At 37.7% G+C, this 144,179-nt stretch overlaps 1 protein-coding gene across 6 annotated transcripts; it reads left to right on the top strand.

Moving 5' to 3' along the window:
* The first annotated feature begins 44,707 nt into the window (after nucleotides 1-44,707).
* TNFRSF19 (TNF receptor superfamily member 19) lies at nucleotides 44,708-138,440 on the top strand. 6 transcript variants are annotated; one of them, XM_016199511.2, is made up of 11 exons: nucleotides 44,739-44,775; nucleotides 44,969-45,159; nucleotides 64,153-64,254; nucleotides 66,585-66,695; nucleotides 78,631-78,809; nucleotides 85,667-85,752; nucleotides 122,746-122,910; nucleotides 123,380-123,502; nucleotides 127,249-127,351; nucleotides 127,917-128,310; nucleotides 135,696-138,440. In XM_016199511.2, the coding sequence occupies exons 3-11, from the start codon at nucleotides 64,186-64,188 to the stop codon at nucleotides 135,705-135,707; spliced, it is 1,242 nt and encodes a 413-aa protein (XP_016054997.2). In that variant the 5' UTR covers nucleotides 44,739-44,775; nucleotides 44,969-45,159; nucleotides 64,153-64,185; the 3' UTR covers nucleotides 135,708-138,440. The 6 variants fall into 6 exon arrangements, with proteins under 6 accessions (XP_016054993.2, XP_016054997.2, XP_016054995.2 ...); XM_016199507.2 differs by lacking the exon at nucleotides 44,969-45,159 and having other exon boundaries at nucleotides 44,708-44,775; XM_016199509.2 differs by lacking the exon at nucleotides 44,739-44,775 and having other exon boundaries at nucleotides 44,844-45,159.
* The last annotated feature ends 5,739 nt before the right edge of the window (nucleotides 138,441-144,179 follow it).

Below are 144,179 nucleotides of genomic sequence, written 5' to 3'. Positions count from 1 at the left end.
TTTCCTTCAATTTTAAATGGTAGTCTTCTTTATGGGTGTGTTAGTCTTGGTTATAGGACCTTGCTTTTCATCACTTCGAATATTTTGTGCCAATCTCTTCTGGCCTACAAAGTTCTGATTCTCTTTGTGTTTAATCTTTGGCATTTTAATTGTGATATGTCTTGGTGTGTGGCTCTTTGGATTCATCCTGCTTGAGACTCTGTGCTTTCTGGACTTATGTGTGTTTTTCCTTAGCAATATTTTCAGTTATTATTTATTCATTAAGGTTCTCCATCCCTTGCTTTCTCTCTTCTTCTTATTGTACTCCTATGATGGAATGCTATTATGTTTGATGTTGTCCCAGAGGCTGTCCCTTAAACTATCCTCATCTTTTGTTTTGTTTGTTTGTTTTGCTGCTGTGATTGGGTGTTGTGTGCTACCTTGTTTTCCACATCAGTGATTCAGTCCTCTGCTTCATCTAATTAGCTGTTGATCCCTTCTAGTGTATTACTCATTTCAGTTATTGTAGTCTTTCTGAATGGTTCTTTTTTATGGTTTCTAATATTTTTAATGCTCTTGAAGTTCTCACTGAGTTTCTTGAACCTCCTTATAACCATTGTTTTGAACCCTGTACCTGAAAGATTGCTTACCTCCATTTCACTTAGTTATGTTTCTAGAGATTTCTCCTATTCTTTCATTTAGGTAATGTTTCTTTGTCTTCCCATTTTGCTTGCTTCTCTGTGTTTGTTTCTTTGTTTTAGGTATATCTGCTATGTCTTCCAGTCTTGGTAGGGTGCCCTTATGTGGTAGGTTTTTCTGTGGGGCCCAGTGGCACCGTCTCCCTGGTCTCTTGAGCTGAGTGCTCTAGGAGTGTCTCTTGTGTGGATTATGTGTGTTCTCTTGTAACTGAGTCTGGATTGCTGTTGGCACATCCATGTGTGAGGCTGACCCTCAGCCTGGCTAGCTGTGAAAATTGGCCATGACCACAGGGTATGAGCCGCTTTTCAGGGGCTGGCCCTATGAAGCAGAATTCACCCCAGTGGGGTCTGGTGCCTGCCAAGACCTCCCTTTTGGTGTGGCACTTCTAAGGCTAATCAGGTCATTCTTGGTGTGTTCTGAACCCAGCTACTGGTATGTTGTAGCTGGGGCATCTTGGGAGGGACATCAGTGCAAATCAATGTCAGATGCTGTCTGTGACAAGCCTTGGGCTACCTGTTAGGGGCTACAAAATGATCCTTGGTTGGTAACTGCCTCTGGTGGGCCTGGGTGAGTGTGAGAGGGGCCAAGCTGCATACTGAGGCTGGCTTCTACCAGCACTGGGCCTGAGGCAGGTCAGCAAAAGGCCCAAGGCACCCTGAAGCCCACTGCTGCCTGCCACTGCCCATTAGATTCCACCACTAAAAAAATCCTTGGGCAGTACATAAGTTGCATGAAACAGGTTCTCAGGGAGTCACCAGGTAAGGGCAAATGGCGTTCACCAGGTTAGTACACATTCAAACTCAGCACCAGTGCTGGGTCTGACTCTGCAAAAGTCTCAAGGCAACTGCCACCTGACTAGGGTCTGCGGACCTTTGTAGTGGGGCAGTATCTCAGAGAGTCATCTAGGTGGAGCCAGTAGAGATCATCAGGTTAAAGCAGATGAAGATTTGGCCATGTGGGGAAAGGGCTCAAAGGAACTGTGGCGCCTGTCAGGCATTCAGGAATACTACCTTTGCCCTAAAGCAAACAACTCAGTCTGTGTGTCTCTGGCACCACTTAAGCTTGCCCAGAATTCCTTACAAGTTTTTCAAGAAAGATTTAATGTGGGCCCAGGCTGGCCACCACTGGCAGAGCCCACTGCCATGTATGAGTTGGGTAAAGTGGGGTCTTAGGGAGTCACCAGAATGGACCTAGTGCAGCTCCCCAGGCTAATGCCATGTAGGAGGAGGGTCCAATACAGGAATGATGGCACCTGTGGGGCACACGAGAAAAATGGCTCTTGCCCTAAAGCCACACAATTTAGTCTCTCCCTATGTGTCTTTGTCACCCCCTGAGCTTACCTATAATTCCTTGAGAGTTTTTTAAGAAAGACTACAATGTGAACCCAGGCTGGTTGCCACTGGCAGAACTTACAGCTATGTGCGAGTAGGGTGGGCAGAGTCTCTGGGAGCTGTCATGGTGGGGCTAGTATAGCTCCTCAGGTTAATGCCTTGTGGGGAAGTGCTCTACCCAGGAAATATTGCATCTGTGGGTAGTGCAGAAGAGGGAATCAACACAGGGACATTGGCAGCTGCCCCTCTAGCCCTCTCCTTGAAGCCACACAACTCAATCTCTCCCTTTATGACTCTTGCACTCTCCAAGCTGCCATCCCTCTGTCAGAGCCCAGGGTGAGTGCCTACAAGTGAGATTTTGTATGCTGTCCCTTTAAGAGTACACCTGGGTTTCCAGCAGTCTTTCTTTTTATCCAGGTGGGTGGAATCCTCGCTGATTTTCACAGCCAGATGGTATGTGGACTCCTCCCAGTACTGGTGTTCCAGGCTGGAGAGCCCAATGTGGGGTTGAGATCCCTTGTTCCTTGGGGGCACCTGTGCACATGAGATATACCTCCAGAGTCTCAAACACCACACAGGTGTGTGGGAACCAGCCTTATTTGAGTCCCCAGCTCTTCTACTAGTCTGTGTGGCTGCTTCTGTATATTCTTACTTATAGGACATCTATTTAGCTACTCTTCAGATGGTTCTCCAGGCTGTTTGTTCTATAATTTAGTTGTAATTTTGATGTGGTCATGGGAGGAAATGAGTGCTGTTTCCACCTACTACACCATCTTTGAAAATCCCTTGCTTAGTTTTAATTTTTTCTATTTCCATCAGTTTTTACTTCATGTGCTTTAAAACTGTATAATTACGTGTATACATATTTATAATTGTTAAATCTTCTTGATGAATTAACCATTTAATCACTATGAAATATCTTTTTAAATCTCAGATGCATCAACTGATGATCCTTGGTGTCAATTCAGCAGCAACAGGAACCCCCAATTTGGGGTGCAGTGAAGAAGGAAATTTTATTCCATGCAAAACAGCTCAATTGTGATACAGTACAGCTCTGAGGTAGCCCTGGGGCCAGGCATCCCTGGGGTCAGGCCCCTCTCCAGCTAGATAGCTCTGCTCCTTGACAGTCTGTGCTGCGCTGCGCCACTCTGTTCTGTGCCAGTCCACTCTGGCCTGTGCAGGTCTGCTCAGCCAGGGGAACACAGTCTTCAGTATTTGGTAGAAAGAAAAAGTGCACTTTCAGAGCAGGATTATATGGACAGAAGTCCCCACCCTGGTCCCTAATTGGTCTGTCCTTATGCAAATAAGAATTCCAAATCCTTGCAGTTTGATTGGTCCAAAAGGCATTGTCTTGATTGGTCAGAGCTGCTCTGGTTGGTCTGAGCTGCACAACTCTGGTTGGATGGGGAAATCCTCAGTCCTGTTGGTTGAAATAGGATTCCAGAAACTCTTTCATAAGGGCTGGCTCAGATGACAGAAACACAGGGCAGGCTGGCAGTTCTGTGCAGAAGCAAGCAGTTTAGTGCAGGCTTTTCCTTCAAGTGCAGTTTGTATGAGAGGCACCTGTGTGGAAATGGCTTCTAGGCTGTTTTGTCTTGTTTTAGATTTGAGCGCAGTTAGCTACCAGGAGATCTATTTTGTAGGTGTCTTCTTTCTCAGGGTTCACAGATAATAGTTTCTTTCATAAAGGCTACCTTATCTGATATTAATATAAGCCTTGGCTTTCTGTCTTTTGATTAATTTTTTTTTCATTTTATTTCTTTTTCCAGCTTTTACATTTTAACATATCTGTGTTTTGGTACTTAAAGTGAATTTCTTATAGACAGTGTATAGTTTCATTTAGAATTTGGCAATCTCTAACCTTTAATTCATTCAATTGTTTAGTTCATTTATATTTACAAATTTATACATTTGGGTTTATGTCTAGCATCTTACCAACTATTTTCTAGTGAACTCATCTGTTCTTTGCTCCTTTATTATTCTACTCTTGCCTCTTTTGGATTCTTTTAGTACTTTTCTGTATTCTATCTTATCTCCATTATTGGCTTATTAGCTATTCATCTATTAATAGTATTGGTATTTATAAGCTGCTCTATATTTTACAATAAGTATATTTAACATGTCTTATCTTCAAATGATATATAGTTTCATGTGTAATGTAAAAGCCTATATCAGTATACTTCCTTTCACTCAACCTTATCCTATGTGCTGTTATCATATAATTTACTTCTATATTTATTACAAACTCCACAAGAAATTGCTATTACTTCTTCTTTAAACTGTCTTTTGCATTTACCTATACATTTACCATTTCTGGTGCTCTTCTTTCCTTTTTAAAATCCAAGTTACTGTGCCCTGGCCAGTGGTTAGAGCGTTGGCCTGCACACCAAAGTGTTGTGGGTTCGATTCTTGGTCAGGGGCATGTGCCTGGGTTGCAGGTTCAGTCCCCAGCTCAGTTGGGGCACATGCAGGAGGCATCCAATAGATGTGTCTCTCTCACAATGATGTTGCTCTCTCTCCCCCTCCCTCACTCCTTTCCACTCTCTAAAAATCAATGGAAAAAATATTCTTGGGTAAGGATTAACAAACAAACGAACAAAAAAGCCAAGTTACTGGTATGATTTTACTTTAACCTGAGTAGTTTAGTTTAACATTTCTTATGATTTAGGCCTACTAGGAAAGATATCTTTCTAGATTTTGTTTGTCTGAAAATGACTAATTTGTCTCAATTTTCAAAAATTTTCACTGGAATATTTTCATTATGTTCCCACTTTTCTTTCAGCAATTTAAAGATGTCTTACCATTGTTTTCCGGATTTCAGTGATTTTGATGAGAAGTGTAGGACATTCTTAATTTTGTTCTTGTGTACATGTCTTCTTTTCCCCTCTGCCTGCGTTTCAGATTGTTTCCTTATCATTGGTTTGCAGTAATTTGGGTATGATGTGCCTTGGTGTGTTTTTCTTCATGTTTCTTCTGTTTGGAATACATTGAGCTTCTTGAATCTGTAGGTTTATAGTTTTTGTTCAGATTTTGAAAAATTTTTACTATTATTTCTTCAAATATTTTTTCTGCTCTTTTCCCATTTAAATAAGTTAAACCATTTGATATTTTCCCACATGTCAGCAAAACACTGTTCATTTTTGTCTTATATTTTTCACTTTGTGCTTCAATTTAGATGGTTTCTATTACTGTCTTCAATTTCACTGACTTTTTTCTTCTGCAGTGCTTAATCTGTTTAATCTGCTGTTAATCCCACTGAATTTTTCTTTTCAGATATTATACTTTTTCAACTCTAAAAGTCATATTTTTTCTATGTATATTCTACATTATATATACATGTATGTCTTACATATATATACACATATATATCTTATATTTCCATTCTTATTATGTACATGTCTTCCCTTAAATCTTGAGCACAATTTTAAGTTCTTCCATGTCTAAAGCAGGACAATAGTACATCTCACATTGTCTTTCTTGCCTCAGGATTCACAATCCTGTTTTCTTTGTGGTCCAATGCCTTCAAGAAGTTGTTTCATATATTTTGTCTACTTTTCTAGTTGTCTGTGGCAGGAGGACAAGTCAGTAACAATGACTACAACATAATTGGAAGTGGTATTATATAACTGTTTTCCCCTCCCACCCTGTTTTCAGTTTCTCCTACTAGAATGTAAGTTCTGTCAGGTCAGGGACTTTGGTATGTTTCCTTCCTAATGTGCATCCATTGCCTAAAATATACCAGAGATATTTGTTAAATTATTGAATCAATTACTTATTTTGTCTATAATTTAAAGTACTTAAGCCAGGAAGAGTGATACTATATTTGTTCCAATAAATTCAAGTTTTGATGTTGCACAATTTCCATAATCATGAGTCCACATTTAGGAGTATTTAGCTAAGGTTACATCAGTCAGCTCTTGAGGCATTATTAAGTAGCATAATATATATGAAAAAGAGGCTCTCACAGGTGAAATCAAAAGGTATTTAGTGTATGGGGATAGACTAACATGTTTCAGAAATATTCTTCACCCTTATAGGACATAAGAATTCAATGAGCCTATGGTTTGAAACCTTAGTGATATTATAAGGCCTAATCATTAAACAATCTTGTCTCCAGCCATTGGTCTAGGCAAATACCTGTTTTCCGGACACCAACTATGAAATGTTGTCATGCATTTTATGCAAAGTGCTAGTCAGAGCCAGGTATATGATGTTTTATACCTACTTTTCTATCAATATTTATTTAGTAAATGTCAGTACATGTACAGAATTAGGTCTAATTAGAATTAGGTCTAATTTATGTTTTCATTATACCTGGTAGGAAGGTTGTGGGGCAGTAGCTAACCTCCACCTCAAACTTTTCAGAGGTTCCTGCTTTCTACCAAACAGTAGCTAAAAGTTACACAGGACCACATTTATTTAGATCAATTTGTAATTGACCAAGATGGGTTTATTTCCAAGAAATTTAACTTAAGAAAAATCTAGTAATATAATTCATCTTATTAATGGATAAAGGAGGAAAACTTTGTGATCTTGTTAGGAGTTGTATCATAGTTTTGATACATAATTTCAAATAAATTTATGATGTAAAAAAATGTAGCAAACAAGAAATGGAAGCGCCTTTTCTAACTTGAAAAATGTTGTGCCAAAATCTAACATTAAATAGACCTATGGAATAAAAAAACCCCCAAGGAACAGTTTGTTTTATGATAATATACATGCAATACAATAGAGGTAACATTACAAATTAATAAGAAAAGTATTTAACTGCTCAACAAATTTGCTCCTTTTACTACCTGGAAGGAATTTGAGTTTTTTGTGATAATCTAAGAGTCCTAGCAAACTTTGATAGAAAGTCTGACCTACTTTAATAGAAAATGAAAAGACTAAATACTTCATCTCTTACTAATAACATTTCAGATACAATCTGTGTGTGCCAATAGCTATATTTTATACTAGAACTGGCTGTACCTTTTGGGGAAAAATACATTTATTTCATATTATACACAAAAATAAATTCCAAATGCATTTAAAATCTAAGTGTGGAAAGTAAAATATTGAAAACTAGGAGAAAGCATCAAAGAATATCTTTATGACTTTGGGATAGGAAAATATTACTTAAACAAGACAGAAAAAGCAAATGCCTTATCAATTTATCAAAAAATTGATAATTTTTATTATATTAATATAATTTAGCTTAAGTATAAAAAGGATATCTTAGACAAAGCTGCCTAGGTAATTGCTACACATATAACCAGCCACAAATTAGTAACAGAATTAATAAGTAATTCAGCAAATCAATAAGTAAAGGACAAAACAAGGCAGGAAATTGGCAAAGTAAATGAATGAGTAGTTCAAAAAAGAAGAAATATAAATGGCTAATAAGCATTTAAAAAGATATTTAAACTCATGAGTAATCAGGGAAATGTAGCTAAAAATAATAAAATATTATTTCAGCATCATTAGCTCCCCAAAGTTTAAAACCAAGCATTGGTTGGGGGCTGTGGAGGAATGAGAACTCTAGCACAGAAAATCAGAATGACTACTTTGGAAAACAATTTGACGGTAGCTAGCAAATCCCTAAATTCTGTGTTTAGGTTTCCTTGTAAAATTCTCATATATGTGCACTTAGTGTCATATACAAGATTTGTAATGGATGTCCCTTGCAGCATTTTGTATTAGTGAAAAGCTGGAACTAACCTAAATACTCATCACCGGGGCAATAAACAGATACTAAATGGTAAGATCCATGCGCAGAGAAGTTTGTCTCTTTTGTCCTTTCCAACACCTACAACAATACCTGGCTCTTAACAGATGCTCAATAATTACTTGTTATCTATGTTAAAAAATGAATTCTGGTCCATTTGCAGCATGTTATATCATACAGCATCAATATCAATGAGTCTCAAAGAAAAATGGCCTGTGAAAAAATTGTGTAGTAGAAATCTGTGTATGCCAACTTTCAAAATACACAAAACAATGCTATTTGTTGCTGATGTACGTGTAACATAGGTATAGTACACTTCCAAATAAAACTGGGATCCAGCCACTCCTGCCACGCCCATGCAGCCAGTGAGGCCAAGCCTTCACCGCCTCTGCCCTGGATTATTGCTGTGCCCTCCTCGCCGGCCTCCCTCTTGTGCCCGTGCCCCATCTGGCATCTACTCTCCATGCAGTAGCTGGGGTGGTCCTGTTAAATATGTCAGTCATGTCACTCTGCTCAAAACCCTCCAATTGCTCCTGTCCTGAAAGCTCCTTACGATAGGCTGCAGGGGTCCTCCTCATGCCAGCCCTTGATCCTCTGACCTTGTTCCTTCCCCCAGAGCTGCCCCAACCTTTCCTTATTCGTTAAACCTATGTTCCCCTGGCCTAGAATGAGTCCCCTGACGTCTATGGGCCTTGCTCCTCCACCTTCTTCAGGTCTTCCTCAAATACTGTCCTGTCATCTTATCAGGCCCCACCACCAACAACACACCTCCTTATTCCCCTTCTCTGCTTTATTTTCCTCCAAAGCATATCTTCTCAGCTAAGATACCATATATTTTACTTAGTATTTGCTCACTGTTCGTACCTGCATCCTTTCAAAGGTCAGCTCCAGGCAGGCAGGGATATTTGTCTGTTTTATTCACTGCTGAGTCCCTAAGGACTAGAACATTGCCTGGTGCAGAATAGGCCCAGAATGAATGACATATACAGGCACCATAGTGCCTGTAGAGTCAGGATGCAGACCTCTTTCAGGATAGTGATTGCCTCTGGAAACCGAGAAATGTAGGTAGGGTGTGGGAATGGCTCCAGATAGATTTTGTATTGTTTTATATTTTAATCAACAACAAAAAGCTGAATCAAATACAGCAAATGCTGGCATTAAACAAATTAAGTAACATGTTGTCTGTCTGATATATTATTTTTCATACTTTTACTTTAAATTGATGAATAATATCTATATAATAAAGGTTAATCTTAAGTGTACATCTTGATGACTTTTACATGTATATACACCCATGTGACCACTAGCTAAATTAATATTCAGAAAATGTTCAGTACCCTGTAAATTTTGCTTGCGCTGCATCCCAGTTTATATCACTTCTGTCCCTGATAATCACTATTCTGACTTCAATTATCAATTAAATTTGTCTGTTCTTAAAACTCATATAATATATACTCTTATGTGTCTGGCTTATTTTACCTGACATAACACCACTGAAATTCATCCATGTTGTTGTATATACCAGTAGATCACTTTTTAAAAATTTTATCTTTATTGTTGAAAGGATTACAGATGTCCCCTTTTTTTCCTCATTGACCCCCTCTACCCCATACCCAATCCCCACCCCAGGCCTTCACTACACTATTATCTGTGTCCATGGGTTATGCATTTATTTAAAATGCTATGTAGTATAGCAGGAGCTCCATATCTGTGGGTTTCAAATCACACATCAAAAATATTCTGGGAAAAAAAAAATCCCACACATCAACCAACCACACATCAAAAATATTCTGGGGAAAGAAAAATCCCAGCCCAGCTAGTGTTGCTCAGTAGATGAGCATCAACCTATGATCCAGGAGATCTCGGTACTATTCCCTCTCAGGGTACATGCCCAGGTTGTGGGCTCGATCTCTGGTGGTGGTGTCCAGGAGGCAGCTGATCAAATAACCCTCTCATCACTGATGTTTCTATCTCTCTCTCTCCCTCTCCCTTTCTCTCTCTGAAAATAACAGAGACACTAAAAAATAGGATAAAGTACCAGAAACAGTCTTATAAAAAAAAAAAAAATCCCAGAAAGTTTCAAAAAGTAAAACTTGAATTTGCCATGCACTGAGCACTACACTGAATCCATGAATGACATGATGTGTAAGCCGTCTCTGCTGTAGCCTGTATGCAAATATAGGTTATATGCAAATACTGCGTCATTTTATATAAGAGACTTGGACGCCAGCAGATTTTGGTATCCACAGGGTTTTGGAACCAATCCTCAAGGATACCGTGGGACAACTATAGTCCATTTTATGAATATTTTATTTATTTATAAAATATTTATTTATCTAACCTCTCACTGTGGGCATTTGATTTTTCCTCCCAGTTTTTGGTCATAATGCATAATGCAGCTATACATTTCTTGAACATATTTGTTTGTGAACACACGCCCTCATTTCTCTTGCATATATCCTAGAACTAGATAAAATTCCTGAATCTGAGGTTAAGTATACAGTATGCTTAGATTTCGTAAAAACTGTAAAATAGTTTTCTAAAGGTCACACATTAATGCTGGCCAGTTTCTGAGTCTTAGTTGCTGTAATCCTCATCAACACGTGTTACTGTCAGTCTTTTAAAATGTTAGCTATTCCAGTGGTGGTGGGGCAGTACCTCATTTAAGGTTTTAATTTATGGGTAATATGTGAAGGACCTTCATTGACTTCTTGGCCATTTGGATGTCCTCCTTCTGAAGTGCCCAATTTAAAAATTAAGATGTTTTCCTTTGCTTATCATTTGAAAGAATTCATCTGTCCTGGAGAATTTTTCTTTAGGTGCACATATTGGGAATATTCTCTCCTAGTCTATGGCTTGTTTTTCACTTTCTTAACTATGTTTTGGTGAACAAAATTTAAAATCTTGGTGAGAGCCACCTATATGTTTTGGGATATTTAAAATAGTATATAATTACATTTTAATTTAAAAAAAGATAGAGAAAGGAGGCCTTTTCCCTTTCCCTATCAGTTAGACAGAACATATGATGAGAAGAATCCTTTCCCTCCCTCCTCCCTCCCTCCCTCCCTCCCTCCCCCTCCGTCCCCCTCCCTCTTCCCTCCTTCCCTCCTTCCCTCCCTTCCTTCCTTCCTTCCTTCCTTCCTTCCTTCCTTCCTTCCTTCCTTCCTTCCTTCCTTCCTTCCTTCCTTCCTTCCTTCCTTCCTTCCTTCCTTCCTTCCTTCCTCTTCCCGCCTTTCTTTCTGCCTTCCTTCTCTCCTTCCTTCCAACTTTTCTTTTTTCTTTCTTTATTCTTTCCCTCTTTCTCTCTCTCTCTCTTTTTTTTTTTTTTGTTTCTGTACATTTATATTAAATTGTATCTACCTCCAAGAGCAACATGGAGGATAACTTTTAAGTTGGCAGGATCAACCCCCTAAGCCTGTTCTTCATGGCTCTTTTCTCCTTCACTTCTACGCTCTCCTGTACAATTCTTCTGGACAACGTCTCCCACGCCGGTGTGGCAGGCCTTCCCTCAGGGATTGGTGACAGGTGTGAAGGGGAGTCGGGGGCAGGGCCTGGGGGAAAGGAGCACACCAGAAGCAGGTGCTGTTGGAGCAGAGCATGAGCCGCACAAGCAGGGGGCAAAGGTTTCTGAGGCTCTTGCTTCATCGAGTTCCTGAAAAGTCCACCTGGATCATAATGAGAAAATGTGCTTCAGATATGGGGCAGTCCTAATACACTCACGCTCTAACGTAAACAGCTCAGATCCTAGTCAAGACTAATTCAGTCCACTCTGCTTCATTAGCTTCAGGAAGAACAATGGGAGGAAAAAGAAGGCCTCCTGTTTGATCAGTGTGCTGAGAAGCCTACTGCTTACACAGAAGGAAAAGGCAGGAAATGAGCTTATGGTGGATGAACTTAATGGCTGCACGTTCAGCCAGATTTACAATCCAAAGAGGAGTGGGGGCAAGGGTGGTAAGGGGGGGACTTCTGGAATACTGGCAATAATATAAATAAATAAATAATAAATTTTAAACATTTTACTTCATGAATATAGGGAAAATGCCTTCTAAGATGAAAATAATATCTATGGCTGCTTATAATCTCTGCCACACCAGTAGATGGCTAGACTTCAGCATTTTAGTTTGGACTTGAAACCGTAATTTATTCCATATTCAGCCTTCATGTACCTGCTTTCTACCAACACTCTACATTTGTTCACATTATCTAGGTACACCTTTGTCTCTATCACCAACATAAGCTTCTTTAAGGTCAGGGCTATGTTTTATGCTCTCTGTGTCTACCATAGTATTTTGCTTGTGTTAAAAAACATTAATAAAAACTCTGGTTACCTAGGAAACCAAGACAAAAGTCTTTTCCTAAACATTTCACATGCAAAGAAAAATTCTTACTACTTTAAGAACAAGGCACAATTCTTGTTGGAAAATATTCCCTTTTCCAGATACAGCATATGACATTGCAGAATAAATATGCTAGAAAAGAAAAACAGATTTCCCACTTAAAAACTCTTTGAAGTGTAAGTCTTTTCAAACTCTGATTGTAGATGCCACTGTAGCAGTCTGTCTCTGTAGTTTTCAGTAGAATTTCTCTGCATCTCACTCACAAACTTCAACAACTGCTGAAAGTAGCAATGTCTGTTTTGGAAAGCTGGTCATGAAGAATTCTGAAATATCTGGCCTCCAACAGAAAGTTTCTATTTTACTTCTTAAGGTAACTCAGGAGGACTGGTTTTAATCTACAAAGCTCTATTGTCTAGGTAAAAATTCCTTAGAGATTTCTACTTTCCTTTGCACACTATACATGGTAATTAAGACGCCTGGCTCTGTTACTGCTTATGATACAAAGATTTTAATTTCAGGGAATATGAAATTTGGTCTTGAAGAGATAGTTTCTTCTTAGTAATACTCATATTAATTCACATTAGATTAAGCAGGCACAATTATGAATAATATCCAGTTTGTGTTTGTTTGTTTGTTTGGGTGATAGAAAATAGGTTTAAATAGGCTAGGGAAAATTTCCCATGAAATTGAGAAATAGTATTAAAAAGTAGATTTGGAGAATGTTGAAGAATTTATAGAAGAAAAATAGAGATAACATGTTACAAAATAACGCATAGCTAGCCCTGGCCAGGTAGCTCAGCTGGTTGGAGCATCATCCCGCCGATATGCCAAGGTTGCAGGTCTATCCCTGGTCAGGGCACATACAAGAGTTAAACAATGAATGTATGAATGGATGGAACAACAAAGTTGGTGTTTCTCTCTCTCCCTTCCTCTCTCTCTCTCACAAATCAATTTTAGAAATAAGTCACACTTTAGAAAAGAGAATACATGCTAATATACCCATTGAAAGAGTAACAAAGGCGATAAAATTTAAGAAACAGATCATTCCTAACAGAAATTAGTCATTAATTTATTTAACCAGTCTTTATTAGTCATCTGCTGGACCACACCCCATATGAGACGCTAAGAATGGCTACCAACTTATTTATATAAGGCATTGATCCAGTCCCCAAAGGAGCCTTAAGGACAGGACATGCCCTGCATTGATTAACATATGAAATGCACAATATAAGATTTATCTTCAGTTTTCCTACTCCTCTTTTTGCAACCTTCTCCCAGCCCCCTTCCTCTCTCTGTACTTAATTTTCTAATTCTAGGCACCAGAATTAAAAACTTATTCTAGGAAATATATATTAGTTAGTGTAGTTACATCTCAGTGGGAATTTAGGTCAATGTATTTCTTCCAGTAGTATTTATATTTTAAAGCTTATCTATTTCAGTTGAAATGCTTGACTGGCTTCAATAAAACAAATCAGAAGAAGGAGAAGACAAAGTCATCAGCACAAGATGCCAACAAAAAGCCCTTTTTGTTACCCCACAGGTAAAGCTATCTTACATTTTATTTTGCTAAGAACTTGAAAGGCTAGCTTATTTAACTGTAAGCTTGAAATAACTTTAGTTATAGTCATAAAGAAAGTCTTGAGTTGAGTCAAATGCTCCAGGGATACACATCATGGTAAAATAAAGGAATATTCTCTCTAGAATCTGTTTCTCCAAAGACTACAATTGGACTGCACAGAGCAATATTTGTTAACAGAAGTTGATACAGTTGAGAGGGTCCAGAGCAAGGTATCCAAATGATCAAAGGAATGAGTTGTGCATTAAGATCAAAAGACCTGGCAGTGTGTCAACAGGCCAAGTAATTGTGGAAAGGAGATACCTGGGTACTAGATAAGAGTCTACAAATATTTAAAAGGTGTTAACACCAAAGAAGGCAAGTCCTTATTTTGCTTGCTTGGATATGACATAATGTGAAACAGTAAAGGTAAAACTATAGAAAGAACCCAGAATATCAGAAAATATTTCCAACAAATAATAATTGTGGTTTTTGCAAAATTAGACTTTGTGAAGAATTCCATCTACTATGTCCATTGCAGAGACTAACCATGAATAACTTTCATTGTTTGTGAATCACTGTATCTTACTGTATTTCTTGCCTCTATTATCCATCACTTAATACTTAACTGACCCCCACTTTCTTCCACCTGTTATCCAAATTCTTCCATATCCTTACAGGTCCTATCAATGGCATTGTACCTACTTTTAGGCAGAATATGATTTATATATCAAAGTCATATAAACATATATAAATAAGAAAGCATGTGCATAGTTACATTGCTATATGTGTTCCGTATGTAGCACCTTTCTAGTTTTGATTTATTTTTTATTTTTATTTTTTTAATCCTCAACTGAGGATATTTTTCCCATTGCTTTTCAGAAAGAGTGGAAGGAGGAGAGAGAGGGGGAGGGAGGGAGGGAGAGAGAGAGAGAGAGAGAGAGAGAGAGAGAGAGAGAGAGAGAGAACCATCGATATGAGAGAGACACATGGATTGGTTGCCTCCTGCACACACCCCAACCAGGGCTGGGATCAAGCCTGCAACCGAGGTACCTGCCCTTGGCCGGAATCGAACCCAGGATCCTTCAGTCAACCAGCCAACACTGTAACCACTGACTGAGCCAAATTGGCTAGAGCTGTAGCATCTTTTTAAATCAAGGAATGCATAGTTTAGAATCACAGAATTTTAAGAACCGGAAGCAAGCTTGAAGTAACCACTCTCATCAGAGAGGCTGGATGATGTCTCCAAAATGCATAAGCCTGATGAATTAGCAGAGACTAAAAACTAGGTCTTCACCACAGTGGGGTCTGATTCCCATCATATGACAATATCTTTTTCTTTCCAAAAATGCAATGCTTTCTGGCTCTGTGTGACAGTCTCAGTTTAATTTTTTCCTAAAGCTATGATTAGCAAATTTTAGAAATTTTTCTTCTTTGTCAGAATTATAAATTTTCACACTTTTACTGTGGCTAATAGATTTAATTAAAATGGAAAATTGGGTTCATTAGCAATAGACTCTTATCCAAACACGAAAATAACCTTGTAGCAGGGCCTCATGGAAGGTCAGTCCATCCACACAGTGAGATGCTTGAAAGCTGAGAAGAAAGGGCTCTCCTTCACAAAAATAAACAGCTCTGCTCAGTGCAACTTCTCTGCCTACTGTTCCCCTTGGGCACACACACTTAAGTATGAAATAAAAGACTGCCAAGAGCCATTATAGCATTCTCACCATAGTCTGAGACAATGTTACCAAAAGAAGTATTTTACTGATGGGACTATGGTTATTTTTTACCTAAAAAGGTCACTCGTGCAAGATGAGTGTGGCTTGTTAAGAGCACATACAATAACGAATGGCATGTTTCACCCACTGAAGTCACACTTCATTGACTACCGATGGCTCTCAGCTCTGAGCTAGACTTGAGGGAAAAGAATGAGAACAAACCCCTGCTTCCCTAAGCCTCCCCTTACCTCTCATTCCTGCTGAGGTCTGACTTTAAGTTATGTCATCCACTGCAACACCCCTCAGGAAAGTCAACTCCATCCTGGAAGACAACACATGAGACCTCCGCTAAGCACCTCTTTCTCTTCTGTGTCTTGCTTCCATTTCTGGAAAGATGGTCTAGCCCTCATCTGGGAAGAAGAGGGTACAGAAATGGGCATCTCTTGGTGTCTATGTGCAAATCTGAGGCTGATAAATCTCCTAAAGTACCTGAAGAAACATAATTTACCACTAATCTACATGAGGAATTTGTGATCAAGACTATTTCTTCTATTTCCGTCTCTTAAACCCTATTCTTTGCAAAATAAACGACCTTGGCTGAACTATGTCAAAGGTGTGTCAACCTCTCTCCTGGCCTGATTACTGTTACCAGTGTTTCCACATTACCTGAGATTGCCTCTGCATGAGCAATCATGGCAAATGGCACCATGAGCAACAACCATGTTTCCTCTGATCTCCAAGTTTCTTCACTGAGTGCAGGGATGATGCTATCATATCCTTGTCTGTCACACAAATAACGTTGAGGCAGATGCCCTTGTCAGTGACCCTTGCACACACATAGGGTACATTCCCAGAACTAGAATGGATAAGTACAGTCATAATCCCACCATCAGTGTATGACAAATTCCCTCCTCCTTCTGCATCTCTAGCAATTTATAAATGAAGGAAGAATTTTAAGGATGGGATGGAATTAGGCAGGAAGGAGGGCAAGGATAGGCACACAGGAGGTACTGTTAGATAGATGAAGCAGCACTGAGAAGAGTAGAAAGACAACACATATGAAAACTAAATATTTCATGCACATACTCATTCACTTATCCGTTCAACAAAGGTTCTTCATTGTACTGGGCACTGTGCTAGCCACTGATGTGCATTGTTAAACAAAATCAGGGTTTATGCTATTGGAATACAAAGTTCAAAGTTGCAAAGAAATCAGGTTGGAAGCAGTGTAGAGGTTAGATGACACACAGTCATAAGAAAGCTTGGTCCCTACCCTGTAGGTAAAAGAGGAATGAAACAATGTTATGAACTGAATGCTTGTGTCCTTTCAAATTCATATGTTGAAACCTTAATCCCCAGTGTGGAGGTATTTGAAGGTGGACCTTTGGGAAGTGAGTAGGTCATGAGAGTAGAGCCCTCATAATGGGATTAGTGGCCTTATAAGAGACAGAAGCAAATGTACTTCCTCGCTCTCTGCCTCTTTCCTCACTCCATCCCCACCATGTGAGGAGACAGCAAGAAGGTGGCAGCTAGTGGTAGCCTGATCTTGGACTTCCAACCTCTGGAACTGTGAGCTATAAATGTTTGTTGTTAAGCCATCCAGTCTGTGGTAATTTTTTATAGCAGTCTGACCTGAGTAAGACACATGACCACATGGGAAAATATATTTAAGTGACCTGAGACTTAGAGGTGTGGTGGAGGGAAATGCTTGCCTTTTCTCTCTTGAGAAACGCAATGAGCTAGTACACTTCTGAATCAGAATTGGATAATTTATCCCGATGTAAAAACATTTGCTGCACTGTCACATGTAAAGAAGTTATTTATACCTTAAAAACAGTTGCCCTAAAAATATTAATATTATAAGGTATACAAATGCTGAAAACCCTCCTGAATGTAAGCTCAGTACTCTGAAAGTAGTTTGATAACTTGATATTGCTGTTAAAAATAAGGATACTCTAGTTAGTGAAGTTAAGCTTCTCTAATCATAACATAAATTTGGATCTGGGGGGGGAAATGTCAAACTTTTTCATTTTGCATTAGTACACAGTGGTAGATACTAGGGGAAGGGAATAGATAATATTAGAAATAAGGATATAAGGGAAAACATATAAAATATATGAGGCAAAAATGTACTACAATAAAACAAAATAGAATAAAATAATAAATCAGAAGAGTCTGTAAATAAATAATAATATGCCACAAACTAATAATAATCCATTGATGTGTTATAAGCATATACAAACACAGTCAAGTTTAAAATGCAAGTAGGAGATTTGGAGAAAATATTGACAACATATATAATAGACATGTTATGATAACATACATAACATATGTAATAGACATGTTATAAAAATCAGTGTTCCAAATTAATCAAAACATATTAAATAACAGAAAAAGAAAGGAAATCACAATAGTCAAAATACAAATCACTAATAAATGTGAAAAACTACCTAACTTCACTTATAATCTAATGAGAAATGCAAATTAAAACAGTAAGATAATGTTTTTCATCTAATTGACAAAAAGTATTGAAAATATTGATAAATTCAATGTGAGACAAACATGAAGTTTGGAGAAAACAGTACATTTTCATATATTCCTGCCAATAATATTAATTGGTACAATATTTTTTAAAGTAATGTGGCATTACCATAAAATTTTAAATGCATATTATTTGACCCAGTAATCGTCTGTAATCTTTCCTAAAGAAACATTAGCACACACTGGCAAAGATATCGACTATGATGTTATTTACAAGAACAAAATAATTGGAAACAACTATCCTTTAATAAGGGAATATCACATTAGCATTCTGATATATTTAGTGTACAAAAATAACTTATTAAACAATACAGCAAAGTATAACATAGCCACATTTTTAAAAAAAAAATTAAAGTTGTGTGCCTGTGTGTGGTGTGTGTCCTTGTGAGGGAGTGTGTGTGTGTGTGTATGTGGTGTATATTTGTGTGTGCATGGTGAGTTTTGTGTGTGGTGTGTGTGGCATGGGGAAGGGGCGATGATGGTGTGTGTGGTGTGTGTGTGTGTGCGCACGCACAGATGCACATTTGGAAGGTCTCATCACGTGGGTTGGCAAAGTGGGCCCTGTGTAATGGAACTGGAATAGAAATGACGAGGGAAGGAGTTCACTGTCACTACACATTTCAGTGTCTCTTGAGTTCTTATTACAGACTCTTGTCCTGATGTTCTCATCTCTGAGTCATGTTCCTCTTTTCATGCTAGACCTTTAAAGAGGAAATGCTACAATTTCTATCCGAATTCCAGCACACAATACCTTTTTCTTAGGTGCCTCATTTGAGAACAGTGTTATTTTGCAATCTCTCCCTCAGTGTCAGAGACATTCCCAATAAAGGGAGTGACTGTCAGAAACAATTGTTTCATAAAGTTTCACACGTAGATACATTTGTGAGATAAAGCAGCAGCAACGTGTTTTCTATATTAAATATCACACAGAAGTAGCACCTAAAACACCTTGCTGACTGGCTATTTCGAGCCAGAACTCACCCATGTGACCAGCTACTTTGGTCAGCGATATGTTTAAAATTACTTAAATTAATATAAGTGCAGGCACAAGTTATCTTGTGACGGGTCAACAAGGTGTTTAAGATACTGACCACAGGTTAAGTGAATAGGGAAGAAAGAACATTGTTGGCAGAATCTAGTGTGTTAGTTACCTTCCCTATTCAGTATTTGCCAGTAGTGAAAAAGGCAGGTGCAAGAGAGGCAGCAACAGCAGTGGCTGAGCTACATTCGTGTCCTCAAATCAAAAGAATTTCTGTCTAGAAGTATGTTCAACAGCTGTTGACAGAGGTTACCTCCAGGGGGAGAACAAGGCTTCTGCCTCTTGCTTTAATTATTTAATCCTCTATTCTTTCCAGAAAAAGAATAAATTAGAATTATGGGTAATATGGGTGATATTTTTTACGGTTTTTCTGTATTTACCCACTTTTCTTTAATAAATATATGTTGTTTCATAATTTAAAAAACCCCAGCAATTGAAACAACATTTGTTTTAAAGGAGGACCCATAGCCTCCCATGGGCAATTCCTGTGGCCCAAGAAGCCTAATTAATATACAGAGGCTATTAACACTTAAGTTGGCAGGGCTTCCAACTTATGAAAACTAAAATAGCATTTATTTTTTTAGAAAGACATTTAATTAACAGAAAACAATAGTGAAATCGTATGAGCTTGTAAAAGAACACAGCTTTAGAGTCATGCACTCTTGAGGTTGATTTTAGGCATGTAAACTTGGAAAGTGACATAGCTTTTCTGACTCTTATTCTCCTGGCTTGTGAAATAGAGATTTGATTACCAAGCTAGCAGAGTACTAGGTTGGAGGGAGATAGTTAACCAAGAGCTATTGCTAATAGCTCTGCAGAATACATATAAAAATTGAGAATTCCATTGTGTGCCCAATCTCTTGGAAACCCCAAATGAACTGTTAGACCATTAAGGCATTCAGGGGAGTGCTGGACAATTTCCTACCTCTGATCATAGAACCTCTCTTGCCAGTGTCCCATGTGCACTGTGCCCCAAGGTCCTTTACTTCTTACCTTTTGAGTTTTTACCAATTAGACATCATCTATCTTTTACCTGCTGAGGTCTTTGCTATTCACCCACGTCCCGTGCAAACCTCGAGATCATACCCTTAGTCTGAGCATAACAAGTTCAGTTCCTTCCCAGCACCTCGAAGTTTCTGGCCTCTCTCTAGGGAGCTCACCATGCCAGAACAGCAGAATCACAGAATGCTGGCCCCTTCCCAGCCCCTGACACACACAGACCACCTCTGCTGTTATCCCTCCCTGTCTCCATGGAAACTCCTGCTCTCCATCAGACTCTTAGCCTGTGCACTTGTTAAGGACCTAAATCCTTATCTGTTCGGGGCACTCTGCCCCTCTGATGGTAGAAGACTCACTCACTGTCTAGCTCTTCCTGAATATGAAAGACTAGTGAACAACTGTAATTCAAAATGTTGAAAACAATATAATTTATAATAATACCCCAAAATTAAATACTTAGATATAAATTTAGCAAAATATGTGAATAATATTTATTCTTATAAATACAAAACACATCAAAGAGAACCAAAACAGAGAGATATATACTACTATGTTTACAGATTGAAAAATTTAATATCACTAGAATGTCATCTCACAAATAAGATCTTCAGAGCCAACATATTAATTAAAATCCCAGAAAGCTTTTTATAGATTTTAACAAGCTTTTTCTAAAATTTGTATGGAAAGTCAAACGAGTAGCCAAAATAATTCTGGAAAAAAATGAAGTTGGAGGATTCATACTATGTGATTTCAAGACTTATTATAAAGCTGCAGTAATAAATATAGTATGGTATTGGCAAAATAATAGAGACATGGGTCAACAGAACATAATAGAGAGCCCACACAAAACAGAGTCAACTGATTTTTTTTTTTTTTTTTTTTTTTAGCAAAGCTGTAAGGACAATTCAATGAAGAAAATCTAGTCTTTTCAATAAATTGTTCTGAAATAACTGGATGGTTATAAGCAAAACAAAACAAAACAAAACCTTAATCTATACCTCACACTATACACAATATTTAATCCAAAATGGATCATTGATTTATTTATTTTAATTTTTTTTAAAATACATCTTTATTGATTTCAGAGAGAAGAAAGAAGAGGGAAAGAGACAGACAGAAACATCAATGATGAGAGAGTTATTGATCAAGCCCGCAACTGGGCATGTGCCCTGACAGGCAATCGAACCCCAATCGCATGGATCCTAGGTCGATACTCAACTACTGAGCCACGCCCAGCCAGGCTGGATCATTGATTTCAATGTAAAGTATAAAACTATAAATCTACGAGGAGAAAACGTAGGAGAAAAATCTGTGTGACCTTGGGTTTATCAAAGAGTTTTAAAATAGGACATCAAAAGCATGATTCATTTTTAAAATTACTGCATTAGAATATATTAAAATTTAAAATATTTCCTCAAAGAAAGACACTGACAAGAGAACAAAAAGACAAGCCACAGACCAGAAGAATTTATTTCCAAATCATATTTCTTACAAAGAATTCTGAAAACTCAACAATAAGAAAGCAAAACACTAATTTAAAAATGGGCAAAAGATCTGAACAGACACTTCATCAAAAATGTAGACAGATAGCAAATAAGCAAATGAAAAGATGCTCAACATCATTAATCATTTGGGAACTGAGAGTTAAAACCACTGTGAGAAAACACTACATACCTATCAGAATAGCTAAAATTTAAAAGTGGCAATACCAAATTCTAGTTACAGTGTGGAGCAACTAGAACTCTCATATATTACTGGGAGGAATGCAAAATGGTACACCTTCTTTAGAAAAGGGTTTGAAAATTTCTTATAAAACTAAAAATATCTATCATATGACTCAGAAATTCCACACCTAGATACCTACCCAAGAGAAATAAAACATTTTTTGTTCAAATAAGAACTTGTACATTATACTTTTACCAGCTTCATTTATAATTGCCAAAATTTAAAACAGTCTAGGGTGGGCTCTCTCTTGGAAGCATGCCCGAGTCTTTACCTTCCCCTTCTTCTTCCCTATAAGGAGTATTAGCTCTGATTTCTTTATCCTAAGCTCCAAGGGCTCCTTCTTTGCTTCTGTAACTTGTTTCCTGAGCCTACACAGGCCAGCTGGTCCATTTCTACTACCTCTGTAGCTCTCTAAATAAAATTTCTCTTATAATTTGAAAAATAAATAATTAAATAAAGCAACCTAGATCTCCTTCAACTTATGGATAAACAGTGGTGCATCCAGACAATGAAAAGGAACAACTATTGATCCACACAACATAGATAAGTCTTAAATGCAGTTTGCTAAGTGAAACAAACAAGACTCAAGAGATGGCATATTATATAATTACATTTATACACTTTTTTGCAAATGCAAAAAAAAATATGGAGAGAAAAAATATCAGTAGTTTCTGAGCGCTGGAGAGTGCAGGGGAGGTGTTGAATACAAAGGGACAGTACAAAGATACTTTAAGGATGATAAAACTACTGTATGGAGCTGTGGTGGTGGATAGATTACTTTGCAGTTGTTAAAATCCATAGCACTATACACTACAGAGTAAATGTTTTGAATAATTTCTGAAACTTATCTGATAGTATTCTATCAAGGTTAATATTTTAATTTTGAAAATTGTTCTATTGTTATGCAAGGTGTTTATACATAAAGAAGATGGATGTCAGATATATGGGAAATCTCTGTACTATTTCTGCAATTCTTCTGTAAGTCTAAAATCTCAAAATAAAGAGTTTTTTCAAATATAATTTTATACTAAACAGAGTATGCTGTGGCTGAATAGGATTTCTCACACAAACTCTCTTTTATTTTCTGTTAAACATATTAGGAGAGAAAAAATTAATCTGGCTTTAGTAATTTTGTTTAAAATGTACTACAAACTTCATTCCTAAACATTCGCTTAACCTATTTCTCACCATTCTGAAAGTGAGTGATTTTCCATCTACTCTAGCACTTTACCTTGTAGTTCAGTTTTATTTCTCAGGATTATTATAACTACTGTGTGTTTTATGCCCCCAATTACATGCTAGATGCTTTTTAAATTTCATAAATAGTTACATCATTAAATATTTTAACTATCTAATATCGTGCTTCCTGATGAAGCTGAAGCCAAATTTTTCTTTCTTCTTTCTTCTTTCTCTTCTTTCTTTCTCTTTCTTTCTTTCTTTCTTTCTTTCTTTCTTTCTTTCTTTCTTTCTTTCTTTCTTTCTCTTTCTTTCTTTCTCTCTCTCTCTCTCTCTCTTTCTCTCTCTCTCCCTTTCTCCCTCCCTCCCTCTTTTCTTTCTCTCTCTTTCTTTCTTTCTTTCTTTCTTTCTTTCTTTCTTTCTTTCTTTCTTTCTTTCTTTCTTTCTTTCTTCTTTCTTTCTTTCTTTCTTTCTTTCTTTCTTTCTTTCTTTTTCTTTCTCTTTCACATGTATGTGTGTGTGTGTGTGTGTGTGTGTGTGTGTGTGTGTGTGGTATTATTGTTACCAGTCAGAAACTGGCCCAGAGAGTGTCTGCCTTGGGCCAGTCAGTAGTGTGTGAGTTCTTGTCTTTGTGCAGGAAAGGTTTCACAACGTGAGTCCAGGTGATTTTGAAAGTATATTCATTAGAGCTGGGGAGAGTGAAACAGCGTAGGGCCTAGGATAGAAGAAGCAATAGGAGAGAGCCTAGGCAGGGCTTCTTTGGCTCTCTAGAAATGTTAAAGGAAAGAAATGAGCCAAGGCAGGGCTGCCATTGGCTCACAGAAAAATCAGAGAACAGGGAGCCTTGGAGACAGGTTCAGGGGCTTAGCCTGGCCCAAACTGCTGCTGCCCATTGCCCCCCAGTTGCAAGTCTGCTGGGGACCCTTAGAGTTTAGAAGATGCATGCCTGTGGGAGAAGAAGAACAGGAAGGGAAAGGAGTGGACATGCTCCAGGGAGGGAGAGTGGCCCTGGGCCCTTCATCTTGAGGATTTTAAAGGCTGGGAGTTTAGGGGAGGTCTTAGGAGAGGATCTCAATAGAATATGCATCAGCTTTATGCTGATGTACCAAAATGAGACTTATTTTCGCAATTTCATCTGTGGTGTGGTTGGCACAAATGGCAATAACTGGATCTCTGCTATCTGTCTCCCTGAGTAGGGTGATTTAAGCTATTTACCCTCTAGTTGAGGAGAAGTGTAAACCATTTACTATTAAGTGTTCTTGGTTAGGGAAGATAGAGTTTTGCTATTTACTAGATGACTGTAAACTACTTGGCCTTTTAACTATCTGTCTCAGTTTCCCAGTTCCACTTATGATGGCTTACTAGCCTGTCTCAATTTTCTGAAGACATTTCTTATTGTCTTTTTCTGTATTTCTCACCACTCCATTAGAAGTTTTGTTAGCAGTGTAAAACTCTACTAAGATTCATAATTAGTCTAGTGTATTAATCAGCATGAGTTTTAAACAGGAAAAAGAGAAGATGGACAACATTTAATTAATTATAAAACATAAGTTTGATGCTTATTTGAAAGCCAGCCTGGGCTCATAAAAGTTCTTTAGGGTGAAATGGCAGATAAGAATGATTTCAGAATCTCTTAAGCCAAGTTGAAAAACAAAAGGCAGCAGAGCTGCAGCTGGATAGTTTGAAGCAACTTCATTGTGAACAAAGCACACTTTTGACCACTGATTGTGGGTATGTATGTTTGTATCTACTGAATTAATTTGTTGTTGCTGTTTTACCAGAATCAGAACCACTGCATTACAGATAGTTTTAACAGATTCGCTATTGATGGATTACCTCTTGAATTTGAAAGATTGTTTAAATAACTAATGGCTTGAGAGCCTAGGAAGGCAGTGGAAGCTGGTGGCTAGGTAGCCAGCTTCACACCACCAGCCCATGCTGCAGTGTATTCTGTGGATGGCACCTTCAGAAACTGCTGGTAGAACCCAGATCTTCAACCCCAACCTTGGATGTGATGTTCCACCATAGATTTAATCACTTTGTTAAGGTACTAAAGTTTAGAGAAGTTAAGCAACAAAGTTAATGTGGAGATTCAAAGATGGCTGCAGTGGAAGCTACACTGACACTCTCCTGGGACCAACTGTAATTACAACTAAAACATAGAAAAAGCAATTTTGTAAAATCAATGGAAAACTAGCTGGAGAGAACCCTTATAACCAAGGACATAAAGTGGAGATGGCATAGAGACTGGTAGGAAGTGTGAAGGCATGAGAGGACTGGCAGGGCTCCCACAGGCAGCAGCTGAAGTTGCAGAGGGATATCTCAGCTGTGGAGGTTCCTACTGAGAACTCCAGGATCTAAACCCAAGCTGGACTCCATAGCCCAAAGCATCAGAACTGAGAAAGGTGCCCACATAACATCTGGCTGTGAAAAGCAGGAGGGTTTCTGTCTGTCAGGAAGAGATAGCTGGAAATGAAGGCACTCTCTTAAAAGACCAATGCACAAAATTTCATGTGCAGCCACTCACCTTGGGCTCTGGCAGGAGGGCAGAGTGGACTAGAGCAGTGTGAGAAGAATCCAGAGAAGCTTACTCTGGGAATAAAGCTTGGAGGGCAGCCACCTGGATTCCTATCATTTCCCCATACAGCAGAGGACATGATTCTCAGGCAGGCCTTTACCATCCAAGCGGCTTTTGCCTTGGGGGGAAGCAATAGCACCACCCATTGGAAAACTTCATGATGCAACCTATGGAGTTTACCCCTTGCTGTGGCCTCCAGTCTAAGGTTCATTAAGAGACTGAGAATAAAAATAATCCTCCAGAAACAAGTAGATCTCTGGATACTTTGAGTCTTTGCCTGACTTGTTTCTGGACACAAGGCTAGGAAAGCAGATCTTGGTATGTATCTTGGTCCTTTCCAAACTCACTAAGCCTCAGAAGAGGGATCCAGAAGCTGTGGATTGCTGATAGCTACAAATAGGGCACTCAAGACCAGTCACAAACAGTATATGACATTGGCCTGTACTAGAGAACCATACAAAAACACTGGAAGGCCTAGCAGATCAACCTAATGCATAGAAACAAACCCAAACAGGAAGTAAACCCAAATGAAAGAGCAAGGGAATTCTCCAGAAACAGAGCTAAATAAAATGGAGATAATTTATCAGATTAGGAGTTCAAAATAATGATTCTAAGGATGATCAAAAACATGAAAAAAGATATACAAAGTATGAAAAATGACCAGGCTGAAATGAAAATGACATAGCAGATATAAAGAATACACTGGAAGGAATAAGCAACAGATTAGAGGAAGCTGAGGATTGGATCAGTAAATTAGAAGACAGGGTAGAAAAAAATTATTCAATCAGGGAACCAAAAAGAAAAAATAATTAAAAAACAGAACAGCTTACAGGAGCTGTAGGACAACAAGAAATGTAGCAATATCCACATCATAGGTAACACAGATGCTGAAGAAAGTGACCAAGGAGTAAAGAACCTTTTTGAAGAAATAATGGCAGAAACTTCCCTAACCTAGTGAAGAAAAGTGTCAAACAAGTTCAGGAGGCACAGGGAGTGACAAAGCAAGAAGAAACCAAAGAGGCCCATACTCAGACACATCATAATTACAATGTCAAATATGTAAGACAAAGAGAGAATATTAAAGGCAAGAAAAGAAAAGCAATTTGTTACATACAAAGGCATTCCATAAGGCTGTCAGTTGATTTCTCATCAGAAACAATACAGGCCAAAGGAATGGCATGAAGTATTCAATTAATGAAAAGCAAGGATCTGAAACCAATACTACTCTATCCAGCAAGACTGTCATTCAAAATGAATGGTGAAATAAAGAGCTTCTAAGACAAAAAAAAAAAAGTTTATCAGCATCAAACCAGCATTGAAAGAAATAAAGGACTGCTGTAACAATAGGTAGAAATGGAGAAAGAGAAACATAGGCATAAAGAATTAAAATGGCAGTAGATCAGAACCTATCAATAACCTTAGAGATTAAAGATGACAGCAGACTTAGTGGAAGCCACACTGACACTCTCCTGGGACCAAAATGGAATTACAACTAAAATATAGAAAAACCAGCCTGGAAACCAACTGAAGACACACTGGAGACCACCCTCATAACCAAGGAGGAAAAGTGGAGACTGCCTAGAGATTGATAGGAAGTGCAGACGCATGAGAGGATTGGCTGGGCTGCAGCAGGCAGCAGTTGAAGGTACAGAGGGATATCTCAGCTGTGGGGGGTTCCCACTAGGACTCTGAGGCCTAAACCTCAACCAAGCTGGGCTTCCAAGCCAAGAGCACCAGAACTGAGAAAGTTGCCCACATAACATCTGGCTGTGAAAAGTGGCTGGGTTTCCGTCTGCCAGAGAGAGGCAGCTGGAACTGCAGGCACACTCTTAAAGAACCAATGCACAAAGTTTTGTGTGCACTCACCTGGAGGTCCAGCAGAGGGAAGGCGAACTGAACTGGAGCTGTGTAGGGAGAATCTGGGGCTGTGGGCTCTGGAGAGTAAAACTGGAGGGTGAGCATCTGAATTTTGGTGCCAAGTCATTCCCTCATACTGAGGAGGACATCTTATTCAGGCAGGCAGTTTGCAGCTTTTGCCTGAGGGGAGAGGCATTTGGCGCACTCTGCTGGAGGGCTTCTTGACCTACACAGAGGAGTTTCTATAGCCTGTCGCTTGTTAAGAGACTGAAAACAACCAGCTGCCCCATGCTGTGGAGTTTCTACAGCCTGAGGCTCATTAAGAGAATCACATTAATCAGCCTGAAGGCAGAGGCAGACCTCAGAATGCTTTGAGGCTCTGCCTGATCCGCCTCTGGACCCAGGCCTTGAAAAAGCAGACTTTAGTGTGCATCTTGGTACAGTCCAAATGGACCCAGCCCCAGCAGAGGAGACCTCAAGCTGAGGGTTGTTGATAGCTCCAAACAGGGTACTCAGGGATAGTCACAAACTGCATTTGACTTTGGCCGGCACCAGAGACTCTCCAAAAAGACTGAGTCCTAGCAGACCTACCTAAAACATAGAAACAAATGCAAATAGGCAGCCAAAATAGGGAGACAAAAAAAACAAGTCCCAAATGAAAGAACAAGAGAAGTCTCCAGAAAAAGAGCTAAGTGAAATGGATATAAGCAATCTTTCAGATATAGAGTTCAGAATACTGATTTGTAAGGATGCTCACCAGCATGAAAAAAGATATTGAAACTATGAAAAATGACCAGTCAGAAATGAAGAATGACATAGCAGAAATAAAGAATACATTGGAAGGAATAAACAGCAGATTAGAGGAAGCTAAGGATTGGAACAGTGAATTAGAAGACAGGGTAAAAACATGTCACTCAATCAGAGATCCAAAAAGAAAAAAACAACAAACAGGACAGTCTAAGGGAGCTGCGGGACAACAAGAAATATAAAAATATTTGCATTATAGGAGAACCAGAGGAGGTCAAAATAAGCAAGGGTTAGAGAACCTATTTGAAGAAATAATGGCAGAAAAGTCACACAAGTTCAGGAGGCACAGAGAGTCCCAAGCAAGAAGAATTCCAAGAGGCCCACTCTCAGACACAACATAATTAAAGTACCAAGAATTCAAGATAGAGAATCTTAAAGGAAGATAGAAAAAAGCAATCCGTTATCTGCAAAGGAGCCCCCATAAGGCTGTCAGAAGACTTCTCATTAGAAACTCTATAGGCCAGAAGGGAATGGCATGAAGTATTCAAGGTAATGCAAAACTAGGATCTGAAACGAAGACTACTCTTTCCAGCAAGATTATCATTCAATATAGATGGTGAAATAAAGAGCTTCCCAGATAAAAAAAAAAAAGCTAAAGGGGCTTATCACCACCAAACCAGCAATGCAGGAGATGTTAAAGGAACTGCTGAATTAGAAGAGAGAGAGAGAAAAACATAGGTATAAAGAACCAAACTGGAAATACATAAGTACCCATCAATAATAACCTTAAATATAAATGGATCAAATGCCCCAATTAAAAAAAAAAAAAAATAGGGTGGCTGAATGGATAACAAAACATGACCCAAATACATGCTGTCTACAAAAGACGCACCTCAGAACAAAAGACTCACACAAGATGAGAGTGAAGGGATGAGAAAAAAAAAAAATTATGCAAATGGAATGAAAAAAAAGCTGGGGTAGCAAAACTCATATTGAACAAAATAGACTTCAAAATGAAGACCATAATGAGAGACAAGAAAGGTCATTATATAATACTAAAGGGATCAATCCAGCAAGGAGATATAACCCTAATAAACATAGATGTACCCAATTTAGGAGCACCTAAATTTACCAAAAAATCTTCTAGAGGAATGTGAAGGAGAGGTCGACAGCAAAACAGTCAAACTAGGGGATTTTCCACCCCACTGACGTCACTGGATAGGTCTTCAGGACAAAAAATCAACAAGGCAACAGTGACCTTAAATGACACACTAGATCAGATGGATTTAATTGATATTTACAGAAGATTCTACCCCAAAGCTGCAGAATATACATTCTTCTCAAGTGCACAATGGACATTCTCAAAGATAGACCACATGTTAGGACACAAAACCAGTCTTTACAAGTTCAAGAAGATTGAAATCATATCAAGCATCTTCTTGGACAACAATAGCATGAAATTAGAAATCAACTACAATGAAAACACTAAAAAATATTCAAACACATGGAGGTTACAGAGCATGTTTTTAAACAATGAATGAGTTACCAAAGAGATCAAGAAAAAAAATTTAAAATTCCTGGAAACAAATGAAAATGAACACACAACAACTCCAAAGCTATGGGACACAATGAAAGCAGTCCTCAGAGGGATGTTCATAGCCTTTATAAGCCTGTCTCAAAAAATAAGAAAAACTTCTAACAGACTCTCTAACCCTACATCTTAAAGACTTAGACAGAGAGCAACAGGAAAAGCCCACAGTAAGTAGAAGGAAGGAAATAATAAAGATCAGAGAAGAAATAAACATAGATACTAAAAAAAAAAAAAAAAAATACAAAAGTTCAATGAAACTAAGAGTTGGTTCTTTGAGAAGACAAACAATATTGATGAACCTTTAGCCAGACTCATCAAGAAAGAAAGAGAGAGGACCCAAATGAACAAAATTAAGAATGAAAAGGTGAACAACTGACCCAACAGAAATACAAAGGAGCTTAAGAAAATATTATGAACAACTATATGCCAACAAGCTGGACAACCTGGATGAAAAGGACAAATTTCTAGAAAAATACATCCTTCTACACCTCAATCAAGAAGAGACAGAAAACTGAATAAGCCAATAACTGCTGATGAAGTTGAAGCAGTAATCAAAGGGCTCCCAGTACACAGAAGCCGTGGCCCAGATGACTTCACAGGGGAGTTTTACTAAACATTTAAAGAAGAACTAACACCTATCCTCCTTAAACTATTCCAAAAAATCCAAGCAGAAAGAACACTTCCAAGCTCTTTTTATGAGGCCAGCATTAGCCTAATTCCAAAACCAGATAAAGACACTAAAAAGAAAGAGAATTACAGGCCAATAACCCTGATGAACACAGATGCTAAAATACTCAATAAAATATGAGCAAATAAAATCCAGCAATATATTGAAAAGACCATACATCATGACCAAGTGGGATTTATTCCAAGGATGCAAGGCTGGTACAATATTTCCAAATCAATAAACATGATACATCACATAAAAATATTGAAAGACAAAAGTCACATGACCATATCAATAGATGTAGAAAAAGCATTCAAAAAAATCCAACACCCATTTTTGATAATAACTCTCAACAAAGTGGGAATAGAGGAAGCATACCTCAACATAATAAAGGCCATATGTGACAAACCTACTGCCAAAATCATACTCAATGGGCAAAAACTAAAACCATTTCCCCTAAGAACAGGAACAAGACAGGGCTGTCCACTATCACCATTCTTATTCAACATAGAACTAGAAGTCTCAGCTACAGCATTTAGACAAGAAGAAAACATAAAAGGCATCCAAGTTGGAAAGGAGGAAACAAAACTGTCATTATTTGCAGATGACATGATATTGTACATAGAAAATCCTAAGCACTCCACCAAAAAACTACTAGATTTAATAAATGAATTCAGCAAGGTAACAGGATACAAAATTATCATCCAGAAATTGATGGCATTTTTATACATCAATAATGTACTCTCAGAAAGAGAAACTAAAAAAAAAAATCTTATTTACCATTACAACAAAAACATTTAGATATTTAGGAATAAATTTACCAAAAAGGTAAAAGACCTGTACTTGGAAAATTATAGGACGTGGCAAAAAGAGATAGAGGATGATATAAACAAGTGGAAGAATATACCATGTTCTTGGATTGGAAGAATTAACATAATTAAAATGTCCATAGTGCCCAAAGCATTCTATAAATTCAAGCAATCCCTATTAAAATACCAACAGCATATTTCACAGACTTCAAAAATTTACATGGATCCAAAAAAGACCCCAAATAGCCATGGCAATCTTGAGAAAGAAGAACAAAGTTGGAGGAATCACAATACCAGATATCAAGTTATATTACAAAGCCACTGTAATCAAAATAGGCTGGTGCTGGCACAAGAACAGACATATAGATCAGTGGAACAGAACAGAGAACCAGAAATGGACCCATGCCATTACACTCAATTAATATTAGACAAAGGAGGAAAAAACATACAGTGGAGTAAAGACAGTCTCTTTAATAAATGGTGTTGGGAAAACTGGACAGGTACATGCAAAAAAATGAAACTAGACTACCAACTTACACCATACACAAAAGTAAACTCAAAATGGAAAAAAGACTTAAATGTAAGATGTGAAACAATAAAAATCCTAGAAGAAAACGTAGGCAGCAAAATCTCAGACATCTCTTGTAGCAATATGTTTGCTGATACATCTCCTAGGGCAAGCGAAACAAAGGAGAAAATAAACAAATGGGACTGCATCAAAATAAAAAGCTTCTGTACAGCAAAAGAAACCATCAACAAAATGAAAAGGGAGCCCACTGTATGGGAGAACATATTTTCCAATGACACATCTGATAAAGGGTTAATATCCAAAATATATAGGGAACTAGTGCAACTTAATAAAAGGAAGACAAACAATCCAATTAATAAATGGGCAAAGGACCTATATAGACACTTCTCCAAAGAGGACATACAGATGGCAAAGAGACATATGAAAAATGCTCAAAGTCACTAATCATCAGGGAGATGCAAATTAAAACCACAATGAGGTATCATTTCACACCTGTCAGTATGGCTACCATCAACAAATCAATGAATGACAAGTGCTGGTAAGGGTATGGAGAAAAGGGAACCCTAATACACTATTGGTAGGAGTGTAGACTGGTGCAGCCACTATAGAAAGCAGTATGGAGTTTCCTCAAAAAATTAAAAATTGAACTGCCATTTTACCCAGTGGTCCCACTTCTAGGAATATATCCTAAGAAACCCCAAACACCAATTAGAAAGAGTGAATGCACTTCTTTGTTCATAGCAGTGAAATTTATAATAGCTAAGGTCTGGAAACAGCCCAAGCGCCCATCAGTAGATGAGTGGACAAAAAAGCTGTTATACATTTACACCATGGAACACTATGCAGGTGTAAAAAAGAAGAATCTCTTATCCTTTGGGACAGCATGGAGGGAACTGGAAAGTATTATGCTAAGTGAAATAAGCCAGTCATAGAAAGGCAAGTACCACATGATCTCCTTATATTTGGAATATAATAAACAAAATAAACTGATGAACAAAATAGTTCCAGAGACACAGAAGCTTGGAACAGACTGAGGGATCTCAGAGGTAAGGTGGAGATGGGGAGTTGGTGAGGAGAGATTAATCAAAGAACTTATATGTTTATAAACAACATCCGAGGGCACAGACATTGGTATGGGGAAGGCCTGGAGGTGGGTGGGTGCAGGGTGGAGAGGATCAGTGGGGGTAAAAAGGTGACATTAGTAATATTTTCAACAATAAAGATTTAATTTAAAAAATAATGTAAATAGATTACGCTCCAATCAAAAGGTATAGGGTAGCTGAATCGATAAGAACATATGCATAGGAAATAAAAAAAGCTGGGGTAGCAATACTCATACTGATATAGTAGATGTAAAATTAAAGGCCATAACAAGAAACCATAAAGGTCACTACATAATATTAAAGGGATCAATCCAGCAAGAGGATATAACCCTGGTAAACATATATGCACCCAATCAGGAGCACCTAAATATATAAAAAACCTTCTAAAGGACTTTAAGGGGGAGATTGACAGCAATACATACATAGTAGGGGACTTCAACACCTGACTCACTTCAGGGGTTAGGCCTTCCAAGTAGAAAATCAACAAGGAAACAGTGACTCTAAATGACACACTTGATCAGATTGATTTAATTGGTATTTCAGAACATTCCACCCCAAAGCTGCAGAATACACATTCTCCTAAGTGCACATGGGACATTCTCAAAGACAGGCCACATGTTAGGACACAAAACAAGTCTCTACAAGTTCAAGAAGATTGGAACCATATCAAGCATCTTCTCAGATCACAGTGGCATAAAATTAGAAATCAACTACAGTAAAAACACTAAAAAACATTCAAACACATGGAGGCTAAATAGCATGTTATTAAACAATGAATGAGTTACCAACGGGATCAAGGGAGAAATAAAAAACTTCCTGTAAACAAATGAAAATGAACACACAACAACCAAAAATCTATGGGACACAGTGAAAGCAATCCTGAGAGGGAGGTTCATAGCATTACAAGCCTATTTCAAAAAAACAAGAAAAAATTTTAATAAACTATCTACCCTACAACATAAAGAATTAGAAAGAGAACAATAAGAAAAGCCCAGAGTAAGTAGAAGGAAGGAAATAATAAAGATCAGAGGGGAAATAAATGACATAGAGACTGAAGAAATATATATATAAAAGATCAATGAAACCAAGAACTGATTCTTTGAAAAGACAAACCAGATTGATGAACTGTTAGGCAGACTCTTCAAGAAACAAAGAGAGAGGAACCAAAAAAATTAAATCAGAAACAAAAGAGGTGTAGTAACAACTGACATCACAGAAATACAAAGGATTATAAGAAAATACAATGAACAACTATATGCCAACAAGCTGGAAAATGTGAATGAAATGGACAAAATCTTAGAAAAATTCAAAATTTCCAAACTGAATCAGGAAGAATCTGAAAACCTGAATAGGCCTGTAACCACTGATGAAACTGAAGCAGTAATCAAAAAACTGAGCAAACAAAAGCCCTGGCTCAAATGGGTTCACAAGGGAGTTTTACCAAACATTCAAAGAACTAACACCTATCCTCCTTAAACTATTTCAAAAATTCCAAGTGGAAAGAACACTTCCAAGCTCTTTTCCCAAGGCCAGCATTAGCCTAATTCCAAAACCAGATAAAGACACTACATAGAAGGAGAATTACAGGCCAATATCCCTGATGAACATAGATGACAAAATACTCAAAAAAATATTAACAAATCCGATCCAGCAATATATTAAAACATCATACACCATGACCAAGTGGGGTGCAAGGCTAGTACAATATTGCCAAATCAATAAATGTGATACATCACATAAACAAATTGAAAGACAAAAAACATATGATCATATCAATAGATGCAGAAAAAGCATTCGACAAAATCCAACACCGATTTTTGATAAAAACTCTCAGCAAAGTGGGAATAGAGGGATCATACCTCAACATAATACAGGCCATATATCACAAACCTACAGCCAACATCATACTCAATGGGTAAAAACTAAAACCTAAAACCATTTCCCCTAAGAACAGGAACAAAACAGGGATGTCCACTTTCACCACTCTTATTCAACATACTACTGGAAGTCCTTGCCAAAGTGATCAGACAAGAAGAAACAATAAAAGGCATTCAAATTGGAAAAGAGGAAATAAAACTGTCATTATTTGAAAATGACATGATACTGCACATAGAAAATCCTAAAGACTCCACCCAAAATTACTAGATTTAATAAATGAATTCAGCAATGTAGCAGGATACAAAATTATCACTCAGAAATGGATGGCATTTTTATGCACCAATAGTGAACTCACGGAAAGGAAACTAAAAAATCAATCTCATTTATCATTGCAACAAAAAATTAAGATACTTGGGAATAAACTTAACCAAGGAGGTAAAAGATCTATACCTGAAAAACTACAAGATGTTGAAAAAAGAGTTCGAGGACAATATAAACAACTGGAAGAATATACCATGTTCATAGATTGGTGGAATTAACATCATAAGAATTTCCATACTACACAAAGCAATCTATAAATTCAATGCAATTCCTATTAAAATGCCAACAGCATATTTCACAAATCTAAAGCAAATATTCCAAAAATTTATATTGAACCAAATAAGAACCCAAATAGCAGCAGCAATCTTGAGACAGAAAATCAAAGTTGGAGGTATTACAATACCAAATATCAAGTTGTACTACAAAGTCACTGTAATCAAAATAGTCTGGCTCTGGCACAAGAGCAGGCATATAGATCAATGGAACAGAGAACCCATAAATTGACCCAAGCCATTACGCTCAATTAATATTTGACAAAGGAGGCAAGACCATACAATGAAGTAAAGGCAGTCTCTTCAATAAATGGTGCTGGGGAAATTGGACAGATAAATGCAAAAAAAATAAAACTAGACTACCAACTTATACCATACACAAAAATAAACTCAAAATGGATAAAAGACTAAATTTAAGTCATGAAACCATAAAAATCCTAGAAGAAACCATAGGCAGCAAAGTTTCAGACATCTCTCACAACAATACATTTGCTAATACATCTCCTAGGGCCAGAGAAACAAAGGAGAAAATAAACAAATGGGACTACATTAAAATAAAAAGCTTCTGTACAGCAAAAGAAACCAACATCAAAATGAAAAGCTAGCCCACTGTATGGGAGAACATATTTGCCAGTGATAAATCTGATAAGGGGTTAGTATCTAACATATATAAGGAACTCATACAACTTAACAAAAGGAAGACATTTTAAAAATGGGCAAAGGACACTTCTCCAAAGTGGGCATACAGATAGATGGTCAAGAGACATATGAAAAAATGCTCAAAGTCACTAATCATCAGAGAGATGCAAATTAAATTGACAATGTGGTATCACATCACACATGTCAGAATGTCTACCATCAATAAATCAACAAATGACAAGTGCTAGTGGGTTGCGGGGAAAAGGGAACCCTAGTACACTGCTGGTGGGAATGCAGAATGGTGCAGCCACTATGGAAAACAGTATGGAGTTTCCTCAAAAAAATAAAAATTGACCTGCCATTTAACCCAGTGATCCCACTTCTAGAAATACTTTCTAAGAAACCCGAAACACCAGTCAGAATTTATGCACCCCTATGTTCATAGCAGTACAAGTTACAATAGCTAAGACCTGGAATCAGCCCTAGTGTTCATCAGTAGATGAGTGGATTAAAAAGACAGTGGTACATTTATACAATGGAATACTATGCAGCTGTAAAAAATAAGGACCTTTACTCTTTGAGATAGCATGGAGGTACCTGGAGAGTATTATGCTAAGCAAAATAAGCCAGTCAGAGAAAGATAAATATCACATGATCTCACTCATATGTGGAATCTCATGAACAAATAAACTGATGAACCAAATAGATTCAGAGACATAGAAACCTAGAACAGACTGACAAATTCTAGAGCAAAAGTGGGTGGAAGGGGAGGAGGAGCAATTAACCAAAGAACTTATATGTATATATGCAGGACCTATGGACACAGACAAAAGTGTGGTGAAGGCCTGGGATGTGGGCTTAGGTTCAGGGTGGAATAGGTTAAGGGGAATGAAAGGGGACATCTGTAATACTTTCAACAATAAGTAATAATTTAATAAATAAATAAATATATAAATAATCACTCTTTTGTCTTTAATTATGGATGAATTATTCTAAATCACAATTTTACATGAGTGACTTTTAAAAATTGAAGTTAAAAGTGCTATAGCACTCAATGTAGAATAAATGTAAGACTTTAAAAATTAAGTATTAATATCACTGAAATCAACTTTATTGTTCTGATAATAAAAAATACACAATCTTTTAATTGGACCATGGTACAATAGTATATTTTTAAAGTCACAAAGATGATCACAATTAAAAAAAAAAGGAAATAATATAATTTACAGTACTTAAACATGTGTTTTTAATATAGAGTATTCAAATAAGTATTAACTACTTGGAAATGGTGAAATTCTTTCTTGAACCACATATGGTGCAGAAAAAGCATTTGATAAGATACAATACCCATTTGTGGTTAAAACACTGAATAAAATAGGAAGAAAAGGAAAGTATCATAACATAATAAAGGCCATATATGATAAACCCTCAGATAATATCATACTCAATGGTGAAAAACTGAAAGCTTTTCCCCTAAGATCAGGAACAAGACAAAGATGTCCACTCTCACCACTCCTATTCAACGTAGTTCTGGAAGTCCTAGCCAGAGCAATAAGGCAAGAGAAAGCAATAAACAGCATCCAAATAGGGAAGGAAGAAGTAAAACTGTCACTTTTTGTGGACAACATGATTCTGTATATTGAAAATCCTGAAGATTCCATTTAAAAATGATTAGAAACAACAAACAAATACAGTAAAGTTGCAAGATACAAAATCAATGTACAAAAATCCATTGCCTTCCTGTATACTACCAAAAAAACTTCAGAAAAAGAAATGGGGGAAAAAACAAAAAACAGTTCATTTTGCAATTGCAAACAAAAGAATAAAATACCCAGGAATGAACTTAACAAAGAACATGAAAGACCTATATACTGAAAACTACAAAGCATTATTAAAAGAGATTGAAAATGACACAACAAAATGGAATAATATCCTGTGTTCATGGATTAGAAGAATCAACAAAGTAAAAATCCCATATTACTCAAAGCAATATACAGATTTAATGCAATCCCCATCAAGACACCGATGTCATTTTTTAAAGAAATAGGATGAGAAATCAGATTTGTGTGGAACCACAAATGACCCCAAATAGCCAAAGCAATCCGGAGAAAAAAGAACAAAGCTGGAGGTATCACACTACCTGACTTCAAATTGTACTACAGAGCTATGATAATCAAAATAGTATGATATTGGCACAGAAACAGACATACAGATCAGTGGAACAGAAGTGAGAGCCCAGACATAAAACCACATCTATATGGGCAGATAATTTTCAAAAAAGGAGCAAAAAACCCACAACAGAGTAAAGACAGTCTCTTCAATAAATGGTGCTGAGAAAACTGGAAAGCCACATGCAAAAGAATGAAACTGATTATAGCTTTTTCCCATGTACAAAAATGAACTCAAAATGGATGAAAGACTTAAGCATGAGACCTGAAACAATGTTACGTAGAAGAAAACAAAGGTACCAGGCTTATGGACCTTGGTCGTAGAGAACATTTTATGACTTGACCCCAAAGGCAAGGGAAGTAAAGGCAAAAATAAATGAATGGGACTATATCAAGCTAAAAGGCTTCTGCACAGCAAAAGAAACTGACAACAAAACAAAGAGGCAGCCAACCAGATGGGAGATATTTGCAAACAGTAGCTCCAACAAAGGTTTAATTTCCAAAATATATAAAGAACTCATAAAACTCAACACCAAACAAATAAACAATCCAATCAAAAAGTGGGCAAAGAACCCGATCAGACACCTCTCCCAAGACATACGAACAGCCAATAGATGTATGAAAAGATGTTCGACCTCGCTAGCAATTAGGGAAATGCAAATCAAAACTACAATGAAACATCACCTCACACCTGTTAGAGTGGCTGTTACCAACAAGACAGGCAATAACAACTGTTGGAGAGGTTGTGGAGAAAAGGGAGCCCTCATTCAGTGCTGGTGGGAATGTAGACTGGTTCAACCACTATGGAAAGCAGTCTGGCTATTCCTCAAAAAATTAAGAACTACCATACGACCCAGCAATCCCTCTCCTGGGTATATACCCCAAAAACTCGAAAACATGTATTCGCAAAGATATATGCACCCCTATGTTCACTGCAGCATTATTCACGGTGGCCAAGACATGGAAACAGCCAAAGTGTCCTGCAATAGAGAACCAGATAAAGAAGCTGTGGTGCATGTACACAAGGGAATACTACTCAGCCGTGAGAAAGGATGAAATACTGCCATTTGCAACAACATGGATGGACCTTGAGAATATTATGCTAAGTGAAATAAGTCAGTCAGAATAAGCTAAGAACCATATGATTTCACTCATACATGGGATATAAAACTGAAATTCATGGACACAAACAGTGGTGTGGTGGTTGCCAGAGGGAAGGGGGTGGGGGAACAGGAGGTCTTAATATATGGTGACAGGAGAATATATGACTTTGAGTGGTGGGCACACAGAGCAATATACAGATCTTGTAACATAGAAATCCACACTGAAACTTATATGCTCATATTGACCATTGTCACCCCAATAAATTTAATAAAAACAAATTAGTTATGAAGAAAGCTCCTAGATTTATTGAATTTTGAGCCCTGCCTGCAGTTGCCTTTGCAGGCCCAGACCAAATGATTTTGCTGGCTGTAAATGGCCTGCTGCCAGATGTTCCCCATCCCCGAAATAAATGGAGAGCTATTCCATGTCCTTGGATAGAAAGATTCACTATTGCTAAGATGTCAGTTTTTCGCAATGTGATCTACAGGTTCAAGGCAATCTCGATCAAAATCCAGTGGATGATATATGACATTATGCATTTGTCAATATCTATAGAACCGTACAACACAAAGAGCGAACTTTAGTGTAAACTAATGACTTCAATTAATAATAATATATTACTATTGGTTCATTAATTATTACAAATATACCACACTAATACAAGACGCTAATAAGGTAAATTGTGTATGGGGTACCAGGGGTAAGGGAAATATATCTACCAGCTGCCCAATTTTTCTGTAAAACTATTCTCAAAAATAAAATCTATGTGTATAAAAAAATTTAAAACCATCATGAGGTACTACTAAACTCCATTTGAATGGCTAATATTGTAATGATTGACAATACCAAGTCAAGGCTGTAGAGCAAATGGAAATCTTATACACTATTGACAGGAATGTAAAATGATACAACCACTTTGGAAAATAATTTGAAAGTTTATATAGTTAAACATATACCATATAAACCAGAATTCTACTTCTAGGTATTTACCTAAAAGAAATGAAAATACATACCCACTCAAAGACTTGAACACAAGTGTTCATAGCTGCTTTATTTATAATAGCCAAAACTTGTGCTTAATCCCTCTCTTTAATAACTTTCAGTAATCCTCTGCTTCACTCAGCAGTATCCCTGAACTGGCACTTTGGGAGAAGGAAGGAACCTTCTGCCCCTGAAGGAGGTGCTCCCAGTGCACGTGGTAGCAGCAGCAGCTGAGAGGGTTTTTAGGAAGCAGATTATAGGGCATACTGAGGAGAATGTAAGCCTTCTGAAATGTTGGAGAAAGGTTCTATATTAGTTTACTACTGCTACCATCACAAAGTCCTACAGACTGGGTGACTTAAACAACAGAACATGATTTTCTCACAGTTCTGGAGATTAGAAGCCTGAACTCAAGGTGTTGGCCAGGTTGGTTCCTTCGGAGAGCTCAGGGTAAGCAGGTGTGCCAGCCCTCTCTCTTTGGCTTGTAGATGGCCATTTTCTCCCTGTGTCTCTTCCCATCATCTTCCCTCTGTGTCTGTGTCCAAATTTCCCTTCTATAGGAACACCAGTCATATTGGATTAGGGCTCACCCTAATGACTTCATTTTAACCCAGTTACCGCTATAAATATCCCATCTCCAAATAATGTCACATTCTTAGGTACTAGGGGTTAGGACTTTAACATATGAATTTGTATGAATTTGGGTGGATACAATTCAACACATAATAGGCCTGAACCATTTTCTTTTTATGATCATGTATATGGTGGTCCCAGATCTTGTAAGAAGAGTCCCAGGACTCTGAAACGCACCTGGGTTACCCTGGCTTCAGATTAACCAGACCCAGGAGCTATGTGATAGCCCACCCTTCCTCTTTGGGAAACGATCCCAACTCAAATTTGAGTTTGATCTCCCAGCTAGTACTGGTTGGTGTTCACTATTGTTCTTTAGTTTCACAGAGAGGAAAAAAGGAAACTTAGCTTTTCTTTTAAGGGTTTATTCTGCTTGATGCTTTTTTTTTCCTTCAATTTTTTATTGTGGTAAAATACACATAACACAAAATTTACTATCTGAACCATTTTAAGTGTACAGTTTAGTAATATTAGTATATTCAGGTTGTTGTACAGCCATTACCACCATTGATCTCCAGATCTCTTCTTATCTTGCTAGACTGAAAATCTGTACCCATTAATCAACAGCTCTCCATGACCCCATCTCCTAAGCCCCTGGTGACCACCAGGTTTTCTTTCTTACCTCTTTTATCTCATTTTTTCCCCTGTAGCATCTAGTAACTACCACTCTGCTCTCTGTTACTGTGAGTTCAGAGAGATTTTTTATTTTGCTTTGCTTTGTTTGTTTGTTTGTTTTAGATTCCACATATAAATGAGATCATGCACTCTGTCATTCTGTGTCTGCTTTATTTCACGTAGCATATGTCCTCCAGGTTCACACATTTTGCTGCTAAAGTCAGGATTTCCTTCTTTTTAAAGGCTGAAAAATATTCCATTTTATATATATCACATTTTCTTTATCCACTCATCCATCTATGGACACTTAGGTTGTTTCTATATCTTGGCTATTGTGAATAATGCTGCAGTGAACATGGGGGTGCAGATATCTCTTCAAGATAGAGTGATTTCATTTTCTTTGAATAAATACCCAGGGATAGCTTGAAGCTCTCCATATGCATTTGTTGTCTCAACAACATTGATAAAGTAGTGTTATTTCCTGCTTATGGTTTAGGAAAATGAAGCTCAATGAGATTAAGTAGCCCTCTCCAATTTCCCAAGTTGTTACTATGTTGCAGATAATGAGAGAGATTTAAACCCAGGCCTTTCTGGCTCCAGTGTCCCTGCTCCTTTCTTAACAGTGAGCTAATTCACACACACACAAAAATGTGTAAATGAAATAAATTCCAAAATTATTCCTCCCAACTTACGTATAAAGTTGTACTTATCTGACAGAATCAAGGATGTATTCTCTGAACAGAAACTTTAAAAAAAGATGATACTACAAAAGAGTTCTAGGTAACTCCAAGAACTTCGACGCTTAATGGAAAAAAAATATTATGAATTACCTGAATCCATAGCTCATAATTATAGGAGTTTATGTGATTTGTCTCTCAAGGAAGCATATTTCAGGTGCTGTAAAGAAAGCAGCACTCAGTGGCAATTGGGAGGTACATGAGAATCTCAGTAAGCCCCCTCTGTTCTTTGATATGAACAAGTGATGTTTCTTCAGTCTTAAGTGCAATAACATGCAGCCTTGAGCTCCTCAGATCAGATTGCTGCTTCGGACCCATTACACACTAGGTGGCTGAAATGCAACTTGGTGGAAGGAGTTTAAAAAACCAAGTATACTATGCCATGGCACTAGAAATCATCAATAAAATACTGTAACTTTGTGTTGTTAAAACTAATAGCTATGTAGAGTGTAGTGGCATATTTCTTATCACCATACCTTCAGATTTAATTTTACTAATCTAAGCTCCTTGGAGGGCAAAGAGGAAAGTTTTGCATTAGCTCCCCTTCATGGTGCTGTTCAGCAATAACAATGGTCCAAGGCACATGTCCACAGTGAAGGGAGCTTAGTGGAATGGGGCACAGCACTAATGAGCTCAGGTTGGGAGGTCATTGCTCACTATAGCTGGCCTTTACCCACACTCTGCCCTTGGCAACAGATGGGCCCTCACCTCAGTCCCTTTTCATCTCACACATGGTGGGTGCTTGGCCACAGAAAAATCAATTCATAATAGTTTTCATTGACTTGGTGAATAAACTCTTCCATTGGAGATAATATTGCATTGGTAGACATATTTTGAACTATAAATCTTCCTTGGTGAGATTTGTATAAACTGAGGATCATTTGACTGGTTCTCATTTAAGTCCCTGTTTCCAAATGCCTCCTGTAAGCTTCTAGGGAAACTATAAGAATCCTAATTCAGCCCCTCACCTATTTATATTGGTATTGAGCTCTATCAAGACATTAGGATTTACTTGCTTATCCAAAGAATATTCCAGCATCTAGTTGCTATGATTTAATATTTCGGTGTATCAGGAAACTTTATTCCTGGGTGCTGTTTGATGGCATATGGATTTCATGCTGAGCTACCTCAGAAAAGAAATGGGCAAATGCCCACTTGGAAATATTTTGTCCTTTTAAATATTTTCTTTGTATTCAAAGAAGCCTAAAAAATGTTATATGTAAGCCAGGTATCACAAGAGCTTTCTTGCTCTACTTTCAGGAAGTCATGGAGAACCACATCTGCATTTCAAGTACTATCTGGGCTCTGACCATCTTTGAGAAATGATGTATGAGGTAGAAAAATTATAAAATAAATGTTGAAAAGTAAACATGACTATTTAAATGGTATAGTAAACTCAATAACTGTTCGAAGCAAATATTTTGCTATTAAAATTTGTTCAAAAATCATAGAAGTCTGGAAATAACACATCATAAACTACATTTTCAAATATCACATCAGAAAAAATTAGACAAGACCAATTAGAGAGGGGGGTTATATAAAAAAGATTAAATTCTACTGTCTTCTGTTTTGAAAAAAAAAATTTTTTAACTGGCCTTCTAAAAGTTGGCAAGTTTCCATTATAAAACAGAAAATTTTCCTTCAATCTGTGAAAGAATGGTCTGGAATTCAGAAATGCACTGTATCCTGGATTGTAATGAAGATGAAATTTCTTATTATCTTCTATTTTGGTAAATACTAAAAATAATTTTATTTTATTGAATCTGCCATTGTTAAGAAACAATAGTAAAAAATTCTAAGTAACGTATGTAATAGGTTAAATTTTAAATTTTAGAGAATTAGACTACTGTGGTGATTTTTAGTGAGTTAAGAGTTCAAACTATGGAGTTAAAAGAAATAGCCCTAAAAAGCAAGGAACATAGTTTTGGAGTAAGCACAGGACTAGTGCTTTCCTGTACGTAATTCTTTTCTTTTGTAAACTTTAAGATGCTCACAGGTGTTAATGACATTTACCTATCTAAGAACTACATGTTTTAAAATCTAATTTTCAGAATCTCAAACTAAGACCTAGACTAAGATTAAATCTCTGCCCAAAGGCTTAAATGAGAAAGTGGCAGATATCAGTCACCTGTTGTTGGTTATCTGTCCATTAATTACTTTAATTAAAACACCACTGTTTAATTGGCAGTCAATTCCAATAATTTAAGTTTCAGGAAAAGACAGTTTACTTAAAATCCTTAAAGACTTGTCACACTGAAAACAAAAATAACACTTAAAAAAAGTCATCCTTCCCAACTGGCAGTGTCCCTGAGTTGTTTTTTTCTGGAATGGTCTTAGAGTGATATTTATTCTGAATACTTGAGAGTCTTTGTTAAAAAAAAAAAAAAAAGTGATATTTATGTCAATTAAATGCTGCCATTTGGAACCTGGATGGATTAGGGATCTTATACTGGAATCGTCCAACAGCAATTGCTGACCTTTCCAACTGGGAAGCAGATAACAGAAATTGTCCTGCTCGAGGCACAATAGTCTAACGTGATTAGAAATCAGGCGAACTGGCTTCTCTTGAGCTGTACTCCCCCACAGGCTGAATTATAGCTCTCCTACCAGTCCCAGGGCGCTGAATGATGTCATGGGATCTGCAGTTCAGCGAGATGAAAGGGATAAAGCAGAACCCGCTGGCACTAGGCAGCTTTCAGCACACAATCCACAACACAGCTTGGGAACCGACAAGGCTACGGTAGGGATCCAGCCACTCAGCCCAAGCTTGGGAGAACCACCGGTATTGCCTCCTTGAAAAAAGGGGGGAGGGGTGGGGGGAGGAAAACAACGTGATCCATGTTAAACAAAAGAATTTTTGGACTAAGAGGCGGGAGGGTGACTACCTGCTGAAAGTGAACTTTCTTGATATCCCTGCTTATATATAAATTTAGCTCTGCCTTTGATGTCCTGCAACTGATCACAGATCAGATTACGGGCATTTCATCTCCCTGCTCCCCAGCCTTTGATCTGCATGGTTAATTTTATTTTCCTGGATTTGAAGTTTCGTCTGGGCTTGTGCTTTGGGAAGGTAGAAGCATTTGGCACAGCAGTGCTGCCAAGGAGAAACTAAGTTGCCGGAAGGGTGAGTACTGGAAAGAGTTCAGCACGTTGCAGGTACAGCATTTTATGTTTTGTTGCAGCTTTCACTTCACTTTTCCTGTGTGTTCTAAAAAAAAAGATGGTTTTACTCAATTAAAAACAAGCATTTCTGTATTTGACTACTACATTATGCTCTATATCTGTATCAGAGTAAATATGAGATACTGCCATGTTAGCTTGTACAAAAGGGTTTGCAATCGGTCATGCAAATTTTACTTGGAAATGAGTTGTTCAAACAAGACAAAAAAAGAAGAGAGCTAACTTTAGCATACAACCCATGCTCCAGAGCCTGAGGTCTGTGAGCTATAATTGCTCTAGGTATTTACAGGTTACTTTTTTTAGTAAACAGGCGGTGGGACTTTACTTGATGCCAATGTTTTCTTATATAAAAGAGCACAACGCATCTCTTGCAATATTGCTTTTGTAGTTTATTTATTCTCTCACCTCCAAGATGTAAACCTATTAGATACATTTCTCTATGCAGTTTGTATCCTCAAAGGAATCACTGAAAATGCATTCAAGTATGATTACAGCTTTTTATGTGTAACACTAAAGAATTTTAAAACAGTGAGGGTAAAGTGGGGCTAAGTTTGGTTTTAAAATCCTCTAGTGCTATTCCGTAACCTTTGAAAACAGCACAAGCCTTATTTACACAAACATTTACAAGTTTGATATTCCTAAATTAACATTTACTTTAAGTGTATATTGACAGCTGTTGTAAATTACAATTGGTCAACTGTTTATGAAAACTGAGTAATCAACAGTTATTGTGTGACATAAAGTTCTTAGTTACATTTTCACTTTAGTTCATACTCAACATGGCAAAACCGAAATATATTGGTGTGCTAAATTTGAAAGTTAAACTGTTGTGGGTTTGTTTTTGTCTTTTGTTTTTTGTCAGTTCAGTAACCACCACCCCCCTCCCCCCATAAAATCTTTACATTGGGATGCAAGAACTTAATACAGTAAAAAAGTAAGAGTTCCACGTTCAGGTCAGTTTATTTTAATGTTGTAGTCCTAAATTTATTTGGGTAAAATTTTTAATGATCATCACAACCAACAGTCTATTTTATGCTCTATGAACCACAAAGAAATTATAAGTGAAAAAACCAGTCATCCTCTGGTCTGAAATTCTGATGAAACAGGAAAGGTCTGTTCTTTCTTTTTTATTTATTTATTGATTTTAGAGAGAGAGAAGAAGGAAGGGAGAGAGAGGGAAAGAGAGATAGAAAGAAACATAGATTTTTGTTGTTCAACTTATTTTATGCACTTATGCATTGGTTGACTCTTATATGTGTCCTGACCAGGGATGGAACCTGCAACCGTGGCATATTGGGATGCTCTAACAAACTGAGCTACCTGGCTAGGACAGAAAAGGTCTAATGAGGCTCATTACATATGTAATTAATTTTTCAGAACCAATTAATTAAATTACTTTCTAAACTTTCCCCCTGATATTAGGAAGGTAATTAGCATTGTTTGCTTAATTTTAAATATTGATAGCTATTAAGTGAAGATTATTTTAAACCATACTAAGCTGAGTATATTTTTTCAATGTGTCAGTAAGAATTGAATCTAGAAGACTAAATGTTGTTTATAGTCATGCCAGGAGAGGCATTTAAGTTTTTGTTTTGCTGACAGTATAACAAAGCATGTTCACAATATCCTGGATTATCAGTTTAGGTTGATTTTTTTGTTTGTTTGTTTGCCTAAAAAGTTCTCTTAATATCACAAAAGCAGTATTAATGTTCACATTCAGATAAAGAAAATTAAGCTTTTAAAGTAATGATTGGAGAAAATGCCTAAAGAAATAGTGTGCTTAGGAACTTGATCATTTAGTTCAGATATGGGATTTAAAAATTTTTTAAATGACTGTTTATTCTTGTTACTAGGTCCATGTCAACAAATGCAGACTCTACGCAGCACAACACAAAAGGAAGAATTAGCAATTATCTGATTAATTTAGACTTTGTAGAAAACTAGCTTGGGCAAGTCAAGTCCCTGAAAATCCACTTTAGTGTCTGAATTAATTCAGTTAATTGTTTACTTCTTGTGTCTTCCTTGAGAAATGAAGCAGATTCTATTTGATTTTAAAAGAAAGATGGCTTTTGCTGAATGTAAGGTACAGTCTCAAAAGGCATTTCTTATTGCCACACGATGATCTTGATTGTAGTTTAAGTAGATACACTCCATAGTACTTCTACTGAACAAAACCCTTATGTTACATTTTTCAAAGCACTTTCCTATCTAATGCTTCAATGGCAGCTTTGTTACTGTAGAAAGTCCAACTCTTCAAAAGACTTATTTCTAGTTGTGATTGTGTCACTGATTAGCTATGTGACCTTAAGAGAGTCACTTTACTACTCAGTTTTCTCATGGGGGAAATGAGGGAATTGATCAAATCATCTTCATAAAATAGGCAGGGTGGAATTTTTATAGCCATTTTACAGATGAGGAAACTGAGACTAGAAAAAAGTAACTTGACTCTCTTAACTAAGGTCACATGGCTAGTTTTGCAAGTCCAGGATGCTTTCTAGTTCACCATGCACAGCCCTTTTTCCAGCAACTGCTAAAGCAAATGCACTGGGTAGCTGATCAGAGAATAGTGTTGGTTTGAATCATAGAGATAGCCACTTCTTATTGCAATACTTGTTGTTTGTTTTCCTGATAGATATGTCAGTCAACTGGATTAATCTGGTTATTTCCTACCTGTTCTTTTTGCTTCTGTATTTCTAAGCAGTCTAAACACAATTACTGCTACACATAATTCAGCATACCATTTAAAATAATGTTCTCCCCAAATTTAATATATCAATGCAATGTGGAATTATACATACTTGTGTGCCTGTGTGTATGTGTATATATAAGTTTGGCATTATATAAGCATATCTTTATGTGTTTCCAAGGAATTGAAGATGTCAGGGGGGTCCATGAAAAGTTTAATTTTTAATTAAAGGTTTTACTCTTCAAAAGAGATACCCAGTGGGATTTTGTGAGATTTCAGTTTGCAAATTCAATATGGGTTTGTACATGATTTGTGTTGTATATAACATTTGTATTCCATATATGAATTTGTATATGGATTCATGATTACATTAAGAATCTTTGAAAATGTTTTCATTAACTCTTTCTGTGTTCTTTTCTTGGAAAAAAATGAGTATATTTTTGTGAATAAATTTATGTATTGACTGTAAATTGTACACATATACACGGCTCTCGAGTCCAAAAAGATGTCTGTTCATCATGTCTTATCACTGTCATAAAGGTTTCATATAAAGCTTTATAGATGATTACTTAGTAACATTCATTAATAATTATTAATTCATCAGTTATTAATTAATTCAGTAATATTTATTGAGTACTTATGTGCCAGGCACTCTAACAGTATTTATAAAAGCACTATCTCATTTAAATGTACAATTAGGTTTGTCATGCCCATATACAGATGAGGAAAGCGAGTCTCAGAGGGGTCAAATAACATGTGCTAGATAGATCACAGGGCTAATTAAATGGTAGCACTATATCTGGGTTCTTTTGTTCTAGGGCTAAGCAGTTAATTCTTTCTGTTATAAGAATTATATAGAGCTGAACTTAACTATTAGCAAACATTGTAGCCAAAATCTTGGCTAAAAAGATGGGTTCCGTTTTTTTCTTTTCTTTCTTTTGATATATTTTATGAGAGCTATTAGAAGTTTTTGATAGAGCTTTCCATCAGTTGGCCTAAAATCTTCAACTATAAATAACCTTAAGTCATAATCCATTCCTTCTCTGCTTCAGGACTGGACCAAACTCAAGCATTCACACTTGGTTTGGTCAGACTTCCCTTTGATGGCAGGGCCAGTCCAAGGAAACCTGGAAAAATTAATAATTTGATTCCCCTTTAAAGAGTAATCCTTTAAAAATTACTTCTAAAATTACAGCCCAATTTAGAAGAATGGGCAACGAAGGAGGGCAGAAGGAGGCTCCCTGGTGGCTGTGCTTAATTTCACCTTTACTGTCAAAAGTCATTCAGCTTTGGCTCCAAATCCACCCACTTGCTGAAATCACCATTCAGAAGTTACCAAGTTTCGTATTCTTAGAATGAGAGGTACTTTAACACCATTCATTGTGACTAAACTTTGCTCTTTAGTGAGAAGGGTGAGGTGGGGGTGTTGAACAAGTTATCAAACCATTCCTTCCAACATAAACCATTCTTTCTCTGAGCTATGATAACTACAGCTTTCTCCATCCTGCTAAGTGTTTCCAATACTTTGGCAGCCCTATGGCCTAGCTACTGCCTAGTGAGCCTGTTCCTTAATTCAGCCATACACAGAGGATTTCGCCATATTTATCTGGAAGGAGAGGAGGAGAGTCAATGGCCTGTTTCTTCTCTCATTAAACACATGAAAAGAGTGGCCATCAGGGGTGTCAGAAACTCACAAAGATCAGTGCAATTGCTACAACTTACAAAAACTTTGCTTTATAAATATCATGATTTGACATTAGATAAACTAAATAAATAACCTTCTTGGCCCTTTCATTTATACTGGTTCATGCACTAACAGTATGGTGAAGATTATATTAGGATTCAGGGAGCCTGGATTTTTATTCTAGCTCTATTATTAACTTGGTGTGTGACCTTCAGCAAGTCACTCAACATCTGGCCCCAACCATACACTAATAGTCTACAATTGGCAGCAAGGGATGTTGGGAATTACTTAAATTCCTGGGTCCTGGTTATTCTTTTCCCTTATTTTCTTAACTATATTTGATTTTTAAAAATTGATTGATTGATTTTAGAGAAAGAGGAAGGAGAGAGAGTGAGAGAGAGAAATGTTGACTTGTTGTTCCACATAGTTATACAGTCATTCGTTGATTCTTCTTTGTGCCCTGACCAGATATCAAACCACAACCTTTGCATATCCGGAGAAAGCTCTAAACCAATGAGCTACTCAGTGAGGGCCTTTAACTATATTTGGCAAACTTTGTTATTCTTTGAGATTCCTACCCCCATTCATTAATTCATTCAGCAAATTGTCAAGTACCTACTAGGTACAGGCACTGTGAACTAAGATACAAAATTCAGGATTTTCATGTAGCTTGCATTATACTCCATTTTCCCAAGGAATAGTGATTTACACTAGGAATTACTAGAGAGTCAAATAGTTTTCCATTAACTTTTCTTCCAGTGAGCTAGCTTCTCACTGAAACTATTTTTCAAGAAGTTTGCTACTTCAGTAAGTTCAACTTTTGGGGGGAGAATATTCTAAATAAAAACACTTTGCATCAGCTTAGATATTGCTAAAACTAACTTCAGAAATACCACCCCTTAGCCAACAATACCTCTACCGAGATGTTGGTAGAGCAATTTGGTTTATATAGTAAAAATGTCAACCCATTAATAACAGTCACTTTTTTAAAGGGAGAAACATGTTTGCAGCCCCAATTCTAAGCATAGATTTCATTCTGAATGAGCCTAGGGGTCATACAGTTCTTTTTGTACCACTTTTGGTGCTTAATTGTGGGCCTGGATTCTCCTTCAGATACTGTCTCCAGATCATACATACCTTCAAAGTGAGGTAAAGTGGGGAGTATTTATTAACTTAACATGCCTCTTCTTTAGAGAATAAGATTTACTTAATTGCTAGAGCACAGAGGTTCAATGCTCTTTGTCCCCACTGTCAAATATCATTTTGATTATCATTTATATACTGATAATCATCATCTGCCCTACAAAAGGTATGCTGCTGCTAATATTGACTGCCACTGAGTGAGCACTTACTATGTACCAGGCAATGGGTTAAGTGATCTCAATACTTTATCTTATTTAATAACTACCAATAAAACAACTCATTTTACAGTTGAAGAAATGGAAATTTAGGGACATTAAGTAACTTTTCCAAGGGCATGCAACTAGTGAATGGCAAATTAGCATCTACGACCAGATTAACTGATGCCAAAGCCCAAGTGTGTTCCAATAGGATCTGTCTCCGCAGTGATCTAACAAGCTTACTGGGTAGATCAATCTTATACATGGGAAATGATGCAAAAACTAAGCAACTACATTGTGGTCACTGTCTCTAAGTACAAAAGGTGGCCAGAGAAGAAAGGACATTTGGCTAAAATCAAAGAGGTAGTTCCTGAGCTGGCAGAATAAATTCCACTCAGAAAACATGTATTAAACATTTATGTGAATGTTTGATACTATTAGAGATACAAGTTTGAACAAAATATGCCCCTTCTCTGAAAGCAGAACTCCGTTTAATTCCTTGAGGAAGAAATCTCAGTCACAGTTATGACACATGAAAGAATGCAGCAAGTGTTATCGTTCTAATAAGAAGGCCACACATCTTGGAGAGACTCCTGAGAGTTGTGGCTTTTAAGTCGGTCCTGAAACAGAAGTCAGTTAAGTAAGGCATCAGAGAGGTAAGGGAAATAGGTGAGCATGCAGAGGAAGCTTAGAGAGCAAAGGGAAGGGCAAGTTCAGAGCACTTTGAGGGAAGGCATGCATTCCAGTTTGGCCAGAATATAAAGTATACAGTCTAGAGGAGAGAACGATAAGGTTGAAAACGAAGGTGGAGTCCAAACCTGGAAATCTCTGAATGCTAATTCAAGGAGTATAGAAGCCATTCTTTATAATAAGGAATGTTAATCATTTAATTGGACAGTGACAGTAATGACAGGGAGGGTGAAACAGGTCCACTGGACAAAGCAGCAGGGAGAAAGGTTTTACAGCATTCAAACCCTGTAGGGGCAATGTTCAAGTGAAAGGTGGGGAGGGCCTATACTGTGGTGGAAGTGGTGGGACCAAGAGAAAAAGAGGAAGAAGGGGGAATGCGTGAGTCCTTACAAAGGAAGACGCGGTAATTCAGCTCTAACAAATTACTTAGTATTCTACGTGCTACCTAGGCTCTGGGATATTAAGAAAATAAAATTTGCCCTCAGGAAATTGAAATCTAGTTGGGGAGAGGAACCCAGACAAACAGATAACTTGAATATAATAATGAACAAGTTAGTGCGTTACGCCGAGTCTGTGGTAGTGCTAGGTAATGGCTACTAGGCCAGGGAAATGTATACTTGCTTTGAGGTTCAAATAAGCTAGTGTATATGACTTGTAAATCGTTTACAAATATGTCATTATTGTGACTTACATTCTGGCCATGTTAGATTTGAAGTAGACAACCTTGACATGTGACACTTGGGATGATAATATTTTAATGTATTTTCACAAGTAACTAGTACAACACTACAGTGCTCTCAGTATGAATCAGGAGATGTGTTTATCAGTAATTAAGTAATAACTTATTCATTCGTTCAACAAATATTTATTGAGAAGCCCGTATGGGTCTTGGGGTATATAAAACATAGGATTTGGTTGCATCCAAAGAGACTTGCAGTCATGTGGGGAAAATAAAACCAACACATAAGGTATGGTGGATGCTTCTTTGTACTGAAGTCATGCCCAGTATCTTGGGTTTGAAGGTATTGGTCCATTTGTTCACTAACTGGACAGATAAAACAATAATTGCTTATATATCTATAGCATTCTACTGCTGCAAAAGTGCTTTTGTTACGTACATAATTCTTTCACTCCTAACAAATCTGCAAAGTGGGTAACCTCTCTGCTTCATATATTAACACACTGAAGTTCAGAAGTGTCAGCACCTTATACAAAGTACTAACGAAGGCACGGAGCCTAGGCTTTGTGCTCCCCTACATCACCAGCAGCTCTGAGTTTACCGAGTGAACCTGGGAGTTGGACTGGGCTGGTCTTGGTGTGTAGGAGGTAGACCCAGTGAACTAGCACACACACCCTGAAAGGGCGTTGGGTGAGCATCTGCTGGAAAGACCCATCAGTGAATGAATGAGGCGCCTGTTGGTGAGCTAGGTCATCATAATTTTGATAGACCAGAGCAAATGTGCTACACCATTTTCCCGAGGCCTTCGCTCATATGCTGAAGCGGGCCTTGGGTAGACTGTGATCCGCAAGGGAAAGGCACAAAAGTCCTGGGGAAACACGTGCCAGGTAGAAAGGACGGCGCCCTCTCTTCGCCAAGGCAGTTGCCCTGACGCAGTCCAGCTCTCGGTGGTCTTGGCGTCCCTACCCACCCCTCCCGCCTCCACCCCGCCCGCGGTCGCACTCCCCAGCTCCCACGGCCGCGGAGGGAGGGCCGGCGCGCGGGCCGGCGGGGCGGCCGGGAGCCTGCGAGGGGGCCGGGGAGAGCTAGGGGCCGGGCGGGCGACGCCGAGGGGGCGGGAGGCGCGGGGGCGGGGCCGCGCGGGGGCGGGGCCCCGGGGGCTGTGACCGTTGCCGGGCTACCGAGAGCGCCGGTCGGGCGGTCCCGGGGAACGATCCGCGTGCCTGCGGGCAGAGGACCCCCGGCCCAGCTCCGAACCCCTCGCAAACCCCGTGCCGGGCCCTCGGGCGCGCCCCTGTGCCTTCGCCTGGAGCTGGGACCTGCCGGGCACTGAGCGCAGCGCGGCGGGCGGAGCCTCAGGTGACAGGGAAGGTAGGTGTCCGGCTCGCGGGGCTGCGCCGCTGCCCCTCGCCCTCGCCCTCGGTGCGTCCCTGGGAGATGGCGGCCCTGAGAGGGGCGGCTGCCCGACTGAGGCAGAGGGGCAAGCTAGGGCTGCTCGTGCGCAGAATACGGGGGTGGGGGAATGAGCTAGGCCAGGGCGACCCCGGGAAGGAGTGACACCCTGGGGGTGCTCTGGGAGGAGGCTCCTGGGACGCTGGAGCTTCGGTCGCAGCTGCGGGAGGGACGAGAGGGTGTGAACGTATCCTGGTCTCCGCTGGCGTCCGGAATGACCGGACCTAGTCTTTCTCTCCAGGGATCTTGTAAATATAAAGGCTGCTTGTAAGGCAAACGTGTGTAAGTATGTAAATCAGCCTGCGTGCGGCGTCACTCGGGCCTCGAGCCGGTCGCGCTCGGCCCCCGCCCGCGGCCCCCCCCGCGCGCCCCGAGCGAGCGTCTCCGGGGCGGCCGCGCGCAGGCCCGGACTACCCAGTCGGGGCGGAGGCGGCGGGAGAGCGTTCGCAAGATTTGTAAGTGGTTCATAAACATGTTCACTTTGTGGAAAAAGAAAGTTTTGCAAATATAAGCTTATTTCTTAGTACGTGATGATGGGTAGAGCTTGTAATAGATTGGAGAGAAAGGTCGGCTTTCACAGCCCTTGTCAGGGTTCTGATGCCATTTCATGGAATGAAAATGTAGCTACTATACTCTTCAGTGATTTGTTTTGCTGGTAGTGAACTAGGCGTCAAACCTACATTTACCATTGTAAGAAATCCATGTCACCTTTTTTTTTGCACTTTAATAAAAGGACTCAACTTTCAAAGAACACCATAAGCATTGTTTGCTATTTCTTTAATTGAAACAATTTAACTCAAAATATTTATGAAGTTGTGGTTTTGACTACAGTGACAATTTTTCTTTACTAGAAGATGATTTCTTTATGTAAACAGGAAACATTTGTTATTAAATGTGCCTTATGCAAACAGAAGAATTTATTTTAATAGTTGTTTTTTCATAATCAGATACTTTATGTAAAAGGGACGTTTATATTGCATTAGTTCAGAATTTACTCAATATGTTTTCTGTTATGCAGACTCACCGTAGGCGTTTTTGCCAATCCTACTTTCAATGATTGTTTAAAAATATATTTTATTTCAAGCACTGTTTATTTATCTGATTTAAAGATATGTAACTAGAGGGGGTGAGAATTAAATCCTACCATAGAAAACAGTTTTTGACATTATTCAGAGATGTGGGTACTTAAAAAGAAATTTCCTTTGCATAATATTTATCAAATTGTTCTGAAAAAAATACAAGGCATAGGGATGCCATTTCAATTTTAAAATATTGCCTTAACATCAATGCATGGTGTGTTATCATGAGCTCTGTAAGTTCTTTACTTTTTAACCCATGAAAATGTATTATGACATTTACTTTATTACTGAGGCCACATGGCTTTATTGACTTTAGATTCCCCCCCCCCCATAGTAAGTGCTAACTCTGGGATGTTATATTAGTATTTTCTGGGGCATTCATGGAATTTATTTGTTTCTTTGATGGGAGTGTGTGTGTTTAAAGTTCTTTGGAGTTCTCAACTTTAAATTTTTTTTTTAAATTATTGATTTTAGAGAGAAGAAGGGGGAGAGAGAGAGAGAGAGAGAGAGAGAGAGAGATTGGTTGTTGCCCACATTTATGCATTCATTGGTTGAGTCTTGTAAGTGCCCTGACCAGGGATCAAACCCGCAATTTTGGCGTATCAGGAGGACACGCTAACCAAATGAGCTACCCGGCCAGGGCCCGATGGTAGTGTCTTTTGACTCTGAGTTCAGGCTGGATCTAGACTGTGAAGTTAAGGACATATCAAGGCTTTTTATGCACTTGAAACTGCAATGTAAAGTGCCCACCTGGAAAACTGGGTGGGAAAAGAATTGAGTCACGTAGTAGTCACATGTTGTGCTTAAGGTATTACTTTAATTTACTAGTTATAGCTCTACTATATGAATCTAGTGAGGTGTTCTGGAACATAAGTGAGGAATTCTGCTAACACTCATTTGATTCTTCTTTTTAACCTACTTTAATCTCTGAACTCATGCTCAACCCAGTCCCTTGCGATTAGTCAGTCCTGCCATTCAAAAATGAACACGACATGAACAAAAAACTGCAGGCATTTTAATGCAGGAAAAAGGCAAGCCCTTTTCAGTCTGATGAATCAATATGTAAAATCAAGCATTTAAAATTCTGGAGAAGGCTAACAATCTCTGTGTTGACTTCAGGTTGAGTAAGAATACCCACCTTGAGTAAATGTGCACCAGGAACAGTTAAACAGTTAAATACGCTGTCACATGGCAGCTAAGTAGTAAATGGTCGTAGCCTTTTTAAAGTAATTTTCTAGCTGAAGAAAAAGAACAGTAAAGCAGCATGAACACAATTTCTTTTCATGATTTACTGGTTGGGCAGTTGGTTTATTCATCATATGTTATCTGTCTAAAATGTTTACATTTAAAAGTAAGACGTTTAAACAGTATTGGGTTATCTTCTTGTCCACACATCACAGAATATGTTAAAACCTGGGTTTTAAAAAGAGAAGAACCACCTATCAGCAATTATAGGAGACAAAGCAACTTGTATATCTGAAAATGAATGTTATTTAGCCACTCTTGAGTCAGCGTGGCTGGGTCTAATAAGAGGAAGTTCTAAAAGAATGGGGGCTACTTATATACTGGAGAAGAACACTACAAATGTTATGGAGAGTGGTTTTGGAATCTATCCAGACTCACTTCTAAAATAAAAATTTAAACAGCTGTGTTCTAGAAATGCTTATGAACAATTCTCTTTGAATAGACTGTGTCAATGCTTGAGTTGCCCTTACTCCTTAATGCTGCAATTGTTCTATTTGTATTTTAGGGTAAACATTTATGAATTTTGTGAAAATTACCTTAGCTACAATATGCTTGTTGATTGAACAGTTCGAGAACACTGTATGACAGTTATTTTCCTAAGGCAAAGGTGATAGCCTGCAACTCAGAGACATAAAAGGAATTAGTCTCAAATTCTATCCTATTTTAAGTTCTGTTAAAAAAAAATTATTGGAGCCTGACAGTGAGAGGTCCCTAATGTTTTAACAGAACACTTTAGAGCTTATAGAGTTTTTAGTAGAAAATATTTCATGATTTGAAAAAAATGGAAAATCATTCTCATTTCCTAGTCAACAACAATATGTATATTTTTATTACATTTTTATCACAGCTTTGTGAGTTTCCTAGGCTGCAGAAAGTGCTGCCAACTCCATGATGCAGGAAGAACAATTTTCAGAACACAGTGAAATTGCAGGCTAAGGTACAGAAATGCTAGAGGCTATAGTGGTTATTGTCCTGTTTGGAAATGACAGTACCCTGAGTTTCTAATTGATTGTTTATTCTCTTAGCATGTGGGACTGACAGTATTTCTTGGCCATCATGCTACACCATTAAAATGTAAAACACGGGCCCGGCCAGACATGGCCCAGCGGTTGAGCATCGACCTAAGGCATGCAGGAGATCGTGGTTCAATTTCCGGTCAGGGCACATGCCCCGGGTGTGGGCTCAGTCCCCAGTCGGGGGCGTGCAGGAGACAACTGATCAATGACGACTCTCTCATCATTGATATTTCAACTTTCTCCCTCTCCCTTCCTCTCTCTGAAATCAATAAAGATAAAATGTAAAGCTCTGTATGTATAGCACAGGCCTTATTTCAATGCTGATTTTATAAATTGTAAGCCTGCCAGTTTACTTTAATGTTGATTTAAAAAAATATATTTCAGCTAATTGCATATTGGAAAAATGTATGAGTTGGATATATTGCATTACATAATGTTAATATAGTTTTACTAGAAAAACTATTACCTGTTGCATGCACTCATGTTCAATAATAAATCAGGTGGCTTTCAAAGAATGGGAAAGTAAAGAAAATTAATTTATTCTGAAAAAATTATCCTGGTTATTGGAATTATTTTGAGTCATATAGTTGGGTCATTTATAAGATCAAAAATAAATATCCTCTCAGAAAGTTTACTGATTTATTAAAATTAGAAATCTGAGTGCTAGATCTTCCTCCTTAGTGATCGTTGTCAATATTATAGTACTATTTTCAAGAAATGGGGTCCTGACCTAAGTTGGATTCTATCATAGTAACTTATATTTCAATCTCAAGTTATAGGTGCATATATTTTTTCACATATATTGTTTTTGTCCTTACAACAACCCTAAGAGGTAAAATATTAGCCCTAATTAATGATTTTTTTCATTCATTCAACATGTATAGGGCACATTTTTGGGTGAATTACAGTTGTAGAGCAAGATCACATTTCTTGTCATTAAGTCCTCAAACTGTAATAGTTGGTGGTATACTCCAGTGGCTTGGTTGGTGATAAAATGAAGGAAGGAAACCTTGTGTGACAATAGGAAGTGGTGGAAACTGGAGCCTAGAAAGTATGTTTGTCTATGTGAGGAACAACTGATGCTCAGCCATAGCTCATGTTGCTTTGTTGTGGAACTCCTGGTGGCCAAATTCTCTAATTTTTCAAGAAAATTATTCATTTTTAATATGAAAACTTACTTTTAAAATTTAATATTGTGGTGACTGCAGAAAATAATGCTGCTGCTGGCAGCACAAGAGCTACAAAGAGAAAGAAATAACCAGGTAATTATGCTCTGAGATAGAGCGATAAGTCTAGGATGCTATGGAAGAATAAAGGAGAGGTGTCCATTTTGGGAGATCCCAGAAGAACTTTGATAAATTGGGGGCCAGGCATGGTAGATGAAAGTATAGGAAGGCCCCAGGACCGAAGAGGGAGCAACAGTTGAGGGAAGTGCAGGTTGAAATAACCACAGTGGTTTGGGATCCAGTGGCCTGCCCAGTCAATGGGAGATGTGACCTGGAACTGCTCCTTCCCAGCTGGGCTCCTGTGAACTGCCATCCCTGAGGCCCTGCCTCTTTGACTGGTGACACACCAGCACAGCTTTTCATGGTTTGGATAAGGAAGTAGAAGAGGTGTGCATTTCAGCATCTGTTGGATTTATCTCCTTTAGAGGCTAGCCAATTAGGACACATTCGTGTTAGTTACCATTCATTCAAATGAGCAACCTGAGCAGCTTGATTTGATAAGTAATCACTTTCTGTGTAGCTTAACAGAATGTTTGTGCTTGCCTGGTTCTCCTGATGCGGCCACCGTGCAGGATATTGTTGAATATCAGATAGTGAGGCAGAAATCCCATACTCCTAGAATACAGTAAACTAGGAATTATTAGTCGTCTTCTTATTGCTCAGCTAGGACAAGTTTCTCTGCACACATTCTGCCAAAATGGTTGCCAGATATTTAGTAGGTGTTGTCTATTTTGTGTATTTTGGCAAACTATGACAACCCCAGTGGACCCATTGTGCATAATATCAATAATTTGTATGTCTCTTGTTTGATAAGTACCCCCAAATAAATAGAATACTGAAGTATATAAAAACATTTTTCTATTTGGGCCAGACCCTGAATTCCCAGAAATTAAAGCCAATTTTAATAAGTACCTTTTTATTGACTTATTTTAATTTCAAATACTAGTACTTAAGCACTTATTATTTCATTAAATTTTCCTTCTTTTTATGAATGCCAAAGCATTCTTTAAGGTATTTCATTTTATTCCAAGAAATTCAAAGTCACACTCCTAACGCCCCACTAGCCAAATTGTTTATTTCTACATAAACCTGGCTATATTAAAAGATGTTTAGGAGATATTACCACCTCTGCTAAGCTGGGAGTGCCCTCAAAAGTGCATCTTTGGCCCTGGCTGGTGTGACTCAGTTGGTTGCACGTTGTCTCGTGTATCAAAGGGTTTCCGGTTTGATTCTAGTCAGGGTACATGCCCAGGTTTCGGTCTCTGTCCCCGGTGGAGGCTTGCAGGAGGCAGCTGATCCATGTTGTGCTCTCACATTGATGCTTCTCTCCCTCCCTCTCTCTCTAAAAATTAATAAACCATTCTTTAAAAAATAGTGCACCTTTGTAGGTGTCCTCCCTAATCAGATACTGCCTCCTTTCAGGCGCTTAATAACTCTTTAATCAGGGTGTATTGAATGGATAAATTATGAAATGTATTACTTTGTTATATTGTTTTGTTTTTGTTGATCAGTTTTGTTGATGTAGTTCTATGCCAAATGGAAGGGGTCATTGGATGCTGTGACATAGGAACAACCAGAAGTCAGTCTGGCAGAATGGGCAAGAGCCCTGTTTTGCTTGGAGTCAATAGGCATGAATTAAATTCGTTTCCACCCTTACTAGGACACGTGTCCTTTGACCCACAGTTTTCCCTCCCATTGTATAAGGATAAATATCTACTTTAGATTGTGGTAGGGAAAAGCTCTATTTTTATGAAGCCTTAACACAGTACTTGACATTAGAAATGCTTAGTTCTAACTTTGGATTGATTCTTAGTCTTCAGATACTTTCTGCAAGCCTATATGTCTAAAGGTCTAAAACCCTCTGAAAAATGCCTCACATTTGTCTAACAGGTTACAATCTCAAAACACTGTCATATACATTGGATCCTTTGATCTTCATGGTAATAACATTAATAACAGTAGCCATCATTGCTGACACTGACTTAGCACTTCCGGCATGCTGGAAAGTTTCTATCAGTGAACTTTCCATAACTTGTCCAGGTCACACGGCTAGTAAGTGGTGTTCTTAAGAACAGCAGACACAGTAACAACATCAGCACCACCATTGATTACACTTTTAATCTGTTCTAGGCACTTTGTTTGCATTATTTCAGTTAATCCTCACGAGGGCCCCCCCGGAAACAGATTTCATTTTTCTATCTGTAGCTGTGTAGTTTCAAAATGGGACTGAAAATCCAGGTGTTCTAATTGCCATGTTTCCTTGACAGTTCCCAATAAAACTCAGGCTATTTTTACCCATATTGGGTAAACCTGGACTTTAGAGCATCCTGACTGCTGTCAGGATAATCTACTCAGCCTAAATTATTTCCCAGCCTCTTGGTATAAAAAGCCAGGATGAAAGGGAAGTTACAGAAAAGAGAAGTGACATATTTCAGTGGTGCATTTTAGTCTCCAGCTCCCAATGTAAGAAATCTTGCATTTTTTAAAGTGAATTTGGATTTTTACAAATATATTACTGTATTACTTAATGCCTTGAAGGTGTAGTAAGATTATATATGTATATGTATATATTAGAATGTTTACTCTGTACACCACAGAAGAATTAAGTCTGTTATGTGCAACCAAATTTCACGTTGTTTTCCACAAAATATTCTTCCTTTTTATGTGCTTCTTCACTTAATTCCCAAGCATTCATTGAGCCCTTTTATGTGCCAGGCACCATGCTAGACCCTGAGAATACAGAGAGTAATAAGGTGTTGTCCCAGTTTTAAAGAGCATATAATCTAGTGAATAAACTGAGACACAAATAAGCATAATTGCTGTGGAACATGATAGATGCTGTATGTGACTGTAGAAGGGGCCATAAGGAAAAACTCTATTCCTTGTGCTTTGTTATGGACAGCAGGGTGACAACTGAGCTGGTTCTGGTAGGGATTCAGTAGGAGAAAGGCCCTCCAGGTCAAGGAGGACCTGTGCACAAGGGAACAATTACAGGTATTCAGGAGAAAAATGGTGGTAGGGCTGAGCTGGATGGACCAGTGGTGAGACTGGCAGGCCATCGGGTGAAATTATAAAAGGCACAGGGGCAAAGCTAAGAAGTTTAGAAGATAATTTGTGGGGACAAACCTACCTGTACCCCTGGAAATTTAGGTAGGGCAATGCTACTTTTATATTTTCCATTCAGACTATTCAAATTAGCATGTGTATTGGGAGAACAATACAAGTCAGCACACAGGGTATAGTTTCATTAATTTTTTCTACCCTATAATCTAAAAAAACATTTTGTGTTGCAAAAATCATAGTACTGAACCCGCAACACCAATCACAAAGAATTTATGCACTCCTATGTTCATAGCAACACAATTTACGATAGTTAAGATCTGGAAACAGCCCAAGTGCCCATCAGTAGATAAGTGGACAAAAAAGCTGTGGCACATTACACCGTGGAATACTACGCACCTGTAAAGAGAAAGGTTTTTTTATCCTTTGGCACAGCATGAGGGGAACTGGGGAGTGTTATGCTAAGTGAAATAAGCCAGTCAGAGAAAGACAAGTACCACATGATCTCACTTATATGTGGAATATAATAAACAAAATAAACTGATGAGCAAAGTGGATCCAGAGACATAGAAACATGGAACAGACTGAGGGATCTCAGAGGGAAGGCGGGGAGGGGGGTGTGGGTGGGGAGAGATTAAGCAAAGAATTTATATGTTTATAAGCATAACCCATGGACACAGACATTGGTATGGGGAAGGCCTGGGGATGGGATAGATGTGGGGTGGAGGGGATCAGTGGATAAAAAGGGGACATCTGTAATATTAAAAAAAAAAATCATAGCACTTTATCCAGTTTTCTCCTTTCTTTGATAGTGTTTATATGGTTTTTATGAACTTTTCAAGGAGGACCATGTCACTTAGCTTTTTTTCATTATTAATGAAATATTTGCACTATAAAGAATTTTTAGGAAAAAGGGGAAAAATTCACCAAGAGTGCCACACTATGAACCTAACCATTGATAATATTTTGACATAAAATAGGTGTATGTTATGAAGTCAAAATCATATTACCATGCCTTCTAACTTGTGTATGTCAGTGATTGCCTTTACAAGAATATGCTGCGGTATTTGTCTGCCTTCCTCAGTCATTAGTACAGGATCCTAAGAGAGTATTCTGTCCAAACTAGTTGCTCAATTATGGTATGCAATGACTCCATCCATCTCTTTTTTTCTCATATATTGTGTAAATGCTTTGGTATATATACCTTCTTTTCCATATTAGTTTAATTCCATATAGATTTAATGATTTGGTTTTGCTTTTCACTTTGAAAAATTAGCACATAAAAAAATTTGGGGGATCATGTGGAGAAAGATAACCTGCAGCATACCTTTCATGGAATGTGATTTTATCTTCTGACCCCAATCCTGTGTCTACACAAGCAGAGAGTTGAATGGTTGGGTAATTGCTGGGTGATTCTGAGATATGCAAGGGGGGAGAAAGGCTATCGTCAAGAAGCTGGAAAAGCAATAAAAGCTGTTTGAATTCACTAAAAATGAGTCATTTATTCAACAAACTTAAAAGTGATATTTTTATTGCCCTGATGATTGGACCTGCTCAGGGAGCTAAAATTGGATCATCTGGGTTGTGTATGTCTGTGCTGTGTTCAGGCATACTCCAGGTTGGCTGCTTGGCTAGCAGTTGACACAGCAACCTGCCCAACTCTGCTTCCTTTTTTATTGTTTGTTATTGTTACTGTTTTTCTTGAGCTATTTGCCCCAGAGGTCTGGTTCTCTGCTCTCGTTTCTTTTTAAGTAGTCAGATTATCTGCTCTGGGTCTCTGTTAGGTTTGGAAGATTAAACCCTAAAGGGAAACTGAACCCTTGTTTCTCTACCTGATAGATGGATCCACCAGATAAGTCTTCTTTTAAAAAAAAGTCTATTTCCATGCTATTGTCTGGATCTGAAAAAAAACCAACCAGATTTGTTTCTATATTTTAGATCCTTTCTGGTGAAGATAAAGAGGCTTGAATTATCTTTTATTGAAATGTCACATTAGTGCCTCCAATTTCATCACTCGTAAGAGATTTTTAGATGTTTTTAAATGAGTGCATATTTTTTCTGCTAATATATAATTTGCACTGAACTGGTTTGGGGAACAAATGACAAATGTTAGCTGTGCCTGCTTCTTAGTGGAGCTGAAGGTCCATGATCCAGATTGTTTTGCAGGGTATAGTGACACAGGGACATTGGAGCCAACCCACCTGCATTTGTATCCAGCTCTATGTCTTACCAGCAATGTGACCCTGGGCAAGTGACTCAGCTCTCTCTGAGCCTCAGTTTGCCCTCTCTAAAATGGGGATAACAATAGTATCTACCTTCTAGAGTGGTTGTAGAGATTAAATGATCTAACATGATGAAAGTCGTACCTGGCACATAGTGCTTAGCAGGTGTTAATTGTTTTTTTAATCACTATTATTTTCCCGTTTTCGATGATTGAATCCATAGAATGGAAGGTTTACGTACTCACTGTTTAAATGTAATCCCCTACTGGGTGAAGTAGATTAGACACTATAGATACTTGGGTAGAAAACAAAGGCCTAGGAATTTAAAACCAGTAGGAGTTTTGCATATAGTGTGTACACAGACAAAGCGTTAGCTCTAATAACTTAAATTCTTAAAGTTATATATTATATGCTTATTGTATCTTTTTAAAGGTGATTCTTTTTAAAACTTAAATACTATTATCTAGTATATATAAGAAAATAATAAACATTATACAGTAAATACAGAGCACAGTCACTAATTGTTATTAATGTTATCTGTATCTTCTTATCTTTTAGAACTCTTCAACAATAAATACTTTAATAAGAACCATGGCTTTAAAAGTGCTACTAGAACAAGAGAAAACATTTTTCACCATTGTAGTTTTACTAGCCTATTTGGTAAGTCAACTCTACTTTCATAAGAATGTGGTGAGCCCTGGCTGGTGTGGATCAATTGGTTGAGCACTGTCCCGTGCACCAAAAGGTCGCCGGTTCCATTCCCAGTCAGGGCAGCTGCCCAGGTTGCACGTTCGATCCCTGGATGAGGCACATGCAGGAAGCACCTGATTAATATTTCACTCTATCTCCCTATTCCTTCCTCTCTCTCTAAAAATTAATAAATAAAATGAAATTTAAAAAGAGTGTGGTGAAAGAATTCATATAAGTGGTACCAAAACAATTTTTGATGTCTGATTCCATATTTTAAAATTTCCTTTCAAATAGCATTTTATAATTGTTATATTTAATTAATAAATCAAAGATTGCTCCTGCATCTGGATGTTTGTAACAATTGTTAAAATTATTTTATTTAAATTTAGATGAAGTCAAAATCACAACATTACTTACAGCTCCATGATAATTATTGCCTTGGGTTTACAGGCATTCCCACAACACATCCTAGATCCTAACAAGACCATAGCGTCTAACTTAGAGCCCATGACTCATACAGTTTGTGAAGTATTTAGAATTGATTTTTGAAAGTTCTGTTACTTTTATATAGTTTTTTATATCCTTGGTTCCAAAAAGCATTAAGGACAGGTGAAGAATTTTCATGTTTGAAAGCTTGACACAAAAGATCTATGAAGGTATTCAAAAGAATTGAAACTTAATTTAGTTTGAAAATATAATCATGATCTACAACTATGAAACACATTATTTACACTGAAGGCAATACCTAAAGTCTTCTTGGAAGACAAAATTAGAGGAAATGGGGTGCATTTGGAGTATGAGATTCAGGCAGATGTAAGGAAAGCTTCCCTTCCTTCAGTTGAGGTAGTTAAGCATTGGAATGAAGGTCTAGGAGGGAGGTTGGGGAATGTCTTTCTCAAAGCCACTGTAGTCGCCTTGTTGGGGAGGGAATCTCCTACCTCTCTCAAATAAAATCAGACTCCTCTAAGATTGATAGTCAAGGGCAGTTAAGAGAGGAAGGAGGAGATTATTAGACCTTTAGCGCTAAATCATGTTCTAGTCCTAAATTCCACCTTGAAATCTCCCTCTTGCCTGCTCTGGAGGTTCAGTCTTTGATTTTTATATAAGGATGCTGGCAGATGTCATTACAGAAATTCCTGCTACATGGTGGAGGTAGTTTATACTGAATAATTGCTCATTATTATAAACATCAAAAACAATTCTCTGTGCACCTGTGTGTGATAGGTTTTATCCATAGCAGTCTCTGTTCTCCCAGTGCTTCCTTAGGTTTTCAGCTTTCATTTCAGAAAACACAATTACAGTCAGGAATGTCATTGAGGGCAGTCCTGCTAATGATACAAGGTTGAACTGAATATTGTCACCTATCTGAAATTCTATTACTTCTGACATTTTTTACAAAATACTGTTAAGAAGCAGATTAACACACTTTTGTAGGATGATAGTATATATAAAGTGAATTTACTGGTTTTTAGATAAAACAAGAAAAAAAAAGGCTATATTTTGGAAAATGACTTACAACCTTTGTTTTTGCCAAAATAGATAATCTTTCCATTTAAGTCCTATGCTGTGCACCAAACTATATCATTAGGTCCTATTTAAATGGTTAAATGGTAATCAGTAAGAATATAAGTTCATATTTACATAGTACTTTTACTTGGAATCTTTCAGAGTGTTTAGCTACTATTATCATCATCAAAAATTTTACTGATCCCACAATTGTCAGGAGTTTTTGAAGGACAATCTCTAAATAAATGCAGTTCACCTGAAAAGGTCGAAACTTCTACATCAGAACTAGAACAGATATAACTAAAGGATAAGAGCAAAGTTCCTATAGCTATACTGATTTAATTAATTTATTTATTTATTATTCTTGAAAAGGCTTATATTTCTTGATGATCAAAACATATAGTTTTGGAAATCAGAATTTTTGAGATTGCTGAAGGACCTTGGGTCTCTGCGTGACTATTCTTTTATACATCCTCCTAGAAAAGAGAGCATCTCCTAAGTAATTTCTACTTGGGTCCTCAGAAATGTATCAGAGGAAGATAGCAGTTGATTCCAAGAAAACAGGAGACCTCATTCAGAGAATACAGAGAAGAATCAGGCATATTGATTTATTTGTTCCATTGACTTATTAAAAAAGTGGTTTTTCTTCCTAAAGTGAAAATTAAATTGGTCTCACTCTGACTTAATGTTTACATTCAGTGATTGTGGGAATTATAGTGATGATATTATTTCTTCCTTGCAAAAAATGCAATTAATTTACTTTGAGATAATGTTTTGTAAAACATTTTTTTCAGGTATGTAAAGTGATTTGTGAAACAGGGGACTGTAGACAACAAGAATTCAGGGATCAGTCTGGAAATTGTGTTCTCTGCAAGCAGTGTGGGCCAGGCATGGAGTTGTCTAAGGTATGGTGTACATGGTTAAGTTGTAGATCTGTGTTTTTTAAATGCACTCTTTTTAGCTAAATTTTTTAGTTAATTACTAGTGAAGATGTGGACACCATGGCAGAATGCTTGGTTCATTTTTTCACTTTAGCCAAATAGAACACAATTTCCTCTTCAATACTTTTGACTGTGTGTCTTACTGAGGTAAAAGAAGTAGGTTCTAATAACCAGAATTCAATAAATGTCATTGTTTTATATAACTTGGTGTTTATTGTATTTTATTGAAAGAATAGGATTATTAAGGTTTATTTGCATTAATTAAAAAGAATTGATAGTCTACTAAAGATTTAAAAATAAGCATTGATAACAGAAAGTGATAATGCTTGCATGTACTGAAACCTCTTTTTTAAAATGAATGTTGCCATTGCTAGTTAAGAAGTAGAGCTCCATGGTGTCTTAAGTAACGATGCTCCATGAGAGCAGTTCTTTTCCAAACCAATGTTTTGAACATTTCTTTGTCAATGCAAGTATTATCAATATCCCCAGGTTGTGCGTATGTTACTCCCAGGATCATTTTTACATATATTAATTTTAACCACTGTTTGTTAAGAAACAATGTGTTCTAGCATATTTCTGAGTCTGGGATATTCTTGGGGCTCTTCTTTCTTGAGAGCAGGTTCAGAGCTCTACGTCTATTTGCTTTATTTTCTGACCTTTTGAAGATGTTACAAGTTGTGGAGGATTGATGTATCATTTTTGTTGTTGTTCTAAATAAAGCCTCAAAGTCTTCCTCTTAGAAAAGGAACAAAATGTTTTTCTTTTTATTTAAACTTACTTTCAAAAGAGAAGTCCTTTGCCCCTACAGACTGCCATTATTTAAAGTTGAGTGTTGTCACTCATAGATTTTTGATCAATGATCTACAAACAGTAGGACATGAAGATTTATGCATTCCACAGTAATTCCTGGCGCATGGCCTCTCTCTGGTTGTTGTGTTAAATAAGTGGTGGCTTTGTGTATCCTGGGCTTTCCTTTGGATTGAAACTGGCTGACCATTGAACTGTGTGTGACAGTCTAGTTAACTGTAGCATCTCAGCTGATATATTTTAATCTGTGGATTTTAGTAACATGCATTTTCAGACATGTGTTTTGTTCTGTGAGTTGTATAAATATTCTTTATAGGAGATCTGCATACCTAGGATTCAGTGAACATAGTTAAAAATGCAATAGTGCCCAAGAGGAAAATAGACGATGATGTTTCCACCCCTCAAAAGTTCTTTATGTCCCAAACCTCTGTGAAAATCTAAATGAAACTTTACAGATGCCAAGTTGAGTAAATCATTTCTAAGAAATTGATCCCTAACCTTCATCCTTAAAATCCAGAGACTATAACCTCAAAATTATTCCTGGAGAATCAAACCAGACAATGAAGGTACTATCAACTCTAATATTTTTTATTTAAAAAAAATCTATCTTCTGAGATTACCTGATAACACTTTCCATATTTCATAATGTTCTAAGGACACCCAGAGAAATATTTTTCTCCAGGTAGCACTTTTCCCTGAGCGTTGAAATAGCTGTCCAACCCCATTACATTGGAAGCAGCCAGAGGGAAGCAATTCAAAAAGTTCTTTATGTACTTATTAATTTTTATTTAAATATTTATTATCATTTTCTTCACTTAAAATAAAGACCAGGACAAATTGAGTGAGAAAGAATAAAAGGAAAGGTAATGATGTCACTGAAATATTAGATTCTTAAGCTGCACTCAAATGCACAAATGTTATAAATGCATCCCATTTGCCTGTGTGACCTCAGGTGTCCATCGTCCATCTCAAGGGCAGGTGACCTGCTCATTCAGCTTCCATCCTTACTATCTACACAGAATACCTAGCTTCTAGCAGACAGAACAAATCTTTGCTAAAGCAGTGACCGAATCAGTCAGCTTCAGATAGTTGGGGGAGGGGGGGTGACAATTAAATCTAGTGATATAAAATTTAACAAATTTGTGTGTTTTATCAATAGTATATTCCACCAAGTCTTTTATCTTGGTTTTAGCTCTTAGCAAATAAATTAGCACTGAGCCTTGCCCATGGTCTAACATGCAAAACATAAGAGAGGTAAAGGAATCAGACATGCCAATGAAAATATAAATATATTTTTACTTCCCAGTTAACTAATCAAGGTAAAGAGCTTGAGTTTTTATAAACAATTATTTTGGGCCTATAATTTCTAAACTGTCCATTCGTAATTTGCAGTTTCTTTTTTTCGGCTGCCTTTATTAAGTTTTTAACAATAATATGTCTTTCATAGGAAAGAAAAGTAGTTTTGAATATATTAAATCAGATAAATTAACAAATATATTTAACTGGTTATCACTTCCCATTTTACAAATCAAGGGAAAAATGTAATCTTTTGACTAAGGCTAAACTTTTTAACTTGTCAGATGACTACATTTATAAATAACGAATTACTTTTTACCTGGAATACTAAATATATTATAATAATATATATTATTATTCTACTTCCTATTTAAGACATATTGAAATGTGGCTTGTGTCACCAAGGAACTGGATTGTTTATTTCATTTCATTTTAATTAAAGTTTTGCCACATGAGGTCATGGCTGTTGTAATGGACAGATAGCTGTCCAAATTGTGTTGACCTAATGCTCGTGTGCAGTGCTGGAGCTCCTCCCTGGTCAGCCTCCATCCTCTCCTTCCTCCTTCGAGCCTCCATCCTGGCCACTGGTATCCAAGCACCCATCTGTTTCTGTTCCTCCATGGCTCCTGTTTGGTCTTGCCAAATGAGAGCCATCCCTGTGGCTTCTCATACCAGGTGGTACCTGCTGTTTGTGTGCCCTCTTGTGCCATCCTGAGCAGTCTCATCTCATCAGCTCTTTTGGTTTCCAGTTCCCTCCATGAAAACCCCAAGCATCACTTCTTCTTATTTAGGTTCTTTTTAGTAATTCAGCTTAATAAATAGTTTTCTTATATCTTTGGGAGCACCCATGACCCATCAGTGAGCCATTTGGAGTCTGTTTTGTGTAATTTACCCATTGAACCATATTTAGTTTTTCTCTCTTTCCCTACAGGGTTTAGTTTTTGAAAGTTTATGAGAAGGATAATTGATAGTGTCTTTTTCCTATTTCTGAGGCAAAAAATACAAAATGTTGTTTACATTGCTCAATAAGAAGTACATGCTAGGTGTTTCAAGCAGTGAATGTGGGTAAGAATATTACACAGCCATCCTTTCGGCTCATGAGAATAAACATCATTGGGATATATGAGAGAGGATAAGTTTTGTTTTCCTGCAGTGACCACATTAGACTTTTACTTCTTACTGTCTAAAATTTGCCCAGCCACGGCCCCTCCTGCTTGCCAAGCATTAATGCCAACAATGTGCTTTTAACATGATCACCTCCCAGCAGTAAATCGTTTTTGCATGAACCACTTGAAACTGACTTCAAGTCTCTGGCACGATTTTCAAAGTAAGCTTTTCTAACCAATTATTGGGGTGACTTTAGTTAATGTGAGAAAATTAATTCTTGTAAACAACAGCATTCTTCTCTCCACATGGGTGCATGTTTGGCCTCATATTTTTAAAGACATCTACTTTTTGGAAAACCGTTTTCATCCATATGAAGAAAGTTACACACACAAAAATTAATGTAATTTCAAGCATAAAAAAGATTCATTTTTGCTATTTAATTACAGTGCTGCTCACTTCATTTGTGTTTAATTATACCTAATCGAGCCCTGTGATGTTTGGCAGATATTAACAAGCTCTAGCTTGTACTTTTTCTTTAAAAAATTCAACTACAGATTTTCATAAACTGAAAGGTGGGGAGAAATATATCTTTGGTGTTGTTTTATGAAAGGAAATTTAAAAAGCTGATTTCTAAACACCAGCCATGTAAATCTAATTTGTCATTTCCATTTGTGTGCCCTAGATTTTCTCCACAAGTAACTTCTTCTTTGTCCAGACTTGAACTTTTAAAGTTCAAAGAACCAAATTTAATAACTTACTGGCTGTACAAATAAATAGTACTCTAGACCCGAGGCCCCAGAACGTGTTTCCTCGTCAACTGATGGTCTGTGAGGATCCTGTGGCCTGAGGAACTGCTCCTTGAAAATGTAGGTGTAGGTGGGATCCGCTTGCATTTTTGTTTAGTGCTGGATTTGCAGAGGGAGAAGAGAGAGAAGTTGGAGAAGGGGATTTGAGGACTGTTTACTTTGAGTCACTTTGCTACTGCAGAGCCACCAAATGTGGCTTAAAAGTATTGGGTAGAGTGACAGAGCTACTGCTGTCTCCAGCTTGGGTGGAAGCAGCCCCGACAGATCCAGTCCTCTTTTACCGTGGAGCCACTGTAGGAAAGGCTGCTCCTACCTCTACCCCGCCCTACACAGACCCCCACCCTTACTTGCCCCCACCCCCAACTCCACCCCACCAGCCCAAGAGGATCTTACCAAGTGGGAGACATAGTCATGGACTTTATATAGTTTTGCTCCCTGGAATAAAATAAAAATAACAACTTTAGGAAATACTACACCATTTATCCATTTGTTTATTCAGCAAGTATTTGTTACTGACCAGCCTGTTGTGTACTTTTTTAAAAAAATTAAATAACACCAAAAATAGTAAGGCAGACTTTATTCAGGACCTTTGCAGTAGATATAGGGACCAGTGCAATGGGATTTTACAATAGGGAGAGATATTGGGCTTGACTACAAATATGGCATGGGCAAGGGGAAATTTATAGCCAGTGGGGGTTAGTGCACAGAAAATTACTAAGAGGAAACATCAGGAGTAAGGGGGGGGGGTTCTGGCTAAAACAGCCTAACACAGTGATCAGGCATCACCTTGGGGATGGTGAAGGATAAGGAACCCTATCCTATATTGAGGATGGGAGCTTCTGGTTAAACTGGCTTAGTGAGATTCTTGCCAAAACTGGATTTTGCAAGGGAGTGTACCGATGGGCCTAGGAGAAGGTTCAGGAACCTGACTAAAGTTTGATTAAGCAAAGAGTCTGTCAATCCCAGGTGCTATGATAGGCTCTTGGGGAAAAGTGGTAGAGGGAAATATCAAGTACAAAGGATTGTTAAGTTAGTGTATGATTTTCAGAAGTAGGAACCCTACAGCAATGCTTTTTTTAAAACTGCATTTTTAAAAATTTATGTATCTATTTTCTCACCTCAAAGTTTATTAGTAAAAAGATTTTTTTCAGGGATTCAGGTATTTTTTTTCAGGTATTTCCTTCAAGCTTTTAAAGTACCAGGTTATAATTTCAGAAATAAAGACTATAGGATTATTTTAAAGCCCAAGTACACGTCTACCATTGATATTAATGGCAGACCATGTTCCCCAAGAATAAAACACATGTATCTTATTCTGAAGCCCAGGCCAGTGACTGACTTACTCTTTCCTACCCTCCTTATCCTCCCTCACCAACGCACGCACACACACACACACACACACACACACACACCACACTCCACAGAGTCCTTCTCATGAAATAATGAGAGGGAGAACCCTGGTGCAACTGGGAAAGTGTCAAAGAGCAGAAAAGAGGTTAAGCAATGAAAGCAAATTTTACTCAGGAACTATTGCTGTAGGGGAAAAGAGACCTCATATAGAACCGGGCTCAACTCCAAACACAACATGGACAAGTGGGGGTTTATAACTAAGGAGCAGGGTCAGTGTGGAACGTTACTAAGGTGAAACAGACCTAACGGGATTGCTGCTGAAGGCAAGTCAGAGTGCTCAGACCTTGCCTGGGGGGGTGGTCCATGAGGAAATTTGATCAGATATTGAGGGCAATCAGTATGAGGTGGGCCGGGGGTGGTGGTGCAGATTCTAGGTAAACTGACTTGACAGGATTTTTGGGCAACTGGGCTCTTGCAGACAAGGCTAAGAACAAGGCCTTGTTGAAAATGGCTCAGAGGAGACTGTAGAGTTTAGTCAAGGAGAGAGTCTGTCAAAAGGCTAAGCCTGAACACTGCATGGCTAGCCTACTCTCTCCTTCTGTTTTATTTCACCAAAAACTCACTCAAACCTTTTCTTCTATTCCCAGATGTGGTATAATAGCTGGCCACAGAAAGTACTATGCCTAAGGAAATTGCCCCTTTCTATTAAAAAGTAATGAGAGAAAAGTCCCCAAAGATTTGATACTCTTTCTATTAAATCCACAATTAGTTCAATGATGCACGCTGGTGTAATTAACCAGACATGTTCCCCTCTGTGTCCCAACCCTTGGCACACAGTGATGGTTAAAGGCATCTCCTGCAGAGTCGGTGAAGCTGCAGCCATGTGATGGGACATTCTCCACGTGCTGATTAGAGGGACTCTCCAAGATGGTTTGAGTGGGGACAACAAAAAAATTAGTTGCAGAACAGTTGAGCACACAGAGGATATTTCTGGCAGGTTATCCCAAAACCTGTTAACAGTGTTTGCCTGTGTGGAGGGAGTAGGAAATCAGAGACTAGAGATGGGAAGGAATGTGCATTTTTTTTTTTTTTTTAAATCTTGTGCGTTATAATAATTTTACAGTATAAAAGGTGATAAAGAGAAAGGAAAAGAAATGGTCTCTAGCGTCCTTTATTTTTCTCTTCGTAGGTATTTATTAAACTTAATGGGGAAGATTTCAAGGTATTTTAACCACCTAGTTTTACTGAATGAAATAAAAACATCAAATAGACATTTATATTGGGGGTAATTTAAAATATACAGTTGACCCTTGAGCAACGCAAGGATTAGGGGCACCGACCCCCCTGAGCATCCCTCCAAATTCACAGATTCCTAATCTTGGTGGAACATACATATATGCTGTTTAATTTATAGCGTGGATTTCTGTTTTTCTAGCACTTTAGAAATAGCACAGTCCATTCTAAAAGTGAGTGCTGCCCTGTACACTATATTGTAATTTAATTTCTTAGAAGTAAGCTTCTCTAAATTTTAAATTAATTTAATTTTTCTGGTTAATTTAACATGTAGAATGCAAGCTATTTAATTTTTAAAAGTTTAAAAATAATAGGCTGGTTTTCTAATATTATCTTTTTTAGATTGGCAAATACTTTAGAGAAAATATATTTAAATAACATTTCCCCAAATAATCTCTATGAAAGTTCCCAGGAAATTATATGGTTCATAGTACATGCTCAGTACATTGTAGCATTGTTTGTGCTAGTAATTGATATAAAGCCTTATTCAACCCCTCACCTAACTCTACCATAAAGATTATTATTGTTGTCACCAAAACATAAACTCTAAGTAGAAATAGTAAGTCGATACCCAGATAATGAAGGCAAACTATGATGCATGGGGAGCCTTTCTTTCTGTGCATGATTTTGGGCTAGTGTAGAATAGACCTCCCTCCCCCATTTTTTTTCCATGGCATCCTCATTCTACAAAATATGATGACATGCAAATGACCCAAAATGATCTATGGCAAAAATGCATTGGTTAAAATAGTCCTTGTGAGCAATGTAAACTCTAGAATACAGTCAGGTATCAAAAAATAAGTACAGAGTTCCCCCCAGCACTAAAGTCTATGATCCTTTTCAAAAGCAATGAAATCATCAGTACACCCATTTATATTTTTTCAAGTTTATTTCTATTTGGATCATTTAATCTAGTTTCTTAGGAATGGAGAGAGTAAGTGAATCCTTGGAGACAGTGACACTCAGCAAGAACAGGAAATGATAGTTGACTGCCTGGCAGGGGTGTAAAAACAGCAGAACTGCCCACATACACAGGGGTCCCTGTTTTTTTGTATTACAGCACAGTGCAGCAGTTGGCTCAATCAGAGAAGGTTAAATTATATTTTAGCTACCTTTCTTTAAAAGGCAGGCAATTGCAATTCATTTTAGAAAAATTTTTATTCAGTAAAAATGTTTTAGATGTAAAGTAATGTTTTAGGTAACCCTGAATCTAAAGAACTTAATAAACTGATGAACAGAATAGATTCAATGACATGGAAGCATAGATGAGACTGATGAATGTCAGAGGGATGGAGGAGGGTGGGTGGGTGGAGGGGGAGAGAGTAACTAAAGAATTTATATGCATATATGCACAACCCACGGACACGGACAATGGTGGGGAGAGGGACTGGGGAGAGGGATGGGACATGGGACGGGGTGGAATGGGTCATTGGGGAGAAAAAGGGACATCTGTAATATTTCAAACAAAAATAAAATTAAAAATAAATAAATAAATAAATAAAAATTAAAATTAAAATTAAAAAATTAAGTAAGAAAAGAATTGGGGTCTGAAGATTCCCTGTTCCCCAGTGATTATGCTTTAACCAGGAAAGTTGGTTTATTGGGTTGTAGAAAACCCAAAATAATAATTGCCATAGGTATCATATATTTAATGAATGCCCACTCTGTGCTTCATTTACAGTATAGAGGCTTAATAGGTTGTCCTGCTTATTCCTCAAAACAACTTCGCAGGACAGGTGTTATCCCCATTTCACAGATAAAGAGACTGAGGACCAGAGACTGAGTTCCTGAAATAACTTAGCCGACAAGTGGCAGAGTTGGCATTCAAACTCATGAATCTTTGGAAAATACACACTTTTCTTCCTCTATCAACTTGTCTTGAAAAACAAAATGTCAGACATTTACTTCCAGTTAATACCTCTTCCATCTCTTTCTCCTTCCTCTCCCTTTGTTTTTCCTTCTACTCTTCCTTTTTCCCTTCTTTGTTGTGTTTTAAATTGTATATGTGACCCTTACTGAATCGCATTGTATATGTGCTTCAGTCCTGGCTGCCTGAATCAGTCATGATTTTGAAACACTGCCTTTGTGTGAACCTTTGACCTGGAGATGCTGAGGCTGTGAACAGCAAGGTCCCCACCGCCCAGCGGTCACATGCTCGCCTTGACCCTGGGAGACAGGATGGAGACTCCCTTCTATACTTAAAGAAATCCTTTGGATAAACTGGGCTTTCTCAACAACTGAAGTGCTCAGCACAAATACACTTTCTCCGCCTGCAGAACCATACTGCCTATGGACAGAGCACCAAAGAAACCCAACACATTGGCCTCCCCACAATGACCTAGTACTGCACATGACCCAAGAAATTCTTTATGGATATCTTTATTTTTTTTCTTCTGATTACTAGAATAATGGGTGCTTTTTGCAAAAAAACTATATTATTGCAGAATTATAAAAATTGAGAGTAACTCATAATTCCACCTATTCCTATTAATAGTTTTAAAGAAATTCTAATTTGTGAATTAGTTCTTCAAATCAAATGGTTGGGTTTTTTCCTCCTCCTGTCTGTGCTTTGGTTTAGAACAATTGTGTAGCTAGAGCACTCAGGATGAAGAAGTGGTTGGCCTTCTGCTTTTTTATTGCCCAGGCTTTGTTGTGTTTGTTCATGGTATACATTTGAAAGGCAGAGTAAATAAAAGGAGGAAGGAAGGTGTCACTCCTCCAAAATGTAAATGAGTTCATTAGTAAAAAAATAAAAATTAAAAATTAAAAAAATCTAGATTGATGTGTTACTACTAATATAATTTATTGAGTAGTTGGTTGAGTACAGGAAATACTGTCCTTTGTGTTAGTTTTGATTTAATTTTTGGCCAATAAGTATTGCCTCGTTGACTATATATATAAGTATGGATGAAGAAATTAAAATATATAAATTTTATTTAAAATTGGGAATTTTGTACTAGCTAGGATTTGCATTCTGGCATATTTGTAGTTTATATCTCAGGAGGCTGAGTCTCTGAGGGATTTTGTCAGAGCCCCTCCTCCCTCTGTGCATCCAGCCTTGTTTGTGGATTTGCTTAGCATGCTCTCTGCATACATATTCTTCTTGTAGTTCTTAGGCTGCTATCTTTTTTTTTTTAATGACCAATGTTCTATAGAAACTATCACAAAGTATAGATAACCAGTGTTAACATTTGTTATGTAATCTTTCAGACATCTCCCTATGTATGTGTCAGATGAAGTGCCTGGCAGACTCTACAGTGTAGTAGTATGAAGTCTGACTCTGGAATTAAGCTGTGTAGATTCAAATCTTGGTTCTAACGTTCGCTATGTCACCTTGGTTAAGGTACATACTGAAACATTAAGGTCAGTGGTGTGTACGGGCAGGCTAAATAGCCATCCAGATGGTAAATAAAGAAACGTTGAATTTATTTAAGGAAAAGGGGATGGGGGATGGGGATATCCAAAGGCATCCCGTTGCAGAGCACTGAGTCAAAGGATATAGGCTCCATGATGGCAGCAAAAGTATACTTAGGATGGTGAGATAAGGAAGGTGCATAGAAGAAGGAACAGGAGAGCCCAGGCTGGGCTGCTCTGGCTCACTGAGAAGTCAGAGAGAGAAGGGGGCCTTGGAGACAGGTTCAGGGGATTAGCCTGGGACAAACTGTTGCTGCCCATTGCTCCCCTGGTTGCAAGTCTTGTGGGGTCCCCTGGGAGGGAAGAAAGGGGAAGAAGATGGCGCTGGCTTGCTCTCCTGGTGGGGAGCACACACTGGGTCCTTTGTCCTGAGCATATTTATCTCTTTCTTGCAGGTGGGAATCTTTGGAGAGGTCTCAGAGTAGTGTCTCAGTAGAATATCCATCAGCTTTCCAGGTGTGCTCTTTCAAGGTCTTGTCCTCCACTGATTGGTCGGTGTCAGGGCAAGGGGTCATTAGTCAATGTATCTGTCTGGTCCTGAGGCAGCCAGGGTTCCACTTGTCTGGTTTTGCTGCTTCTCTGGGCTTGGAGCTGAAATACAACTGAGGCCTAGATGTTATCTTTAGGGAGGAATGCTCAGGGGTTCTAAACTACATGATCAGCGATATGCTAGGGAAAGAGGTTACCCTGGGGACAAGGTTTTTGCTTTCCCAATTTTGCCCCTTGCTGGGCATCTGGGGCTTTCTGTCCTGGTGAGTTTCTGTACCTGGCCCATCATCCTTACTGTGCACATGTCTGTCTAACACATACCTTCTGGGAAGCTCCATACTTCCATCTGTGAAATCAGAATAATGATAGTGCTTATCTCATTGGGAAGGAGTATGAATTAATGAGATAATATGTCTAAAATTCTTGGCATAGAGTAAGCACCCAATAAATGTTTTGTAACGTTTTTAATGTTACAAGTTATTAATGTTTTGTAAGAAATGAGATCATACTTCTAATTCTGTATGGTAGCTTATTTTTTGAACAATCACAAGCACACATCTGCCTCATTCTTTTTATGGTTGCATTATAATTGCATTAGATGATCTGCTATGATTTGTTTAGTTCCCAAACCTTGTGGAAAGGATCGTAATGTGGATCAATGAGCCGTTTGTTTTGCCCATTCTTGGAAAATAGTACTGTGTTCTGACATCCAAATCCAGAGACACTTAAGACCTACGCAGTTTTATCCAAACAAGAATGTAGTGTTTTTTTAGAGAAATGTGTAAGAATCTTCCTACTATCAGACAGTGTTAAGCTGCTAAATATTTTAGAGTGCTCTCTACTGCATAGACTTCTAGGCTTGTAAGCTTATGAAATTTCATATGAGTTACCCTCATTTTCTAAAATGCCACTGTTGAAATCAAAGTACTTATTTTATACCTTGGTAAGTGAATAATGAATATTCACTGACTTTAGTCTGAATATTTTCCTGACTTTAGTTTCCGAACATTCACAAGATTGGCTTAATTAGAAAAGAGGAAAGTACCACAATTCTGCCATAAACTGCAATAATGCAGCATTGGGGGTCCTGGAGAACCATTATTATTCAAATGATCATGGCTTCTTGAATAAAGTGGATGACTTAAGTATATTTCTCATAGTAAGAGAGATGATTAGCAGTGGGAGAAACATTTGAACTTGCTTAGAGAGCTGCCTTTGTCTCTAGGAAGGCTGGCACTCAGTAATTACTAGAACAGGTCTTCCTTTCATCCCATCATCTTTCCTTTTTCTTGCTTGCAATGTCTGAATAGCTTTCTATTGCCTGTTAATCCCCACAGGAATGTGGCTTTGGCTATGGGGAGGATGCTCAGTGTGTGACTTGCCGGCTACACAGGTTCAAGGAGGACTGGGGCTTTCAGAAATGCAAGCCATGCCTAGACTGTGCTGTGGTAAACCGCTTCCAGAAGGCAAACTGTTCTGTCACCAGAGATGCCATCTGCGGGGACTGCTTGCCAGGGTAGGTTGAATGATTTCTTTCCCTTGTAATTATTTCATTATTTTAAACAGGAATTTTTCTTATTCTTTTCCAAATGTGTGAATGCATACTGATATTAATCTGAACACATTTGTTGAGGGTTCATGACTTTGCATCTCAACAGTCACCACTAGATTCTTGGTGCCCATGCCATGGACTGTAACAGGTGCTGGTTATAAATAAAATGAGGAGCATACTAATAAAGGAGTAGTATCACAAAGTTATAAAGAGTTCCTATATATCAATAAAAAAGAAAACATGGACAAATGGACCAAAGAATGAACAGGCAATTCACAAAAAAGGAAACATATGTTCATTCTCACTGGGGATCAGAGAAATGCAAATAATGATCATCCAGTCATTTCAACAGATATTTGCCCTGCAGCCATGAGGCATTACTTTAGGTAAAGCAGTTATGGGTGGAAGTGGAGTTCTTGGGGTACCACAGGGAGAAGAATTTTCTGAGGCCCCCATGGGAGGATGGGGTTTCGTAGAAAGCTTTATTGATTATGTAAAATTAAGGGGGTTTCCCCTCCAAGGTCCCATCTCTGTCCATCTCACCATGGAAGAAGTCCAATCTCTTATTCAGCAGGGCCAGAATTAAGGTCACTGTGCAGAATTTCTGTTCCATATTAAAGTCCAGTCCACTTCATCATCTGGCTAGCTTAGGCTGTGTTCCCAGCTGCAGTCCTTGCATGTGGGTTCTGCATGGGCCACGCAGCTGCTTAAGGCCACATGGCTATGGAGAGAGAACAGGAAAGTACACTCGCAAGTGTGAGGCACAGAGCAAGAGAGTACAAGAGCAAAAGAGAACAAGAGAGAGAGGGAGCTCTTTGTTTGGGGATTATGTATTCCCAAAATTTCATGGGCTTGTATTGGGGCCCACCCCCCTAGTCAATCCATTGTTCTCCAGGCTAACCTGACAAGCAACACCTCCCCTGCGCCACCCCAACTTCAACTGCACATGTGCTCGTCTCCCCCTTTGTTCAATACCTTCCCCCAGTGATCTGCAGGAATGGACCAGTAGTTCCCTGGAAAGCGTGAAGCTGTAGGTTCCTGGTGCAGCTGCCCAGATTACCATACTTACAATGTTTGGCCTCCCCTTTATGCTCTTCCTATTATTAATATTAATAAACTAGCTAATCATAACAATAACAAAGTTAGGCATTGCTTAGGTGAGGAGGCAAAGATCCCTACTCCTGCAGAGCTTATATCCTAATAAGGGTTTAAAAAATATCTAATCAGTAAATATTAAAGAAGTAAATTATGCAGAAAGGCAGAAGATGATGATTTCTGTAGAAAAAAAAGAAAATCTAGAGTAGCTTAGGGATATTAGGCGTGTCTCGTGGAATGGATAGACAAGTTTCATTACTAAAGCGTAGGCATTACTGAAAAGGGGAGATCAGAGCAAAGATTTGAAGGAGATGGAGCAGTTAGCAGAGCAGATACGTGGGGAAGAGCACTGTAGACACAGGGAACCACTAGAGACAGGCCTCCAAGGTAGACATGAACCTGACTTTTTAAGAAGTTGCAAAGAGACCAGGGTATCTTCAGGAGAAGGGAAAAGTCGAGTAGAAAAAAAGAGGTAGAAGGGAGTGGACACATGTAAATAGTAAAAGCCTTAAATATGTGCATGAAAATGAACTCAGGCCATGGAAAGAAAGGGGAACTACATCTGGGCCAGGTGGAGAGGCAAAGCCCAGGAGGAAGTGTTTTAAAGTTTTAAATATTCCTGGATAAGCATTGGATAGGTATGCCAGATAACACAGGCAGTTGGGGGACAGACTCTGCATTAAGAGTGGGACTCAAGGAGGCATGGGTGATGATCTGTTAAGGAGTGAGAGGCATTACTGCCCAAGGTAAAAAGGAAGAGCGACAAAGCAGAATACCAGGATACTTTCATGGGTGTAGAGTGCAGCCTGTGTTACCGACCAAAGATGGAAGAGAGAGAATTCAGATTTCCTAGAGCTGTGGAAAGCAGGCTTTGTTGCAGAGATAAACAGCCAGAAAGAGAAGCTTGACAGGAGCAGCAAACATTTATTATTTATAATGTGCCAGGCACTTGGCTAAGTACTTTACGTGAGTTATGTTCTGTAATGTTCACAGTCTTAAAAATGAAGAAAGTAAGTCCTATCAAGGTTGAAGTTTATTCAGGAAAGATCACTTAGCCAGTATGTGGTAGAGTTTGGAGCCACATCCAGGAATCTACTGCCACAATCCATGCTCTAAGTCACTGCAGAGGAAGGACTCTAACTGGACTTGGCCAGAACATGCCCACAAGATTAGGGTGCTTTTGACCAAATGGCACAGTGATAGTTCTTGGACTCTTATTGAGGCCAGAGGGGAGATAATGCTCTGGACCTAAAAGGCAGAAGCAGGATAGGAAATAGCCTGTGGCTCAAGCATGCCTTATGCAATGACTCAATACTGAAACAGGTTCAAAAAGTAGTAGTCTAACACCAAAAGCATAAGCAACCAAATAAAAAAATAGCTATATTGGACTTAATCAAAATTAAAATCTTTTGTGCTTTAATGGATACTATCAAAAAAATGAAAAGACAACCCACAGAATTAGAGAAACTATTTGTAAATTATATATATGTGATAAGGGACTATCTTATCTAGAATATATAAAGAACTCTTACACTTCAATAATAAAAATGGCAAGTAACCCAATTAAAATATGGGCATAGGATTTGATTAGGCATTTCTCCAAAGAAGATATACAAATGGTTAATAAACACATGAAAAAATGCTGAACGTTATTAGCAATCAGGGAAATGCAAATTAAAACTGCATACTTCACACCCACTACTATGGCTATTACCAAAAAGACAGACAATAACGTGTTGGTGAGGGTGCAGAGAAACTGGAACCCTCATAAACTGTTAAGGGAATATTAAATGGTGCAGCCACTTTGCAAAAGTCTGGCAGTTCCTCAACAAAGTAAACATATTTACCATGTGACCCAGCAATTCTTCTCTTAGATATACAACCAAGATTATTGAAAACACATCCACAGAGAAAAGCCAGAGCACAAATGTTCATTGCAGCATTATGCGTAATCAAAAGTGGAAACAACCCAAATGTCCATCACCTGACGAATAGATAAGCAAAATGGAGTGTATTCAAACATTGGAATTTTATTCAGCAATAAAAAAGAATGAATTACTGACACATGATACAAAATGGATGAACCTAGAAAACATTATGTTAAGTGAAAGAAGCCACTCACAAAAGACCACTTATTGTATGATCCCATTGCATGAAATATCCAGAACAGGCAAATTTATAAAGACAAAGTAAGTTAGTGGTTGTCTAGGACTGGTGGTGATGGTGGGGGGGTTGGAAGAATGGGGATGGGGTACAGAGTTTCTTTTTTGGCATGATGAAGATGTTCTACAGTAGACTGTACTGACTGTTACATAAATCTGTGAATATATTAAGTATTTCATTGTGTACTTTAAATGGATGGATTCTGTGGTTTGTAAAATATTTCAATAAATCTGTTATTTAACAGAAAAGTAGTGGTCTAAAATCTCAGAAATACTGATACCTATAAATATCGTTACCCAGAGTTTCAACCTTGTGTAAACCTATTCAAGGAACACACACTGAGCATCTAACACATCTTTATTGTTCCTTTCTACAATTTTGATAAAAGCATGTCTGTGTATGTCCGCTCTCTTCATCTAGAGGGTGGGAAGAAGAAAAGGTCCACAGCCTACCTTATGCCTGACTTAAGGGATGAGAGCTGAGGTGGGCAGTGCCCAGAGAGAGTGGGAGAAGGCACAGGACACAAGGCTAGGTTTTCACAAAGAAGGAGCCCAGGAGGTGTGCTGCTGGAGTGTGGGAGAGGGTATGGTCTCCCTAGGAGCTCCCACCAAACGTGTTTCCCATGCTTAACCTCATTTGTTGTCATCTGAGCCCATCATTTTTAGTTTCTACAATGTTCACTCATTCTTTAAATAAATGCTTAGATGCAGGAAGTAAGAAACGAGTAGACATTTGAATGATGTTTTACAGTTTATCTATATGATTAGTTTAGAATTACATCGTTTTCTAAGCCAGCATGAATGGATGAGGCAGGCAATAATCACACAGTGATTTTACCCAGGTTTTCCAGAGTGTTTTAAAAGTGCCTATCTAGCTTAGAATATAATTTGCAAATATTTTCTCCCATATTGTAGGTTGCCCTTCACTGTTGACTGTATCATTTATTTTTAATCCTAGAAGGAAACATTATTATTTTATTATAATTTAAATTTCGTGTGACTTATTTTTTTAATCACTTTATTAAGATATTTAATGTATACAACTCAATGAGTTTGGGTGTAAGTGTACATTGATTGTATCCTTTTATGCACAAGGCTTTATTTAATTCCTTTTTTTTTTAAATCCTCACCTGAGGATAATTTTTCCATTGCTTTTCAGAGAGAGTGGAAGGGAGAGAGAGAGAGAAAGAAAGAGAGAGAGAGAAAGAGGCATCGATTGGTTGCCTCCTACACAAGCTCTACTGGGGCCAGGGATTGAACCTGCAACCGGGATACGTGCCCTTGACTGGAATTGAACCTGAGACCCTCCAGTCTATGGTCCAACACTCTAACCACTGAGCCAAACCAGCTAGGGCTATGCACAAGTTTTAAGTTTGATGTAGTCCACTTGTTTATTTTTGTTTTTGCTTCCTGTTTCATATATGACTTTGATTGCCTTTTGGTGTCATATACAAGGAATTATTGCCAAATTCCATGTCATTAAGCTTTTCTCCTATGTTTTCTTCCAGGAATGTTATAGTTTGGGGTCTTTCACTTAATTTGTTTTGAATTAATTTTTGTATATGGTGTAAAATAAGGAGCCAGCTTCATTCTTTTGCACGTGGATATCCAGTTTCCCAGCACTATTTGTTGAAGAGACTGTCCTATCCCCATTAAGTGGTCTTTGTTCCTTGGCCAAAGATCATTTGACCATATAAATGAGGGTTTATTTCTAGGCTCTCTATTCTGTTCATTGGTCTACAGGTCTCTCTTTATGCCAATACCACATTGCATCGATTAATATAGCTTTGCAATATTTTGGTATCAGGAAGTGTGAATCTTCCAACTTTGTTCTTTGATTTTGACTTTATAAATTACAAAATAAATATCTTCAGTTAAAATGTGGTGGGAACTCATTGTATTAGTCATTTGGACAGATTTTCATAGTCAAATGAAAATGGAATGTTGATCAAATGAGGAAGGTATTGGGCATTTGAGGTAACTTACCTAGTTTCAAATGCAAATTTTGTTTCAATCATAACTTATACAGATTTGTTACTACATTATCCAATTTCACAAAATAAATTCATCTAACTGTCCTCTATAGACTTGATCTGTAAATTTATTCTCCATATCTTTATTTTTGTCATAAAAAAGTTGGAAGTTTTCTATAGAAAAGAAAATTGCTTGAATTCTCACCATCAAGAAATAATCAGTTAATATTTGATATATAATTTTTTCAGTGCTGATATATACATATAAATGTCTTTAGCTGATTGGTAAATAGTCTGAAAGACTCTATACCAAAGTGTGTTCGTACAAAATGGAATTATATTATTCACACTTCCATTTTCATTTAATGATATTTTATGAGTTAAAAAAATTATACATGATAGGTCTGCATCATTGTTTCTAAAGCCCACCTTGTATTCTTTTGCCTTGGTTCTACCGTAGTTGGGCATATTGGATATTGGGATTGTGCTTAATTGGCTTTTTTTCTTTTATAAACAATACTGTGATTGCATTCTTAAACATATATAGTTTTACCCAGCTGATTATTTCTTTTGGATACATTTCAAAAAATGAAATTATTGGGTAAAGAATGTAAATAAACTATTTGAGTTCTTATGGCGTATTGCTAAATTGCCCTCCTACAATTGCCCTCCTACAAGTGGCAATTTCTTTTCCCACTGATGATATATATATATGTGCCTATTTGCCTAGCCTTACACCAACATTTTCTCAATTTTCTAAGTAAAAATGGTGTATTTTCATTGCAGTTTATAGTTACTTGATTAGTAATGAGGTTAAACATTTTAATGTTATATTAAAAAAATTAATGACATCATTCTTTTTAGTTTTAGTTATGAAAATTAATTATGAAATGTTATTCTTTCGGGGATTAATTTTTTTGCCTGTTTTTTCCTTTCACCATAATTATTTTTAAGTTTAATGTTATAGACTTAAGTTATAGAAAATACTGTGATTAGAACTATTTTTCAGTCTTCTTTTGCCCATTAACTAGGTTGATACTTTGGTTTTACTCTTTAGTTGTCTTTAATATTTTGTGTGTGTGTGTGTGTGTGTGTGTGTTCAAAGCTGTTAATCTCTTCCATCCTCGCTCCTGGGTCTTTTTCCATTTATATTAATATTAATTAATTTTGTCGTGCCTAGAAAGATGTCCTCATATCAAAATTATATAAGCACCTCCCTACATTTTTCTATTGTTTTTATGGTTTGTTTGACTTTTTTTTGGTCTCTGAATTTAAAAATCTTAAAAACTAGCACTTTATTTATAAGGTGTCTTATCATTTAAATTGATTTCATATTCCTCACCAGCACCCACCCCCCCAATATAGAAAAAGTGAGGCTGAATAAAATCTACAAAATTAAGTATTCACTGCATGCTCAGAGGACTTTCTAAGGAAGTCTGTCTAAGATACTACTATATTTAAAGTTTTGAGAACCTTCTTTTTAAGCAATAGAAGTGGTAATGGAGACTGCCAGTAATTTATATAATCTGTTCATTGCACCTGTGAGCTTAGATGAACGAGCTAACAAGGCTTATTTTCCTTTTCCTTCTAGATTTTATAGGAAGACAAAACTTGTTGGTTTTCAAGACATGGAGTGTGTACCTTGTGGAGACCCTCCTCCTCCTTATGAACCACACTGTGAGTGAACTCCATACAAACACAGCAGAAGGGTTCTTGGCCTTTAAAACAAAACAAAACAAAACAAAACAAAACAAAACAAAACAAAAAAACCTTTGTTCAGTTGGCAAATGGAGCAAATCTCTCTCTACTGTGGGGCTTATAATGTGCATTCTTTTACCAAGCTTTCAGCAGGACATAAAATTCTTTTGTTGGGTGCCTCAGTCAGCAAACTGTGTCCATTGATTTGAATCTCAAAGTGAAATACAGACATTTTGTGCCTGCTGTACTCCATTCAAACTCCTATCTTTCATTCTATATATATATATCTCTCAGGCAACTCCAGTAAACCAGGTTGTCCAAATCCTAATGCATAATGTGTTTGTGCATTATGGCCCCATTAATTCCTATGTTTTCCCATTTTAGTCCCCAGACACTGTTATGTGGTGTCTTTTTGCCATTCCAGAGATATTCCTCTCTATGAATCGCCTGTCCTAGTTAATATATTGTTAAATGGAATCTCAGTTCACTTCATTCATTCCTTTATTTTTCTCATTTAATAAATAAGAGCAACTCACTGTGTACTGGGAATATAACTGTAAATGAGAAAATTGTGCCTTTTTCTCTTTTTATTAATCCTAGTTAATCTTTTTGACCATACCTTTCCCTTAGATACAAAAGATATTTTTTTACAAGTTTTATGAACCTGCATTGATTTTGAATGGGAATCCTAAGTACAGATCTGGCCAATGAAAACCAATAGGTGTTAGGCCAGAAAAGAAATTAGCAGATGCCCCCCCTCCTGTGCTCAGCTCATGCTTCTCTTTGCTAAGCAGGGCTTTGGTGAACTGTACTTCACTGTATACAAGAAATAGCAGGTCTAGGCAGAGCAGGCAGAAAGGCTTTTATCCCAAGCATTGGGATTTGTCCTCTTCTTTCTGTGACAAAAGTCTCCTCTGAACTAATTCAAAGTTATTGCATTATTTGGTAAGGTTACATAGTACTTGTGTCTCCCAGAACATCATGAAATTTTGTAGTCCACATTATTATGTCTGTTAACAAAATGCATTACTTTTTATTCTTCATTTGAAGTGATAGAAAAGCAAAAAAAAAAAAAAAGCAGACTCTACCTTTTAAAGAAATGTATTTTGACCTTCATTTTTCACCAAATAATTTATTGCAATTAATGAATGCAGTATTGGATGCCTGTTATGTATTAGTCATCATCAGGAAACAATTTGTTTTACTTAATTTTCTCAATGCCACAGCATCAGCCCACATTTGGAGGACACCAAGTCCAGAGAGGTTAATAAATTTTCATTGTTGGCTGGTAATGGGCAGAGACAGTATTCAAACCTAAGTCGGTCTAACTCTGAGTGGTGGTGTGCTCTTTCCACCACACTCTACTATCTCCCTAAGGAAAACTGAACTATCTAATCTGTCCTTTGTTGACTGATGTAATCTACTTCATGTTGACTTTTTCTTATATTGTTTGCTTCATAATTTAATGAAAACTCTAAAAATATAACATAGAGAAGATCCTGAAGGAGCCTCTTTATGCTACACAATCCGGCATGTTCTCTTGCCAATTAAAATGGGGCAGCAACTTAGTTTTGGTGGGTCAGCTCAGCCATCATTTTGTCCAGAATACAAAGATTATGCTCTTCATCCCAAACTACAATGAAAAAAATTTAGTAAGGAAAATGGTATTGCCCGGTTTAGAGTTGGAAAGTACTGAGTTAATTTTTTCTGTTTAATGATCTAGTCATAAGTTGAGCATTGGAATTTTTTGCCTTCAGGGATCTGACTAAGTTTGAATATCATAAATTAGCTTTGAAATGTAGATTTCACATTTAACTTTTAATGTCTTGTAAAGCCCTAATTAAGTTATAATTTGGAAAGAAAATTAACTAGTTTAATTTATATGTGTAGATATATTTCTCCATATAGAAAGCAAAGAAACATAAATTGTTTTTCAAAGTCAGAAATGTGGTGTGCACAGCCACCTTTTTTAGCCCTGAAACAGCAGCCTGGTGGTCTCCAGTGAGTGTTAATCCTTATCTCTGTGAAGGAAAGTTTGCTGCCTTTGGCACAGTTCTTGGGAATCATTCCAGAACACAACTAATCTCCTCAAAAGAGATCTTGACATTTTGGGGAAAATTATGTAAGGTGCCTTATGTTTTCATTTCTCCTACTTTGGGCGAAATGAGTGCAAGTTGCACGTTGAGTGCAAGTTGAAAGACTTATTCACAAAAAACTGCTTCTTTGGTGTTGCCCCCTACCCCATGTGGAGCTCCTATATTATTTAGACTCTTAGTTATCTATAAGAAAGTGGCACCACTCTAGCTACCTCAAGGAATGGGGTTTGTTTCAAGGATACAAGTAGTAGTGAGAGAGGCTGAAACTTCCTAGAACCCAGAGGTAGCCCTTGGCTGAATCCCCAGGCAGCCATGGAGTGTGGCGACCATGGTGCCCTGCAGCCTGAGGCTCTGAGCCCTGCCTGGGTCCCTGCATTAGAACCACAGCTACTTGCTCAGCCTGCAGGCCTCTCTTTAAGCCCCTCAGTTTTCCTTCATACTTTCACCAGACTGTTTTGATCTGGACTTCCCTGTCTAGGCTTCTGAAGGACAAAATTTGATTGGTCTAGTTAAATACCATTGTCCTGTGAGGCAGAGCCCTTTCCATTTACCTGTTGAACAGACATTTGAGTGCCAGGCACACAGTGAAGGACAGATAGATCCCAGTCCTTTTCTTCAGGAGGGTACAGTATAGTGGAGGAGTTGTCAAATAACTACTCCAAGTTAAACAGTATTGAGATACAACACATGTAGAGGCAAAATTGTGACTGCTTAGTCCCTTTTCTGGAAGGATCCACAGTACTTTGAGGGTGAATAATGGGTAATGACGTAAGAGCATTAGGGAAGGCTTTGAGCTGTGATTTAAAGGATCAACTAGAGGAGGATAAGCCTGAAAAGGAGACTAAACAAAGGGTCCAGAGAAGTCGGGAAACCAGGGGAGTGTGGTGGCCTGCAGCATTGGATGCTGTGTGCACGTTGAGTCAATTGACACTGGAAATGTCCTTTTCACCCTGGAGGTCTTTGATGACATTGACAAGTACCATTTTAATGAGTAATGGAAATGGAGCCATTTTAAAATGAAACAAGAAGTTAATGTAAGGGGAGAATGGAGACCATTATAGACAACTCTGCAGATGTTTGCCAGTGAAGGTGACACGTGGAGTGTGCAGACAAGGGAGGGTTTTGTTTTATTTAGTTTTTTAGGTGTAGACACATCTGCATATTTTCATATTGAGAGAACAAAAGAATAACCAGGCAAGTAAGTTTTGTTGGAGAAGGATCCTGAAGCTCAGATGTTCGGTTGGCATTCTCTGGGAGGAGGGAGATATCTCTGCTATAATCTGGGAAGGAGCAGGCAGGGCAGATGAGTGTGGGCTTGTCACTCAGTGATGGGACTGAGAGGTTCATACACACTGCTTTTGTTTGTGCAGCGGAGAAGGCAGTGTGTTCTGCCAAGTAAGGCAGATGCCAAGGGACTCACAGGCTGGGAGAGCACAGGTGTTTGAGGTTCTCATTACAGGTTGTGGAAAGCAAATTGATTAGAGAAAATAGTGGGTTTCCTAATAGTGGGTAGCAAGGGCCCAGCTGAAGTCTGTGGTCATAGTAGCACATTGTTTGCTCCTCATATGACATCTGAAGGGGCTTCTACTGTGGAAATGACTCAGGTCACCTCTGAAGCAGACCCAAGACATGCACAAGCTGCACCCTAAGTGTGTAGCATAAAGCAAGCTACAAACATGTTTTTAAAAGGGGTGACTGTCTGTGTTAATAACACAGGAATAATTTTAAATTAATGTAATACTTTTTTTGTATTTCTGTAATACCTGAAGCAAACCAAAGTAACACGATTGAAAACTTCCCATGTATCTGTCAACCTTCCAGGGGGTCACCCCAAGTCCATACTTGTCTATAGCTGGTGTACCTTTGGCCAAGTGACTTACTTAACTATTTTAGGGCTACGTTTTGTCCCTGTAAAATGGGGTGACACCTACCTATGAAGGTTGTTGTAAGTTGCCTGGCAGAATGTCTGGCAACAAGCAGGATCTCCAACCTGTTGGTTCCCTTCCTTGCTCCCTCTACACTGAATTGCTCCTTGGGTGTTGAGATCTTATCTCCTAGCATTTGGGGGAGCTTGTTGTCTTGAGAAACAACCAAGTAACTGTCCAGGAGTTTGGTATTCAGCAGAGGCAGTGGTTCAAAGACCAGCGAGCTAACACTACGTGTGTAACTGTCCCACTCAACAGAAAATGGCATAACAGAAGATTGCTGGAACTTCAGCCATAAGATAACAAATAGGTTCTCTACAGCTTAAATTTGTAATAAAGTGTCTAAATGTAAGTTTCTCTCTTTGTAGGGCATACCTGTATTCCTTGTAAAGTGATTTCTAAAACAAGAAAGAAGTTTCTATCCCTCATGATTCTTTATATTGACCCAGTCTTAAGAAGTCCTCAATAATTTGGGGTCTATCAGAGGCAGCAGAGTAGAACAGAACACAGTATGAGACCTGTTGCTAGAGGTTTTGGATTTATATCTAGGCTCTGCCTTATACTGATGGTATAACCTTGGGCAAATCATCTCACTACTTTGAACTTTGATTTACTCCTTGGAAAATGGGTATAATCATGCCACTTTGGCAGATCTTAGGCAGAACTAAATGAGATAGTATCCAGAAGCATACCTGCCACAGAGTGAACTCACTAATGACTATCTGCCCCCTGGCCTGCCCTCTTCCAAATAATGGCTGCACCTGCCCTGTTTCCCTTGGCCCTGTCCTGACCAGGTGTGTTCTGTGAACAGCATCGCGGTTGGGAATGATCCCATGTGGGGAGGGGAGGATCTCATGATGCAGCTGGCTTGATGTTTGTTCTGCTGGTCCTTCACCTCCAGAGGTGGATGAGCAATGGAAGATACCTACCTAGAAAGGGGCTGCAGTGGAATTTTGTGTTTGTTACTTGAATGGTTAGACTACCAGGCCAAAGAGACCCTATGTAGGCTGATTTTTCTTCTCTGCCCCAGTGCCCAAAGCCTCATGTCCCATGCCCAACAGCATGGGCTTTAAGCTCCCCACCCCTCCAGATAATGGCGGTTGTGTGCATATAATTGATTAGACCACCCATAACCTCTTTGTCAGCCACTAATAGCGTTAATTGGTGAGAATGACTGGTTGGGCATAGAACCCAGGGTTGATGAGTGACATTACTGTAAATCGCAGGTGAATAATAGGGACTCTTTCCATAGAAACCCCTGCTTCAGGCTTTAATCCTTTTGTCTCTTCACTTCCTAGTAACATGCACCCATTTAGAACATTAAGAAGAAATAGACAAAAACACACAAGAAATTTTAGAACTACATTCTGCCCTGGGTCTGATAAGAAATGCAGATTTTGTCTGATTTCTTTTAGCAGTGTTTACTTAATGTGGAACAAACACTGTGGTTGGAACAAATGGTTTTGAAAAAATTCAAAGCTGTTTTCACTCAAGTCCAGCTTTATTTAAGTATGTTTAACCTAGATGTTTGCTTTGTTCTTGGGGGCTTTGTAAAACAAGCCAGGTGATTACAAAGAGATAAGCGATCAGATAAGTGGCTATGTGGGGGAGAAAGAAAAGCAGTTCTGTTGACCTGAAACTATTTAGGAATTCTACAAGGCTTAAAACAGAAAACAGCAGGTCTCTGTATCAATGAGAAATAAATCACATTATTAAAATGATTATTTTCCAAAGAAACAAAATATCTTCTAAATAATGAATGAAAGTAGCTTCAAAATACATTTTTAAAAGAAATATTTTCTCATTCAAGATAATTTTTAAAGTGTAGTAGAAAAAAGAAAGGGAGAACACTGTAAACAAAACAGAACATCCGAGCATACAAAACAAAATACAGCCTTTTGATGCTTTTCTTTTGTTTTTTTCTATCTATACCACTGATTAAAAAAAACAGATGTAATTATGCTGTACATATTATTTTGTATCCTTTTTCTACTTGAGAAATAAGTTTTTGTTCACATACTATTCTAGGCATTATTTTAATGCTATTTATTGAGTAAAGTACCACATAGGTATTTGGACAACAGGGGTTTTAAGGCTTCTGTTACCCACATTGCTACTGTTCACATCTCTATGTAGGGGCCTTTCATATTTATGCACTAGTGAATTGATATCCACAGTGTGTTTATGAGGTATTATATTTTTGTCTCTTGGCATGCAATGCTAAATTATTTTAAAGTAAGAGTACCTAGTAAATGCCTCTTTTAAAGAAAACAAATTTAAAAGGAAATAAATTGGGAGTGTTTTGAAATCAATACCAATATGAGTTTTCAGGTTTTCTTTAAAGCAAGAGAGAGGGGGGGTGAGGAGAAGGAAGAGGAGAGGATTGACAAGCTTTACCTGAAGGACTTAGCTTGCTAGACTCCTTAAGTTAAGGAGGTTCCTGGTATCCTCCCAGCAGGCAGTACTGCATCCTGGGATACTTAAACTTACTGAATCTGATCACAGTGAATACCTATATAATGGGATGCAGAAGAGAGGCATGAAATCCAAAAGTATTTTACATTTGCTTTGGAAAAATTATGTGATTTTTATTGTATCTGTGTATGTTTTGCTTCTGCAGCAGAGTTCTTCTGGTGAGTTTGCTGATATTTAGTGTCCTGGCTTTCCAGAGACTGACTATATCCCCTGCAGGATGAGGATGGGCCCACAAAGCCAGTATGTACTAATTAAGAGTTCAGTTTACCGAAGGTTTCAATAGTCTGCGGTCCTCGGGCCAAGACTCTTCAGTGTCCAGCTAGGAGATTGCTGACATGTCTTGTGTTGATGGAGCCTGCTTTGAGGACGGGGGTTTGGGAACAAGATGAGTGCTGCTGTGTGTCCTGAACAAAATGCAGCAGGACAGTAGAGATGGCAGAGGCACAGAGATGGAGAGCTTCCTGAAGAGAGCCGGAACAGTGCAGTTCTTGCCTGTTAGACTTCCAGGGCGGGGAACAGAAGGACAGTGAGATCAAAGAGAACTTCGCAAAAGAGCCAAAACAGCCCAAGGCTTGTGGCAGACAAATTGCAAAGCCAGCCTCCCCTCTGATACTTAGAAGCAGAGATTCCCTCTGTTTTCACTAATTTATTTGTTGGTTTAGGGTACTATTGCTCATTTCTTTCTTCCGCTGTCTATTGCGCCCTGCATGTCCTTTACATCACCCTTTCTTTTTGTCAATATTATGTAATTTTATTATTTTATTGAAAAACAAATTTAAAGTAGTAGTAATCAGAGGCCGCTTCTGTGGAAACCAAAGAAACAGGTCTTCCGGCAGAATCCAGGCACTGGAGCACCCTACTGAGAGGAATGCCATTTAACCCTCCCATGGAATCTGTTTATTTTTTATTGTAAGCTGTGCTCTGCCAAACCAAACAACCCTGGTGAAGGGAAGGAGAAGAGTGGGAGGAAGCAGAGAGATGGATGCAGCAAGAAGCGAAAGGCCAGCCTACAGTCCACCAGGGAGGAGTTAGAACCCGGCAAAAAGCAAACCACAAAAACTTCAAATACACTATAATTTTGTGTCATTTAGTGTAGAGCAAACAGACCCATGCAGCCTAATGACCGACCCCTGAGGTTTTCTAATACCACTCAGTACAATAATTATAGTTCTCATTATTTTTCTGGACATGAAAAAGGGGTGGGGGATGTTCAGATTACAAATTTGTTAAGAAAACTGTTACAATTTATTTTAGAATGATTTCCACTAAACAATCCTTTTTAAAGCTTATTTGCTTATCAAGGTGAACAACACTTATCTGAAAATATGTTGAAAATTTGTTATATCAAGGTCCTCATTTTTCAAGGATGTTGAAAAAAATAGCTGGGCAATTTAAATGTCTTAGCCACTTTAGAGAAAAGTGTTTTAAAAATGCAACTGCTTTGGATGATTATTTTGTGATTTCAAATATTTATCTTTACTTAGCCCTAGTTTCATTAAAGTTCTAGAAATCAAAAATTCTTAAGAGTTTCTTAAGCTCATGTGCTTTACATTCATCCTTTTCTCCCAATATAAAATTGCTAAATATTTGTAAGCCATTAACTTTGTTCCAAGTGAAGAAAAGTGTAAATGTCTGACTGAGTCAGGTGGCCTGTGCCTTGAATCTGGGATGCTTTGGAGAGTTCTTGTTGGCCTGCAACGGTCTGGGAGGCAGGAGCGTCTCTAGCTGCAGAGGAGCAGTCCAGAGGCTTTGATCGGCCCTCTGAGAACAGTAGCAGTTGATTATTACCTAGTCAGCTATAAATCTAACTTCTCTGCCTTTAGCTTCAGTCTGTTTTAGACATTTAAAGTCAATGAGCTGGCTTAAATATTTACTCATGAAGAAACAGGTTTGGTTTGTTAAAGGCCATCACTAAATTAAATGAATGTTAGATTAAGTACAGTTTATTTTAAAAATATGTAATCCAGCAGGCCTGTTGCATTGAGTTGTGGACTTTTACAAATGAACAGTGATTTGTGTGTGTACCTATTAAATGCTTAAAATAAATATATGTGGAGAAAAGCAATCTAAAAGTTTATGCCAAACCTATAGTGGAAATACTCAGTTTAAGCTTAGAGATCACTCCTTTTTATACACAGTATTTAGTCTCACGAGTTCATGTGTAAGGGCTCACACTTTGCCGGGAGTCTGGCTCTTGTCCTCTGTGGGCCCACATTCTAGAGGGGACTGGAATACATAGCCATCACCAAGGGCATAGTATCCTTTCCTCTTTAAATATGGATGAGTACCTGGCCACTTTGTATGTCAACTACTTAAGGAAGGGGATTGAATTTGAGAAACATTTTGAGGAGGAAAGAGAGCCACCAGGAGAGCTTAAAATAGCAAACATTTCTCCATGCTGGGCATATCTAATGCCCTCAGTTACATAAAAGAGGAGACAGGATTTGAACCCCCAATCGACCTGACTGTACCAACATGCCCAGCTCAATACTGCCTCTCCAGGTGAACTCAGAAGGACCAGGAATAAGAGAGTTTAAAAATAATTTTAAAATTAAGAAAAAAAGTTGAAACTTTATATAAGATGCATTTGAGTCATCTTACTAGAAAAAATAGTTAAATTAACTCAAAGATTTGGAAAAGATAATAGTAAAAATTGAATGCTTGAAGTCAAATATCAAACAGGAAATAATTTTTTAAAGATAACATCCCACTTCAGGTGTTCAAAACATTCTTTTAACTGCTTCATTTGTTGTTTTGACCATCTCAGAGAAATTATGTTAAGTGTTCATGAGAGTTTTGTCTATATTATGAATCATGTAGCCGTTTTCTTAATTAAATATTCAAGAAACATCTTTGCTTGATATTTATACACTTATGATTAAACGGAGGAAGTGCATCTTTTTTTACTGTTGCAAAGTGATTTTTACTGTTATTGAAATTTAACTGACATACAAGAAGATGCACCTTTATTTATTTATTTATTTATTTATTTATTTATTTTAAATATATCTTTATTGATTTCAGAGAGAGGAAAGGAGAGGGAGAGAGAGAGATAAAAACATCAGTGATGAGAGAGTCATTGATCGGCTGCCTCCTGCATGCCCCCAACTAGGGATCGAGCCCACAACCCGGGCATGTGCCCTGACCAGGAATTGAACCCCGATTGCCTGGATCCTAGGTCGATGCTCAACCGCTGAGCCACACCCGGCCGGGCAAGATGCACCAACCATTTTAAGTGTACAATTCAGTGAGTTTTGACAGATGATACACACCTGTGTAATCTTCCCAGTGAAGATGTAAAATCTTCCTGTCACACCTCCAAAAAGGAAGTCATGTTAAGCAGTGACTTGGGAGTAGACTCAGAGGGTTCCCTTTGTCTTATCCCAACTGTCTTGAAGATATAGTTTGGACATTTATATATTTTTAAATTTATGTATGCATATTTTAGTGTTTTCTGTCTGTGTTTAATTTTCTGTCAGGAGACCAAAGGGTTATGGTATTAAATGCCGAATTTTGCCTTTAAATGATTTTCTGCAAGATCTTCAGTATCAAACTTAAAAAAAAGTCATTGAAAAACAGTCATTTCTGGAAAGGCTTTTAATGGTCATAGAAGGCATGCTTTTCTTCAAAATGAGAAAAATTACTTTTTAAAAGTTTCTGTTGGGCTGTTTAACTCAGGAGGCATGTCAGGGGATACAACGTTCTGAGCGCCTAATGCTAGTCTAGATCTCAGCAAAATACATCATAGAGACATTTCTGCCATGTAAATTACCTGTAGATGAGTTTGTCCTCTAATTCATTGACCAATAATACTGAATGCCTACTGTGAGCACTGCTGTAGGCAGTGAGGACCCTGCAGTGACAAACATGGACTAAAGTCCCAGTCCACGAGGAGCTGGTATTCTAATGCTCCAGAGTAGGGGTTTATTTAAAGTAAGGTGGTCAGGGAAGGCCTAAATAAGGTGAGCCTAGGACAAGGTCCCGAGGAAGGGAGGAGGGAGCAAGTCATGGGCAGAGTGAGCAACACACTTAGCAGAGACTGGAGCCCAGTGAATGGAGAGGATGGACTTGGGGGGACAGTGTAGTCTGAATAGGGCTTGTAGGCCATTGTAAAGACCCAGTCTTTCCTCTGAGGGAGATGGAAAATGTGAACTACAGGAATAACATGATCTGATTAAAGTTTTAGAAAGGTCTTCTCGCGGCTGTTGAGAATAAACTTCAGGGAAGCAAGGGAAGAAGCAAGGTGACTAGATAAACACAGTATGTTTAGCTGATACAATAAATGTATGCACTTTGAAGAACAGGCTTTCCACCCTTTTCTCAAGAGTTAATTATTAGTTTAATTGATTTAATTTAATTTAATTTAATTTAAATAAACTTAATTTAATTATTAGTTATATTAATAATATATAATATTTGTTATGTTTTGCTTGCTCTATGTGACGTCAAAGAAAATTACAGAAGAATAGCATCTGATTGATATTTTTCTAAAGTCAGGCAAAACAGATTTGGAAGAGGTTAATTTAAGATTTTACATTGTACCATAAATTTTACTTCATCATAAATGGCTTCTATTCTTTTTAGGCCATGGAGACACAGATAAAGATATGAGAAATAAAATCAGGTGGGGCTTCTAATTCCTAATACAAATGATCACTGAAAGGACATTTTCTCATCACTACCTCATTTGATCTTCCCCAGACTAATGCAAACCAATATCAACTTGATGTTTTTTCCTGGATTAGCTCATTTACTCTTCATTGTGAAGAGGGCCTGATTTTGAGCCCTGGTCCTAACACCTAATTTTCAGACAAGTTACTTAACTTTTCTGTACTCTAGTTTTTTCATGTACAAATAAAGATTCTAATAATTTTAAAAGAGGAATGAAACTTCGGTTGAATTCCTGAATCTTCTTCATGTTTCAAGCCTCCAGAAAAGTGTGTTCTTTTTCACCTAACCCAAAGTTTTGGTTTTTACCATAAGTTCTGTCAACTGTAAACGTTTAAGTAAATTAAGCAGTATCAAGTCTTCTGGAATAGGAGATAGCAAGAACCACAGTCTAAATCCAGATTTTCTTTTCAATTTAGACCCAGCTATAGTAAATCATGCATAGACACATACACATTTTTTTTCCCCTTAGGAAGAAGTTAATGGGTGGAAAGCATTTGAGTTTCATCATCTTAGAATAATTCCACAGAAGATTACTTCTTTTAATACGGCAGTGAGGTAAATAAGAATTATCCACTTTACTAATAACAGGTAACCTGAGAATTACAGGATGCAGTCCTTAGGTGAAAGTGTGCCTGTCTTGACTATGCCTTCTCCAAAGATGAGATAAAGTGAACAAGGCCATGCTTTTATTGGGACATAAGAGTCCAGGGCTCTAAATGGAGCCTGACACTCAAAGGGTTAAACAGAGTCTGTGCAGGAACAGGGAGGGCAGCAGCCCAAGTTTCATATCTTTGTTTCAATTCCCAGATGGCAGCCTTGTATGTTAGTACTAATTGAAGCAAAACTATTTTTGAGCTTGTGTATCCTTCAGCACAGATGTTCAAGGCCATAATAATGTGTTTCTTTTATGGTGTCTTTTCTGTTTCTTGGTGTAGAAGTTTAAAACTTCCATTGTTTCATCAGTCAGATAAACACAGTAAGATCTTATAGGAATGTGAAATAATAAAAAGGAGAAAAACATCCTTGAAAGCAGGAAAAAAATTATTTTACTTGATCGTGTTTGCAGAGAAATACCGTAGACAATCTGCTGCTATTTTATGGCTTATAATTTTTTTAGTGTTAATTATGGTGTTTATCTTGATTAACATACCAGTTATACTTAGAATCCACCAAATGCCAAAGAGAAATCTAAAGTAATGAGATTGCTCTGGCATAACAGACTTTCTCTGAACAGCACATGGCAGTAGAAGTCTGTAGTTAATCCCATGGTCCCAACTATGGGCAGTGGTGGCCTGTCATTCACCTCCCTGCCCTACCAGCCACTGTCCTCTGATAACTGTCTTCTCTTCCTTCCTCCATCCCCTCCCCTCCCCTCCCCTCCCCTCCCCTCCCCTCCCCTCCCCTCCCCTCCCCTCCCCTCCCCTCCCCTCCCCTCCCCTCCCCTCCCCTCCCCTCCCCTCCCCTCCCCTCCCCTCCCCTCCCCTCCCCTCCCCTCCCCTCCCCTCCCCTCCCTTCTTCTTTTTCCCTTAACGACATGCATGATAATAATTGACCTACACAGTTCTGGTGGCAAACAGATCAGTAGGTCAAGTGATCTGGAAGCAAGATTAAGAACAACTGGAACTAAATTTATTTACTTAATTTACCAAGTCTCAGCTATTGTGACCTTCAGCCTCCTTTTAACAGCACGCTACCTACAATTTTCTTCCTCTGCATGCTTCTACATGTCATGGCTGAACTTTGGGAATCCATTTGACCTTCAGCCTTTCTGATCACTGTCACTGCCTCCCAGGCCTTCCTGGATGCCTTCTATCCGTTGCCAGCATGAACCCCTCGTCCATCACCCAGCACGTCTCCTAACAACACTCCTTACCCCCCTGCTTGCTCAGCCTCCAGGCACACCTGCACCAGTTATATCATTGGGCCAAAGACTACCCTTAAATCCCATTTCCCTTTAGTTTTATTGTTGTATCTCTGACAGTACATTTGATGACACACACATCTTAATGACTGGAAAACTTTGTCTCATCCATCTGTAACTTTATTTTATCCTGTCAAGAAGAAATACAACTGTTCAGTTCAATACTTTATAAATACACTTAATTTTCATTTTCTGGATAGAAACATTCACATTTTGTACTAATAAATAAGGTCCAAAACCAAATGTAAAGAAAAATTTTAAAAATCTTTGTCACTCACTATTGATAACGGAGCCACAATCCCTGAGTAAGCACTCAGTTACTGGTGCTCTTGGGTGATGACAGTCCTGACGGGGTCACCAATTCACTTCATAGCCCTCGCATTCCCCTCACCCTGAGGAGCCCAGGCCTATGCTCAACACCCTGGGTAGATTTGTCTTCCCCTTGCCCCTGGAGTCTCCTTGCCAGTGTTGGGGAGCAAACCATGAAAGAGTGTGGCTCTCAGAGTCTGTACTTTTTCTTTATTTCATAAGCAGCTCCTCAGCCAATATTGTGCAGTCCAGTCCATACAAAACACGCTCTTGTGGCCTATATGGGCAGCAGGGCAGCAGTCGGCATGGCCTGGCTTGGCAGGACCCAGGCTGGTTTGGAGGCCTTGCAGTTGAGGGGGAGGTCATGAGCCAGAACCAAGATAGTCGCTGAAGGGAAGAAGAAGAGAGAGACCCAAATATTAAGAAAGATGACTTTCAAAGCAGTATGCACTGCTGGATGTGAAAGAATATGCTAAAATCAGTATAGTTCTATCAGTTGAAATACAAAATACTTACTATTGCAGTCTGAATGATGATCCTGTGGTTTTTCCACCAAAAAAAAAACTATTGGCAGGGTAACAATGCTTTGTACTTAAGCTAAGTACCACCAGTGTACTTTATAGTCAATGTTTACAGTAGTCTAATACACCAGCATAGTGAGGAATGGAGCAGCAGAGAGTGCTGGGTGGTTCTCTCTCAAAAGAGAAGGGAGCTTGGCTGCCCAAAAACCCTGTGAAAACATGCTGTGGAAGGCTATTTAGGAGGAGGTTTGCAATGGAAAATAATGGCCTCAGTTGTACAGGGAACCAAGCCCATGTCTACCCACTTGGTGACTTCTGCCTTATTTTTTAAAATCAGTTTTTGTAACCACACAGGTTAGTAATTCAAGTCAGAAAATGTTGCTAGCTGTGTTGATGAGAATTAGAAACTGCCCAGTTTCTCCTTAGCTTCTCACTGTCAGCTTATTGCCAAATAAAGACTATCACAGACTTCCTTGACTGCTAAAATGTACCCAGCTTTGAGTGAGTTTGATTCTCTCCAAGAAAAAACAAAAAGGTAAAATCAAGGAGAAAGAAGAGGCATAGGATAAAATATCACCAACAGGGATATAATTTTCCATTGGTCAGTATATCTTTTTGGTTATAAATGCTATGCTGGGCCAGATGGTCTTCCATACTCTCTTCAAATAGGACTATTTCTCTTCCCATTGTTGGCAATCCAGAATGTTGGAGATATTTATTTGAGTGTCGCTGATCTACCTTCATGAATGAATGAAGTCAAATTACTTGTCCAGGAAGACAGTTATCAATGTCCATGTAACTGGTCTTTTTCTGTGCCATAATTTACAATAAGGCAAGACCATTTAAATATTGTCAGAATAACCAGACAAATTGTGTGTGTGTGTGTGTATATTTAAAAGATACAGGATTCACTAGGTGAGGCTCAGTGGTTGAGGGTAGACCTATGAACCAGGAGGTCACAGTTCGATTCCTGGTTGGGGCACATGCCCAGGTTGTGGGGCATACAGGAGGCAGCCAATCAGTGACTCTCATCATTGATGTTTCTATCTCTCTCCCCCTCTCCCTTCCTCTCTCTGAAATCAGTAAAAAATAAAAGTAAGAAAAGATACAGGATTCCTCTCTGTCTTCCTTTCAGACTGTCATTCCTATTAATTGCTTTTCCTTCAATGCTCCTTTTGCATGTAATTTAAATATAAATTTAAATATAAATTTTGCTTAATGTTTGTTTATATTTCTGTTTATCACTATGTAGTTATTAAGTCCAAATCATGGTTTTAGTGGTCAAGGAGTGAGGGAAGAAACAATCATATTGTTTTAGTTCATTCTTTCCAAGAACCTATACCATAATAACTTAATAAAAGTCTTTGAAAAAGATTTGGAAATCCTATAGAAAAATTACACTCAGTTGTGATACTATTAGCTGGGGTCTCATCCGTGCAGAATTCTCTAGAAATGTATTTAAGGAAAAGTATGTGCATGCCCCATAGCTTGTCTTGCAGGTCCCCCAGTGAGAACATTAACCACAGGTCTTCCTCTGTCTCTGTGGCTGTGCCTCAACTCTGTATCCTGAGTGCTCTCTGTAACTGACAAATTGTTAATTTTTTTCTTATTTGCCTATCAAAGGTTTTTTTCTGAAGGATTTTTCTTAGTAATGGCTTGACCATTCATTTACACTAAGCCTTGAGGTTTAGTTATTTTGCTAATCATTGCTTATTGTTACATAACATTGCTAATGTTACCAGTTAGGAGGTGTATTACAAGACCATTTGGGATACTTAGTAAAAGTAGTAGTAGCTTTGTAGTTTATAAAAAGCCCCGCTATACTCCTAGAGAGAACTCTTTGGGCTTATTTTTATTGTTAATTTTTCTTCTGAACTTTCCAGTGCTTTAAGGAATGTGTTATGAGGACACATGCATGAACGTTTAGTGGCAAGTAGCTCATCCTGTCCATTTGTTCAATGACCAACCTACTATGTAGGTAGTTTCAGTTCAGTTCAAAGACAGTCCAGATTCTGACATAATATTTATAATATAATGTCTGGTTCCAAATAATAATAAGAGAAAGCATGGCTAATACAAAAATCCTATGAGGTAGGGATTATTATTTTCTGATCTTACTGAAAAAGAAACAGAGGTGGGAAATTGTCGTTTTCCAGTCGTAACACAGCTAGTAAATGGTAGAATAGTTTTTGAACCCAGACTGTCAACTACAAAGCTCTTAACCATTAGAATGTGCAGCATTTTACAAAATGTTTTAAAGCCAGGAAAAGAGGGAAAAGATAAAGGATGAATGAAGGCCTGCTGATGTGCCAGTGGAGGGAGGTTTCTGCCCTAATCCTTAAAATTTAATGTATCGTCCTTCAGAAGCAAAGGGCTAAAATTGATCAACAAGCAATTCTTCCAGTTTTCACAGTAGTTGCCTACTCCAGAGCTCCAACAGAAAGAGCAGGTCAGGCCTTTGGAGTATGTGTGTTTGCTATTTTAATTCTCACATAGTAAAGTCAGGTTCATGTAAACACAGCTTGAATATGCTCTACATATATGAGCTATTTACCACTAGAATCTGCTAATTGTTTGTTATTATGTGTATTAATTTAGCTGGACAGTCATTGCTACCATTTCCTGCTTCATCATTAGTAGGTCTAATTAAAAGCAACTATTCTATATAATTAAAATATTGATATTGCATTCTTATTTTTAACTCTTTGATGCGTAATAGTGTTCTGTCAGAACTAAACTATTAACAATCGATTACCTTATTCCATTGACTTTTGTTAAGATTTTCTAAGAGCAGAGGTAAAGTTGCAGATAAGAACTTACAGGCCTGTTAAAGAAGTTTCTACTTTTCTAATTACACACTTCTTCTGCTATAAGGAATTCAATAACATTTTCTGATAAAAACTTCACAGAATGCAATAAAGGACTTTGCTTCATATCACTAATGTTTTAATTACAAGATTTAGAACTTTTCTTCTATAATTCAAAAGATAATAGAAAAATTGGAACCATTTTAGAATATGACTATAATTGTATCTTTTTAAATGTCTTATAGTAGAGGGTAACATTTATTAATAATCTAAAGGAAATTATTATTTAAATGACTCTTCATATAAGAATATGAGAATAAATGTAAACGTGAAGGACGCGTCTAAGTGCTTTAAATTTAAGAATGGATATGCAGTTAACCTTTGAGTAATGCAGGGGTTAGGGTCACCGACTTCTACACAGTCAAAAATCCACATTTAACTTTTTTTTTAATTTAATTTTTAAAATGTATTGGAGTAACATTGGTTAATAACATTATATAAATTTCAAAATGCACAACTTTATAATATTACGTCTGTATACTCTATTGTATGCTTACCACCGAAGTCTGGTCTCGTTCTGTCAACATGTATTTGACCCCCTTTACCCAATTTGTCCTCCCTTCCACCATTCTGTTTTTTGTATCTGTGAGGGTTTTGTTCTTATTGTTTGTATGTTTGTTTTGCTTGTTTGTTGCTTTCTGTTTTATATCCCATATGCAAGTAAAATCATATAATCCTTTCCCTTTTCCATCTGACTGATTTCATTTAGCATAATACTCTCAAGGCCCATCCATGTTTTTGCAAATGGCAATATTTCACCTTTTTTATGACTGAGTAGTATTCCATTCTGTGTGTGTGTGTGTGTGTGTGTGTGTGTGTGTGTGTGTGTGTGTGTATACACATACATACCATATCTTCTTTATTCAGTCATCCAGTGAAGGACACATAGGTTGTTTCTATTTCTTGGATATTGTGAATAATGCTGCAATGAACATAGGGGTGCATATACCTTTATGGGTAAATGTTTTCAAATTTTTCAGGTAGGTACCCAGAAGAGGGATTGCTGGGTTATATTGTAGTTCTATTCTTAATTTTTCAACTCAACAACAACAAAAAACAAGCAATCTGATTTTTTAGAAAAATGGGCAGAAGAGCTGAATAGACACTTTTGCAAGGAGGACACATACGACTTTTGACTCCCCCAAAACTTAGTTTTGGTTCCAGGACACCCCTGTGGATACCAAAATCTGCAGATGCTCAGGTCCCCTATATAAAAGAGTCATAGATCAATGCATTCAGTTAGCCCTCCACATCTGTGGACTCCCAATCGTGGATCAAAAACAGTGCAGTATAGGTATTTATTGAAAAAAATCAGAATATAAGTGGACCTACCTAGTTCACATCCATATTGATCAAGGGTCAACTGTAGCTATATTCTCCCTCTCTCTCCCTCCTCACCTCCCAGTTTCAAGAAGGACATTTAACAATTCTTCATGGTTTCCTCCCAACAAACATGGTAACAGGCTGAGACTGGGAATAAAACAGTGATGGACTGGCAGCCCAGAGGAAAACAGAAATCAATCAAGTCAGAATTGCTGTATGGAGAGAGGGCTCAAAGGACCTCTCTGAGGAATCTGAGGCTCTCCTGCTCTGTATTTCTCTGAATAACTTTAACCTCCATCCCGTAACTCCACAGTGGAAGAGGTTGTCAGTGCCATTGCAGCACACTATGGTTTTCTTTGGTTCTGGGGTATCCTTTCACCTTTTACACTTCACTTTATGTACACTCACTGCTTAGCCCCTAGATACAACTTGACCAAGTGAGGAATAAAGATATAAAAGTATACTTCTTAGGGGTGAGCTCTGCTTAAAATAAAGCCATCTATGTGACTCATCTGTATTAGTATCAAAAGAAAGCAAGCTTGGGGCTACTTTGGAGTTCTGCCTTAGTTTACTTGCATTTAAATCATGAAAAAACTGGTAACTAGGGCATTGCCAGAAAGGAACTTAAAAGAAGGAATTAAGCTAGACATTCTGTATTTATAAACAAATGTTAACATTATTGCTCAACAAAGGAAAAAATGCTTGCATGGCTGGACTGTTTTTCGATGTGCTCTTCATTCAAAAAGGATAGTCAGTAAAAATAGGTTAGAGCACTAACTTGGAAACTCAGCCCTCAGACAATATTTGAAAACTGGCAGGATGAACTTTTGATTCTAGATACAGATGTTAGAAGAGAGTTTGGTCAATGTTTACTAATCTTAGATGCTGGTAAATAGAGATGCCAAGCCAGAAAAATAAATACTTGATTGGGTGAAGCTTCAAAAGTAAGATCAGAATGATTCCTTAGGAAAAAGATACAAATCCTAGTATAATCCTTCTATCACTCATTTGAAAAATGATACTTTCTTAATTTACATAATCTTGCTTATTAAGTAATGGAATCTTGATTAAGTCATGTTTACTATTTGTTATAAATTCCCACTGAGCTTTGCTCCTGTTATTTTTGTGACATCACATTTCAAAATCACATTTCAGTGTAATTTTAATTCAAAGATTCATTCAATAATAAATTTGCAGGCAGCTACAAGGGGCAAGGTCACTAATTTTTTTAAAAACACATATATGTTTAACTTTCCTCCAGAATGTTGAAATTTGCTTTCTGTAACTAATCCCCAAAATAAAATATACCTATTGGAGGTAGCCTTTTTAAGCATCAGAAGAGTTCATCCCTTATGCTTCAATTTACTACTTTCTTGAAATGTGTTCTTTTGTAGGCTTTCTTGACACCATTCCTGCTTGTTTTCTTCTTATCTCAGAGGCTGGCTCCGCTTCTGATTTCCTAATTTCAGAGTGTACCTGGGTTCTGTCCCAGGTCCGCTTCTTTATCTACACTATACCTGTAGGTGATTTTAACAGTACACTGACTTTGAAGATTATGCATTCATGATTTTCAAATTTTTCTCTTCAACTTCAGTCTCTCTTTTGCCTCATCCAGATACCCAAATGCCAACTCAATAGCTCCACATGGATAGATAATAGGATCTCAAACTTAACATTTCAAACCAGAAATTGTTATTCTCCCCCCGCCCCTTGTCAAATCCACTGTCCTTCAAGTTTTTGCCATCCCAATCAGTAAATGGAACCGTAATTTACTTGGTGGTTTTCTCAGAAAAACTGGGCATCATCATTGATTCTGTGTTTCCTTGCACCTGACTCATAATCAGTATGTACAATTGCTCCAACAACAAATATTTCTGAAATGTAACCAGTTGGCAACATCTCCAGGGCTATAATCTTTACCCAAGCCATCGTCTTTGTCCTCTGGACCACTGCAGCACCCTTCCACCTCATATCTTTCCTTTGGTACCCTGCAGACACTTGTCTTTCTAAAGTGTAAAGACAGTGTGTCACCCTCCACACGTGAAACCCTCTAATCACTTTCTAGTATTCTTTTTTGATTGTGATAAAATTTGCCATTTTTAACCATGCAATTCAGTAATATACAATTACATGCTCAGTGTTGTGCAACATCACCACTACCTGCTTCATAACCCTTTCATCACTCCACACAGAAACATTGTGACAATTAAGCAGTAACTCCCTGTTTCCTCTCATCTCCTCCCTTAGTAAATTCTAGTCTACTTTATGTCTCTATGAACTTGCCTATTCTAGATTTTTAGAATATGTACAATTATATCAATATTTGTCCAAGTGTATTTGGCTTATTTTACTTAGCATAATGTTTTCAAGATTCACCCATGTTGTGGCATGTATCAAATTTTTATTACTCTTTAAGGCTGAATAATATTCTATTGTATGTACAGGGTAGGGCAAAAGTAGGTTTACAGTTGTGAGTACATGAGAGTTTATTCTTGTTTTATTTATTAATTATATTTCCATACAAACAACTATAAATCTACTTTTGCTCCACCCTGAACACACCATCTTTTTTAATCCAATCATATGTTTATGGATGATTTGATCATTTCCACTATTCAGCTATTGTAGATAATGTTGCTATGAAGATTGGTGTACAAGTGTCTATTTGAGTTTCTGTGTTCTACTCTTTTGGGTATATACCTAGGAGTGAAATTACTGAGTCATACAATACAATAATTCTATGCTTAAATTTTGGAGGAACTGCCAAATGGTATCCTCCAGCAGCTGCACCATTTTACATTTCCTCCAGCAATGTATAAGAGTTTCAGTTTCTCCTTATCTTTACCAACACTTATTATTTTCTGGTTTATTATTAGTAGTAGTAGCAGTAGTAGTAGTAGTAGTAGTATAGTCAGTAATAGGTATGAAATGGTATATAATTGTGGTATTGATTTGAATTACCCTAATGACTAATGATGTTGAGTATCTTTTCTTGTGCTTGTTGGCTACTTGTATACCTTCATTGGAGAAATGTCTATTTGAGTGCTGTATCCACTTTGTAATTGGATTGCTTGCCTTTTGTTGTTGAGTTATAGTTCTTTATATATATTCTAGATATTAAACATTTACTAGGTACATGATTTGCAAATATTTTCTCCCATTCAGTGGGTTGTCATTTCATGTCCTTAATGGTATTCTTTGAGACACAAAAGTTTTAATTTGATAAAGCCCAATTAATCTATTTTTTTCCTATGTAATCTGTGCTTTTGGTATATATTTAAGGAACCATTGCCAAATCCAAGATCATGAACATTTTCCCATATGTCTTCAAAGCATTTTATAGCTTTAGCTTTTAAATTTGCCTTTGATCCATTTTTTAGTTAATTTTTAAAATATGGAATGAGATAGTATCCAACTTCATTCTCTTTTACAGGTGGATATCCAGTTTTCCCAGCACCATTTGTTGAAAAGCCTATTTCCCCCATTGAATGGTCGTGGAACCCTTGTCAAAAATCAGTTGTCCATAGATGTTTGGGTTTATTTCTGGACTTTCAATTCTATTCCATTGTTTTATATGTCTGTCTTTATTCTAGTACCACACTTTTCTGATTACTGCAGCATTTATAGCAAATATTGAAATCAGGACATGTGAGTCCTCCAACTTTATTATTTTTTTTCAAGATTGTTTTGGCTGTTCAGAGAACCTTAAAATTGCATACGAATTTGAGGATGAGATTTTTTCATTTCTGCAAAAAAGAAAAAAAGGCATTAAGATCTTGATAGTGAAGGCATCAAATTTTGCCCATCACTTTGGGCACTGTTGTTATCTTAACAATATTAAGTCTTCCAGCCTATTAACATGAGATATGTTTCTGTTTATTTTGGTCATCTTTAACTTCTTTCAGCAGTGTTTGCAGTTTTCAGTGTACAAGTTTAGCACCTCCTTAATTAAATTTATTTCTAAGTATTTCAGTCTTTTTGATGATATTGTCAGTGGAATTATTTTCTTAATTTCCTTTTTGGATTGTTCATTGCTGTGTATAAAGTGCAGGTGATTTTTTTATGTTGATTTTTTGTATTCTAAAATTTTACTGAATTTGTTTATTAGTTCTAACAGTTTTTTGTGGAATCCTTATGGTTTTCTACATATAAGATTATATGTTATCTTTGCAAACAGATAAGTTTGTTTCTTCCTTTCCAATTTGGATACATTTTCTTTCTTTTTTTCTTTTTTTCTTTTTCCCTAATTGCTCTGGCAAGGACTTGTACTATGTCAAATAGAAATGGTAAAAGTGAGCATCCTTGTCATCTTCTTGATCTTATGGGGAAAACGTTGAGTCTTTTACCATTAAATATGATGTTAGCTGTGAGTTTTTGATATATGGCCTTTATCATGTTGAGGAAGTTCTTTTATACTTACTCTTTTTTCTCTTACAGCCATTTCTTTTTATGTATAATTTGTGTTCAATGCAAATCAATTTTATAACATGAGAAGTTACTATGACTCAAAATATAAATACACAAACACTATGCAATCCAAAATATATGTACAGCAGGCAGATATGCAAAAAAGGAAATGTGTATTCACACACACGGTAGCTTGAAATTTGTTGGATATGGTTGTTCCCATGTAGTTTTCTAAAGAGTGGGGGAAAAAGTCTTTGGTTATCAAGCCTACTATGGCCATATTAGATACTGAAACAGTGAAGTATCAGTGTTTGGTCATGCAAGTAAGACTCTAGGCAGTGTTTATTTTTAAAGTTTTCTGTGCTTTGAGACATTTGTGAACATATTTATTTTCCAGAATCAAGCCCATTTTAGGCTTAGGACTAGATTCTTAATAACTAAAAATATTGATTGATAATAGAAAGTGTTTCAAATGCAGCTATTCTGATTAACAGAGTTTTTAAAAAGTATTTACAGAAAGACTATAAAAGTTTTTCTGAATTTAATGCCCATTAGCTTCCAGTCTTCACTTTCCAAATACTTGATTTACAGTTTTGGCTCCTTCACATATTTGCCATTTTAATTTCAAGATTTGTCAATTTTACCTTCAAACGGATCATTGTCTGGAACTTTAAAGGTTAATCAACATATGCAGAAATAAAGTGTTTAAAATTTGTTGAAGTCATGCACTTCTGCTCACTTGAATCAGTTTAACTAAATGAATCTGGTGTTCTTGTTGGATAGGAATAGGTGATAAGTATATAAGCAAAATTTACTCATATACTTGGATTTGGGATAAATTCCAACCCACCCCTGGCACATTGTCAATTACAAACACAAAACATCAAATGCAATGTCAAATCTAAAGCCTCAGGGAAAGAGTTCAGTTCACATGAGAACAGTGACAGCTTAACTTTAAAACTTTATCTAGAGTATATCAGCATTAAATTAGTACTTTGATAAAGTACATTGAGGATTTACAGCAACACCTGGAAGTTCCTTCTAATGCACATGTAAATAAAATCATCAAGCTCTTTATATTACATGTTTTATGGCCTTATGGATTTAATGAACCAAATGAAAAGTGAGTCTCTGTTCCACTTCCCATCCTTTATCTTTAGATATGATAGACTCTATTCTTATTTTCAAGGTAGAAGTTTGTGTCCACCCTTCTTAAACCTTCACATTTAAGAAAATTATATTTTAACTAATTTTGGGTGTTGTCTCTCTTCATCTTGTACATGAAACTCCAGGAAATTTAGATGGCATTTATCATCTAGTCAAACCCTTCACATGATTTTCAAAGCAATCAAATTTAAGGTCCTCAGATTTTTCTATGTCAATCAAATAAGGTGTGGAATTAGCAGATTTGATTAAAGCCTGTTTTATCCTTGCCACACTGGACATCTAGATGCCATTTGGATTGGGTTTAGAAGATGGAGAATTATAGGTGTTTCTTGGCTTGAGTCTCTCAACAGTAGAGATGTAGAAGGGAAAGAAAGATCATAAAGAGACTGGCTATTGACCGCAGAGCACTGCCACTTACCTTGGTGGTGGCATTTCATGGATTTGGGATAGCCAAGGTATTCTGTGAAGAAATACTTAATTAAAGTGTTACAACAGTTGTTTAGTTTGAATACATCTAACTAAAGATTTATTAGAGCAGTGCCAGAAGCAGCAGCCCAGTCCAAATCTGGTCACCAATGTTCTGCCATTGTCTGCTCTATTGGTGCACAGCGAGTCTCCCTGAGTGTGCTGGGTATGTGGAGAACCACTGGCTCAGGGTGGGTACAGGCAAGGAATTTCCAAAATTTATCGAGTGTTTTTAACATGAAAGTATATTGAATTTTGATAAGTGCTTTTCAGCATAGTTGAGGTGGTCATGTGTTTTTTTCCCTTCTCATTCTATTATTGTATATTACACTGATTTATTTTTTGTATGATCAACCATCATTGCCTTCCTGGAATAAACCCCACTTATTCATGGTGTATAATCCTATAATATGCTATGAATTAGATTTAGTACTACTTTGTTGAGGATAATTTTTGCATCTATATTTAGAAGGGATCTTGATCTGTAATTTTCTTTTCTTGTAGTGCCTTTATCTGACTTTGGTGTCAGAGTAATGTTGGCCTTGTACAATGAGTTAGGAAGTGTTCTCTTTTCATATTTTGGAGCAGTTTGAGAAGGAATGGTGTTAATTTAAAAAAAAGAAAATTGGTGGAAATCACCAGTGAAGCCATCTAGTCCTGGGTTTTTCTTTGTTAGGAGCTTTTTGGTTACTGATTCCATCTCTTTGTTACGGTGTATTTTGCTTTTCTATTTCTTCTTGTGTCAGTTTTGTTGGTTCATGTATTTCTAGAACTTGTTCATCCCTTCTAGTTTATCCAGTGTGTTGGTGCACAGTTTTTGTAGTATTTTTCTAATTCTTTTAATTTCTATAAAGTTAGTAGCAATGTCCATTCTTTTATATCTGATTTTTAGCAATTTGAATCTTCTACCTTTTTTCTTAGTCAATCTGAAATTTTTATTCTTTTCAAAGAACCAACTTTTGGTTTTATTAATTCTATCATGTTTCTATTCTATATTTTATTTGTTTCTGCTCTAATCCTTATTACTTCCTCCCTGCTCTTTTTCTAATGTCTTAAAGTTGAAGGTTAGGTTATTTTTATTTTTTGTTAATATATTTTTATTGATTTCAGAGAGAGGAAGGGAGAGGGAGAGAGAGAGAGAAACATCAATGATGAGAGAGATTCATTGATCAGCTGCCTCCTGCATACTCCCCACTGGGGGGATCAAATCCAGAACCCTGACATGTGCTCTGACCAGGAATTGAACTGAGATCTCCTGGATCATAGGTTGATGCTCAACCACTTAGCCACACTGGCCGGGCTAAAGATTAGATTATTGACTTATAGCATCTCCTGCTATACATTTTCTTCTAAACACTACTTTTGCTGTTTTCCAGGAGTTTTGGTATATGTTTTTATTTTCATTCATCTCAAAGTATTTTCTAATTCCCTTTGTAATTTCTTCTTAGACCTATTGGTTATTTAAAAGTATATTATCTAATTTCTGCATATTTGTGAATTTTCCAGTTGTCCTTCTATTAATGATTTTTGGTTTAATTCTATTGTGATTAGAAAAGATGCTCTGATTTCAGTCTTCTTAAATTTATTGAGACTTGTTTTGTGACCTAACATATGGTCTCTCCTGGAGAATATTCCCCATGCACTTGAGAAGAATGCGTAGTGTGCTGTCATTGAGTACTTATTAGTCTTAGAATAGAAACCAAACTCCTCACTACTGTTTATAAATCCCTACATGAACTGACCCTGACCAGCTTCTGTGACATCATCTCTCCCATTCTTCTCTTAGTTCTTGCCCAGGAAATATACTTATTTCCTGACACTTGTTAATTTAATATTTTAGTGTAATAACACTGAATATATGACTGACTTGTTAATGAACCTAATGCTGTAGTGTAATAACAATATCGTATCTTTTGATGGCATGCGGAACAATTCCTATGTATCTTTGAGAAAAGTTTAAAAATATGCGGGTAAAGCTTGTGCATAAATGTTCATAGCAGCACTGTTCACAACAGCCCAAAGCTGGAGACAACCCAAATGTCCATCATCTGATGAATGGATAAACAAAATGAGGTACAAGTTTCTCCCATTACCCAAAAGTAGAACATTCCTATGAAACCTTTTGTAAGCCAAAATGGCATAGAGCTAAGAAACAGTTACTTTAGGACACATCTTGCTAACAGATGCACAAAATAAGTTGAGATAAAGCACAGATGCTCACACAGTTCAAAGCTCTGGTGGTTCAATGCTGAGATGTTAAGTGCAGTTCCCGGGAAAGAGCTTAGAGGGGCCACTGTTTTTTATTTATTTATTTAGTTAGTTAGTTAGTTAGTCACTTATTTATTTATATATATATTTATTATATGTTTTTATTGACTTTAGAGAGAGAGAAAGGGAGAGGGAGAGAGACATCGATGAGAGAGAGCCATCGACTGCCTGCCTCCTGTCTCCCCCCCCTTAGTGGGGCTTGAGCCCACAACCCAGGCATGTGCCCTGACTGGGAATCAAACCAGTGACCTCTCAGTACAGGGGACAGTGCTCAACCAGCTGAGCCACATCAGCCAGGGAAGGTGCACTCTTGACAATCCAGGCGCTGCTGCCTGTATGAGGCACTGCAAAACAAATGCTGAATGCTATTTTTGCCTTTCACCTTTTTTTCATAAAAACAAAAATGCTCTTTGGGTTTCTTTTGGTTACCAAAAACAGATACTAATTCAGGTCTTTAGTAAAATGGTGTAGCGTAAGATAAATTTTCCAAAAGTGGGAGATACATGTATATCAGCCATAAAAAAAAAAAAGAAGTTCTGATATGTGTTACAACCTGGATGAACCTTTAAAACATGATACACAATGAAAGAAGCTGGACACAAGAAGCCACATTTTATTGCATTATTTCATTCATATGAAATATCCAGAATAGGAAAATCCATAGAGACAGACAGCAGGTAAGTGCTTGCCAGATGTGGGAGAAGGAGGGATGGGCAGTGACTGTTTAATAGATGTGGGGTTTCCTTTGTGGGTGATGAAAATGTTCTGGAATTAGTGGTGATAGTTCACAACATTGTGAGTATACTCAATTTCACTAATGGTAAACTTTATGGTACATATTTTAACCACAATTTAAAAAATCTGTCCAGTTTATTTATCTATTAACTGTGTAAACAGAAATAGCTCATTTAGGAATAATATTTTTATCGGTTATTGAAAAACAGACCACATAGTTCTAAGACCAAAGTCTAGAATGAAAAAAAGTAAATGATATAGGCTTAATCTTCTCCATTCAACCAGTGTCAGGGTGCTTGGTATAAAGTGGATTAAAAAAGTCAAACTATTTTGTTTATTGGCAGACTCTTTTGTGGTACATCTGGAATTCATATGTTGAGTGTTACCATAGGTATTTTTGTTTAACCAGTTTAGATTAACAAGATAAAGCTTGCACAATAGAACTATATATTTCCCTCAATAAGACTGCAAGGAGTTTTTTATTAATAATTGTTTTAATTAAAGAACATGGCTAGAGGTAGATTCATTAGGTTTTAGTTTTGTTAAACATTTATTTGACATGGGCTTTTGTTGGTGATATTGGTGGTGGAAAAGCACAGAAAGCGATGGGTTGAATTGTAGTTTTCTTGAAACAAATATAAAAGTCAAAGATAAAATATTTTACTGAAAATTATTAGAAAACGTCTCACTTGTATGTTTATAGTCCAGAACTAATTGTTAATTGAATTGCATGTGCCAAAATAGGGTCATCAATGAGTCAAAATACTCGCATTTCCAATTTTGTTGGTGTTTCCAAAGTGATACGTGATATGTGATACAGCAAGAAACCTGATGTATTGTCTTCATGTGCTAAACTCACTGATGAAAACACAAGACATTAGTGAAATTTCAAAAGTGGAAGTCCAGACAGAAATCATAATTAGTTCGTTTACAACTTGTTCTTCTCTACTATGTTATTTGATACTCATCTAATTATACTACATTGACCATAAAAATAACATTTAAAAAAGAAATTTTAAAAGTCATATGTTATTTTTTCTTTGCAATAAAATGCAATAGCCTCTTAAACCTTGGGAGTAAGACAGGTTGAAATTATAAAGCTATATGTGTTTTAAATTAGGTCAAATTATATATGTTAACTAATTAACTAGAGTTTACTGGCCTGTACAAAATTTGAACCAATAATTGTTCACACTTCAGTATATTTTTTGCTCTAAGTGGTTGGAAAGAGCATAACATAATTTATGGGGTGGGGGAGAGCATAAGTTTTGGAGTCATACAAACCAAGATCAAATCTAGATCCAAATACCTGGTGGCTTTTTTAAATGAAAAAAGTATTTATAGATATGTATAAATTTCTTCATCTATAAAACCTTTACCATAAGGGATTACTGTGACATTTTCAAAGTGAGTATGTAAGGACTGGCCCACTCCAGATGTTTGGTATATGGTAGCTGTCATTGTATCGATGATCATTTGGATAACTTCCCACAAAAAAATGATTTTAGGCTCCTGCTGCTAACAGTTCTCTAGATACTCATGTCATTTTAGTCACAATTCTGAATAGTTTTAATGGGAAAAGGGTACATATAAAGATAGGATTAATATGCCTAATTTGATAAAATGATAAGTGCTTACTTGTTCCCTTATCCAATACGCTTAATAATCAGTTTCTGAAATTTACAGCAAAGTAGCATTCTATGGAAGATGCGATTCATCTCCAGAAGGTCACCCCTTTTCTAGGTTCTTTGGTAATTAATTATAAATCTGCCGTCACTACATATGCATTGTTATCTAAGATTATACATTTGGCATATAATAATTAAAATAAGATCCCTTTGTGATGAATCCATAAGATGCTAATTAAAATTGCCTGAAGAAGGCTAAATTTTTGTTTAGTATTCATTCCAAGATTATAGTCAGTAATCTTCAAGGTTTATATATTGATAGATCTGAGCAACCCTTGCTCTTTCATCCATAGTCAAATGAACATTATATAAAATAAGTGCATGCAAATGAACCTGTTATTTGCCTCAGGTTATTTGCATTTGTACTGTCCTACAAAGCCAAAGATGGAAGAACAGAAGACAGACATGTTTTTGGCATAATTTTATCTTTAAAAATTTTTTTAATTAAATGTATTGGGGAGACATTGGTTAATAAAATTATATAGGTTTTAAGTATACAATTCTGTAATACATCATCTGTATGTTGCATTGTGTGTTTACCACCCAAAGTCAAATTGCATAATCTCATCTGATTGTTTGGACAAGTCCCCATTAAATAAATTTGTTGGAATATTTAGGGTATTCAAGTTTCTTTCACAAACATTCATTTATTTCATCATTTATCAAATACTTATCAGTCACCAGCTGTGTGCCAGGAAATCTTGTAGTTATTAGAAGTACAATGTTGAACAAAACTGTCCCAGATCCTTTCCTTTGTGGAACCTATATTTTAGTGAGGGGTTTAATTGGTTAGAGCAAAGGCGAGGCTGCTGTAGCAAGGAAGCCCCAAAATATTATCGCCTCGGTAAGGAAGATGTTCCTCTCTCTGTGACAGCCAGTGCATTCAGCCTGGTGGAGCAACTCTGCATCATTCAGAGGCCCAGCTTCCTTCCCCCTGTTGCTTTGCCAGCCTTTGGATATCTTCCTCATCTGTAGAATCAAGCCCGGGCTGCTGCTACACCCAGCTTCCATCCCACAGTGAAGGGGAAGTCTGGGGCAAGCAATTTGTACCTAAATTGGAGATGACGCAGGTGCTACACAAATCACTTCTGCTCATTGCCCCATCCTCACCATTCTCCATTGACTCTAATTTGGACATATTATCATACCTAGCTGCAAAGGAGGCTGGAAAGTGTGAGCTCTTGCTGGGCCCAGCTTAAACACAAACCAGGTGGATGTGTTGGGGAAGCAGGATGGATTCTATTATTCCCACCATAGAGGAGAATGACAAGAAGCAAACAAGTTAAATATACAAATGTCATATGGCAATAAGCGCAGGGAAGTGGGTAGACAGCACTGGAGAGAGAAAACGATTTTAGAGTTTGGTGGGGAAGCCTCACTGAATAGGTGACATTTGAAGAAGGACCTACAAAAGCTGAAAGAGCAGCAGCCCAGAGAATAACATTGCAGGAAGAGGTAATGACAGGTTTCAAAAATTTGTTGGAGGACTGGGGGGATTGGGAAGATAGGAAGAGAGTGGGTCATGATTGTAATGGAGAACTCATTTTTTGGATGTGTTGACTTTAAGACACATCTCTGTACAAGTGGAAATATTAAATAGACTGTTGGATATATGAATCTAGTGTTCAGGAAAGTACCTCAAACTGGAAATATAAATTGCTGAGTAGAGAAATTTTCAGTGACCCGCCCTCCCATGGTGGATCTTGGTGTCTGCATAACTACTGTTTAAGCTTCCCTGTGAAGAAACTGAGATTTGGCGGTAAAAAGTCTTGTTCATGGCCAGAGTGGAAAGGGGTGAGAGCCACGTTTTGGAGACCCATTTCCTTCCTCCCAAGCCAGCCCTTCCTGAACAGGGCCCTTTGTTAGGAGTATACTCTGGGGAGAAGGGCCTTTTGTTCAACAGGTTTTTAAACATATTCTGCTAGATTGCCCAGCTAGTTCAGTCGGTAGACCATGAGTCTTAAACATAGCCTGCTGGGAAGTTGGAGTGGTTAAACATGTAGGGAGATCAATAAAAAGCAGAGCTATGGTTACACAAAGGAGGGGGCCCTGGGAACCTAGGCAGAGTACACTGATGAGCCTGACACTTCCAGCAGCCGTCTTTGCAAATCCTTTCCTTCTCTTTCTCTCTAATCGGCCCTTTCTAGATTCAGTCACCTCCATAAGGTTTCCTCTCCTCCCCACCTCAGTGACACTCCATCCCGGCAAGCCTCCTCATGGCAGCTCATTATGTGACACTGAAACCCGCACGGAGGCAGAGGGGCACCTGTTCTCAGGCACATGTGAACAGGTCTGCTGTCCTGCCATCTTTCTGTGGCCTGGCTGGTGCCTCCCTACAGATTTGAACATGTTCTTCACAAAAACAGACTTGAGCCACATTTCGCTTATTGTTATCTCTCAGAATATTTTACTCTCTTAAAAGCTACACGCGTCCATGGAACCACTGCTCCACTGGAAAGGATCAGAAGCCTGATTTCAACTCTCAAGCAGTCTCCACTTTGTTGTGTAACCTTGAGCAAGTCACTCAAAATCTTGTTTTTCTCATTTACCAAATGAGAGTCAGCAATAACTGTCAGCACTTTGCCGGGCTGGTAGGAAGGTGAAATCACCGAAGGTATGTGAGCAATGTCCAGGTGTATGAAAGCACACAGGTGTTTACATTTCAGTCAGCCATGTGGCCTGCAAGTGAGCTCCTCTTCTAAGACTTTTCCATGACTAGCAGAGTCCAATAACACAGGTCTCTTCAATATATGTGTCTCTCCAGCTACCTTCCAAACCTCTTTAGGGAGGTGAGATGTAAGGAAAGCATCTCTGCTATTTGGATTTGTGTACCTCGACCACAATCCAAAGAGTAAAAGTAGACTTTACCCTTGCCAAAACAACACTTGCCAAACTTTGCTGGTGACCTCCTTTTTTCTTTTCCTCTATTCAGATTCTCATTCAAGGTATTGAATGACTTGTAGGATGTCTTATGTATAATAGATACTCAGTACCTCATTGTTCAGTTGAGCTGAACTACGGAAATGTATAATATGAACTTGAACCTATGTCATGTATGTAATGCGATGCAAAGTGTAAGCTAAGAAAACAGTTCTCACTGAAGTAAATTGCCAAAGGGTAGTGCTAAAATTATAGTGGAATTTAATAACTTAATTGGTTAGGGTAAGAGATGCCTTTGTATTACAGAAATGTTAAAACTTTCTAAAAAATGTGAATATTCCTATTCCCAATTCTTCACAAGTGCGGTCAGCATCCTAATAAAGTTTGGGGGAAATTCCTTGCCGACATTCAGTGTGCTTGGTGAACTATGGACAGGGAATTTAGTCAAAGCATGTGGGTTGGAAGAATCTTTAATCTCAATATCATTACAGTGGCCACAGGTCAGCAAAACAATATTTCTTAGTTTGTAGCAGGTAAATCTTTTTCTGAGGAGTCCTCAGCAACATCTCAATTAACCGGAACTTAATAGGGTGTAGAATCCACCTCGTATAATTAGTATCAATCTCCTCCTCCACCTTTTCTTTTTATTTTAAATTAATTAATTAATTAATTAATTAATTTATTTATTTATTTATTTATTTTTCTTTATCTTTATTGTTGAGACCATTACAGATATCCCCTTTTTAACCCCACTGATCCCCTCCCCCCCACATCAGTTCCACCCCCAGGCCCTCCCCACACCAATGTCCGCGTCCAGGGATATGCCCATAAACATACAAGTTCCCTGATATCTCTCCCCCAGCCACACCCCCCTCCTGCCTTCCCTCTGAGATCCCTCAGTTTGTTCCATGCTTCTATGTCTCTGGATTTACTTTGTTCATGTTTATTTTGTTTATTATATTCCACATATAAGTGAGATCATGTGGTACTTGCCTTTCTCTGACTGGCTTATTTCACTTAGCATAATACTTTCTAGTTCCCTCCATGCTGTGCCAAAGGATAAAAGATCCTTCTTTTTCACAAGTGCATAGTATTCCATGGTGTAAATGTGCCACAGTTTTTTTGTCCATTCATCTACTGATGGGCATTTGGGCTGTTTCCAAATCTTAGCTATTGTAAATTACTCTGCTATGAACATAGGGGTGCATAAGTTCTTTGTTATTGGTGTTTGGGGTTCCTTAGGATATATTCCTAGAAGTAGGATCACTGGGTCAAATGGCAGTTCAATTTTTAATCTTTTGAGGAAACTCCATACTGCTTTCCATAGTGGCTGCACCAGTCTACATTCCTACCAGGAGTGTACTAGGTTTCCCTTTTCTCCATCCCCTCGTGAGCACTTGTAGTTCGTTGACTCGTTGATGGTAGCCATTCTGACAAGTGTGAAGTGATACCTCATTGTGGTTTTAACTTGCATCTCTGATGATTAGCGACGTTGAGCATATTTTCATATGTCTCTTACCCATTTGTATGTCCTCTTTGGAGAAGTGCCTGTTTAGGTCCTTTGCCCATTTTTTTAATTTGATTGTTTGTCTTCCTTTTGTTAAGTTGTGTAAGTTCCTTATATATTTTAGATATTAACCCTTTATCAGATGCGTCGTTGGCAAATATGTTCTCCCATACAGTGGGCTCCCTTTCATTTTGTTGGTGGTTTCTTTTGCTCTGCAGAAGCTTTTTATTTTGATGCAATTCCATTTGTTTATTTTCTCCTTAGTTTCTCTTGCCCTAGGAGATGTATCAGCAAACATATTGCTGTGAGAGATGTCTGCGATTTTACTGCCTCTGTTTTCCTCTAGGATTTTTATGGTTTCAGGTCTTACATTTAAATCTTTTATCTATTTTGAATTTACTTTTGTGTATGGTGTAAGTTGGCGGTCTAGTTTCATTTTTTTGCATGTACCTGTCCAATTTTTCCAACACCATTTATTGAAAAGACTGTCTTTACTCCATTGTATGTTCTTGCTTCCTTTATCAAATATTAATTGACTGTAATGGCATGGGTCAATTTCTGGGTCTCTCTTCTGTTCCACTGATTGATATGCCTGTTCGTTTGCCAGTACCAGGCTATTTTGATTACAGTGGCTTTGTAGTATAACTTGTTATCTGGTATTGTGATCCCTCCAACTTTGTTCTTTCTCAGGATTGCCGTGGATATTTGGGGTTCCCCCCTCCTTTTTAATAATGTTTTTTTTTGTTCAAGTAAAAAAGAAAATGGGCTTTTAGCAGGAATTTATGTGAATGAGTTTCTAAGGTTGTTCCAAAATCAAACGATAGCCCGGCCTCCTATAGTTTCCATTTTATGTCTGTATTGCTTGCTGTATGTGACAATTGAACCTAAGAATAATGAACCCATTTCCAATAAAAAAAAAGGTTATATTTGCTGTGTCATAAATGTAATATGTAAACAAGAATCAAGAACATGCTTTCCAGAGCCCAACTTCCCATGGGGACTTTCTGAGGGGGTGTCTGAGTTAACAAGGTGCCTTTTGTTATATAGGTGTCAGAAAATAAGTGGTAAAACTACTGTTTTTTTCTTGTTCATCTTCAGATGTACTGCCTGTATTGAGAGAAGGGATTTATTTCCTTTAAAATGGATGTTATTATGGCAACTCTATATTATTGCAATTAAAGTATTAGTTTTCTATCATGCAAAAATATATATTAGCAAGACTTTTATGATTGGCTTGGGGGAATAAATCCTGGATCACAGCCATCAAATTAAAAATAAAATGTCTCCATTTGGGGGCATTTTAGTTTGTTTGTAACTCAGAAAGAGTTCCTAATATATAAAGGCAAATAAGTTAATACATTTTAGAAAGATTTTAAACAAGAACTTACAGAACTCTAATCATTAACCTAAAATCTCTTTTAGTAGGGTTTTTCTGAATATCCAGTATTGTGTTAATTGATTACCTTAATAGTTACATGATTTAGAACTTTGATATCTTCAGCCCACATCATGTATTATATTTCACTTTGATGACAACTAGAGCTGGGTTGTTTAATGGAAAGTTTAAGATAAGGGACCTGATCTCACTCCTGTAAACCGCCTTTCTCACAAACATAAATGAGATGGCAGTTTGCCACAACTTTACCATTTGGTCCACATGCATAATAGTTCTATTTCCCAAATCTCTTCCCCTTTAATGTAGCCTACTACTTTACTTGCATAGGATATAAATTCCTTGTCAGTTATCTGTTTGTCAGTGTTTGTATAGCTGTACCTGTGTTCCTATGTCCTTTTGTGAATTTGTCCATTGATAAAGACTGTTTCTATTTAGATTTCATCTCTATCAGGTCAGGGATGTAATTTGTTTAACTTGATGTATGATGAACATTTAATATGTGCTATTTGATTATTACAGTATGTTTGAGAGTATAGAGTATAGCTCTAAGTGATAAAATATATTTACCATGTTCACAAATATTCTTAAAATATGTAATTGGGTTATGATTCCTGTTTATCCAAGGCATATAGCTGATATAAATTCTGAATAAATAATTGCCCTTTCTTGTGGCAATAAGAAACTTTTATAAGTGTGACTCAGAATAATTGAGCCTAGAATACCAAGATTCAATGTTCGAAGACGGTCATTCCTGCTATATTTATGATTCAATGATATTAACCCAAAAGGTTCTCCCTGGTTCTAGCCTCAGGGTCCTGTGCAGCCAGAGATGAGGGGAAGGTCCCAGGTAGTGAGTTGGCTTGTGCTTAGGTGCTATGGTGCAAATTCATGGAGCAGCCTTTAATCTCTAGAGTTGCTATGTCTGTTATGATTGCCTTAGCCACATGTGGCCAGTGAGCACTTGAGATTGGCTAGTCCAAACAGAGATGTGGTATCAATGTGAAATCATGCCTGACTTTGGCATTTTTGTACAAAATAGAGAATGCGAAAGATGTCAATAATTTTTATATTGAATGCATGTTGGAATGATAATATTTGAAGATATATTGGGTTAAGAAAAATATTAATTTTACCTGTTTATTTTTTATTTTTTAACATGAATTCTAGACAACTTAAAATTGCATGAGAGGTACATGCTTCTATCAGGCAGCAAGGGTCTGGAGGAACCCTCAGCAGAGGGGAACTTGTGCTGGGTGTTGCTAAGGAGTTGAGAGCAACTGATGGGAGCAGACTGGGGCCCCACCTCAGCTCAAGGGCAGTTACTTGGAGCCAAAGAAGGCATAGCTGTCCCTCTATTTAGGTTTTCATCTCTCAAATTCTTCTGAGGCTAGTTAAATGGGATATGATGTGACCTCACTGAATATAGATTTCTAAACTGAGTTTGTCTATTCCAGTACCCCAAAGATAAAGTGCCAACTGTGATTTTTATTGCTACAATGGCTAATGATTCTATAGCACTGGGTACAGGGCCTGTTCTAAGTGCTTTCATGATTAACCATCTCATCCTCTCACCAGCAAGGTGAGGTAGGTACTATTATTAAGTAATTTGCTCAAGGTCACACATCTAGAGGTTGACCCAGGCAATAAGATCCCAGGATCTCGGCCCTTAGCCACAATGCAGTACCATCCTCTAAAACAGAATCTCTTCTTGACACTTTCTTAACACATTAGTATGCATGCCTCTCCATAGTATAACAACAGTGTCAGTCTTTTCTCCACAATTTAGATGCTGTTCAGTTTGACAGCTAAGATTAAAAAATGTTTACTGTCTCAGAAATTGGGGGCCTAGTGTAAGGCCATGAATGATCCAACTCCTTGTTTTTCCCTAAAGTTGCCCCCCAAAAGGATACCTTAGTTCAGTCTTCTTTAAAATTTAGGTACTTTAATTCCAATTAAATAAATATGAAGTACCTACTATGTGCCAGATGCACTGCCAAGTACTGGGGGCACAGAAATAAAGATAAGAAATTCCCAAATTCACAAACAGTTCTGGTCTAGGGGACTTAAAAGCACATTCCTGCAATACAGTGTTGAGGGTTGTATGTTTAGTGTTGTGGGAACAAAGGAGTGGCACATCCACACATTTTGGGGTTCAGGGTGGAGGTGTAGTATTCAAGAAATCTTCTAAGAGGAGGGAGTGCTTGAGCCATCTTAACATACCTCCCATTGGTTTCTTGGGGTTTGATTTATATTGCGTGAAGGCCATTGCTAATAATGACAGCTGAGGTCAGTGCAAGCATCTGAGTCTCTTGGGTGGCTGAGAGTACTGATTCCATTTATTTTGTTTTCAGGTACCAGCAAGGTCAACCTTGTGAAGATCCCATCCACAGCCTCCAGCCCGCGAGACACAGCCCTGGCCGCTGTTATCTGCAGTGCCTTGGCTACTGTCCTGCTGGCCCTGCTTATTCTCTGCATCATCTATTGTAAGAGACAATTTATGGAGAAAAAACCCAGCTGTAAGTTTTGACTATTTTCTGTTTCTTAGCATTGGCTACGTGCAAGTATCATCATTGTCATTAGCATGTTCCACAAGAGACTTGAGTAAGATGAGAATCAAGGAGCTGTAAAAGGGACAGAGAGCACATGAAAATAGATCTCATAGTCCTCTGTCCCAAAGAGGCACTGAGGGAGCAGGCTGATGGGTGGCACCACTTTGTGAGGACATTGAAAAGGTAGGGAAGTCCCCATGGCACTAGGCAAAAATAAAAATAGTTCTGGCAACATAAGTACTCTCCATTTTGAGCTTTCTTGACAAATTATTTCATATTTGTGCCTTCATGTAAGAAGAAATATTTTAAAATGTGAATGATAGCCTTCTTCTTTAAAAATACAAACCTAGGATGGTACTGGTCTGCATTATGATGTAAGGAAGTCCTTTTTCTAGGAAATTGCCTTTACTGACAGAACTCTCACCCCCTCCTTTAGGGTCTCTGAGAACACAGGACATTCAGTACAATGGTTCTGAACTGTCCTGTTTTGACAGACCTCAGCTCAACAAATCTCCCAGAGCGTGTTGTCAGTGCCACCAGGACTTAGCCCAGACCTGCGGTAAGTTCTGCCAGTTAAAAATCCTTTAGGGAAACTAGAGGAATGACTTTGAAGCTTCAAAGAACTGTTCCTGTCTGTCCCACAGCTAGGTTGCTCTGCTTGGTTTCCACTTAAAGCTAATCTTGTTAAACAACTATTCTCCACAGTACTTGAATGTTTAGTATATGTTGTGTCACTTAAATATTAAAAAGAAAATAATCATCTCATAAAATCCTAGAAGTTTTCAGCAATTTTTTTTAGCAAATTTGCCCCTGATGTTTTGAATCAGTTGATTAAAAACACTATCAACCTTTCGTTTTGTTTTTTAATCCTCAGCCAAGGATATTTTTTCCATTGCTTTTCAGAGAGAGTGGAAGGCAGAGAGAGGGAGGGTGGGAGAGAAAATAGCATTGATGTGAGAGAGACGGGGTGATTGGTTGCCTCCCGCATGCAAGGATGGAGCCTGCAGCTGAGGTACGTGCCTTTGGCTGGAATGGAACTCAGGACCCTTCGGTCCACAGACCAACATATAACAACTGAGCAAACCCGCTAGGGCTAAAACACTATCAACCTTTTGTAGAGTAGAAGTTTGTATCCCTTCCTGTCTAATGGATTCACACCTAACGTTCATGTATCCACCTTAATGCCTTGGATTTCTTAAGGAAAGGGAGGAGGAAACTCTATGACAGGGTTTTCCACAAACCATAATTGCCTCCTACATTATTGACAGAAATGAAAGTTTAGGGAAGTAATTCAAATGAGAATTGGTTTCTAATGTGGGCAAAAACAGGCAAAGGTAGTACCAACTTTCTTTGCAACATATTTATATTCATTAACACAAGGTTTCTACACTTAACACTCCCACTCCTATCCCCACTACAATGACCTCATGTCCTCTGCAAAGTAAAATTTGATGTGGCCAGAAACTCTTTCTAGAAGCCTGCCCTAGCCTCTAGCCTCCCTCCTCTCTCCTCACTTCCCAGTTCTCTTAGCACCTTTGAAACAATACTAACAGAACCCTTTTGTCTCATTCTTTAAGTGAAATGTATCCCAAAGAGATTGACTTATCCTCTTGGCACTGTTCAATCTTTCTTTTTAAGAAATTGCAGGGTTCAGCTTTTTAATCTAAAATCTCATATGTGGAATAAGGAGTTTTCAACATAATTATTTTCCTACTGATCATTACTATATTCTATTTTAGGAATAAGTTTAAGAATGAAATATAGGACTTTGTGGTATGTGGGATCTATTTTTGCTTCTGCTTTCATAGGTAATTGACTCTTAGACAGCTACCAACAGCTACTCGGTGATCCTCAAAATGCCCCAAGTGTTTCCTAGACACCCTACCGTGACATTGATACAGAATCAGAGTAAGGGATAGTTTACTGAGAAAGGAACTCAAATTTCAAATGTAATAAAATACAGCATTGTGCAAACTCTGCCTCACCTGAACTTCTATCTGAAAAGAAAGATTAAATATATAGATAGCCTTGTTTGATATCTCCTTAACAGAACGCTGAGCTTAATCCCGCAATGCTAATGCCCAGGTTCAGTGTAGTTTTTCATGTAGATTGCTTTCTCCTTAATAATAGTTCCTTCTTCCTTTTAACTTTTTATTTTAACATATTTTCAGACTTACAAAATGTTGAAAGACTAGGACAAAGAATTTCCACATACCCTTCAACCAGATTCCCCAAATATTAACATTTATCTCATTTGACATTTAATTTATAATTTTTATCTCTCTAAGTATGGTGATTTATATATTGTATACATATATACATATAGTATATTTTGTATATATACACACACTTTTCATATATATTAATATATATATACATTTTTTCACTTGCCATTTAAAAATCATTTGCAGATATGATGCCCCCTTACCCCTTAATATTTTGATGTTTGTTTTCTAAGAACAAGAACATTCTCATACATAATAGCAGGATTACTAAATCAGGAAATTAACATTAAGTCTATTGCTATTATATAATCTACAGAATATATTCAGATTTTTTTGCCTCAATAATGTCCTCTGTAGCAAAAGAAAATCCCAGATAATACTTTTATTTCTTTAATCTTCCTTTGTGTTTTATGACATTAATATTTTTGATTAGCACAGGCTAGTAATTTTGTAGAATGATCCCCAGTTTTGGTTTTCTGATGTTTTCTTATGACTAGATTCAGAAATACCACAGAGGTGATGTTGTGTTGTGTCATTCTCAGTGCCCCATGTCAGGAGGTACATCTGTCCCATTCCTGGTCAGATTAACTAGGGTCACTTTGTTAAGGTGGTGTCTGCAAGCTTTCTCTGCTGTAAAATTGTTGTTCTCTTTGTATGAAACCTCATAGGAGATCATTTGAGAAGTAAATATCCTGTTGCTTCCAAACTTTCACCCAGTAGTTTAGCATTCTCTGATGATTCTAACCTGAGTCAGTCATTAGTATAATAATTAACAATTGCTGGTTTTCTAATTCCATCATCCTTTCTACTTTTATTAGTTGGTTTCCTATGGTCAGAAAGAACTTCCCCTTCCCATTTATTTACTTAATGTGGACCAGTAAACCCCATTCAATGGGTTACAATCCTTTGCTATCATTTATTTTGATGCTCAATTTTTCCTAGATCTGCCAGTGGAAGTCCCTTCAAGCTGTTTCTTGTGCCATTTTGACATGTTCCATCATTCTTTTAGCACTTTCTTGCACAAAAAGAAGTTCTAGGCTCATCTTATACTTTTCCTGATTGAGCCCTAGAACCAGCCATTTCTATAAGGAATGGCAGTGTCTTTTGCTTTTAAATAATTCTGAGAAATTCCACAGTGAGCATGACACATGTGTGTTGAGTTAATTGGTAGTGAATCCAAGTGAGTTCCCCATGGCCGTAATCTATTCAGACAGCACAAGTTGTGGCCTATTTTGAGAGAGATTCAGATGAAAATGTATCGGATGTCCCTCCTGCTGAACACTGGTTTGCAGTTGCATCTCAATATATTTTCCAAAGGGAAGTATTAGTTTCATATTATTCCCCTGTTTATAAAAGTAAAGAGAAAATGCTCATGTTAAGTTTGAATATACACAAACATGTATGTACATGTAAATATATAACTACTTTGTCTCGTTTTCCATATATATGTGTGTGTGTCTTTATATTTGCCTGTATGCTTTAGTATGTTTATGGTTTTAGAAAATTAGAATTATTTGTGTATGTATACATAGAGAGAGAAGTCTAGAAGGCTGATCACCAAATACTTACAGTATTTATTTCTAGATTATAGGGCTGTGGAAGATTTATTTTTAAATTTATCTAATCTCTCTATTTTTAAATTTTTTCTTCAATAAATTTAAGTGTAAAGTTCAGTGGATTAAGTATATTCACATTGTTGTGCAACCATCACCACCATTCATCTCCAGAACTTTCCCATCTTCCCAAACTGAAATTCTGTACCCACTAAATACCAACTTCCCATTCCCCCTCCCCCAGCCCCTGGCAACTGACATTCTACTTTCTGTTTCTATGAATTTGACGACTATAGGTATATCATATAAGTGGTTCATCATTTTCTAAAATTTCTCTTTATTGTTGAAAGTATTACAGATGTCCCCTTTTTCTTCAAAACAAGAAAAAAATTTAGCCTCATATTCCCTTTCCCCAAAAAGTTACCCAAAGGGGAATAGCTAAAGTTTTAAGAATGATGCTGAACTGGTATTAAAGAGAACATTCCCAGAGAAAACATTGTGCTTCATACCTCTGCTGGCTTTCCTAGGGCCTGTTCACTTGATCCCATCCTTGTGCTGTGACGACACCTGTAGCATCGACCAAGTGACTCTTGGTTGCAGGGTGCATTCCAAGGCCACACTTCAGGAGAGGTAACTGGGTATTTTTTAAGCAATATAATTTCATAACCCCTTGTGCAAATATGCAATATACTCATTTACCAATTTTCGTGTGAAACACTTGAAAATGTTTAATGAGGTCATCACTTTTTTAATATCATTAATGACATTCTGGTCATTGGAGAAAATATATGTTTGGCAAGAATTAGATAAGTCTCTCAGGGTTACTAATATCCAGTGCAACATTTTTTATTCAATTAATTTTATTTTTTATATTCATGACTTATGACACTTCTGCCATCTGCAAGTAATTTTTAACATATTATGTACTCATAGAATTTTAGAACAGTCTTCAAACTGCATGTTTTAGGCATTGAATTAAGTATAACTAGATTGATTAAAAGTAAGTATATTAATGAAGTTTTAAAGTAAATGGAAGAATTAAACTTATTGTATTAAAGCAAGTTATAACAACTAGAATTCTGACTTAATAAATTATTTCATCTAGAAAACTTAAAAGTATAGTTGGAATATTGCTTTGTAGTAGTGTTTTTTTCTCCCTATAGAACACTTAAAGGTCTTTTGAACATCTGTTCAGAAATGCAGGTCCAGTGGGGGAGACAATGCCGTCTTTCTTTGGGTCCCTTTCTCAGTCCATCCGTGGCGAGTTTTCGGACGCCTGGCCTCTGATGCAAAATCCCATTTGTGGTGGCGACATCTCCTTTTGTGACTCTTATCCTGAACTCACTGGAGAAGATATTCATTCTCTCAACCCAGAAAATGAATCCTTGGATTCAAACAGCAGTCAGGATTTGGTTGGTGGCACTGTTCCAGCTCAAGCTCCTTCTGAAAACTTTACAGAAACTACTGATTTGTTTAGATACAACTCACTGACAGAACCAATGCGAACTCAGGATGCACTAACTACTAGAAGCCAGCTAGGTCAAACGAGTGGGGATATCATTAACCTAACCACTCAAACATCCCTCCAGGTAAGGCAATGACTGATTTCACTGTGGACATGGCATTGACTTTTGGAAGACCATAGGGAAAGGAATTCTATTCCTATCACAATATGTGGGGAAATCTGATGCGGTTTTCCACCTTTCATAACTTCTGTGTCATAGAAGAATATATGTTTATTTTTTAAATTTATCTTTATTGTTGGTAGTATTATAGATGTCCCCTTTTTCCCCCCATTGACCTCCACCCCACTCTCCCCCCTCCCCAGGCCTCCCCCACACTATTGTTCGTTCATGGGTTATACATACATATGCATATAAGTTTTGTGGTTAATTTATTCCTGCCCCCTCCCCCCCACCATTCCCTCCCTCCACTCTGAAATACATCAGCCTGTTGCATACTTCAATGTCTCTGGATCTATTTTGTTTGTCAGTTTATTGTGTTCATTAGATTTCACATACAAGTGAGATCATGTGGTACTTGTCTTTCTCTGGCTTATTTCGCTTAGCATAATACTCTCCAGGTCACTCCATGCTATCTCAAAGGGTAAGAGATCCTTCTTTTTTATAGCTGTATAGCATTTCATTGTGTAAATGTACCACAGGTTTTTAATCCATTCATCTACTGATGGGCACTTGAGCTTTTTCCAGGTCTTAGCTATTGTAAATCGTGCTGCTATGAACATAGGAAGGCATATATTTTTTCTGATTGGTGTTTCAGGATTCTTAGGATATATTCCTAGACGGGATTACTGGGTCAAATGGCAGTTCCATTTTTAATTTTTTGAGGAAACTCCACACTGTTTTCCATAGTGATTTTACCATTCTGCATTCCCAGCAACAATGTACTAGGGTTTCTTTTTCTCCGCATCCTGGTCAGCACTTGCGTTTGTTGATTTATTGATGGTAGCCATTCTGGTGTGAGGTGATATCTCATTGTAGTTTTAATTTGTGTCTCTGATTAGTGATGTTGAGCATTTTTTTCATATGCCTATTGGTCATCTAATTAGTGATGTTGAGCATTTTTTTCATATGCCTATTGGTCATTAGTGATGTTGAGCATTTTTTTCATATGCCTATTGGTCCTCTTTGAAGAAGTGTTTATTCAGGTTCCTCTGCCCATTTTTTAATTGGATTGTTTTTCTTTTGTTGAGTTATATGAGTACTTTATATATGTTGGAAATTAACCCCTTCTCAGATGTATCATTGTCAAATACGTTCTCCCGTAAAGTGGGTTCCCTTTTCATTTTGATGTTGGTTTCTTTTGCTGTGCAGAAGCTTTTTAGTTTGATATCGTCCCATTTGTTTAATTTTTTCTTTGTCTCTCTTGCCCTAGGCGATGTATCTATGAGAATTCTCCTATGTGAGATGTCTGATATTTTGCTGCCCACGTTTTCTTCTAGGATTTTCATGGTTTCACAACTTGCATTTAAGTCTTTTATCCCTTTTGAGTTTATTTTTGTGTATGGTGGAAGTTAGTGGTCTAGTTTCATTTTTTTGCATGTACCTGTTCAATTTTCCCAGCACTATTTATTCAAGAGACTGTCTTTACTCCATTGTATGCTCTTGCCTCCACTGTCAAATATTAATTAGTTATAATGACTTGGGTCAATTTCTGGGTTCTCTTCTCTGTTCCATTGATCTATATGCCTGGTCTTATGCATTATGGTGGCTTTGTAGTATAACTTGATATCTGGTATTGTGATCCCTCCAACTTTGTTCTTCTTTCTCAAGATTGCTGCAGCTATTCAGGGTCCTTTTATGGTTCCATATAAATTTTCAGAGTATTTGCTCTAGATCTGTGAAATACATTATTGGTATTTTAATAGGGATTTCATTGATGTTAATTGTACCAATCCATGAACACAGTATATTCTTCCACTTGTTTGTATCTCTTCTATCTCTTTTTGCAACATCCTGTAGTGTTCTGAGTGCATGTCTTTTACTTCCTTGGTTAAGTTTATTCCTAAGTATCTTAATATTTTTTGTTGCAATGGTAAATGGGATTTTTTTAGGTTTTCTCTCTGAGAAATCATAATTGGTGTATAGAAGAATGTATTTTAAATTAAATTCTAAGAGTTTTTTAAAAATTTAAAAGTTAATGTATAAGTCCATAAAGGGCAGCTGCATTTTTTTATTCTTCTTTGTAAATCAAACTACAATTGATCCTTGAACAACACAGGAGTTAGGGGCAACCACCCCCGGGGCAGTAGAAAATCCGAGTATAACCTTGATTTTCCAAAATCTTAACTACTAATATAGCCTATCACAGGGGTGGGTAACAGTGGGTTTACAGTTGTTCGTATGGAAAATAATACAATAATTAATAAATAATAATACAAGAATAAACTCTGTGTTTCCCATACTTGCAACTGTATACCTATTTTTGCCCACCTCTGTATTGATAGGAAGTCTTACTGATAACATAAAATGTAGGTAAACACATATTTTGTATGTTATATGGATTATGTGCAATAAAGTAAGTGAGAGAAAAGAAAACCTTATTAAGAAAATCATAAGGATCCTGGCTGGTGTAGCTCAGTGGTTGAGCATTGACCTATGTCCCAGGTGGTCACAGTTCGCTTCCAAGTCAGGATGCATGCCCATGTTGCAGGCTCAATCCCCAGTATGGGGCATGCAGAAGGCGGCCAATAGATGACTCTAATTATTGATGTTTCTGTCTCTCTCTCCCGACCCCTTCCTTTCTCTAAAATCAATAAAAACATAGTTTTAAAAAAGATATTAAAAAAAAGAAAATCATAAGGAAGAGAAAATATATTTACAGTACTATACATATGTATTGAAAAATATCCACATATAAGTTCAAATCTGTGTTGTTTAAGGGTCAGTGCCACTTAGCACAATGTCCTCTGGCTCCATTCCTGATTGAGAGAGAAGAGTTAGTTATGGGAGCATTTTGTAAACAACTTCTCACCTTCGTTTTTCCCTGTGATATTCTTATGCTCAATACTTAAAGGCACTTCATTCAACGTCAAGTTCATGAAAATGTAGATCTCCTAAAGCAATGCTTTTCCTTCCTGTCTGCTTTGACTGACTGATCAGTTTGGTTGGAAATTGATTGTTGGTTGTGATCTGAAACTAAATGCCACCTAAGAACCTCCTAGATAAAAGGTGTAAAATAAGGTTGAGGGGAGATGGTGACTGTGGTTTCTCTCTAGTATGCTGCAAGACGGGAGGCAGAGAAGCACTCAGGGACACCTGGGCACTGACCCTGCCTTTTCCTCCAGGCAACGATGTGGCTTTTGCTGAGTTTGACTTAATGTTTTTCTCTAGATGGAGATGTGTTCCTTTTAAGAATCTTACATAGGTTGTATATTGATCTAAATCAATATAAGTACTTATTTTTAAACTACATAAAGTTTCTATAGAGAAGTTATAGGGAATTCTATACAAAAACAGTTGTTGGGCTCAGAAAAAAGTTTTCTCAAAAAAAAAAATTAAGAACAGATAAGTAAAGGGAGGGAAAACAAACAAATTAGACAGTTTAAAAATGGTGATGGAAAAAATAAAAATAAATAATTTTTTTTTTAAAAAAATGCATGTCTCTATAGCTGGGAAAGATTGTTTACTGACCTTGTTCTTTTGAGCCATCCCATAATTTTATAACTTTCATGATAATAATAAGAAAAGACTTAAGAGTTAGCTTAGCTAAGTGTAGCTCTAAAGAATGGTTTGTAGCCCACAAACCTTCAGGGCTGAGGACACCTAGCAGCCTGGAGCAATTAACTGGCCCTTAAAACAGATTAGAGATGCAGGAAACAGGATGGAGAGGACCTCACCCCCTTCACAACGAATCTCAGCATCCTAGTTGAATGCCTTGCCACATACTCCAAAATAAGTCTTAGAACTCCTAAAATTTAAAGAGTTCCATTTTCATTACAAGATACTGAAGTTTTGTTTGTTTGTTTGTTTGTTTTTAATATATCTTTATTGATTTCATAGAAAGGAAAGGAGAGGGATAGAGAGAGAGAAACATCATTGATCAGCTGCCTCCCGCATGCCCCCTACTGGGGATCGAGCCCGAAACCCGGGCATGTGCCCTGACCGGGAATCAAACCCCGATCACCTGGATCCTGGGTCAACACTCAGCCACTGAGCCACGCCTGGCCAGGCTGAAGTTTCTTTTATATCAAGTAAATTGGCATTACCATCAAACTTGCTTGTGTTACCTTCACAAATATCTATTACATCTTCCCATACATCATTGTTAGGGGAAAGTCTGAGTAACTAGAATGACTGCTACCATCAGACTACAGTTTTTCAGAGTCTTGTCAGTAAATAGAATTATCTCATCTTAATTTTGTAGCTTGTCCCCAATTTTGTGATGTAAATACTAAGCCTAAGGATTTGAAACATCTTGATACCAAGTCATATAAAAACCAACTCTTTCTCTACCTTTTTCTGTTTATGTTGGTGAGGTAGACATAGGGTCGATAAGCACTATTAATCACAGTTACATGAATGTAAAATTTTAGAAACATAGTTTAGTATATGAGTGGTGTGTAATGACATTAATTCCTTTTCAAAGAGTGTTCTCAAGGTGATTATGATCTACATAAAGTTATTTTCAACACAAATTATTATGGAAAGAAAGTTATAATTACACATAAAATGAACAAGAAAGTGTTATATTCAAGTTACACAATGTAATTATTAATGAAAGGTTTTTTATTAGCTTTCCAAGATGTGTTATAATTATTACGTAATTTTGGTAAATCTAAATAAGACATTCTGAATTCAGGAAAGGAATCATTTCCATTGTTACCCTAAAATTAAAAACAGCAAGTACTATTTTGAGCCCATTCTAAGAGATAATCTTTTCCAGATTCGGAAAAGCACTTCCTCTTGGGTTGCATTTACTGAATGTGTGAAACTGGGCGAATGAAACTTAACCTTCAAAAGAAAATAGGAAATGGCAGCGACTGCACCTCTTTGGGAAATTGATCCTTTTCTTCATTTCAAGGGTAGCCAAGTATTTAACTTGACTAGTTGTTTTTCCCAGTCCATTAGATTCCAGAAAGCAATTCAGACTTCCCTTCAGACAACAGGCTAATTCTCCACGACAGAGAATATACTAACTTCTTATTTAAATATTTTATTTCAGCAGCTTACTATTATGAACCAGAGTAAAGGACTTCTAGTTCCTCCAGGTCATGTTTATTCAGTGTGGCCCCTGGTATAGGCTCGTTCGTAATTCAGGAAAGCACTGGATTTCCACCTGGGAGGCGTCTAAGGGCAGCAATAGCCATAACAGGCCTTTTTTCTTTTTCTTTTTAAGTGATTAATTTATTTTATTTTATTATTTTATTTTATTTTTTTATTTTATTTAATTTTAATTTTATTTTATTTTATTATTTTATTTTATTTTATTTTATATTTTATTTTAAATAAAACGTTAAATTCTTCCTAGGCATTCATTTATGTTTTTAGTTTAACATATATTCACTCTTTTTCCCTGGATTTATTGAAATAAAATTGACATATAATAATATATGAGTTAAAGGTGTACAGTGTGATTTGTTACACGTTCATATTGTAAAATGCATAACAGTACTTTTGTCTTTACTTGGGGTAAAGTTCAGATTTCTAATGCATGGTTCATTTGTTTCCAAAAACTATTTTTTTACACAGTAGTTTTCTTATGGGTGGTTTAAGACCACCTAGAATCCAATGATGATAGTTATGGTTCAGGGTAAAGCAAATAGGTGTCAGAGCCTTCTTGGGTCTGTATGATTTAATTTTAATCCCTCTCCAGAAGAGAACAGATCTAAAACATTTGGAACATCATTTGCTATGGTGTTTGGGAGAAGGAGGCCATCCTCTTTACTTATAGGAAAAGCTTTTTTTGGTGATGTTTTTTAGCTTACATTTTAAGTGTCAGCATAAAGCAATAGAAGGAATGGTAGAAAAGATATTAAATGACCTGGGTCCCAGTTTTTTAATCTATTAAAATTTCTCTTTCCTTATTGACAAAATGAGTATAATTTGTCTCCCACAGTAGTGGTAATGTGGTTATTATTATATCTATTGATTGACATATTTGACTAAAACTATCTCTAATTATCAAGAGTACTTCAGAAGGTTTTATTTTCAGATAATCTCCTTAGACTTAGGGGAAATTTTTTTTTTCATTAACTTATCTGATACATCACTAATGCCATATTAGTGGTTGTAATGCAGAGAACTACGCCAAGTGTCTTGCCAAGGACTATGCCAACTGTAGTGGCCACTCGGGGCCAGCGAGGTTCACTCTAGATCCAGGGACAGTCAGAAAAGCGTGGAGCCAAAGATGGATGAGACATTTACTTTATTCCGCTGATGACCAGCTGACATACAGAGAAACAAACCGTCTTCCTGGTGGCAGCCAGCCAGGCACACACACATGGGGGCACACTACACCCCGGGGGACAAACTCAAACCCGCAAACCTGCCTTCTCCCCCCAGTGGCAGCCAGCTGAGGGGCAAACCACATCCCTGGGCCCAAACTGTACTCGGGGAACAAAACTCACACCTCTGAAAGTCCTGGGCCAGTCTTATAGGAACCAGGACAATAGTGGCTCTTAGCCAACATGGGTCAGACATTAGTCAGCGAACAGGGCATCTGTTATGACTGTGCTATATCATGTTTACATAACTGCGGCCTTCTGCTGTGAGAAGGTGGCGAGAAAGCCTAAGTATTTTCACTTTCCCTACAGTGGTACATAAGTTAATGAAGAGTCAGTGCATAAAATGAAGGTTTTACTCATTTACAGTAATGTGCAGTTGGCCGATGCCTCTTCCCCTCATGAGGTGAGGTCACTGCCCTTTTGTGATAAGAACAAATCTAAGGGCTCCACTTTGCAGAGGACATTGGCCCTCTGAAGAGTGTGAGTATTCCAGAGAGAGCATTGTAAGGGAAATCTTATTCCCAAACTATTTCTAAACTTTCTCCAATAGTTTAATGTAAGTTTTAAATTCAAAGATGAAGAATGGCACTGTTCATTAATCATCTTTGTTCTTTTAAATAAGGGTCAAAAGGCTCCTAAGATCTTTACCTACAAATGCGTTAAAGGAAGACAACACAGAAACAGGCTTTCAATGTTTAAATGAGGTTGAAAATCAGCAGAAGAATTGTTTGTTAATACATTTTGTTTGCTATGGGTTACATTATTGTCTTTTAAGTACTATTTGCAAATACTGAGTGACTGTGAGTTGCTATGGCATTTTTTTTTTATTCTCAGAGTACATGCGTACCTGGATATTTAAACATCATTACATGAGCTTCTTGTCTGTATGTGATTAAACTCATGTGTATTACTAGTAAAGTTTTATATATTGATTTTTTACTATTACAGTTTCCCAGCCTTAATTTGTAAGGTATGGTTTCTAAAGCTCTCCTTCTGTTGCTGTTTTAGGAAGCTTTTTAGGACTCCATTCTTTCTGGAATAGAAGTGCACGTATGGAACTCAAGGGGCACGCACTCCTCTGCTTACACTTATGAACTGAACAGTCTGGACCTTGCATGGCTTCTGGGGGGAAAAAAATCTGAATCAAACTGATGGCTTTTTAAGCCTTTCAACCGGTTGCTTCTGAGCCAGACCAGCTGTAAGCTGAAACCTCAAGGAATAACAAGAAAAGACTGCAGGCACTCGTGGTGCTTTGCATCTTTCCTAAACAAGAAGCTTCTATGCTACAAGCGTGACTTCAAAGACTGATGCACGAGTTGGCAGCCTATGAGGTTACGAGACCATAACAAGAACCAGAAATGCAGCCGTGCTTATTTTCATGGTGAATATGATTTCACAAGACTGAAGATCCAGAGTATAAATTTTCATCTGTATTTTCTTCCAAAAATAATTTCACATAGTCAGTTATCCTATTAAAAGTCAATGTTAGATTAGTTACCTTAGTTTTTATGTAGAATGGGTTAAAAAATGAGTGTTTCTTTTTGAGGAAGGTCACTTTTTTGTCATCTAAACTAATTGTCCTAGGAAGCTAGAATTGACTTCATACTGCCTGCATAAATCTTGGGTTTATTAGATGAAGTCAGTTGGCCTAACTAGAAATTAGAGGAAAACAAATCTTTTGAAGAATGAACACTTCTAACCTCAGCCACGATCTCACAAACACCTATCTGCTGGAGCTAGTCATGAGGGGACTGAGTCAAGCAACGAAGTGGGAAAGGCAACCCATCACCCTGTCTAAAATCACTGAACACACACATTCTAGAGACTTGCATACAAAGATGAGCATATTTCTGTGAAAGTCATTTGATATGGAAGCATCTGTTACTCTATCTCTGTGACTGAGCTTAGAAGATTCAGAAGATTTCGCTTTTATAGAAAGTGGTATTTATAAAAATAATCTTTTTTTTCTTTCTCTTACCCCTCACCCACCAATTTGTTCTGTTTCTCTGAGCTTGGTTTGGGGTTGTTTTTTTGTTTTGCCTATCATACTAAGGGATTTAGAAATTACAACGTATCAGGCTCCTCTAATACTGAAACATGTCATCAAGTGAGCAATATTATGAGACTACACTACACAGAACCAGGAGAAAACAGTTTGTCAGCAGCCTTTGGGTGAACAGCCTACAACTGCTGTAATGTAGCTTGACCAGGATATCACAGTGTTCCCTCTGATCTCGTCAGCTTAGTTAGGACAATAATGTCCCGTCTTAGCCATCTTTATGGTCGGGAGAGGAGTTAATTGAGCAAGATTTATTTTTTCCTTCTCGAACCTACATGGTCAGATCTGGCCTTTGCCTTTTAAATGGTTACATTAGCTCTGTCTCATTTGCACTTAAAAAAAGAGAGATCTTTGAACATCAGTGTGTTAGAGTGCACTAGAATATTTTGTTTCCAAATTACCCCATCCAAATCACTGTCTTTTACCTACACTGAACATTTAAACTGAACATTAAAAATCTGCCTTTCCTTGGACATTCTTATCTTCTCACTTATTACCCCATACTTTTCTCTCTTTGCAAGATATTATTAAAACCTAATGAGCCCTTTTTCTGTGGCTGTAATAGTTTCAGGTTCTGACATGTGCATGTTAGCTTGACTGGGTTTGGTCCTCATGAACTCAGTTCCTTTAACTGAAATACAAAGTTAGAATGTGCCGTGGTAACTCACAATCTTTTGTGTAAGCACCCAGTCATAATCGATTGATTTCTACTTTATTCTTGTCTTTTTTGTTGTTTTTTTAGCATAAACCAATGGTTCTTAAACTTTGGTACTCTTATGAGAATTGCCTTTAGGAAACTCAGGTGAGATATTTAGGACTTGACCACAAGATGTGTATGAAAATGCGAGTAGAGAGGCTTCGCTATAACTCATGTATGTGTGCCATTGATTGCAATCTGATCATTTTCGTTATGGCAGAGGTGTGATCCAAGTAAGTTAGGGTTGTGCTCATTTTTGTAACCTGAATATATTTTCCATATGTAGACCCCTCATTAACTTTAAAGACAAACACTTGCTGGAGAAAGCTAGATTGATGAGAATGACACTGGCCCAAAATCCAGAAACATCACTTTTGATCAGTAGAGAAATACTTAGGGTCGAAAGTCACTTTGATTTGATACTGCATTTGAAAAATCCTGGATTATTTTTTTCAAGATGAAGACATTTTACCCCACTACTATAGAAACATACAGTGTTATATTCTACACTCTTTGTAAACACTTGAGAAAAATCCATTTTGCATTTCACATTGTTGGAATACCCTACAGTTCTCAAATAAACTCAGCTGCTAGGGTGCTGATGCCAGGAGCTCATTAAGTAATAACATGGCTGGCAGCGCATAGTCGTGACTTTTAATGCTGCAAACACTCATTGACAAGAATGAGACAAGGATCTGAAACACAACCATGTAAAGGCATGGGTTTTCTAATTTTGTGTATATGGAATATACTTTTCAAATATAAATTTTTCTACTTTAAAGTTAATGTTGCTGTTACCTAGGTTAAGCACTACGTACTGTCTATGCTAGTAAAAAATAGACGAAAAAGGGAAAGAAATCCATCATTGCCTTAAGGTAGTCAGCTTGACTCAATTTAAATTTCATTATTACTGTTTTGCATACTGGAATTTTCTGATATGAATAGTTTTGTAATACCTTTTTTTACTTGTGAATAAAATTGTTACCTGCTATTCTTATTTGCATGTCTAGTAAGAAAGTGACTGATGGTGTGAATGCACACCATCCTGGTGTCTCTGTGAGGGTCTCACTAAGTTCTGATCTTTCCAATATAACCCTTTCTGGGCCCTCAAACTTTGTAAGGGAGGTTAGAAATCCTTACGAGTGACTGGCTACATTTCTCAGGCATGTCAAGCTACTGAAAATGCTTTGAGTTATTTGAGAATTTTTGGTATCAAGATTTTATTATGATCTCTTTTTTCCCCCTTCATTTTATGACACAAAGATGGAAGGACCTATAGAAGTTTTATATTCATTCTTTATAGACAGCAATAGGGTGTTCCCCTACAGAGGAGTGGACTAAAGAAAAGAAACTTCCACAAAGTTTCAGCACTGGTGACGATAAGAGTTTCTTTTTCCTTCCTAGCTTCCTAGAGGGACATACATTAGCTTCTTTCCCTCTTCCATGCCCTGACCCACACAGCAGCTTCTTGGCTCATGTAGACTGGCGTCCATGCAGACTGGCTGGGCTTGTGGGTGCCACCAAGTCTCTGAGAAAAGTAACTCAAAGCTTATGAGTTTCTAACACGGAGGTCTGAAGTATTCTGTGGTCACATAAATGACATATTTTCATTATTACGACTGTTATTAAGATCTCTTTGCGATTAGCTACTTGTCATCATGAATTTGTCTTTTTGTCCCATTTTAACTCAAAAAGATATTTTTTGATTTTTAAAAACCTATTTGGCACCCAATAAGGTACATAAATACAGTTTAAATTTATCATTTGGTCATCTTCAATATCTAAGAATTTCAATCACTGGTATGTGATTCTAGAGATATAATTACACTAAATCAAGTCAACAGTTCACAGTAACATTGCTTATGTCACATCTTAGCCAGAGGAAGGTTACAAGGTTTCTCCTGTAAAGATTCAGCAGGCCAGGGTCAGGTCCTTTCATGAACCACCAGTGGCATTTGAATTAGTGTGATTTATGGCTGCTTTCAAATTAGCCTCTCCAAAATACTTGAATTTTAAAAACTTAACTAGCAAAACCCCTTTTTCTGGAACCATGGGGTGGTCTTCTGAAGCAGGTTTCAATTAGTGTATAAAAACAGAGGATCCTTTCTTTTTATCTTAATTTCTAATGGAATTAAGGATTCCTATTTAAGACAGAAATAGCTGTGCTCTATCAGTTTTGTTTGGGGTTGAATTTAGCCAGCAGAACCAAGCAGAGGGATTTTCTTTACCTTGTCTGACTATTGACAGTAAATAGAAGATCTACAGAACACTGCAGGCAATCCTTTAATAGCTGATTAGGGAGACCGACTGCCCCACAGAGAGGCATACACCACAGGCCTCGATGTATCAGATTTGAATTATTTCCCTTGATGTTCTCAGTACAAGTCTAATTCCCCTCGGAGGACTCTAAGAAGAGGCCATTCCTTCATTCATCCATATACTGCTATACATTTACACAGGGTATATACTTGGCTGTGAATGCAATGCCAATGTGAAGCAGCTGCTAAGAAGTAAGAAACCTTTTAAGCGTTTATAAAATAGGTCTTGATTGTGAAGACAAGTGCAAATTCTTCTGGGACATGGGGGAGCAGGGTCATTCTGGGGAAAGTCAAGAAGAGCACAAAAGCTGCCCTGAAGGATTGTGTGGAGCTCACCCCACAGAGGGAGGGTGGAAGGAGCAAGCACAGCATGTGCAAAGGCCCAGCTTGTTCTGAGTGGTGAGAACACAGTATGGCAGGCCCGTGAGGAGCAGAGTAAAATTGCTGAGGCCTGAGTTCCAGCTTGACAAGTGTCTAGTGGGCTCTGCCCCTGGCTTTGAACTTATCTGAAGGGAGCTTACTTGCCTTTAAACAAATGGGTGACACAGCATAAAACTCTAAAATCTCTAGTCTTTCAGAGCAGAGTAACTCCAGTAATTGAGAGAACATGGCCACCTATACAGGGAGAGAGGTGGACACTCAGTCCCTGTTTTGAAAACTGTGAGCCTGGGAAAAAAAGCCCAGCTAGGTGTGACTCAGTGGTTGAGCATTGACCTAGGATCCAGGAGCTCGAAGTTCGATCCCCAGTCAGGGCACATGCCCAGGTTGCAGGCTCAATCCCCAATTTGGGGCGTGCAGAAGGCAGCCGATCAATGACTCTCTCATCACTGATGTTTCTATCTCTCTCCCTCTCTCTTCCTCTCTCTGAAATGGATAAAGATACATTTTTTTAAAAAAGAAAAAGAAAATATCCTGAGATTGTTCTCTGTCATTGAGATCACCTTGGTCCCACCCTGATTTCAAGGTGGGGATGAGTACAGTGCTAAACATGAGATACAGGTTTAGGACTTGACTGTACCACCTGCTCACATCAAATCAACATTCTGGACCAAGTCCCTGAGAGGACAAGTCAGGGATGACAATCTACCCACCCTTGCCAAGCCTGTGGACATCACTCATCAATCGTGGCCTTTCTCTCCCTAGCTCAAGGCTCAGACTGATGGTTCTGCTGGACCAGAAGCTCCATGCACCTTTGCCCCCACACACGAGTTAACCTTTAGAGAAAAGGTATTTGTCCTCTCATTTCTAAATCTTACCCAGTCACCTTCACTGAAGCTAAAATCGTGCCTGATAATTTTTTCTTAGCCCTTTATCCTTATATTCAGTTTTAGCAGTTTGTTCCCTGCCTAACTAAGCAGCTCCCCTCAAGAAGTCTGTGGGACAGGAAGGCTGGTGTCTGGTGTGGTGCAGAAGCCTGTGCCCCTTGTTTTTTCTGATTTCTCGCCTTCTGTCACTTCTGCTCACAAGGAGTCCTCATCTTTGTAGCTGCACTCGGCCCCCCTGCAGTAATCGAAAGCTGCTTGCCATCTCTAAGATCTTTTTGGATATTTTAACCACAAATAAGGGCACTGAGAGGGAAATAAACAGGTCAGCTAGAGGAGGAGCTCAAGTATGAAGTGGAGGGAGGAGTCACCCAGAGAACTCCAGGGTCCTCTCCAGAATCCTGTTCTCACACTTGAGGGGCCTAGGTGCTGCTGCAGTAACGTGAATAGAAGGTTGCATCCTTGGGTAGAAGGAACATGTTAATGCTAATGTCGCTAGAACCTAGCTTTGGATCTTGAGATAAAGTAGGATTTACAGTGCTTTTCAAATGCAAGATTTAGGAAGTGCAGGGGTAATGTGAGTAGAAAAGATTAGAATTAGTACTTGTAGGAAGGGAGTTTTTCCTCCTCCTATTACTCTCTTCTTCCCTTATGTCCCTCACCACGTGACCTAAAATCTTGGTCTCCAGCTTTCTAGCATATGTGGAGGCTGTCTCCTCAGTTGTCTGGCAATCACTTGTTAGATTCAGACAATGGCACACAAAATGGAACTAATTGCAGAGCAAGAGTTGCATTCAAATAATGTCTGACTGTAGCTTTGCGTTCCATTGAGGAATCTCACATTTAATAGATCTGTATGGGAACACCTGAGCTTGGCTGTCAGACCTCAAGACAGAGGCAGCTTTGTAGATGTCCTTTCCTGAAATATTTGATGAGGATATTATGGAAGGCCAGGTCCTAATTGAGGCCTCTTAAGAGAATTTCTTCTCTCAGTTTATAAACCAGCTAACTACCCACAACCAAGTGGATTCTAGGTTACTCGCTGAATGGATCCATTGTATAGAGGAGGATAGTGGTTAATTTCATGTGTGAACTTGGCTGAGCCACAGTACCCAGATATTTGGTCAAACACCAGTCTAGATGATGTTGTAGAGGCATTTTTTTAAAGATGAAATTAACACTTCAATCAGTAGACCGAGTAAAGCAGATTACTTTCCATAATGTGGATGGGCATCATCTGATCAGTTGAGGACTTAAGAAAAAAGACTGTGGTCCCCTGAGGAAGAGGGAATTCTGCCCCCAAATGGACTTCAGATTTAAGCTGCAACATCAATTCTTCCCTAGGTCTCCAGCCTGCTGGCCTACCCTGCAGCTTTCAGGTTACAGACTTGTTAGCCCACATAATCACAAGCCAGTTCCTTAAAATCGATTTCTGTCTCTCCCCGTCTCCAAAACACACACGCTCACTCACCTTATTGCTGCTGTTTCTCTGGAAAACACTAACTAATTAATCATTCAGTTCTCCAAATTAAATAGACACCAGTGATCAAAACTTGTGGAGTGGCAACATGAGTGGAATGTTCTGTGTCAGGCAGACCAGTAGAATCTCAAGGGGCTCAAGGATTTCTTAAAATCCCACCACATAACCCAGAAGTAATTGGCCGTCAGTCTGAAATTACTGGGACTTCTCATCTTCTTCAGGCACAGTTCCTTTTGTGCTCCTTCCCCTTTTCCTTTCATCCCTTCTAATAAATCAGACTGAGTTCCCAGCTCTCCACTTTTTTTACTGTTTAGATTTTGCCTCTCATCAAAGATGAAACCCTCCCTTAAGGGAAAGGCCTGGCTCTCATTGGTTTTGATATGATGACTAGATATTAGTTCAGGGACAATAAAAAAGAAATTTATGGTTCTATTCTGGAAGAATGGCCAAAATGATTCTTTTGGAGGTGAGCCCTTGCATTAACACACTATTGTCATTTATTATTAGAGATGGAAAACAGACTGTAAGCATGATTTCAGTAGGCTGAGAGCTAGAGGCCTTTTAATTAGTTTATCTCTTCAGCAACCCAGGAAGTGGGAATGACTTTACTATAAAAAGAGTGATGCATAGAAAGAGCCTGAGGTCTCCCTGTGACTCAGAGACAGAATCAGAAAAAAAGAAGCTCTGTCATCTACAGCATCATTTTCATGAGTCCAGTAGAAACTTGTTCCCCAAGATCCAAAGTCCTTGCAAGCATAATTTCCCCCTTCCCCAAAAGCCAACCCCACCTACATAATCTTATAAATCACTCTAGGGGACCAATCTGTTTTGATTCTAAGCACAAGTTCTGAACTTCTCTCTAACATTGGGAGTCAAGGGCCTAGGAATGGCACCCCAAGACATTTCTCTCATTGGCTTAAAAGCCAACTGTGCCATTTTATAAGCAAACCAATTCATTTGTCAATTTCCACATTTTTCAAACAAATGGTAGAATTTGTTAGTATAGATCAAGAACCTGAATTTTAGAAAAATCATATATTAAAAAGTACAGTAGAATCTGCCAGACAAGAAAACAAGGTCATGACCTAGGAGGTATTTTTCATTTTAAAACACATTTAAGTTATCTAGGTTTATCCGCCCCTATATTCACTACCTGTAGCTCTATGGGATTTCACCAAAATTTAATTAAATAAAGAGTTACCACTACCAAAAGTATACCAGCTTTGGAGACAGCACCAAGAGATACATTTTAAGAGAGCTCCCATATGATTGTCAGCTGATTTCTCAACAGAAACATTTTAGGCTAGAAGGACTGACATGAAATGTTCAAAGTGATGAAAAGCAAGAACTTACAACCAAGGCTGCACTACCCAGCAAGTCTATCATTTAAAATTGAAGGAGAAATAAAGAGCTTCCCAGACAAGGAAGAGTAAAGGAGCTTGTTTCCACTAAACCAGCATTGCAAGAAATGTTAAAGGGTCTGGAAGAAAGAAGAAGAAGAAGAAGAAGGAGAAGAAGGAGAAGAAGGAGAAGAAGGAGGAGAAGAAGAAGAAGGAGGAGAAGAAGAAGAAGAAGAAGAAGAAGAAGAAGAAGAAGAAGAAGAAGAAGAAGAAGAAGAAGAAGAAGAAGAAGAAGAAGAAGAAGAAGAAGAAGAAGAAGAAGAAGAAGGGGGAGGG

Source organism: Miniopterus natalensis, chromosome 2 (genome assembly GCF_054644295.1).
Source record: "Miniopterus natalensis isolate mMinNat1 chromosome 2, mMinNat1.hap1, whole genome shotgun sequence".
NCBI classification, from domain to species: domain Eukaryota; kingdom Metazoa; phylum Chordata; class Mammalia; order Chiroptera; family Miniopteridae; genus Miniopterus; species Miniopterus natalensis.
The sequence above is the reverse complement of the archived record's forward strand: the minus strand, read 5'-3'. Positions and strand labels throughout refer to the sequence as shown.

Coding starts and splice junctions, on each gene's coding strand:
- TNFRSF19 (XM_016199507.2), top strand. CDS start 64,186: ATGGCTTTAAAAGTGCTACTAGAACAAGAGAAAACATTTTTCACCATT. Junction 85,753..122,745: donor TCCTCCTTATGAACCACACT/GTGAGTGAACTC, acceptor TTTTGTTTTCAG/GTACCAGCAAGGTCAACCTT. Junction 122,911..123,379: donor TATGGAGAAAAAACCCAGCT/GTAAGTTTTGAC, acceptor CCCCTCCTTTAG/GGTCTCTGAGAACACAGGAC.